At 40.0% G+C, this 144,179-nt stretch overlaps 1 protein-coding gene across 2 annotated transcripts; it reads left to right on the top strand.

Moving 5' to 3' along the window:
- Window positions 1-53,264: 53,264 nt before the first annotated feature.
- On the top strand, window positions 53,265-142,641 carry PPARGC1A (PPARG coactivator 1 alpha). 2 transcript variants are annotated; one of them, XM_075858734.1, is made up of 13 exons: window positions 53,265-53,481; window positions 56,436-56,615; window positions 90,746-90,940; window positions 93,300-93,422; window positions 100,213-100,414; window positions 108,390-108,435; window positions 108,545-108,618; window positions 124,314-125,220; window positions 129,216-129,311; window positions 129,406-129,526; window positions 131,980-132,101; window positions 133,213-133,364; window positions 136,902-142,641. In XM_075858734.1, exons 1-13 carry the CDS (start codon window positions 53,434-53,436, stop codon window positions 137,003-137,005), a joined length of 2,370 nt encoding a protein of 789 aa, XP_075714849.1. In that variant the 5' UTR covers window positions 53,265-53,433; the 3' UTR covers window positions 137,006-142,641. The 2 variants fall into 2 exon arrangements, with proteins under 2 accessions (XP_075714849.1, XP_075714839.1); XM_075858724.1 differs by having other exon boundaries at window positions 136,899-142,641.
- Window positions 142,642-144,179: the final 1,538 nt, after the last annotated feature.

The raw sequence follows: 144,179 nt of genomic DNA, 5'->3' as shown, positions 1-144,179 counted from the left end.
GCCAAAAAGACACTCTTTTGGGCTCTGTCCGATGAATGGGGGTCTATAGGGGCTACTTTCGGTGTATGCACCAGGATTTTTACCGGCGCATTTGCCAAATGTGTTCACATAGCGAGATGCGAACAGATTAGCGTGGATAGTTCCATATATCACTGGCGTAGTGTTATGATGCGAGAAGGGGAATGGGCAGAATTGGGTGATCACTGATTGACAGGGGAAGCATAGTCTTCTAGAAACACAGAGTATTTCAGAAGTTGATGGTGCTGATCTTGTGTAAGTCAGCATCATGACCACTCACGCGATAATGTCACTGAGTATGAGGCTGCTGGTGACAGAAATAGTGTTGATATCGAATTGGAATAAAGCAAAATGGGAACACACAAAATGATAGCTGAAAGAACATGGCATTTTCCACAGCAGCACAGAGTATTTCAGAAGGTGACCGTATTAATTTTATGGGAGTCAGTGACTTGTCCACTCATGTCATTATGTCACCGAGGGTGAGGTTACATGTGAATAGGGAAAAGTCTCATGTTACAAGTCAGAAGCCACAAACTGATAGTGGTTGGAGCAGAGGTCTTCAGCACTACAGAGTAGTAATGTGAGATTCCTGTAATTCCTGCGCAGATAAACTGTGGTGTCAAGTGCAGGTCCATGGGTTCAAATATCCAAGTTGCATTTTAACACCGTTCATATACGGTGAATGCTCCTTGAAGGCAATCGATAATCAGCTCTATGTAGGAATTATTAATAATTCAGCTTTTATTTCTTGGGGTTATAAATTCCTTTTATTGTAAGATAACAATTGCACTTAAAGAAAATCATCAAACATTTTGGATTTACTGAAAAATTGCACAAATGTTTCTTTCCCATCCACAATGTAGTTGCGGCTCTTTGTGGGTTCATTTTTATTTATTTTTTTGCCTCTTAAATCCTATTGAAAGGGAAATCACCTATCATCATCACCTATATCCACATCCTGGGCACGGCTGTAAAAAAAGGGGTTGACTATGGGTTACCACAAGGAAAAGTACTGAATGACTTAGGTTCTGCTTGCACCTGCGTCGCGGCTTTCGTTTATAACAACAGTGCCCTACAGACCCTATTGAGTTAAAACAGGACTGCCACAATGTCGTGGAGTTCATCGTCGTGGTTTTCTGCGCTATTCTTGCCATAAAATGTGACAGAGCTGCCTCTAAGGCTGTCCGTATGAATAGAGCCTTAGTTAATAAAAACAACACAAAAAGTGAAATAATGCAACAAATGCATACATATTGTATAACAAAATATGATCAAATTATAGAACACCCAGAGAAATACTCAAAGTAGTGGCGATGAGCGAAACACCATTTTTGTGATAAGTGGCAAAATTTGTGTGTTCAGGAGGTTTGGCGAAAAGTAAAGCGTTTTAATTTTGCTGCTAGTGAAATACGAGTAACATCAGCCAATCAGGAATCTCCTTTCAGGTCTTGTGATGTACGATGCAGGATCTCTATATAAGTCACTGCATAGTCAAAGTTGTGCCATTTAGGGAGTAACTTGCAGCTGCTGGACCCCACTGCAAAATCTGTAACAGGGCCCCCACCTATCCTGTGTAATGTATAGTACTGATCTCCTTAGATTGGGCAAAGGGTTTTTTGGGCCCTGTCAGGTTTCCGAGGACCGGGTGTGAATGCAACTTCTGCACCCCCTATAGTTACTGCGCTATATACACAGCTAGATACTGTAGGTATGTATAAGTAGCGCTAGGCCCAGTAACCAATTACTGCAGTCAGGGTTAGCTCCGCTTTTAGTATTATTTAGCAAAACTAGTGTATAATAGCTACAGCTGGTAGTAGTCTCTGCAGTCTGTCTTACAGGAATATCCAGTCTGCAGATCGAGGTGGCGAGTGGGGAATAGGGGAAATGTATTCCTCCCAGAGTGGACAAAACCTCAGTTCTCTAAAAACGACAAGTCTTAAAGGGACACTCCGGCCAAAACTAAACTTTCCCATGTGTACCATTATGGTATTCCATGTGTCAGCCTCTCACCTGTTATTTTCTTGTTGCTTCTATCTCTATATATCAGACTGGGATGGTTGCTCAGCAGCAGTGTGAATCCAGCTCGGTGACACGCTTTCTCTACTTGAGTCTATGGAGATCTATGTTGTCACCCGTCACAGGCTTCAGCAGTTCCTGGACCACACTAGTGTTGCACAGGGGGGAAAGAAACTTCTATTATCAGCTACCACTGATACTAAGACAGGTTCCTGTGACACAGGTGTAATGTAGAAGAATATAGTGCAGCCTCCCTGTCTGTATACTTATGGTTTCTCAGCTTATTTAATAGAATATAGAGAGAATGATCATCACAGTGTCCCCCAGCATGCAGAAATGGTATGGTTCTTATCTGGTCATGTGATGCTGTTCTGAAGCATCATGGGATTGATAGCAAAGCAGAGAGGAAGGGAAAGCTGTGGAAATGTAAGATTTAAGATGGAGACTTTTTCTAAGCACAGACAAGGCAGAAGATCAATAAGTAAAAACAGAATATATAAAAAAAAGTGTAGAGCGTGGTATACAGTCAAGTGGGGAAAGCAGACATGGAAAGTTGTGTTTCCACTGGAGGTTTTCTTTAAGCTGGCCATACACCTAAGGGCTTATTCAGATGAGCGTGTATCTCGTCTGTGTGACGGCCATTAAAACAACGGCTGTCAAACAGACTCATGTATTTCAATGGGGCCGTTCACACGATTGTTGTTTCAACAGAGCGTGTGAAGGGTCAGTGAAAAAATAGGACATGTCCTATTTTCCTGCGTATCACGCATCCCTTAATAGACTCTAGTCTATGGGTGATCCGTGACAATGCGTACCACAAGAGTGCACTTTGGACGTGAAAAACTACAGTTTTACACGTCCGAGGTTAGCTACGGTCGTCTGAATGTAGCCTAAGATTGTGATTGGCCACATGTTAGAACGTTTGCATAAACAATCCGATCATCAACAGGGATCAGGAAGGGTTTTAAACAAAAATTACAAAAACAAAACAGAGTGGGCTTGTACAAAGTGGCAATTGATCGGTTGTATTTGGCAGATTGTGCCAACAATGGCTGAAAAAATCTAACCTAACAGATAACATTTTTGGCAGACTGTAGTTTGTGATTAGCCATCGCGATAATAATTTTTATACGATGGTCGGTCAAATCGCCAATGCAGCTGACTTTTACCTTATTTGTACAGCCAGCTTAAGCAATTGTAATGTTGGAATTTAGCCTTACTATCATGATGAGCTACATATTACCCTTGTACAGGGCAAGATACTCTGGGCCTAGGTGTCTGAAAGTTCCCCCTTTCCCTTTAAAAATTCTATTAAGGAAATGCATAAATAGCAATTTTCTAATATAATGCAATAATTATCAAGTAGAAACTCTGCTGATAAGTATGTAGAATTCCTGGAAACCCTACAGTAATCCGATAGCCTGTTATAAAATATCCCACATGTAAAAGTGATTCCAAATATAATATTATATGCAATTCCTGATAATAATCAATCCGAATTGGAGTATCACTTTAATTTCTACTCTGGACATCTTCAAAAGCATCCATAAGTATGAGGCTGCACTTTTACACAACTCTATATGGTTTTACAAAAAAATCCAGAATTTTTTAAATGGGGTTTTTGATTGTGTGTTAAAAACCTGTAAAACTGAGCGGCCACATATCTACCGCAACGTGTGGCCTGGTCCTAAACTGTACACTGAAGATAGTAATGGCAACCTTCCCACATGATATTATTTTCTATATGCTATATTTATAGGATTTTGATTTAGTTACCGATTTCACCCATAGCATATTGGAAGCCCACAAAACATGAAGGTGCTGTAGATAATAGCAGAAGCTGAGAATGATTCCTGGAGCAGTCGTAAAGCATGGCCATGACATTTTTATGACTCGTCTCTTCAGTGCTCCTGTAGTACATTGCCACCGTGTTTCCATTGTGGTGTTATAAACATTATTCATCATTTTACGAGCGCTCTCACGTGGGAACTTGTTTACATTTTAGTTTACTGAATATTAAATGAATTTTAACCAGAGCATCATAAGTGCAATATAACGTTCAACAGTTCTACAAATCATTGTACTGATACATCTTTATTGATTCCAATTCAAAACATTATGGATCTTCACAAGGACAGTCACAGTCTTTAATGGGAAAAATCAGACAGTAATATTAAAAGTGGCACATGAAAATGGTTGTTATCATTAGAAAATGAAGATGAGAAGAAACGTTCGACCTTAAAGAGGCTCTGTCACCAGATTTTGCAGCCCCTATCTGCTATTGCAGCAGATAGGCGCTGAAATGTAGATTACAGTAAAGTTTTTATTTTTAAAAAACGAGCATTTTTGGCCAAGTTATGACCATTTTTGTAGTTATGCAAATGAGGCTTGCAAAAGTCCAAGTGGGTGTGTTTAAAAGTAAAAGTCCAAGTGGGCGTGTATTATGTGCGTACATCGGGGCGTTTTTAATACTTTTACTAGCTGGGCATTCTGATGAGAAGTATCATCCACTTCTCTTCAGAACGCCCAGCTTCTGCCAGATCACGCTGTGACGTCACTCACAGGTCCTGCATCGTGTCAGACGAGCGAGGACACATCGGCACCAGAGGCTACAGTTGATTCTGCAGCAGCATCGGCGTTTGCAGGTAAGTAGCTACATCGACTTACCTGCTAACGCCGATGCTGCTGCAGAATCAACTGAAGCCTCTGGTGCCGATGTGTCCTCGCTCGTCTGACACGATGCAGGACCTGTGAGTGACGTCACAGCGTGATCTGGCAGAAGCTGGGCGTTCTGAAGAGAAGTGGATGATACTTCTCATCAGAACGCTCAGCTAGTAAAAGTAGTAAAAACGCCCCGATGTACACACATAATACACGCCCACTTGGACTTTTACTTTTAAACACACCCACTTGGACTTTTGCAAGCCTCATTTGCATAACTACAAAAATGGTCATAACTTGGCCAAAAATGCTCGTTTTTTAAAAATAAAAACGTTACTGTAATCTACATTGCAGTGCCTATCTGCTGCAATAGCAGATCGGGGTTGCAAAATCTGGTGACAGAGCCTCTTTAAGGGGTTATCATTCTTTTCTTTTTTTCTTATAGGCATTACTTAGGCTTCATTCACATCTGCGTCGGGGCTCCGTTCCGTCGGAGCTTTCCGTCGGAACGGAGCCTTGACTTATACAAACTGAAACCTTTGGCACCGGATCCGTCATCATTGAAATCAATGATGATGGAAACGAAAACCTATGGATTCAGTTTGCGTCAGTCAGGGCTCCGTTCCGACTGAAAGCTCAGACGGAACGGAGCCCCGCTGCAGATGTGAACATAGCCTAAAGTATAGCATTAAATTGCATTGGTGGGTATCTGTATTCTTGGACCCCTAACAAACTAAAGAAAGTTATGCAAATGAGATTAAAGCAATCTGAACCCATCGATTTCAGCAGCATTGGTCAAAAATCGAATGTGTATAGAGGCCTTCCAACTATTCTCCAAGGCAGATGTCAGAGGAAAGCTGGATCGAGCATGTTATATTTCACAATTCTCAATTCTTTGTTCTTACCAGCTTTTCTCCACGCCTTATTTAGATAAACATGCACATTCGGCTAGACCGAGCATGCATGTTTATGGTGGGGTTGGGAGATATACAAGTGGCCAAACCAGCTTTTGGTCAACAGCTGTCTCATGTGTATGGTCAGCTTAAGGGGGTCTTAGTACTCAGTATACAGTAAGCCTGGAATCTTTGGCTCTGGACAGCCTATTGCCTGGATTTTTCTATGGGTAAGCACAGCCATTTCATTTCACACAATGGAAAAAGACAAACTAGGAGCTTGAAGACTTGCTTTATTAAAAGGGTTGTCTGCTTGGATAATCCCTACTTGTTAGGCGGTACCCTTGACAATAATTTGATCACAAAGTGTCCCCCTGCTGGGACCCCCAGTTTTCAGCTATTATCTGTGATGAAACCTGGCAGTAAAGGCCCTTTTAAATGGGCCAATTATCGGGATAACGAGAGTTCACCAAACACTCGATTACGATTATTGCTCTGTATAAACAGGGCAACAATCAGCCACTGAACGAGAAAAAGTCTGCCAACATGATAGAAATGTATGGGGATGAGCGATCGGAGTAATGAGTGCTTGTCCCCATACATATTGTAGCTCCTTGTGAATGGAGCAAACGATCACGAATCAACAAGCTGTCTCGTTGATCAGCGCTTGTTGTTACGGGTAAAATGGGCCGGTGTAAAAGGAACCCAAGTGTTAAATTTCCAAGCAGCACCACCATAGGAGAAATTGAGCATTGCACAGTGCTTATTCATATCAATGGGTCGTCTGCATAATGCAGGACAGGACAGGTCCTCCAGAGCGAGAGTTGTTTTTTGTTGTTTTTTGTCTCCACTCTGGCCAAGAGATGAGGATCCTGAACAGGGGATTCGTCTCTATTAACTCAGAAAAGCCTTACAGGGTGTACGAAAATTAGGTTTCAAAACTGGACAACCTGTTTAAGGCTGCCCATAGATGCCATTTAAAGAGGCTCTGTCACCAGATTCTCAAATCCCTATCTCCTATTGCATGTGATCGGCGCTGCAATGTAGAGAACAGTAACGTTGTTTGTTTTTTTTTAAAGTTTCCTTTTTGGCCAAGTTATGAGCTATTTTATATATATGCAAATGAGCTTTGAAATGGACAACTGGGTGTGTTTTTTTCCGTATGTCCAACTGGGCGTGTATTGTGTTTCTAACTGGGCGTGTTTACTTGTTTTAATAACTGGGCGTTGTGAATAGAAGTGTATGATGCTGACGAATCAGTGACCAATCAGCATCATGCACTCCTCTCCATTCATTTACATCAGCACATAGTGTTCTTACTAGAACGATGTGCAGCCACATACCACATACTCTTTTAAGTGTTTTTTGTTTTTATGTGGGTATGAAATTGTCCTCATATTATATTGAATAAAAGCCTTAAAAAATGGGGCGAAATTGTGCCCAATTTATCAATATTACGCACGTGGCATAATACAGTTTGCACAAATTTTACACTCATTTTTTGCACTAAAAGAAAAAAAACATTTAGAAATTTGACGCATTTTAGAAATCCTATTAGCCTCAACCCTTTTACTAGACACTTTTCAAAAGTTGAGGAGGGTGCAATAAGTGCCTAAAACTCATAAAAATTAACTTCATGCGACGTACTCCAGTTTTTGGTGCAATATGTGCTAGGATTCTGGAACATTTTGTTTAGTAATTTTCCCCCAATGGCATGTTAAGACTTCATGGAGGAGATGTACCAAGACTGGTGCAGCGGAAAAGTGGAGCAGCTGCGTATAGCAATGAATCAGGCAACATCTCCATTTTCAGAGGCCCTTTGGAAAGTTATAGTAGCAACCTCATTGGTTGTCATGGATAACTACTCCACTTTTTCTTTTGCACCTCTTTTGTTATATCTTCCCTTATCTATCTACAACAGAAAATGAAACACCATATTTATCAAAGTGTTAATAGACAGATCCATCATTCTGTGTGCTGCTGTAAGGAGGCACCGCATTCTCCTCCGAGAGTAATGCATCTAGGGGAGAAAATTTTCATTAGACTAGATTCACACACAACATTTAGGCTCTTTAGTCATGCAAAACACACTTTACATTTTGGTTTCTAGTGGGTTTTTTTTCATAACACTTGCTCTGGGGGTGGTGTTTTTGGAGATGTTTTCCCTCCATAGATATTAATTGTAACAAACATTGCCCCAAAATGCTAAAAAAACGTGGGACTTATGTGCCACATTTTTGGGGGAATTTTCTTGGCGTGGAGGAGGCCTAAAACGATACGCGATGAAGCATGCCACCATTTTTTTTCTTGGAAATTCTCATGGAACCCTTAGAAAGAATATCGATGCACAACAGCAGAGGCACACATAGTTATTTTTTGGGAGCAGTGTTACAGGTCGATACCAATCCATGCTACACAGAGCCGTTAATTGGTATTGTGCGTGAACCGTAGAACAAGGGGCATGGCTAGGCAGTTACAATGGTGCGCTTTGTTCACCGATCTTTAACATTAGTCATTTGCGTCATAAAATGGCATATACATACAATAGCCAAATCTGTAGAACAAACTACCTATCTGCTGTAATTTTTGACAATTTAAGGCTAAAGCTGGCCATACATTTTAGATAGCTGTCGGCCAAATGCTAGTTTGGTCGACAGCTATTCCTCTTAAAGGCTCCTCTGAGCCATTCGTAAGTCAGAGTAAAATTACGGCATAACCACAACTCGTATCACAATATTAATGTGACCATTGGAAGAAAGCCAACATGAATGGCGCGATTGAGGCAACTCCGCTATTTTACCTTGCAGGCACTCAGTGTTGACATATACCCCTAGCTTTATGATGTGATATGCAATATACAAATACCACTATTATAACATGTTATGTAATTGATACAATGTTCCCGGAGTCATAAGCATAAATCGATGGACGTTACTCCATAAAAATAGGAACTTTTTCAAAATAAAAGTATTAAAACTATGAACTTTATATCACATTATCACTCCTTACTCTTAAATTCTGAATTTTATATATTCACATACATTTGTTCTTGTGGGTTAAGAGTCCCATGGAACCAATACTAATACAGTGGCTATAATATACAATAGCTGTAAATGTATTTTTATTGTATCATTCTACGGATTAGGTTAACCACCTCAATTTCATGTTGCCTGGAATTTGCACGCCGTCCTACAGTTGTTTGACATTAATACAGCCGCAAGTCCATATTTTCTGCCTCAAGGTCATCATGTCTACTAAACACACCCTATGGAGATACTTATTACTTTGTAATAGGAGAGAACAGAGGGAGTATAAGCATTCCTAACATGACAAACTCAAAGACTACTTTCTTTTCCACCACCACGGAATGGCCAAGGTTGCATGGTATGGGTAAACTATTTATAACGGAGAAGTTAGTAGGGCAACTCTAAATTTGGTCACAAGGGATATTCATATCTTCAGGGGGGAAAATATTTTTATATTTTGAGTCAATGCACATCTTGAAGCCATATATAAGTGTTTGTATGTGTATATAGTTAGCTGTAGATGCACATATAGTATTTTTAGGCCTGAAAACTCAATCACTGCTGCTTTATAAATTGGAATGCAGCTGAGTTTTAAATCCATTTTCAAACAAAATGAAAAATGCTAACAAAGTGCTTTTGATTTTTTTTTCTTTTTTTTTCCGCTCCAGCACAAATCTTCAGAATTTCTTCATAAACAAAGATTCATGAGAAATAGAAACAGCTGGAGATATACCTCCATGTCTCCCTTGGGGCGGCTTTATAGTCATCTCTCTTGTATGCAGTTTTGGTTTAATAAATTACAAAAAATATAATAATGAAATACAATTTTTTTTTAAGAAGACTACTTATAATATCTGCTGAAAATGTAACTTTGTTTCTGGCGTATTCACATTCTTGGATTAAACAGGGATATCCTGAAAAGTAATAACAGCCAGTGAAACTGCATTTAATTATATACATTAGTCTATGTTCACACCATGTTTTGCCTTTAAGTTCGGTGTATAAGCTGGGGTATTCCTCCGATGTTTAGGTCTAAGTGTGCGTTTTCATGCTTCGATGCTGCATATGACTATTCGCTATTGGTCCTGATAAGATTGATTGACGTGCGTTTACATGCGGCGATTACTCAATATTGTAATTAAATTGTAATCATAGTCATGAGGTAGAGAAGTGGGGCACCAAAGTCTAGATGGGTGGTATAATTGGCAGACCATCGAGCAATTGCATTTACACACAGCTATTTGCGGATCTTATTTTTTATATTTTTTAGCATACCTGATGATTTGCAATCGTGATTTGGACTAACAGATTGGTCACTTACTAGTCCGTACACAATGAGGCGATTGTAAACAATGAAAGGAATTAGTCAAATCGTACGCCTTCTCGAAATGTGTAAGGACCAATTAATGTGCCCATAGACTATCATTAGCCAGATTTATGCCAAAATGGTGTTTCTTTGGCTAATGTTTGCCTCAACTGTATTGGAAAGCATAGTCGGCTATATTCAAAAAAAACATATACCGTACCTTTTTTTTATCAATGGCAGACATATACAACTGTATCGACATACGTTTGATGGAACATTTTAAATGCTTCTGTGGAACGTAATGCCCTAAAATAATGTATGCCTCACTTTAAAGGGGAATTCACAATTTGTAATAATATGGCATATCGGTAGGATGTGTTATATATTGTCCAGGGGTGATATGGCTAGGCTCAGGAGCATAACTAACACTGCCGCCTTTTCATTCTAATGACTCGGGGGCCCTATAAACAATGATTAATGGCATATCATAGCAATATGCCATCACCAGTAGGTGGAAAAACCCTTTTAAGAATAAAAAATGATAAAATTAAATAATATATAGGGTTTATCTCTCTATAGATGGATTGATGAGATAAAGATAGATAGTCCAGTAGTTCAGGAAAATCTCAGTCTATCACTGATAGGGGCATTATACCATAACTTTTAGTATACACCACAGGTGATGCAGAACGATAGGTAGATAGATAGATAGATAGATAGATAGATAGATAGATAGATAGATAGATAGATAGATAGATAGATAGATAGATAGATAGATAGATAGATAGATAGATAGATAGATAGATAGATAGATAGATAGATAGATAGATAGATACAGATGATAGAGAGATAATAGAGTGTGTATGTGTGTGTGTGTGTGTGTGTGTGTGTGTGTGTGTGTGTGTATGTATGTATATACATATATATACACTACCGTTGAAAAGTTTAGGGTCACTTAGAAATTTCCTTATTTTTGAAAGAAAAGCACAGTTTTTTTCAATAAAGATAACATTAAATAATCAGAAATACACTCTATACATTGTTAATGTGCTAAATGACTATTCTAGCTGCAAACGTCTGGTTTTTAATGCAATATCTACATAGGTGTATAGAGGCCCATTTCCAGCAACCATCACTCCAGTGTTCTAATGGTACATTGTGTTTGCTAACTGTGTTAGAAGGCTAATGGATGATTAGAAAACACTTGAAAACCCTTGTGCAATTATGTTAGCACCGCTGTAAACAGTTTTGGTGTTTAGAGGAGCTATAAAACTGACCTTCCTTTGAGCTAGTTGAGAATCTGGAGCATTACATTTGTGGGTTCTATTAAACTCTCAAAATGGCTAGAAAAAGAGAGCTTTCCTGTGAAACTCGACAGTCTATTCTTGTTCTTAGAAATGAAGGCTATTCCATGCGAGAAATTGCCAAGAAACTGAAGATTTCCTAGAACGGTGTGTACTACTCCCTTCAGAGGACAGCACAAACAGGCTCTAACCAAAGAAGAAAGAGAAGTGGGAGGCCCACAGACATTGGACAGAGGAAGATTGGAAAATGGTGTTATGGACAGACGAAGTTTGAGGTGTTTGGATCACACAGAAGAACATTTGTGAGACGCAGAACAACTGAAAAGATGCTGGAAGTGTGCCTGACGCCATCTGTCAAGCATGGTGGAGGTAATGTGATGGTCTGGGGTTGCTTTGATGCTGGTAAAGTGGGAGATTTGTACAAGGTAAAAGGGATTTTGAATAAGGAAGGCTATCACTCCATTTTGCAACGCCATGCCATACCCTGTGGACAGCGCTTGATTGGAGCCAATTTCATCCTACAACAGGACAATGACCCAAAGCACACCTCCAAATGATGCAAGAACTATTTAGGGAAGAAGCAGGCAGCTGGTATTCTATCTGTAATGGAGTGGCCAGCGCAGTCACCAGATCTCAACCCCATAGAGCTGTTGTGGGAGCAGCTTGACCGTATGGTACGCGAGAAGTGCCCATCAAGCCAATCCAACTTGTGGGAGGGGCTTCTGGAAGCATGGGGTGACATTTCTCCCGATTACCTCAGCAAATTAACAGCTAGAATTCCAAAGGTCTGCAATGCTGCAATTGCTGCAAATGGAGCATTCTTTGACGACAGCAAAGTTTGAAGGAGAAAATTATTATTTCAAATAAAAATCATTATTTCTAACCTTGTCAATGTCTTGACTATATTTTCTAGTCATTTTGCAACTCATTTGATAAATATAAGTGTGAGTTTTCATGGAAAACACAAAATTGTCTGGGTGACCCCAAACTTTTGAACGGTAGTGTATATATATAAATATATATATATATATATATATATATATATATATATATATATATATATATAGTATGTTTTATTATACAGTGTAAAATGATCATTTAATTTAGAAACTGTAGAACCAGGAAATAAATGATACCATTAATGAGCCCGTGTTAAAGCATAATGTAGGTGAAAATGAAACATTTCAGAAAATACTATTTATCGTCATTTGTAATTTGCTGGATTGCAGTCTAGTCAATAATAGTATCTCTGGATTTATTCTCCTTACTATATAAGCACATGTTCAGTCCACATTATGAGATATTTTTGTCATCCGGTTAACAAACAGACCTCATGTTTAACCTCAAATTGTTTAGTTGAGAGAATTCTGAAAAAGGTGAGATAAGTAAAAATTGACACTTGGGAAATTAGGCCGTCCTAATCTCATTATAGATTGGTCCCCAGGCAACTCATTAACCCTTTTAATGAAGAGGTGTGGTCTTATCATAGCTCATCTTGAACAAAGATAATAAAAAAACAGCCTCGACTGTTTACATTGTAGGGCTGACTTCACATTTCTGTATTTTGCGGCACGTCTTTTACTCTACAACTGATGTAATAGGTTTCTGGCGATATATGGAGATTAGTAGGCATACGAAGGTACAGTAGGGCCCCATAGACTTCTATAGGTGCCTTATTGTAGGCTCCATTCACCTCAGATCTTGCTCAGAGACATGATATGGCAATGTGCATGAGCCCTTAGTTTGCTATAGTTTTTTTTAAGCCGTCACCTATTGAATTTATTGATGAATAAACTGTTCATTATCCTGTAAAAATAAAACTGATTTGGATGACAATAAATGGTGAGACGCAATGGATTTAAAGCTATTCTGTCCGCTTAATATGCTGCCCTATAACGGCAGCATATTACAGCAACAGGTTCGTACTCTTAGTAGCCAAAATGGCACAGAAAAAAATCTGCACTGTTTGGCTAATAGAATCGCTGGAAGAATGAAGCAGTCTCACAGTTCTGAGTCTGATATATTCAGGAGGGGAGCGTCCCCCCTACCCACATCACTCAAAAGGGATTGATGGCTGGCTGCCATGAGCGCTCCCCTCATGAATATACCGGACTCACTCATAACTATGAGTCTGCTGTATTCTTTGACAGCTCCAATTAGCCAAACGTTACAATTTATTTTGTGCCGTTAGGGCTAATAGGAGAGTGGGCCTGTCCCCACACTATGCTGATCTTACATAGAGCAGCATAGTTTGATGACAGACCCACTTTAAAGGGGTTGTCCATCCACATACACTTTTTTACAAAGAGCTTGCAATGCTATAAAGTACCACCTCACCAATCCCCTGTCGCTCCAATGCTGAAGCTTCCTAGGTCCCCCACCGGCCACTGTTCTTCCTGCTCCAGCAATGAGGTGTCAACATATCATGTGATCGCTTCAGCCAATTGCTTGCCAAAGCAGTAATCTTAGTGGTGTCAACACGTCATCGCTGGAGCGGGAAGAACAGAGACGGGGGGGACGACGACGACACCTGGGAAGTGTCTACATTGATGCGGCAGGGGATTGATAAAGTTAGTAGCACTTCTATTGTTTTTGTATAGCACTGTTGGGTTTTTGTAAAATAATTTGATGTGGCTGGACAACCCCTTAAAGGAACAGTGTCACCAAATTATTATTTTTTTATATCAGTTTTATGTTAGGGTTTTATTAAAAACGTTTATATTTATTTGTGTGTTTGTGTGTTACTTTTTTCTATTTTTACACTTTTTCTTCCCTATGGGGGCTGCCTTTTTTTTTTCCATTTCTGTATGTGTCGATTAACGACACATACAGACATGGAATATGGCAGCTCCAGTCCCATAGGGAATGCGAACGAGGCCCGTTCCATCGACTATGGTGTACGCCGTGTGTGTGGGAATGGCGCATGCGCCGCTACCACACAGTCCAATTTTAAATGCGCGCCGTCCGGCGCCATTTTCCTGTGGACCGGAAGTCGCGGCCGGACAGTAAGATTACTACTTCCGGTCGCGGCTTCCGGACTTGTGCACATGGAGCAGCCGCAGCAGACGGAGCGGACGGACCGGAGGGAGCGGCGGCGACTGGAGCATGTAAGTGATTTCTATGTATGTTCGTGTTTCAGTGTGTGTTTACTAGTGTATGTAAACCTTCTACACTGTGTGTTAGCTCAAAAAATGGCGACACACAGTGTAGGAGGTTAGACCGTTCAAACCCCTCGTTTCTCCCGGCACTAGCCAGGATAAAGGAGGGGGGATTCTCAGAGCTCACTAGAGCGAGGGATTTTTTTCCCAATTTTGCAGCATAAAGCAATGTGGTTGCTTTACCACATGCAATGCTGCAATTTTGGGAATTGCTCCATCTAGTGACCAGTGCTGGGAAATATTATAAATTGAATCCAATTTATAATATTTCCTGACTCGTGAAAAAAAATAAAAAAAATTAGAACAATTAGAACAGTTATTATGCTATATCGTGGATTAACGATATAGCATAATAACTAACAATTAAACATTTAGTGAATTCTGGTCAGTGATCTTGCAACAGGGTGCTTGTTACCGAATATTGGAGGTCTTGACCTTATTGCTGACCACATCATTATACGTGGCTTTAAGACTAGCGCAGTAGAGCACAAGGTGTAGCGTGGTACGGCGCTATTACGAATCAATCATTAGGGTTCAGCGAATATATAATAATAGGAGAGACTGGTCTGTGGGTGGATAGTATCTTTTGCCTTCTAGGCTATGTCTCTGCTGCTGACCATTTGATTGAGCCTGTTATTTTGGCTTTAAGGGCCCATTTTAAGACATATCTAAATAAACTTATTTTAATCGTTCAGCTCAGGCAGTAATATTTACATACACAAACACTAACATTACTGTAGTGTCCTGATAATGAATATACTTCACTACCAGCCTGGACGTGATGTTTATTCAGAATCCTGACACTTCTGAATCTTTTCTGTGAGATTCCAGCAAGGCAAGCGTACTCTCGTTTGAAATGACAGGTTACATTGTAATCTCACGAGATTACACTTGCCTTGCTGGAATCTCACAGAAAAGATTCAGAAGTGTCAGGATTCTGAATAAACATCACGTCCAGGCTGGTAGTGATGTATATTCATTATCAGGACACTACAGTAATGTTGTAATGTTAGTGTTTGTGTATGTGGCTGCACATAGCGATATAACTATATCGCTAGTGCAGTGTAAATGAATGGAGAGAAGTGCATGACGCTGATTGGTCAGCGTCATACACTCCTCTGTACAACGCCCACTTGGTCTAACGTGAAAACACGCCCACTTGGGCATTAAGAAACTCATTAGCATAAAGCTAAAAATCGCTCATAAAGTAGTTTAAAATAGATTGTTTTTCAAAATAAAAAGCATTACTGTTACCTACATTATAGCGAGATAGGGCACTTATGATGTGGTGACAGAGTCTCTTTAATGGAGTCCATCAGTGAGTTTTCCAGTCAGAAAATAATTTCCTACTATATTGCAACAATTAAAGAAGTCAAGCTGGTCATTCACATGAGACAACTGCCAGATGAAAATTGTTTTACTTAGCAGTTATTACTTCCACCCATATTATCCCATACCCATATGATATGATGCCCATATAACATGTCTGTTCTGGTTGACTGGTAGTGCATGATAGTCCTTAACAGAGAGATACTGTCTGCCGGACACCGCAGGTGTCACCTATATTAGGAAGGGTGGAAAGAATAAGATTTGACAATAAAGTCAAACATCGTCAATGTAATTGCTCCCCTAAATTGATGCCCAAGATATGAGAAAGACCTAATTTATTTTTTTTTGCTAGCAAAATTTTAGAGACTGAATTAAGACTTGATTAAAATAAAGTTACTGGACAACTTCATCAGCCAGTGTTCCTATTAATTCATGGAATACAAAAACACTAGGATCCTTTATATGCAGTTGCAAGTTCCCGCACAATTGTATATAACTGAATGAATGCAATGTACACCGCCTTTGGTTGATGTCTGCTTGTTATTTATAAGAAGTGTTGTCTGTGAAGTACTGTATGTCCACATAGCTTAGATATGACATAAGCAAGGACCATAGGACCCTTCTGGGTGGCTCATCTCTAGAAAAGAAAGAACAGTTGGTCAACATAAGTAAAATGATTGTAGATATGAAACAGGGAGCATGGTTGTGTCCTAAGCTGTGTGCACCCATTATTATAACTACAGAAACTTGTTGATACGTTTATTTAAAGTATCACACAGTCTTGCAATGTCAACTTTTAGGTAAAAAACTTGAAACCTCTCTTAAAGGAACCCTAAACAGAGAAGTGAATGATAAAGTAAACAGAAGATAAACTTGCTTATAGTGTTTGTCAAGGCCCTATTACGCCGGCCAATCCTGGCTGGTGCAACGAGCGCCGATCAACAAGACAGCTCATTGATCGGCGCTTGTTTGCTCCGGTCATAAGGAGCTATGGATGGGGACAAGCGGTCGTTATGCCGATCGCCCGTCCCTATCCATTATTATCATGTCGGCAGCGAGTCTCCTTGTTTACACAGGGAAATGGTGCTGCCAACAACGATAATATATCAGTTTTAAACTATACGATCAGCAGATGAACGAGCGTTTGCTCGTTCATTTGCAGATCGCTGCGCTGTTTACACAGGGCAATTATCGGCCACATGCCTTCCATGAACGTTTGTCTGCCCGAGAATAGCCCAGTGTAAAAGTGCCTTTATTCTGCAGGATCTTCTACATGATCTTGAAACAAACATCTTTGTAGAAAGCTTGCAAAAAAAAAAAAGCAGGCATCAATTTACTTCTTATCTCTTCCTTTTCTTGCAAGAGTCGTGGGGCTTAGTCAAGGGGTGGAGTTTAAAATTCTTTGTTTCCCCATGCAGACAGTGCAGTGGGGAAGGATCGTACTGCAGCCAGTTCTCTTACAGCCAGGCAGAGGATTGTAATCACAGGGCAGTCATATAGGACTAACTATTCATTTTCAAGCCATAAATATGACAATAATATATGCCATTGTAAATTAATTAATTATGGATATTGACTCAATAAATCAATGTAATACTAAATATAGATTAACACTTAGAACAAATTGAAAAAAGAGGTATCACTTCTAATAGCAAAAATAATTTAAACAATCCCTAGTAATAAAATCATCAGTTTACCTACATACATTAGCTGCTTAAAGAGGCTCTGTCACCAGATTTTGCAACCCCTATCTGCTATTGCAGCAGATCGGCGCTGCAATGTAGATTACAGTAACGTTTTTATTTTTAAAAAACAAGCATTTTTGGCCAAGTTATGACCATTTTTGTAGTTATGCAAATGAGGCTTGCAAAAGTCCAAGTGGGTGTGTTTAAAGTAAAAGTCCAACTGGGCGTGTATTATGTGCGAACATCGGGGCGTTTTTACTTCTTTTACTAGCTGGGCGTTCCTAGGAGAAGTATCATCCACTTCTCTTCAGAACGCCCAGCTTCTGCCAGATCACGCTGTGACGTCACTCACAGGTCCTGCATCGTGTCAGACGAGCGAGGACACATCGGCACCAGAGGCTTCAGTTGATTCTGCAGCAGCATCGGCGTTAGCAGGTAAGTCGATGCAGCTACTTACCTGCAAACGCTGATGCTGCTGCAGAATCAACTGTAGCCTCTGGTGCCGATGTGTCCTCGCTCGTCTGACACGATGCAGGACCTGTGAGTGACGTCACATCGTGATCTGGCAGAAGCTGGGCGTTCTGAAGAGAAGTGGATGATACTTCTCCTCAGAACGCCCAGCTAGTAAAAGAAGTAAAAACGCCCCGATGTACGCACATAATACACGCCAACTTGGACTTTTACTTTTAAACACACCCACTTGGACTTTTGCAAGCCTCATTTGCATAACTACAAAAATGGTCATAACTTGGCCAAAAATGCTCGTTTTTAAAAAATAAAAACGTTACTGTAATCTCCATTGCAGCGCCGATCTGCTGCAATAGCAGATAGGGGTTGCAAAATCTGGTGACAGAGCCTCTTTAAATAAATGGTACATCCCTCCTTGCTGTCCATCAATAGATAATCTCCTTTATTGTTGCTAAATCCAGGGATTTCTGTCACTGACAAGTGCACGAGCCTGAAGAAGAGAGCTCATTCAGAAAACTTCCACACATATGTTCTTTTCATTATTGGTCATTTCCAGCTGGGCCTCCTGCTGGGCCAAGAATACAGTTCACAAACATTTGTTCATTTGCTAATAGCTTTACGTTTATTCTTTCAATCACTTCCTCTTTGAACTTGTTCCTTTAAGTATTCAACGCAGATATAGAGAACATAAATCATTAATCCCAATTGTTTGTAATAGGAACACAACACACAGACTACAGAGACATCAGTCCCCACTCACTGACGCTTACAATCTAATTTCCTTACAAAAGCAAAACGTAGAGTCACAGCAGAGCCAAAAATCACATCAAATCTTTTTCATGGAAAGTATAGATGGCCATACACATAAGGTAAAAGTCAGTCGACAATCATACGTGTGTAATGGTAGATGTCGGGGAAAAAAAAAGATGGGTCAGGTTGGATTTCAACATGCTCGATTATTGGTGCCCGCAGGATATAAGACACCACTAGACACCTCTAGAGTATGTATTTACGGTGGAAGGTGGAGAAATATATCTCGGCCAAATGAGCGTTTGGCCCGCAGTTATCGCATTTGTGCAGCTAGCTTAAGAATTTGGATTGTAAAAGTTACTATAGTTTCTGTGGAAACACATGTGGGCTGGATTATAGGGAAGGGCAAATTAAGCAATTGCTCTGGGTCCTTCATCATCTGGGTTGGTTTTTGCCATGAGTTTATCCTCAGCTCAGTCACTCTCTGTTAGGGACATCATTGTGAACTGTGATTGATGTAACATGTTAGTGATAACATATACCATTCTGTCTATTTTTCCCCCAAAAAAAATTGCGAGAGGCCTCAGCCTAAAAAACAAAGAGAAGGAAACCCATCAAATATTTTGACCAGGAGCCGCCACCAACATTGTTCTGACCCTGAATGTGCAAAGTAAAAATATTAAACTGATTAAAATACTTAAAGTGCCCTACGGGCAAAATCTTAGCATGTCACATTTGCATGGAGGGAAGGTAACCACCCCATTCTCAAAGTCATACAGTACTAAGTGCAGATCCAGGGATTCATGGATATCTTCATACAGGTGGCTCCTTCAGGATAGCTGGACAATCAAGTCCCAAGCAGCGGCTGTCATAAACTGCTCGAGAACCTGTACAGGAAATAACTAATAATAATGTACACACAATAGTGATAATTTTAGGGTTTATTTCATCCACCTAAATTTATTTTTACAATTGTTTTGTTTTAGAACCCTTCTTTTGTTTTAGAACCCAGTCCAGTGCCAATCTGTCTTGACCTGAAAATATCAGAAATCTTAAAAAGACTGGTTGCTCAGATCATTCTGCATAACAACCCTGTAAAGCAGATCACAGCCCAAAAAAATGTACAAACCCAACAATTTTTATTGCATGATAATCTTTGTGTGGGACTTCATTGCTGCACAGCGTGATTTTGCTGTGCAGCGATTAAGTCCTACACAAACTTTACCGAAGTGTCGAGAGTGTGAATGGACATCGCGTCCTGGCAGGAGGTGATGTCTATTCCCTGTCAAGACACTTCAGTAAAAGTAATGTGGGTGTATGTGACAGCACAGCATGATCTCGCTAGATCACGCTGTGCTGAGTACAAATGGACATGAGTGGAGAGAAGTGTATGACGCTGATTGGTCAGCGTCATACACTTCTCTTTACAACGCCCACTTGGTCAAAAGTTAAAAAACGCCCAGTTGGGCATTAAAAAAGTAATTAACATAAATCTTAAATAGCTCATAACTTCCTCAGAAATTATCGTTTTTCAAAGTAAAAAACAGTGTTGTTATCTACATTGCAGCGCCAATCCGATTATGTAGGAGATAGGGCACTTATAATGTGGTGACAGAGCCTCTTTAAGTACATTCCTATAAAAATCACTTTGACACTGTACTGATACCAGAGAAAGTTAATGGCAGCTTGATAGTAGTCCAGTCATGCCACTCCCCAACTCAGGTTGCACTATTCAGATTTTGATGAATATACATTTGGATGAAGTGCCTCTTTAAGGGGGTTTTCCCATAATCAATATTTATCACCTATCCTGTGGATAGGTGATAAATATCTGATCGGTGGGGATCCAACTGCTGGGATCTCCACTGATCAAAAGAACAGGCTTACCTTGCCATTCCTGGGAGACCCAAAAGAATGGAGCGGTAGGGCACATGCTACATTTATTTGGATGGAGCTGCCAAAGATAGTGCTCCATTCCTATGGGGCTCCCAGGAACAGTAAAGTAAGCCCGTTCTCGAGATCGGTGGGGGTCCAAGTGGTCCCTGCGGATAGGTGATAAATAATGATTATGGGAAATCCCCTTTAAGTATAATAAAATAAGTTCAGTAATACAGAGCAGGTATTTTCTTAGACTTTTCTAGAAGTTTGACAAAGTATTTGCTACACTGTACGAACTTCCAGTACATTTGTTTTTATTGCACCTGATGGCCGTTTAATAAAGCCTTGAAGCTTCTTCACCAGGGGCTCCAGTATCATTGTTTACATAGCCTTGGGAAGAGAAGATCATAAAGGTTTATTGCTCTTTTTAATTCACATTCTTCGAGAATCTCAGCAAATAATTATTATTTGTAACTGCAAAGACAGAATCTTCATATACAGTTGTGTTGAACGATGTGTAACAAATGACACGCTGTAACAAATTACATTCTGTATATACTGGGCTTTTAAAGGCTATGTACACCTTCGAAAGTGATATATATATATATATATATATATATATATATATATATACACTACCGTTCAAAAGTTTGGGGTCACCCAGACAATTTTGTGTTTTCCATGAAAACTCACACTTATATTTAGCAAATGAGTTGCAAAATGACTAGACAATATAGTCAAGACATTGACAAGGTTAGAAATAATGACTTTTATTTGAAATAATAATTTTCTCCTTCAAACTTTGCTTTTGTCAAAGAATGCTCCATTTGCAGCAATTACAGCATTGCAGACCTTTGGCATTCTAGCTGTTAATTTGCTGAGGTAATCGGGAGAAATTTCACCCCATGCTTCCAGAAGCCCCTCCCACAAGTTGGATTAGCTTGATGGGCACTTCTTGCGTACCATACGGTCAAGCTGCTCCCACAACAGCTCTATGGGGTTGAGATCTGGTGACTGCGCAGGCCACTCCATTACAGATAGAATACCAGCTGCCTGCTTCTTCCCTAAATAGTTCTTGCATCATTTGGAGGTGTGCTTTGGGTCATTGTCCTGTTGTAGGATGAAATTGGCTCCAATCAAGCGCTGTCCACAGGGTATGGCATGGCGTTGCAAAATGGAGTGATAGCCTTCCTTATTCAAAATCCCTTTTACCTTGTACAAATCTCCCACTTTACCAGCACCAAAGCAACCCCAGACCATCACATTACCTCCACCATGCTTGACAGATGGCGTCAGGCACTCTTCCAGCATCTTTTCAGTTGTTCTGCATCTCACAAATGTTCTTCTGTGTGATCCAAACACCTCAAACTTCGATTCGTCTGCCCATAACACTTTTTTCCAATCTTCCTCTGTCCAATGTCTGTGTGCTTTTGCCCATATTTATCTTTTCCTTTTATTAGCCAGTCTAAGATATGGCTTTTTCTTTGCCACTCTGCCCTGAAGTCCAGCGTCCCGGAGTCGCCTCTTCACTGTATACGCTGGCGTTTTGCGGGTACTATTTAATGAAGCTGCCAGTTGAGGACCTGTGAGGCGTCTATTTCTCAAACTAGAGACTCTAATGTATTTGTCTTGTTGCTCAGTTGTGCAGCGGGGCCTCCCACTTCTCTTTCTACTCTGGTTAGAGCCTGTTTGTGCTGTCCTCTGAAGGGAGTAGTACACACCGTTGTAGGAAATCTTCAGTTTCTTGGCAATTTCTCGCATTGAATAGCCTTAATTTCTAAGAACAAGAATAGACTGTCGAGTTTCACATGAAAGCTCTCTTTTTCTAGCCATTTTGAGAGTTTAATCGAACCCACAAATGTAAAGCTCCAGATTCTCAACTAGCTCAAAGGAAGTGCCGTTTTATAGCTCCTCTAAACAGAAAAACTGTTTACAGCGGTGCTAACATAATTGCACAAGGGTTTTCAAGTGTTTTCTAATCATCCATTAGCCTTCTAACACAGTTAGCAAACACAATGTACCATTAGAACACTGGAGTGATGGTTGCTGGAAATGGGCCTCTATACACCTATGCTAGAATAGTCATTTAGCACATTAACAATGTATAGAGTGTATTTCTGATTAATTTAATGTTATCTTCATTGAAAAAAACTGTGCTTTTCTTTCAAAAATAAGGAAATTTCTAAGTGACCCTAAACTTTTGAACGGTAGTGTATATATATATATATATATATATATATATATATATATATATACACACATTCATACATACATACATACATATAAATGTGTATCAGTGTGTTTGGTGCAACTAAAAATAATTTGTATTTTTTGAGATGCAGCTGCTCTGTATCCTGCATACAGAGCAGCTGTATCGTCCGCTAAAACCTGAATCCGTCAGGTCCGCGGGACTGACGGCTTCAGTGACAGCGGGTCCTGACATGCAGGATCCACCTGCAATCTATCACATTTAAGTTATGCACTTAGGGCCTGTTGACATCAGCGTTGTCTTTCTGTTGAGGGGTTCCTTCGGAGCTCTCCGTTGGGGGGAACCCCTCAATGGAAAGGCAAACGGAAACCATAGCTTCCGTTTGCATCACATTTGATCTCAATGGTGACGGATTCTTTACTAATGGTTTCCATTTGTCACCATTGTGAAAGGGTTCCTCTTTTTTTACAGAATCAATAGCGCAGTTGACTTATAATCTTTCTAATCATACTGATTGTCTTGGTTTGTTGAAAAAACATTTTCTCCATATGATAGACAAGCATTTAATAGGCTAGAAATAGCTCCATTTCAAGATATTTGGAGTCTCTTAACCAAGGCCTTGTTCACACAGTGCAGATTTACTGCAGAATTTGCATGTATTTTTTAAGCCAAAACCAGGAACAGAACTTAAACAGAAGAAATATATAAAGGAAGGCTTTATAGGTCTTCTCTCCTGGATCCAATTCTGGTTTTGGCTTAAAAAAGTCATGCAAAATCTGCAGTTAATCTGCACTTTGTGAACAAGGCCAATGGCTATACAAAAAATGCAACCTAATGGGAGGCAAAGTTTAGGCAACAATATAACAATGGCTAAAATATACCTACTCCTTTTTAACGGAGGTGACTCCTTTTTTGACTCGACGTTAAGCTGATCAAAGATTGTCCCACTTTTGGAACTCAAAGCGATTAGCTGTAATTTGTAGGGGAACCTGGAAGCAAGTGTTAATTTCCCTGTAGCGTCTCCACAGGGGAAATCAATTATTACACAGTTCCCATTGAAATCCCTGCATAGCAAATGGATACCCGGGCCTAACTTTAAGGAGTGCATAGGTTGCAATCAGAACTGGGCCCTGGAGTCTGACTGGGCCCAAAAAGTAATTGAGGATACGAATACTATCATTTATGGGTGATAATTGAGGGCCTTATTACAGATTTCGTATTGGGGACCAGAAGCTTCAAGTCAAGACTCTGCGAAGCCTGCAAGCGTTGTTGTGTGGGGATATACTGTGAAGGAGCCACAGCACTTCACTGGCACTAGGGCCTCTTCATTCTGAGATTCCTAGGGGTCCCAGAAGTTGGACATCCTTTGATCAGGAACAGATGGCATATAAACTTAAATGAACATATGCATATTGAATAAATTAATTAATTATTTCATTTAAATTCTTAAACGAAACAACTGATTTTATTTAAAGGAGTTTTCGGGTCCCTAAAATGTCATCAATAGCTGATGGGTAGGGATCCGAGTCTCGGGAACCACACCAATCAGCTGTTTTAAAGGGGGTGCAGAGCTTGTATGAGCGCTGCTTCCCCTTCATTTCTACTTGCTCACTGTGAATCGTCGACACAGGTATAGCGGCGATTCACAGGTATTGCAGCCTGATCTCATTGCAGTAAATGGGAGAAGGCTGCAATACTGTGAACCCGCGCTGTACAAGCACTGCACCACCTTCAAAACAGCTAATCGGCGGGGGTCCTGGGAGTCGGACCCCAAGCGAACAGTTATTGATGGTCTGTCCTGAGGGTAGGCCATCAATTTTTAAGGACTTTAATTAAATGTCCAGATCAGGAATTTAAATTCATTCATTTATGAATTAATTTTTCTACTTTCTAATTTTTCATTTGCTAAACACTGTGAACAAGGCATGTTCAGACGTGGCAAAAAATGTCTACTCCAGATTTTGCTGCAAATTTGCGGAAGTTACACAACGAATCTGCAGCAAAATTTTCATACTTCACAGTTAATTCGGACGTGGCGGATATCATAGCAGACTTGCCACAGATTTCAGCCTTTGCATTGCAAAATCCACTGCTTCTCCGCAACAGACCGTGCATGCTACGGAGTGTAAATTCTGCACCGCAGTCTAAATTCCGCAATGTTATTTTCCGCATTGTCTAAACTAAGGCCTCATGTACACAAACGTGCTTTTGCGTCCGCAATTCACCCGCAAATCTACGAATGAATTGCGGACCAATTGCTATGACACCATGCACACGACCGTGGTTTTCACGGTTCCTTCACAAATATGAGCCGCAGAAACTCAGGGGATCTCTTATTACGGCCCGCAAATTCGCTACGGACTTGCCCATAGAAGTCAGTGGGCCCGTGGAAACTGCAGATACACCTCCGCGTGACATGCGTAATTTTGCGGATTTGCAAAAGTGCTGCAAAGCAACGACAGGACGTCAGAATCATTGGTTTCCTTGCACTTTTTTATATGATCCGCATTTTGCAGATGACACACGGATGCACTACGGATGACATTTCATCCGCAAAATACGGACGGGAATTAGTGGACCAGAAAAGAACTACGGTCGTGTGCATGAGGCCTTAGGCCTCATGCACATGACCGTAGTCATGTGCATGGCCGTGATTTTCGGGTCGGCTGTCAGCGGACCATGCACAAATCGAGGGCCATGCACATGGCCGTGGCCATTATTTTCAATGAGCCCGGACCGCAGAAGACGGCCATAATAAGACTGGTCCGTTCTTTCTGCGGTGCGGGCTCTCGGGCCATGCACAGACCTTAAAAACTACGGTCGTGTGCATGGCCCCATAGAAATTAATGGGGCCGCAATTCTCTCGTGGATTTTCGGGGGAATTGTGGCTGCAAAAGCACGTTCGTGTACATGGGGCCTAAGTTACCTAAAAAGCAATAGAAACAAAAGTCAGCAGTGGAATTCTGCCAAATCTGAAAATGCCCTTAAGGCAGCGTCGAATTAAGTAGACCATAGACGCTGAGCTGCTACCCAAGCTTTGGCCCCCCTTCTCCACCGCCACTCTGCCGGGCCGTAACTATTATGAACACAACCTTTTTGTGAAAGCATTAACAAATGGGTGTTACGATTCTCCTTGTCAAACGGCTGTGTACCTACATACTGACAGTCTCCAACCATCGCTGACAGTATCACACTGTGCAGGGACACATCCTCCTTAGGCCTGATTCACACGAACGTTGCGCATCACTGCAGTTTTTCACGTCCGAGGTGCATCCGTGCTCAGCGCTGCGTGAACGGCCACATTGAATTACATAGGTCCGTGGGACGGCCGCTGTTTCAACGGCTGTCCCACGGACGTTTAACTCGTTCGTGTAAATCAGGCCTTACAAGGAGAATGGTAATACCCATTTGTCTATCAGTCCTGGACTGCAAAAAGACATTATGTAGAATACAAGGTTTTCCTATAATAAACATGTCAGAAGAGGTGTGACAGATTCTCTATAAATACAGTTACTCACAGGTGACGTCTTCTCAGATTCTCGTACTTCTCTTTTCTTCTCCATCCAGTCCACACCTCATAACGACTTCTCCCGGCCATGACCCATTTCTGCAGAATTTGCCACTCAGATGTCTTCAGCTCCTCACTTTTCCAAAACCTATAAACAAAGATAAAATTCTCATGGTGCCACACACTGTACCCCTAAATATAATAACCATAAATTGCGCCCCTGAATAAAATAGTACTAAACACTGTAAAGTAAAGCGCCACATACACAGTGGCCCCTGTAGATAGCACCACAAACAGCCACCATATATGATTGCAAACATCTCATCGGCCAAGCTTCACACTGTGTCCCATTTTACCAAAGTATTGCTAACTGCTTTTACTTGTATCTTTTTATCAAACTTTCCCTTATGTCAACCGTGGAGAATGCTGACAGCACACAGCTTCCCAACCTGCTTTTACCTATAGGCTCTCAGGTAGTCACCAGTTGTGACACAGACAATTGAATTATATCTGAGGCTTCTCGTCCCGCTATACAATTTAAAGGGTAACTAAACTTTCAAAAAACTTCTGATGTCATAGTGACATGTCAAAAGTTTTGATCGGTGGGCGTTCGAGCACTGAGACCCCCACCGATCGCTGAAACAAAGTGGCAGGATCGCTCGGGTGAGTGCTCAGCTGCTTAGTTTCTGTTCTGCTTTTCTCGGAAAGCCGAGCAGTTGGTATACGGGTTCATAGAGTTTCTATTGAGACCGTACACCAATTGCCTGGCTTTCCGAGAAAAGCCGATCAGAATCAAAGCTGCTCTGCGGTCACCTGAGCGATTGTTCCGTTTCGTTTTAGAGATCGGTGGGGTTCTCAGTGCTCGGACCCCCACCGATTAAGGATTCTGAGATGTCACAATGACATGTCAGAGTTTTTTGAAAGTTTAGTTACCCACCCTGTGTACATTTTCCTTTTTAACCCTTTGTAGTGTTGCATTGTTTTGTAACATACTATAAAGGCATCTGTCTCTAATATTGTAGGCTGCAGTAACAATATTATTATGTAATACACAGTCGAGTCACATTATCATGACCACTTCCTACTTTTGATTTTGGCAGCACATAGCCCATTAAGCAAGTGATGCGTCATGGGCTGGCTTGGTGGGTATATAAGGGGTGCGATAAGCTGTCCGAACACATATTAACTGTTTTTGCCATGGGTAAAAGGGGCGATTTATCAGAGTTGCAAAAAGGGATGAATTTCGGCTTTCGGGCCAAGGGTGGCAGTATTTCTCAAACAACACAAATTTGTGAACTGTTCGCATGCTGCTGTGGTGAAAGTGTATCATGAGTGGACAAATGGCACCATTGGGAATAACCGACGTGGAAACTGTGGAGCACCACCTGCCAATGATGTGAGAGGTGAAAATCGGCTACGAAGGTGTGCGAGGACCGAACGACACGCTACAGTGGAGCAGCTCACCGTGAAAATCAAACAGAGGGCTACTAGAAGTGTGTTTAAAACAACAGTTCAGCAAACCCTACTTCGTATGGGGCTCCGAAGCAGATAGATGGTCACTGCTCCTATGCTAACAAAGGTGCATCGGAAAAAAAGGCTTCAATTTCACAGCAGTTTCGGAATTTCACCACCGATGATTGGCAAAGGGTTGCCTTCTCCGATGAGTCATGTTTTCTGCTTCATCGAACAGATGGACGTTCGCGTGTCAGGCGAGAAACATCAGAGAACAAACACCCTGCAACCATTTCTGGAAGAACACAGGCTGGTGGTGGCAGCGTTATGGTCTGGGTAATTTTTTCATGGCATTCTCTGGGCCCACTCATCCATGTGGAAGGCACTCTGAACCGATTTGGGAATGAATCCATCGTTGCAGATCACATCCACCCATACATGCTGTTTGTCTTCCCCGGGGAAGATGGAATCTACCAGCAAGAAAATGCGTCATGTCACACAGCTAGAAATGTCTGACAGTGGTTGGAAGAGCACGACCAAGACGTCCAAGTACCTCCCTGGTCCCCTAATTCGCCAGTCTTGAACCCAATTGAGCATCTGTGGGACCACCTTGATTGTCTTGTTCGCTCTATGGATCCTCCAACACGCACTCTCCAGCAAATGTGGGATCCTCTGCAGTCAGCATGGCTCCAGATACCGGGAGACAACCTACCCTCACCTTATTCAGTCACTTCCAGCCCGTCTAGCTGCTGTCTGTGCTGCACATAGTGGTTACTCTGGATATTACCTGCTGCTAATAATGTGACTCAACTGTGTATTTTTCCTATTATCATCCGGTTTTGTTTTTGTTTTTTTAAGGGATTTTCTATAATCTTTCTGTATTAAATTGCATATTGTCCTGACTGGCATTATCTGGAGCATTGTTTAATATTAAGCAAAGTAGCGAACAATTGCTGGCATGCAGTACGCCAATTTATTGCAACTAGATATGAACAAAGCAATTTTGAGTATTTATTAATCCCCCACTCAATAGAATTTATCGGCGAAATCATTTTGACAAGTACGGTATACTTTCGGGCAAAACTTGACTGTTTCTTAATCCCTATGTTTAATAACTGTGTGTAGCCTTTCTCTTGCTAGAAATCTCCAATGTTTGTTCTCTAGGATTTTCCTACCTTTGGTTGCTGACTTCCTGTCAGCCATATTATCTTTAATATCTGAAAGTCTACTAGCCAAAAGAAAAGTATATCTTATAGATGCCAACAGTCCCTACTTTCCCTGGACAAGCAGGTAGGGTCTATGCTAACTTGCTACTAGATCTTTTGGCGGTGTTCTTGGGCACAAATGTGTGGGGCTTAAAATATCCCATGATTTGCTTTTTTAAATAATGGTATGTATCTGTATGTAAGGCTTTTCCTTGCCCTCCCTCTGTCAGTTCTCCCTGGCAACCAATGAAAAAGAGACAACTCTTCCCCTTCAATCCCTCACAATGTTTCCTGACATGCCTGAATGAATCCATACCTTAAGCTGGGAGATCAGGGCTGTAATGTTATCAATTCCCAGTTAAGTAATACAGAGGTATTTTTACATTTTCATTGATGTGATCGATTGCAACTTAAATCATAAACAGGAATCCATATGCCTTAAACATTTCTATACAAACCGCAAACATTTATGCATGTGAGCACTAAATGCAAATGATGAATAATATACAGATAGGGGTTAATGGAATTCCTAGTAAATACCCTGGCAGATAGGCATGCTGGGAAATTAAATCCTGGGGAAATCATGAAGGTGAAAAAGTCAGGGGAGTGGGTTTCCTATAGCATGAGAATTTTTTTTAAAGAAATAATGCAGTTCCTTAAAAAAAACAAAAAACAACCATACCAGTTCGCATGTAACCAGAATGTTTTTCTCCAGATCAATGGTATTTAGGCCTGCTTTAGACGACCATGTTTGGTCCATGAGATACGAACCGCATGTCAGCCGTATTTCCCGGACCAAACACAATTCAGGGAGCCGGGTTCCTAGCATCACAGTTGTTTATGGTGATTGGAGTCACTGGGAATACTGTCCCATACTGTAATCAGGTATTCTTTACTGGACAGTATTCCCGCGGGGAGGCAGTGACTCCTATCATCATAGATAACTATGATGCTAGGAACCAGGCTCACTGAATTGTATTTTATCCGGGAAATACTGCTGACTTACGGTCCATATATCACAGACCCAATACGGCTGTGTGAAGCAGGCCTAAAATTAACCTTAAAATCATCCAGTACTGTTAAAAGCTATGTACACCTTCAAAAGCATTTTTAAAAATAAAATAAAATAGTGTATCAGTGTAATTGGTGTAACTTTCTAATTACATTTTATTAAAAATTATTTTTACTTTTTGTGATACAGCTGCTTTGTACACTGTATACAGAGCAGCTGTATCGTGCTCTGAAACCCAAATTTGTCGGGTTCGTGGGACTGACGGGTTTCAGTGGCAGCAGGTACTGCATGGATCGAGCTGTTACCAATCACATCTAAGTTCATAACTTAGATATGATCGATTCCAGGTGGATCCTCCTTATCAGAGACACGCAGGACCCGCTTATTATTTGGACACTGGCATTTTTCTTTGGGAATCAAATGGCAGTATTGTGTGGGAAATGTGTTATGCGGGCACTCGGTAGTATTATTTATTTACTGTATGGAGGTATTATTTAGGCATTGTGTGGTGATATTATTTTATATATGCTGCTTTCCAAATTATAAGAAAAATGTCTAAAATGTATAGCTGGGGAACCTGCTTTGCCTCTTTCTCAGGGCCGCATTTTGTATAAAACTGGCCCTGAGCAAAGCCTAGTGAGTGAAGTTGGAGGACAGATACATGTGACATATGTTGGACCGCCAAAGAAGAGGCAACCTCTCAGTTTAAACCAGTGCTTTCGCAAGATTTTTTTTTTTAGGTATAGTCTCAGTCTACAGTTAGGCACCCTGCACATATAGCAAATTTAGGCCTGATTCACACGAGCGTTGAATACGTCCATCTGACGGCCGTTGTAAAAACGGCCTTCACACGGACCTATGTAATTCAATGGGATCGTTCACACGGCCGTTGTTTCAACGGCCGTGTGAAGGGTCCGTTGAAAAGTAGAACATGTCCTATTTTGTTCCGTTTTCACGGATCCCTTCATAGACTCAAGTCTATGGGGATCTGTGAAAACAGAACCCACATGGGGGCACGTCAGACGTGAAAAACGTCACGTTATCACGTTAGAATCTCCCCACGCTCGTGGGAATCTAGCCTTATTCAGGATTTTCTATCCAGATTTGCAAAATGGATCTTCAGAAGCATTTGGATGAGGGTCAGGCCCTGAACGCACCACTTTTTATTAATGAACCTTACTGTTCTTTATTAGAGATTACTGTTTATTATGATTACAGCTTCCCCATTTTATTACTATTATTAAAGAATTAAGTCACAGTCCAAATAGAGCTGAATAATTGCCTAATCTTCTTATAAACCATAAAACCACAAACTAAAGATATCATAGAAGCAAGCCAAGTGTAATGATGTGTGGGTGACGTCTGCCAGCTATGGAGTGCCAAATAGATACCCTTCTTGAAAGCTTATTTAACATGTTGTGAATCACACATCTGTGCTATAAGCCACTGCAGCTGTTCAGATATTAGTTTTGATTTGTCTAGATCATGTATACAGCTTCTTCAGTTCTCGAGGAACTATAACTCCCAGAATCCTCTTCTAAGCTAGCAAAGATTACGGGAACTTGTAGTTCTACGTGAGCTGGAACGATACAGTCTATCTACTTGTAGTAAATTTTATGATCTATTTTTTCAGATACATAATTGATTATTTGACTCAGTGAATCCCTTTCTGTATATATCAATATACTGTGAAATCCAGTTCCATTTCCAGTCACTGTTCCTCCACGGTGATTATTATATTGATGTATGGTTTAAAGCAAACAATATAAATGATTAATGCTTTACCCTGTTAATTACCTTAATTAGCCATGTAAATGGATTTCCTGGGCAATGAATAGGCTTTGTGCAGTGACTGCAGTTGAGGATCTTCCAAGACAAGGTATTCCGTTGAGGTTGCCTGATCGAGTAAATCTACAACTTGAGTGTAAATACAAGTACAGTCTCACAATGTTATAATGTATGTAAGAATACGTTTTCATGCTAGGATTTTGCATATGATCCAATTATTATGATTGCAGTATAGATATTATTAATTTATTTCCAGTTGCATATATACAGAGCTGTAAAAAAAAGTATTTGCTCTTTCTAATTTTTTATATTTTGGCAAATTTGTCACACCTGAAGATCATAAAACTACTTTTAATATTAGACATAGATAACCCAAGTAAGCGCAAAATGCTGTTTATAAATGATGATTTTATTAATTGAAGGAAAAATGTGGTTCAGCCCTACCTGACCCTATGTGAAAAAGTAATTGTCCCCTTAGCTACTAAATCAATCAGTTAACCAAATTCAACTGACAATTGAGTTAAATTTCACTAGCCACAATCAGGCATGGTTACTGCCAGACATGTTGTATCTAAACATCACTTATATATAACCGGTGTGGCAATGTAGAGCAGGCTAGAAGGTCCCAAAAAGAAGCACATGATGCCATGCTCTAAAGGGACTCAAATACAGATGCCAAACAAAGTCATTGAAATCTACCAGTCTGGAGAGGGTTACAAAGTCATTGCTAACACTCTGGGACTCCAGCGAAACACAGTGAACGCCATTATCCACAAATGGATAAAACTTGCAACCTTCCCAGGAGTAGCCGACCTACCAAAATTTCACCAAGAGCGCATCGACGACTCACCCAGGAGATTACAGAAGAACTCAAACATACATCTAAAGAAGTGCAGATCCTACTTGTCTCAGTTAAGGTCAATGTACACGATTCCACAATAAGAAAGACACTGGGCAAAAATGACATCCATGGAAGGGCTGCACGGCGCAAACCACTACTGACCAAAAAAAAGACAAGGCTTGTATTGCATTTGGTAAAAAAAAAATCATCTAGATGACCCCCAATAATTTTGGGACAATATTCTGTAGACTGAGAAGTGAAAGGTGTAACTTTTTGGAAGACAATGGTCTCGTTACATCTGGCATAAAGCAAACGCCCCATTCTCCCATAAGAACATCATACCAACAGTCAAACCTGGTGGTGGTAGTATGATGGTCTAGAGCTGCTTTGCTTTTGCAGGATCTGGACAACTTGTTACCATGGAACCATGAATTATACTCTATATCAGAAAATCCTGAAGGAGAAGGCCCGCCCATCAGTTTATGACCTAAACTCAAGGGCATTTGGGTTATGCTGGAGGACAATGATCCGGAGCACACAAGCAAGTCCAGCTTTTGGAGGGGCCATGACAAAGTTCTGACATGAATCCCATTGAGATGCTGTGGTAAAACCTCAAACAGGCCGTTCATGCTCGAAAACCCTCCAACATAGTTGAATTAAAACAATTCTGCAAGGAAGAATGCGCCAAAAGTCGTCCACAGCGATGTAAAAGACTCATCACAAGTTATCGCAAGCATTTGATTGTAATTATTACTGCCAAGGGTGGCACAACCAGTTATTAGAATCAGGGGGGCAATTACTTTTTGACATTGGTGATATTGGTTTTGAATAAATCTTTATTCTTAATTAAGGAAGTAATCATTTAAAAGCTGCGTTTTAAGTTTACTTGTGTTGGATTTATCTTATATTAAAATTAGGTGAATGATCTGACACATTTAAATGTGACAAATTAGCAAAAGTAGAATAAATCGGGGAGGGGACATTATTTTTTATAGCATTGTAGTGCCAACATTGTCTACAGTGCTGTACAGAGATTGTTATCATTCACATAAGTCTCTGTTTCAAGTGGGACAATCTAAATTCTCCAACACAATATGGCCAATTTTATAGGAAGCCACTTAACCAATTACTATGCTTTTGGAGAATGGGAGTAAACTGGACTGCTAGGTAAACATGGGGAGAACATACCAATATCATTCAGATGTTGCTCTTGGTTGGGTTTTAACCCAGGACCCCAGTGCTGCAAGGCTACAGTCATAATCTTTTACTGAAGAATGTCAAAAATCCTGTTACTTCTTTTTGCAATTTATTTTCAACGTAGCCCCTTTAATGTAAGCGATATTATGTACCGCATCTAACATGCACACACGAGCGCAACATGTCAGGCGCAGAGAAGCCCACCCCAATGCAAGAGGTAAAGGCTGGGGTCAAGTAGATAAGTGTGCCTTAAATGGGGTCATCTCTATGGCAGACACTTTGCAGGGCATCTGTGGAACTGTATGGGGGCTTGTCTGTGTTAGACCCTTTGAGGGGTATCTATGGCAGTCATTCTTGGGGGGCGTCTCTGCAGGAGATACTTTGAGGGCATTTATCAATTTTTCAGATGTCAATTATTCCATTGTAACCTTGACTGCAGTCTGCCATTAGAAGATCAGATTAATTTGATGACGACTGAAAAATATTTCTGTCTACCAGTGATCACAATATAACCTGTATGATCGTACAATAATTATAAGATGCCAGATTCATTTCATTTATGATAGCGATGATTATTTTCACCAAAAACAATTGGTACAAGTCATGTACATGAAGTGGTTATTGATAAATGAGATCAGATCTTTTTAGAACAGACAACAGTTATTTTTCCCAGTCCCCCCCATAAACATGCCCATTCATATCGTCCAAATGTAGAGACTGTTCAATTATGAGTGAGATAATCGGCTGATGACACCACTGGTATCTTCCATCGAAGCAAAGGATCCAACAGGTTAATAACGAACCCATCCTACCCTTGTTTGGACTGCTGTCGTACACATTAGATTACATAGTAGAAGTTGGCAGGGTGCGCATATAAATATCTAATGTCTGTATTCAATAGACAGCTTAAAGTGCAGGACCAGACATACCATATGTGCGACCTGTGCAACTGCACAGGGGCCCACCTGGTAAGGGGGTCCCCTTTGCTATCTCAAAAGCAGCTAGCAGAATTTCACGGTCTTTTAGACTGTATGTAAGGGACTGAGGTAATGAATTTCATAGCTCACAATTACTGGTGGATTGTCGGAGAAACACGGGGTGCTCTATGATAGGGGGATGCTGTAGGATTTCAGTTCAAGGGGCACATAAACTGTTCTTGCACGGGGGCTCACTGCTGCCTATGTCTGCCCCTGTCAAAGAGCGCTTACACACTAAATGTAACAATGGTCATATACTATTAAATTTAGGGGTTAGAGAGATGGCGACGTATGGTAATTTTTTCTCTTAGGGCTCGTCCACACGTAACGGAAATGCCGTGTTTTTTCCAGCCGGAATCTCGGCCGGAAAAAAACAGAGAAGAATACAGTAGCCGCATAGTGGATGAGATTTAACAAATCTCATCCACACGCTGCGTAAAATGTCCGAGCCTAAATTTACCTGCGGTGCATAGTTTTGGGACCGCAGCATGTCAATTCCGGCTGCGGAATGTGGACTGAATTGCTGCGTTTTTCATAGGAGATGTCTCCATCTCCCAACTTTGAGAAAAATGCAGCAATTTACGCACCATTTTCTGCTGCAAAAAACGCAGGAAATTGTGCGTTTTTGCCGCAACGGAAAGCCTTTGACCTTCAACGGAATTGCTGCAGAGATTTTCGGCTGCAATTCCGTTGTGTGTGAGCCGTTAGGGTCCATGTGTCCCTTATATGTACACACCCTGTATGGTGTATGGTGGCACATGGAGTACCTACAGTGCTGTGCTTCTATAGGAGAATACATCGGTAATAAGGCATGTGATGGAAGATGTAACAATTTTTTTCTTATGGATTCCGTAAGAATCTTAAAAAAATAAATAAAAGACATTATTTCAGATATTAATGAACCTCCTAAAGGCAATACATACAATACAACAAAAATCTGCCTGTTTTTGGACTTGTTCAAACACTGGCCAAAACCAGGAGACAACTTGTCCTGTGTGATCCTGGCCTAATGCTGTACATTATAATGTTTCCATTTATTTGTGAGCTCTTCTACATCATCTTGCTTTATTTTGCTTTATCTTGCTTCTATATCATGCTTTATTTTTATGTTGTCCCATTTACCTGTGCATTTTACAACCCGCAATAAGATGACAGATAAGTAAGCATTGTCCACCTGTCCATCTGTTTACATCCTATGACATCTCCATTTATTTGTTTACCCTACATTTTTAAGAGCTTTACTTTGTCTTTCTTCAACAATTGCGTCTAGTCTGCTGGCTCTCAAAAAAACCTTTCAAGTCTCTGTAGCCGAAGGGTTAAATACACACATGCAATGAAGTCTTTGTTGACATTAGTAATGTTATATGTCAAAGTGATGGACCCGGCCCTTTAATGAGGGCTCCAAAAATCTCACATTCACATGGAATAAAAAAAAAGGACGTATATTAGAGCCTGCAGAGCGGATTTAATAGTATAAGACAACCTGTATAATACTCATAAAAACTAATCGGACATGTTTCATTGACTAGTGGGTTTATAACACATTTCTACATATAATGATGTAGGAGAGATCATTTGTAATTTTTTTTCAGATATAATTTTTTGCATTTGGGGTTGCATTGCTTGTGCAAGTAAAATGTAATTGATTGTAATACTACAGATAACATATGGGGATATTGAGATGAGATATGCCAAATGACAAACTCAGCACTCCTACATCTGTAGCACAATTACATTAAAGAGTAAAGCCCCTTTTACACCGGCCAATTATCCTGCAAACGAGCGTTCACGGAACGCAAACGCTCGTTCATCGGCTGATTGCAAATTTTTAAATGCCGAAACTATTATTGTTGCCAGCAGCACATCTCCCTGTGTAAATGATCAAAATGTATGCGGATGAGCGATCATAATAATGAGCGCTCATCCCCATACTAGCTCCTTGTGAAAGGAGCAAATGAGCGCCAATCAATGAACTGTCTCGTTGATCGGCGCTCGTTTACACGGCCCACGTCGGGCCCTGTAATATCACCTTAACCGTCATTTCATAAAACTTTTGACATGTCATACCGACATGTCAGAAGTTTTGATCGATGGGGGTCCAGGTGCAGAGAACCCCACCGATCGCTGAAACGAAGGGGCAGAATCGCTCAGCCGAGTGCAGTGCCCCTTTGGCCGTAATGGTAAAACTTTGGCTCACCTCGGCTTTCCTCAAAGACGTGGGAGTTAGGTGATGATGGGCTTATAGAAGTCTTTGAGCCAGTTTTCAGCTAACTCTGTCTTTCTGAGAAGAGCTGAAGTTATGCCGTTACAGCTAAAGGTGCGCTGTGTTTGAATGAGTGATTCTTCTCCTTCATTTCAGCTCTCAGTGGGGGTCTGAGCACACAAACCCCCACAATCAAAACTTCTGACATGTCACTATGACATGTCAAAAGTTTTATGAAATTACAATTGCTTCCTATCTATTATCTATCTATCTATCTATCTATCTATCTATCTATCTATCTATCTATCTATCTATCTATCTATCTATCTATCTATCTATCTATCTATCTATCTATCTATCTATCTATCTATCTATCTATCATCTATCTATTTATCTATCTATCTATCTATCTATCTATCTATCTATCTATCTATCTATCTATCTATCTATCTATCTATCTATCTATCTATCTATCTATCTATCATCTATCATCTATCTATCTATCTATCTATCTATCTATCTATCTATCTATCTATCTATCTATCTATCTATCTATCTATCTGTCTGTCCGTCCGTCCATCCATCCATCTATCTATCTATCTATCTATCTATCTATCTATCTATCTATCTATCTATCTATCTATCTATCTATCTATCTATCTATCTGTCTGTCTGTCTGTCTGTCTGTCTGTCTGTCTGTCTGTCTGTCTGTCTATCTATCTATCTATCTATCTATCTATCTATCTATCGTTAGGTCCAGAATTATTTGGACAGTGACACAAGTTTTGGCATTTTTACTGTTTACCAAAGCATATTGAATATATAGTTATATAATCAATATGGGCTTAAAGTGCAGACTCTCAGCTTTAATTTGAGGGTATTTACATCCTAATTTGAGGAAGGATTTAGGAAATACAGCTCTTTAATATGTAGTTGCCTCTTTTTCAAGGGATCAAAAGTAATTGGACAATTATCTCAAAAGCTATTTAATGGGCTGCATGTACTATTCTCTCGTTAATCCATCATCAATTAAGCAGGTAAAAGGTCTGGAGTTGATTCCAGGTGTGGCATTTGCATTTGGAAGATGTTGCTGTGAACCAACAACATGAGGTCAAAGGAGCTCTCAATGCAAGTGAAACAGACCATCGTTAGGCTGAAAAAAATGAAGAAATCCATCAGAGAAATAGCACAAATGTTAGGAGTGGCCAAATCAACAGTTTGGTACATTCTTGAAAAAAAAGAGTGCACTGGTGATCTCGTGAACTCCAAAAGGCCTGGACGTCCACGGAAGACAACAGTGGTGGATGATCGCAGAATACTTTCCATGGTGAAGAAAAATCCCTTCACAACATCTACCCAAGTGAAGAACACTCCCCTGGAAGTAGGTGTATCGATATCTAAGTCTACCATAAAGGGAAGACTTAATGAGAGCAAATACAGAGGGATCACCACAAGGTGCAAAACATTAACCAGCCTCAAAAATAGAAAGGCCAGATTAGACTTTGCCAAACAAAATCTAAACAGCATGAAACTAAGATCAAACTGTACCACAATTATGGGAGGAAGAAAGTATGGAGAAGACTTGGAACGGCACATGATCCAAAGCACAGCACATCCTCTGTAAAACATGGTGGAGGCAGTGTGATGGTATGGTGGAGGCAGTGTGATGGCATGGGCATGCATGGCTGCCAAAGGCACTGGGTCACTAGTGTTTATTGATGATGTGACTGTAGACAGAAGCAGCCGAATGAATTCTGAAGTGTTCAGGGATTTACTTTCTGCTCAGATTCAACCAAATGCTACAAGGTTGATTGGACGTCGCTTCACAGTACAGATGGACAATGACCCAAAACATACTGCGAAAGCATTTTTAAGGCAAAGAATTAGAATATTCTGCAATGGCCAAGTCAATCACCAGATCTCAACCCGATCGAGCTGCATTTCACTTGCTTAAGACAAAACTTAAAGAGGCTCTGTCACCAGATTTTGCAACCCCTATCTGCTATTGCAGCAGATCGGCGCTGCAATGTAGATTACAGTAACGTTTTTATTTTTAAAAAACGAGCATTTTTGGTCAAGTTATGACCATTTTTGTAGTTATGCAAATGAGGCTTGCAAAAGTCCAAGTGGGTGTGTTTAAAAGTAAAAGTCCAAGTGGGCGTGTATTATGTGCGTACATCGGGGCGTTTTTAATACTTTTACTAGCTGGGCGCTCTGATGAGAAGTATCATCCACTTCTCTTCAGAACGCCCAGCTTCTGGCAGTGCAGACACAGCCGTGTTCTCGAGAGATCACGCTGTGTCGTCACTCACAGGTCCTGCATCGTGTCAGACGAGCGAGGACACCGGCACCAGAGGCTACAGTTGATTCTGCAGCAGCATCAGCGTTTGCAGGTAAGTAGCTACATCGACTTACCTGCAAACGTTGATGCTGCTGCAGAATCAACTGTAGCCTCTGGTGCCGATGTGGCCGACACGATGCAGGACCTGTGAGTGACGACACAGCGTGATCTCTCGAGAACACGGCTGTGTCTGCACTGCCAGAAGCTGGGCGTTCTGAAGAGAAGTGGATGATACTTCTCTTCAGAGCGCCCAGCTAGTAAAAGTATTAAAAACACCCCGATGTACGCACATAATACACGCCCACTTGGACTTTTACTTTTAAACACACCCACTTGGACTTTTGCAAGCCTCATTTGCATAACTACAAAAATGGTCATAACTTGACCAAAAATGCTCGTTTTTAAAAAATAAAAACGTTACTGTAATCTACATTGCAGCGCCTATCTGATGCAATAGCAGATAGGGGTTGCAAAATCTGGTGACAGAGCCTCTTTAAGGCAGAAAAACCCACAAACAAGCAACAACTGAAGACAGGTGCAGTAAAGGCCGGGCAAAGCATCAGGAAGGAGGAAACCCAGCGTTTGGTGATGTCCATGGGTTTCAGACTTCAGGCAGTCATTGCCTGCAAAGGATTCTCCACAAAGTATTAAAAAAAAAAAAAAATCTTTATGGTAATGTTAATTTGTCAAATTACTTTTGAGCCCCTGAAATGAGCAGGCTGTGAAGAAAAATGGTTGCAATGCCTAAACGTTTCACAGAATATTTTTGTTCAAACCCTTCAATTAAACCTGAAAGTCTAAACTCCAATTGCATCTCATTTGTTTCATTTCAAATCCAATGTGGTGGCAGCAGAGCCCAAATCATGACAATTGTTTCACTGTCCAAATAACTCTGGACCTAACTGTATCTATCTAGGGTCTGCATCAGCTGTGGTCTATACTACAAGGTATGGTATAATGCCCCTATCAAGTCCTATAGACTTTGATCTTCCTGAACCTATGGACTCGAACTATTGGCACCGCTGAAACCAATGCGGTGATGTCACTTAATGGGAGATTTTGTGGATTGTCAAAAAGCAGTGAAGTGGAAATAAATCCTCCTTAGGGCTTATTCAAACGAGAGAATTATACGTCCATGTGCTGTCCATTAAAAAACGGACAGCACACGGAGCTATGCAATCGTATGGGGCTATTCACACGTCTGCGGTTTTTCACTCAGCGTGTGTCCGTTGCGTGAAACTGACTGCATGTCCTATTTTGGTTTGTCTTTGCAGACCACGTCGTCCATTAAAGTCAATGCGTGCGTGAAAAACACGGACAGCACCCGGACGACATCTGTGTGCTGTCCGTGTTTTTCACGCACCAGTCGCTAAAGAAATGATGGGTGGGGGTGATCAGCAACACTGATGCCACATGGAACTGAAATGCATGAAATACGATCCATTTCTTTGCCGATGCAAAACAGACACGCTCGTCTAAATAAGGCCTTACACTGCTGGTTTGCTTGATTCAGAAGAGTGACCTACTGTGTGTGCACTGTAGGACCCTGGTCCCAGCTGCTGCAGAACAGAGCATGGAGGAGCTTCTTCTCAAGTCTACTGATTGACATAAAACTCCCATTGACGATGTGTACCCTAGGGAGAAGTATATATATATATATATATATATATATATATATAAAATAATCTTTATTTATATGGCGCCAACATATTACGCAGCACTTTACAATTTAGAGGAGACATGAACAGACAATATTAGACATTGCATAGTGACAAACTTAATTTACAATTCAAACAAGTGGAGTGAGGACCCTGCTCGCAAGAGCTTACAATCTATGAATCTATATATATATATATATATATATATACATATATAACAGCAGAAAGCAGCAGCACTCACTGGAAATAAATGTATAGGTGCCAAGCAAGTCGTCCCGATCCGAGGACAAAGCAGTATAAAAAAATAGAAATCTTGCAGCACTCCAAATGTGAAAAAATAGTGGTTTATTCAGCCAACAAACAGCAACGTTTCTGTCCAACAATAGGACCTTTATCAAGCATGATGCTACTTTCTATTTTCATTTTCCAGCCCACAAGAAGTCGGTTAACCCCTTCCCGACATTTGTCATAAGTATACGTCATGGAAAGCCAGTGCTTCCCGCAAAATGTCGTATACTTACGACAAATGATTGGCACCGACTCAGAAGCTGAGCCGGTGCCATAATCGCCGGATCTCAGCTGTATCTTACAGCTGACATCCGGCTGTAATGGCGGGGACCGAAATTAGCTTCGATCCCCACCATTAACCCTTTCAATGCAGCGTTCAAACGCGATCACTACATTTAAGCTGTTTGCAGCTCATCGGAACCCCAGCAATGCCCGGTCTGCCTAGCATGGAAGCCGGTCAAGATCCGCCCAGCGGCGGAGCCTGATCGGCTTCCGTAGCCGCCGGCAAGATGGCGCCGGCTCAGGAGCTGATCCGGTGTCATCAGCGGTGGAAGTCAGCTGTATGTTACAGCTGACATCCACCTGTAACGGCAGGAACCGCTGTATAAAAAAAACTATGGCAGAATTGCGTTTTTTTATTTACCTGGCCTCCCAATAAGTCAGGAACTAAAAAATATGCAGTTGTGGCGGCCCAAGGGGAACATTTCTTCTGTTTAAAGAGGCGATTTATCAACGACCTAAAATTAGGGAACCAGGAAGGGGAGAGCCCAAACATATCTGCTGGAAGCGAGGGTGCCCGTATTATACCAGGACAACACTTTCCCAGCAAAATTCCCCAAACTGCAAAGGTGCGGAGTGTGGACCAAAAGGGGCATAAGAAAGGACGCCAAATATCAGTGCGACACTGGCCTGTGCAGAAAGGATTGCCTCACAGCGTAACACACATCTATGGATTATTTTATTGGTTTTTTACCCCATTATTATGCCACCTGACTATGCCCCTGATGTACTCTGCCCAGCTTACATGTACCCCCACATTATAAATGGAAACACCAGCAATAATCAAACAAATCTACTACCAAGCAAAATCCGCTCTCCAAAAGGCAAATGGTGCTCCCTTCGCTCTGAACCCTACACCGTGCCCAAACAGCAGTTTCCTTCCACATATATGGCATCGTCATACCCGGGAGAACCCTTTTAACAATTTTTGGGGTGTGTGTCTCCAGTGGCATATTCTGAGTATGACATATTTGCCACTGAAATGGCACATCTAGGGAAAAATATAAATTTGTAATATGCACCATCCGCAGTGCAAACATTTATGGAAAAGACCTGTGGGGTGAAAATGCTCACTACACCCCTTAATAAATGCCTTGAGGGGTGTCATTTCCAAATGGGGTCACTTCTCAGGGGTTTATTTTTATTATTTCACATCTGAGCCTCTGCAATTGTCAACCAATACTTTGTAAATGGCCAAATTAGGCCTCAATTTTAAATGGTACGCTTTCACTCCTGAGCCTGGTCGAATGTCCAGGCAAAAGATTAGGGCCCCATGTAGGGTGTTTCTAAAACCAGGAAACCCAGCATAATAATTAAAGAGCTGTCTTGTTATGGTGGCACAAACTGGGTACCACATATTGGCATATCTATGGCATATCTATGGAAAAAAATCCCATTTTTACTCTGCAACATCGAGTGCACACTAATTTCTACTAAATTTTCTAAATTATGTTTTGAATACTTTGAGGGGTGATGTTTTTAAAATGGGGTGACTTTTTTGGGGGTTTCTAATATATAAGGCCCTCAAAGCCACTTCACAAGTGAACTGGTCTCCGTAAAGATAGCCTTTTGAAATTTTCTTGAAAATGTGAGAAATTGCTGCTAAAGTTCAAAGCCTTGTAACGTCCTAAAAAAATAAAAGGATGTTCAAAAAACGATGTCAATCTAAAGTAGACATGTGGGGGATGTTAATTAGGAACATTTTTGTGTGTTATAACTGCCTGTCTTACAAGCAGATACATTTAAATTGAGAAAAATGCTAATTTTTGCAATTTTTCGCTAAATTTTGGTGTTTTTCACTATTAAATACTGAACATATCAAGCAAATTTTGCCAGTAACTTAAAGTCCAATGTGTCACGAGAAAACAATCTCAGAATCGTTTGGATAGGTGAAAGCATTCCGACATTATTACCACATAAAGTGAAACATGTCAGATTTGAAAAATAAGGCTCTGTCAGGAAGGTCAAAAGTGGCCAAAGAGGGAAGGGGTTAATTATTAATTCGTTAGGAAGGCGGTCAGAAAAAAAATGAAAGCTGGTCACGGAAGAAGAGTATGGCAGCGACGAAGACATTATTACAAAAGACATGAATGTAACTTTTAGAAAACAATGCTCACTGCAAAGTCAATAAAGAGAACACAATTAAAAAAGACCATTGATTGTAGAAGAATATGTTACCCAGCTCAGATCCACTGATAATATTTAACCTTTCTCATGCATAAGGGGAATGCTCAATTCAATTGCGTTCCATGTTGACCAGCCTTCCTACATGTTTAGGGTTAACATCAGAAATTGACTGCACTCAGATCAGTCAGCCAACTCCATTATTTCACAGTTCAGTGTACTAAGGGTAGAATGAGTGACCTTTGCCCTATCTCTCAATAATTTACTGCAGTTTTATCATTAAATCAGAATCTCACTGCAAAGGAAATGAGTTTATTTTCACAGGGAGGGTAAAGTAACACTCTTAAGGTAATCACTTGGAGAAGAAACTCTTTACTGGAATTCTAATTGCCATTTCTTAATTGAAGAGTCTTTTGATCATTTTTGTTACGATAAATAGGCCAAAAACTTTGCATATGGAGTGATTGGGAGATGAAATAAAAAGAAAGTATGTGTGTGTTCAGCTTTAAGAAAGCTTCCAGTGCAGAGATAAAGTCTCCGCTGACGGTGCCCCCTCCCATCCTCTTTACCAAGCCGCAGAATTAAAATATCATAATAATGATAGTTATTAATTTAATCCTCCTTCTTCTGTTTGCTTTTAATTTTATAAGTAACTGCTCCTCCTCCTTTGTATCTTCCCAGGAGAATTTCCATGTAGGAAAATTTGGTGATGCATTATTAAAACACAATGCTAGTGCTTCTGTTGCCTTGTGTGTGACCATACTGTCTTTACAGGAGCACCAGTGTAGTCACCTAATGGCTGGTGCACCTGTTGCTAGGCAACATAATAAACTTATTTAGATGCTGCTTAGCAAACGCAACAGTCGGGCAAATGAATAATTAGAATGGGTGGGAGATGTGTTACTGTAATACTCTGCACACTGCCAGTTTTTCTGTGGTATTGAGGGTGACTATGATGTTTTCACAGGAGCACTAGAGTAGTCACCTACTGACTATTGTACCTTTCGCTAGGCAACAACCTGAATGTATTTAGTTGCGGCTTCCTAATGAATATTTTCTATAGGTAGAAGTTCTATTACTTAAAGAGACTCTGTCACCAGTTTATAACTGCCCTATCTCCTACCTAATCTAATAGGCGCTTTAATGTAGATAACAACTTTTTTTTTTTTATAGAAATAGAAAAACTTTTTTTTGACCAAGTTATGATCATTTTTAGTTTTATGCTAATTTGTTCTAAATGCCCAAATGTGCGTTTTTTTTTACTTTTCACCAAGTGGGCGTTGTAAAGAAAAGCGTATGACACTGACCAATCAGCACCATACACTTTTATTCTTTCATACCCAGCTTGTTTCACTGCACAGAGTGATCTCGCGAGATCACGCTCTGATGGGACTTCCTCCAACAGGTCCTTCACCGGAGCCATGGAAGACTGAAGAGACTTCGCCTCCAGCCGCTGCAGATTTGGATAAACGTCCTGGCATGGCTGGAGGCAATGTTTGTTCACTGTGAAGGACCTGCGGGAGGAAGTCCCGTCACAGCGTGATAGGGCAGTTATAAACTGGTGACAGAGCCTCTTTAAACCCTGGGCAGATTTTCTATTCAGAAGTCTGAAAAAGGCAAGATATTGGCAGCAAAGCTATTCCAGCAATTAATTTATTGGGCCTAATTTATACAGCGATTTATGGGGCTGATTTTGACTCCACATTGGGACCAGCACCAGCACCGAAACCACGTTGGATTCAGCACCAAAAAATGACCCAAATTACCCAAATCTCCCTCCATTGATTTCAATAGGAGGTAGAGGCGTTTTTTTTACCCGGGCGTTTCTTGACCACTTGCAGAAAAAAAAGCTTCATGCCTTATATTGGAGTGGAAAAAAAATGCTCTGTTTATTTGAAGCGTTTTTTTCATGCGGTTTTTGACCTAATGAATTAATCAACTCATTATTTAATTAAATTTAAAAAAAAAACCTGAAAAAAACACTAAAACCACCCAAAAAAGTGTAAAAAAAAAAAAGCATAAAAAACGCTTGCACTTCAAAATCTTCCTCAAAATTCTTGAAGGAATCTTGAGGCAGATGTGAACTAGGGCCTTGTTACAGATTTTCTATTAGGGCCCTGAAGCTTCAACTTCAGGAGCTTGAAGGCTAAGGGCCCATTTACACGAGCGTGAGTTTTTACACACCGAGAGTCTGTTGCACGAAACTCACTGAATGCCCTGTATTGGTGCGTTTTCACGCACCTACGTGCCCACTGAAGTCAGTGGGTGTGTGAAAACCACGCACTGCACACGGTTGCACACCCGTGTGCGACGTGTGATTTGCGCATCAATTCCTTTGAAAAAAAAGTGCTTTCCGAGTACGTGAAAAATGCATTTTACTCACAAAACACACTGATGCAATAACGCAACGCACACGGACAGATTTACACGTGTTTTTTACGCGCGTAAATCTGTCACGCTCACGTGAATATAGCCTTACACCTCTGAATGTATCCACTGATTTTTGTAGTGTTATATTATATAGATACAATGTAACCATTTTTTGTACACTGTAGACATATAAAAACTTAAGTATAGAGTTCAGAACAACTTTTCATTGCAAGTGCAGTTTCCGGCTTCGACCATAGTCCTCGGACAGGCGCAGAGTTTGTACTTTACACATTACAGACGTGTCTCTGAACTTTGCATGACCGAAAACAAAACATTTGTTTTGCTTTTACATGTTGCTACTGAAAACTCTGAAGGATTGAATTACACCGGACACTCCTCAACCTGCAGCAGCCAAGAGACCTGCATGGGGATAATGTTATAAAGTGGTGATACTTGCACATTTGTCATAAAAATAAATGCACATTTGTGAACAAATTCACATTTTATTTGGCTTATTCATGAGATATATGGGGCGCTGTGTGGCAGAATCTATAGGGAGGCACTATCTACAAGGGGGGTGTTGTGTGATACCCAGGGGAGGGGGGGTCCCAGTCCAAAGTTTGCTATGGGGCCCAGTCTTTCCTAGTTACGCCCCTGGGTGACACATAGGGGATCTATTCATAGTTACTAGTAGTCAGGCAGGACATTAACATTTTAACAGCAGCACAGAGTATTACAACAAGGGAGTGTTGTTAATGTTGTTGTCACAGACAGTGTTCCATGCACAAGTTGTGCGAAGAAAAACTCATATAGATGCCCCAATGCTGGAAGGGCTTATTCTTGGAGCCATAGTGGAAAGTGTTAAAGTACAGTTTTCTTCAAACCTCTAAGGCTATGTTCAAACCTGCGCTGGTCATTCCATTATTCTGCTCCGTCAAAGAAGCAGAACAAGGGAATAACTGGAAATGGCGCTTCTGTTGCACCACGGACAACACTAGCAGCCAGCGCAACCCATTCACTTTAATGGGCTCCATCGCTGCGCTATTGTTTCCTTGTTTTCAGTATTTTCAGTGGATTCTGCGTTGGAGGCCTCTAACAGAGCCTCCAAAGCTGATGTGAACCTAAGGCTCTGTTCACATCTACGCTAGAGACTTCCGTCGCAGATCCGGCAAAGATTACTCTAAACAATAGCGCAGCATGATGCAACGTGATGTCCATGGTGCAACGGAATTATCACTTCCTGTTTTCCCTTATTCTGCTCCTCTGATAGAGCAAAACAACGGAAAGCCCCGACGCGGGTGTGAACCTAGCCTAAGGGCCTGTTCACATCGCATTGTTTCATTCCGTCGGAGGTATACGTCGGGAGGAGTCCAGACGTACACCTCCGATGGAAGGCACTGACATATTCCATTGTATAGGCATACAGTGGGATACGTCGCCAAACCCCCGGACACAGCTCTACTTTAAAGTGTAGCTAAACGTTTAACAAACTTCTGCTATGTCATAGTGACTTGTAATTAGTTTTGATTGGTGGGGGGCTCAGCACTGAGACCCCCATCAATCGCTAAAACGAAGCAGCTGGAGCGCTTGTTTGAGAGCTCAGACGTTTTGTTTCTGTTCGGCTTTATCCGGAAATTAATGTATCGGAGGATGGCTCAATAGAAAGTCTATGAGCCTGTATTCCGATATATCGACTTTCCGGGAAAGCCGAACAGAAACGAAGTGGCTGAGCGCTCACACGAGCGCTTCAGCTGCTTCGTTTAAGTGAACGGTGGGGGTCTCAGTGCTTGGACCCCCACCGAACTAAACTTCTGACAAGTCACTATGACATGTGAGAAGATTGTTAAATGTTTAGCTACACTTTAAGTGCTGATCCCAGGATAGCCCCTGACGTCACTGCCCATATATAGACGTTAATGTCAGGGGTTTTCAACTATGGAGTCCCTGGTCAAAGCATCGCAAGCGCTCTGGCTCGGGACTCCTGCCTTGGGAAAGCCCTCGACGTCACTATCCACATATAGCACACAAGAAAATGGCGACAGCACACTGCGAACACTAATGCCACCTAAGCCACTAAATATAAATAAATATGCAGCATGTAATGGGCAGGGTTACACAAACCCTGGGGCACTTTACATTTTTCCCTACCCTCCTCCATTATTTAGATATCGGTGCTGTTATATTTGGTGCCCGATATGCAAATAACCCCCTGAACAGTCATCGGGGCGTGTAATGGCAAGGGGGCGTGTTACTATGGCTGTAACACTGTCCAATCAGCTACGGACAGTGCCACAGCAAGAGCTGGGGAGAGGAGAGCGTATGCGCGCACGCTCTTACTCTTCAGCTTTCGTCAGACAAGAACAAGACTGTGATCTCTCGCGCAAACGCTCTCTACTCTCCAGCTCTTGCACTGTCCATAGCAGTGACGCCCCCTTGCCAGTTCGGCAGACAAGTACAAGACGGTGTGATCTCTCACGAGAGATCAGTCTTGTCCTTGTCTGCCGAGAGCTGAAGAGTGAGAGCGTGCACGCGCACACGCTCTCCTCTCTCCAGCTCTTGCTGTGGCACTGTCTGTATCTGATTGGACAGTGTCACAGCCATAGTAACACGCCCCCTTGCCATTACACTCCTCATTGACAGTTCAGGGGGTTATTTAAATATCGGGCGGCAAATATAACGGCACCGATATCTAAATAACGGAGGAGAGTAGAAAAAATGTAAAGTGCCCCAGGGTTTGTGTAGCCCTGCCTATTACATGCTGCACATGTATGGGCAGGTGAAAGGTTCTCTTTAAAGTAACATCTGGCTGCAGCATTCTATTCACATAAAAATGTACCGAAAATGCAGTGAAAAATGCATTAAAATGATGTGTGTGAATCCAGACTTAGACTAAGTTCACATCTCGTTTTTACTGTACGTCTGACGTGCACGTTTTGACATAAGAAAACCGTCTCAAAACGTGTACCACAGCGTGTATATTGATTTCTATGGTCATGACGGATGCCCTAATGGTGTACATTGTGCATACGTTTTGTGCGCTGACATTCTATCCTTTATTTCCCCATGTCCTGAAAATCGTAGTCTACCATGCTTTTCAGTACTTTTCAAAAACGTATACCACACATATACGTTTTTATTTGTATTGAAGTCAATGAGGACGTATGCAATCTTAAACCCTATGTTGGCATACGTAAAACGTATACGTTTTTGTCACAATATATGGGAAAGGTTGACTTTGCTCAAGAACAAAGAAACGTATACGTTTTTAGAAATAAGAAGTAACACAAACGTGTAAAAACGTATACGACGTATACTACAAAAAACGTAAATGCATGTTACAAATGCATAAGTGATGGGAGCTAAGGTTACTTTACATGGGTTATCCTTCCTTATTATACACCCCTCCTATAGAACCCCTTTCATTGCTTGGGTGTTAGCCTCAAATAATCTTTTATCAGTTCCCTAAAAATGACCATTGTAGATTCGCAGATTGATGCTTTTTGCATAGCTCAGGTTTCTAACTGTATAATGTTGTTGAGATGAAAAGCAGGGACGTAGGCATGTTTCATAAAAGGCTCCTGTACGCCAGCTTTCTATTCCATAGCATCAGCTTAGCATGTTGTGCACCCTTTGGGCATTGATAAATGATCTCCTCTGTACATGCATATATCCTCTGCACTCAATTTCATAACAGCTGCACCTGCATCTGAAAAACCCCATTATCATCTGAAGGCGGGTGAAAGGGATCCATATGTTTATTACGCCTGTGTTGTGTTTTTATCTGGTAAGCACAAAATATAATTTGCGCCTTGAAGTCTTTTTAGCTTGTGTTTGTGTATGTTGGGTTATACACGGGAGGAGGCTGTGGTGGGGGAAGCCCTCCTTTACATGACAGATAGAGGAGTTACTATAGAGAATGACTTGCTTTGATGCCACTCCTAGGAGAAGACACAGATTAATGAAGTTACCAACACAGCATCACAACAACATGGTTCAACATCATTCATTTCTATGCAACACAGAAAAATGCAAATGTCGTTTTCGGATTGCAACATATCTATGGAAGGATAGTCTTTGGTATAAAACATTGGTGCACATGTATTATTTTAGATTTCTACATTTTAAAGGGATGTCGTTCTCCTCTCCTGTCATAGCCCCTGACAGAGAAACGGAATAAATAGGACTGCTCAAAATATTGTGCATTGTGTATAATGTGTAATATTGATTAAAAGTATTAAAGGGAACCTGTCACCAGCATTTCACCTATTGAACTTTACTTATCCCTCACTGGCCGCTGCTATCAAAAGTTCATTGCCGTTATCCCCTCTCCTAAACTCCTCCTCCGACTGTAAATAACGGTCTGCAAACATTTCGCTCCTTTTATCGTAATAATCCGGTGTCCAGTTGTACGCACACACCAGAAGAGGACATCAATGCACAAGCGCAGGATTTTGTGTGCTGGGGGAAGGCGAGAAGCTGTCAATCAAAGTAAGGAGGCGGGGTAAACTCGGAAAGACTTGAGGAATGAAGATATGACTCTTTTCAAACAAAGATTTGACTCTTTTTTGAAACGAAGATATGACTCCTTTATGCTCATTAGCATACGGTGTGGGAACACTAAAAAGCTGAATACTAAAGCTACAGAGCCGACTACGGAGACAATTATAGGTTATATAGAAATGATTTTTAACCCACTACCACCTGGTATTGCTGGATTAGTAGGTTTAATGCTGGTGACAGGTTCCCTTTAAGTAGTTTGGTGGAAAGCGAGTCTAGCAGGTAATTGTGGAGAATGTTGCTGCTGGAAGCCACTGCAATAAGCTGCTTGTTCTCTAGTTTATAGGGATAAATAGAGAGACAGACAGGGAGAGAGAAAGAGAGAGAGAGAGAGAGAGAGAGAGAGATAGATAGCAGTCAGAAAACAGGCAGCACTCCGTAGTATGTGAAAAAATGAGGATACTTTATTGCCCCATGTGCAACGTTTCAGCTCTGTCCTCTAGAGCCTTTCTCAAGCCTTTTTTTGACTGCTGTATAGTTAAGACCTTAGTCTGTTCCTTAGGGCTTGCACCCAAACTCTATCGGTGCTGCTGGATTTTTTGTTTTGTCTAGGTAGATATGAGATAGATAGATAGAGAGAGAGAGTGAGAGAGAGAGAGAGAGAGAGAGAGAGATAGATATGAGATAGATAGATAGATAGATAGATAGATAGATAGATAGATAGATAGATAGATAGATAGATAGATAGATAGATAGATAGATAGATAGATAGATAGATTAGATAGAGAGAGAGAGAGAGAGAGAGAGAGAGAGAGAGAGAGAGAGAGAGAGAGAGATAGATGATAGATAGATGATAGATAGATAGATAGATAGATAGATAGATAGATAGATAGATAGATAGATAGATAGATAAGTAGATGATAGAACAGTGTGTTTGTTTTAGTCTAAAATAGTATTTTGTAAATGAAGTTCAGCATGCTTGTCTGCTTGCTATATTTACAGTAAACACCTCTCTCACATGTTGCTGCTCCACTTTCTCTTTATCTGATACTCTTGAGCCCTTGTTTTGTTTTGGAAAAATAACAAAAACAACCAAGTAAATTAAAATAAGATTGTAGGGATTTTGGTCATTATATGACACAACTATGTGACGGAGCGAGGAGGGGGTGGGGAGTGGCATTCAAATCTGATTTTAATCAATTGTGTGGTTTTGGAATCAGTCGCCTGGGTAATGACGCTGTGGTGAGAGAGCGGGAGCTGCAGTCATTTCTCTCATTTTGGGCTATTCAGTCATTGCACAGAAAACAATGTCTAGTGTTAGAACATCTGGCGTCCATCATCAGTCTATTGGATTTTATTCTATAGAAAAGGCAGTGAGGAAAGCTGGTGGAATCCTAAGCTGCATCACTAGAGGTGTCCCCAGTAGAAGGAAGGCGATCTTGATTCCACTGTATAGAGCATTTGTTAGACCTAAAAATTGGACATTGTCCTCCTTTCTAGAGACTTAACTTACAAAAAGACATTGATAAGATAGAGGGAGTCCAGAGACGAGTACTGAAAGTATCACATCAGGAAAAAGTATGAACAGTTCTTGGCACCATGACAGAAATCTCTACATGTGTTAACTGTAGGATTCACTTTTTCCACAACTCAAGACCAAGATAATATCATCTATAAACAGTGGGCAGAAAGACAAGGGGCATGTTACAGTGGATGAGTCTACTGGAAGAGTAGTGGATGGTTGGAACAGATTTCCAGGAGATTTGGTGGAAATGTCAACAATAACTCATGGTTCAATTGCTCTTCTGGTGACCTGAAGCCCTAGGGGCAGAGACTATGTGTTCTTTCATCCGGGCAAAGATTCTGTACTGACTGCACGTACAGGACTGACTGCTTCTTATTGGCACCACCAGGGGCAAATATCCTTGCCAGCACCTCCCTAGCTACACCCCGGCTCAAGGGTTTTTTCCATAATATTGGAAAGTCTCATTGTGATCATGGGATTGGACTTTTGACTCCGAGGCTGTAAAGGGAATTTAAACATGACTGTAATAAGCACTGTGTATTCCTAAAGCAAAGGCAATGCTAAGGGGGCTGTAGATGCTGTGTGCCAGGGGGGAGGGGGGAGTGCCCACAAACTACTCTGCCTTCACTAGGGTATTTAGATACAGGAGGGAAGCCTAGCAATGCATCTTCCTAAAGTCAGGCATAGTTAGGCGGATGTCCCACCAACACAAATGGTCAATAAGACATCTGCCAGTCCTTAGACACACAGATCTTCTTCCCTTTTTGGACCCGCTGCCTTAAGATCTCACACTTCGTCAATCATTATCAAATGCCACCCAATCCTTGCCCATTTATTGGATGACAAATTGTGCCAGTGTATGGCAATCTTCAGCTAAAGGCACAAAAATTAGTGAGTAGACAAGTGGAACCATGTCTGTTGTGTCTGCTTTCAATCTTCTCTTTTTCTGTAAGATTCTGATAGAGATCCAATCCAAATGCAAAGACCAATACTTCTGCATCCCAACGGATTATGCATACAGTTATCTTCCATACCAAACTGCTCCTGAGAGGGTTAAATGCTAAGCAATGCCCACATTGTAGAGTAGCAAGTCACTGCCAGTCTGTGTGTTGGCACTGTAGTGGTTAAGTGTAGCTGGCTCTACCCAATTCTATGCAATGCCCACACTGTCAGAGTAGAAGAGGTTAACTGTGGATGGGAAGATTCATTTCACAGGAGCTGGGTCTGCCTTGCTGTGACATCACACAGCTAGAAGCAGCAGCAGCAGCCAGAGCAGCAGCAGCAGGGCAGGCAGAGTGGCAGACCAGCCTACTTTAATAGCTTGGTCATGTGACTGGGAACAGTAGTAAGACAGGTGCCTTCAGCTGAGCCTCAGTAAGGGGCTAGTTGCCTGCATGAGTGTTAGCTCTGTGTGTGCCTGTGGATTGTACTTCCAAAGCTTTACTGCCGTCATTCAGGGACTGAATGGCGTGGGACATGTGCAACCAGGACTCTGTATGGAGTGACATAGAGGTGAGCATGCACACAATCGTCTTTATTGCTATATTCATGCATTCTTTTTTTTGCATGCACATTTTATTTTATTTTATTTTTTGCAATTATTGACTATTTTGGTGGCTTTTTGAATAGACTTGTTTCCCCCAAAACATTGCACTGTGAGGAGGAACAAGTCTTAACATTATCTGGAGGCTATTTTAAGGCTTTTTACTTGTATGATGCTAGAGCCAGAGATTAGCTGCTGTCATCGGTGCCTCTTGCAGTTGGAAACTATTTGCATGTGTCTTTGGCTCTCACCCTCTCTCCAGTCACATGCAATATGTATGCTCAGAGATATTGATATGAATCAGTGTCTGAAGTCTTTCCAGTGGCCTGCTTGGAAGTCAGCCATGGATATTTATATAACAATTAACTTAAAATCATCTCACTTATTGCTGCCTGCATACTTGCATTGTGCTCTGCCATTGGGATATGTATGGATTATCCCTTGCTTGGGTATTGAATTATTGTCAGGGTGCTACTTTCTTCTTCTTTTAGACCATTATGATGCTATTGATGGTTATTACTAGTATTATTAGAACTATGCTGACCAGAACAGCTCCATTTATCACTAGTCTGCATGATGATGGGCTGTTGATTTCCGTTTGTGATCATACAAGGAATACTAGAGAATAGAGAGTGTATGGGATGGTGCTGTGCAAGATATTGCTGTATGTGTAAAAATAGGTAGCCATACATCAATTCTACAGCTTCTGCTGGCTACAATTCATATAGAGGGGTGGGGGATTAAAAAGCAAGCAGTTCAGGACTAGTCCCTGGAGTTTGATGTAGAAGATACAGTTCTGCATGTTTTGCATCTTATATTTTGAAACATTGTTGTGTAGGATGTATTGGAAAGTTTGACAAAATAAATAAATAAGAAATAGGTATGTATGTATATATTAGTGTGTGTGTGTGTGTGTGTGTGTGTGTGTTATACACACACACATATATATATATATATTTTTTATATAAAGTAGTAACCACTAAATCATCCAAATGCATATATATATATATATACACATATATGTGTGTTTATATACACACATATATATGTATATATATATATATATATATACATATACATATATGTATATATATATATATATATATATATATATATATATATATATATATATATATATATATATATATATACATATATATATAAGCATTTGGATGATTTAGTGGTTACTACTTTATAATTTTGTATTTAGGTAGCTATATTGATTCTATTAATAATAATGCATGCAAACCTTTTCCTTTCTAATGAACTAACAGATCTGTAAATGAACGAGTCCCTGGCTGCAAAGTCCTAATTGTTTTTGAGTAGCCAGTGAGTCCTGTGGCTTGTTGTTGAGCTGATAGCATGGGTCTCAGCTGCTGTATCCTCATTTTTCCATCATGCATTATTCCTGATGCTGCCTAGGAGCTGATTGAGGAGCAGCTAGCATGGAAATACCAAAGATTTATTTTTGTAAACCAATGATTGCAAGTAACATATCAACAGTTATTGATCTTATGATGACCATGGTTTGGGCTGGAATATCTTATTATTGTATGCATAAATGGATTAACTCTTGGTCCTGCCTGAGTCATAATATGCTTCTGGGTTCATACATCCCCATTGCACATTGTGTTGTTTTTTTGGTTTTTTTCATGAAGCTAATTTGTCAAGCTTGGTAAACTGAAAAAAAAAAAGCTGATTAAAAAAGGAAAAAAAAAACACTTGCTGGAAAATACAATCTGTCTGCTGCTCCCAGAACAGGACAGACCGATGCTCATATTAATAAAGGCCCACGTAGCACAAGTCCCAGATGTTTCACATTTTAATGAGGACGATGTGCGAGGAGATTGTGAAGATTGATTGAGCCGTTCTTAAAGGACATATTGCAACAAGTTTTCCATCCCGTGCTGCTTTTCCTGCCTCTACAGTTCCCAAATAAAATAAAAAACCATTCCAATGTTCAATTGACCTCCTTAGATTGGTGTGTTAAAATGACAGATGGGCTTTAGGTCCAACACTGACACCTGACACTTAACCTTTTGCTTTAAGACCACCTGTATTTGATGCTGTACAGACAGACAGGTATACACAATTATATAGAATTCAACAGTCATCATTGACTTGCAGTGACTGGTGGTCATTTTTAGGACTGTTTTTTGAACATTATAAGCAATCTTTGGGATGTAGCTTTGACATGTAGGGCTTCTGGAGATAGGAAGTGGATGGCATACAGAATTGATAAGCACCTGTTAGAGATGTGTGAGAAAGTGGCAGGAATGTGACTGTGACAGGAGAGGAAAGTTAGGCGTGTGAAGCCTGGAACCCACTTGAAAGGTCAGATATGTTTTACTAACGGTCCGCGCATTACTTGATTTTCTTTGGTCAACATGATATTCCAAGTTTGCTAGGCATACCCTTGAACGTGTTGCTTATAGTGGAAAGGAAAAATTCATTTTCCCCAGGTTACATCAGGGATCTGATTCTGTATGATTCAAAAAGTTTGCAACCAAAAAGTTTACACCAATATGATTCTTTTTGTAGATATATTTAGACTTAGAAGTGTCCTAGATATTCTGAAGTAAGCAAAATTAAATGTCATCTAGTTACTTACACTATGGCTTTCTATGGAAACATTCATTGGTCAGGAATCAAAATGTAGCATAACTGTATCCCTTTAGGGTCAGGCTTTCTGGAATGTGGCAATGAGCCATATCCTGGAGAGACATTTTGATGGCCACAGGTATGGTAGAAAGATTGCTCAATCTGGAAGGTTTCCAAAATTTTTAAGCATAGTGTAACCTTAATGGGCACCTAGCAAAAAATAGTTGATCCCATGATACCAGTGCTGATCATATGTCATCTATTAACACGGAGAGTGCGGAAAAAGATTTTCACGTGATGATTTTGCATATATTTCTTGCAGTGTGCTGCTCTGGTTGGTGAAGACCAGCCCCTTTGCCCTGATCTTCCGGAACTGGATCTTTCTGAACTTGATGTAAATGATTTGGATGCAGACAGCTTTTTGGGTGGATTAAAGTGGTACAGTGACCAATCAGAAAACATTTCCAATCAATACAGCAACGAGTCATCCAACATATTTGAGGTATGGTATTTGCCTGTAAATCAATTGATGTTTTCCTTTATGTGTTTTTGGACAACTGTTGGGAAATGTATATACATTCAGATGTAATAAGACCTGACAAAGATTTGCAAGGTTTTGCAATATTTGGAAAGTAAGCCTGATGTATCCGAAGTTATTGGGGGATTTTCAAAAATATATACCTACAGATACAAAAGGAAGATGAATATTTGACCACAAGCTAAGCAATGTTCCCTCTGGCTTCTGGGTATCTCTAGGTAGGCCTCGTAAGACTAAGGAAATGAAACGTAGGATTGTACAAATACGCAGAATATTTGGCATGAGTAGAATCTGTGGCCAAAACTTGCAAATGAAAACTTCAGTGAAGTCGGTGAAGTAATTGTTTCAAGTCTTGTAACAGGTTTCAAGTGGCACTTGTAAGCACTTATACATGTTATATTGGCCCAGTGCCACTTGGTAACTGGAGTGCCACTGGATGCATCATTAATATGAGGAACACCTCTATATAGACGTATCAAATGCAACTTATTTATTTCTAACCCTCATTATTAGGGATTAGCGGATAATAAGTTTACTAGCACTATATCATTTACATCAATTAGCAATTTCACTACTGGAATTAGGTAGATGGACCAGGGGCCGGGTACCCAATTCACGCAATTTGCTGCTGGTGTCTAACCTCTTGCCTGGCCACAAAAAAACAAACAAATTAGTTCCTTTGGTTCTTAGATCTGGCCATATAGCAGAGAGATTAGATGGTCATTTTGTGAACAACTTGTCATTCATGGTCGGTCCTTTTGGATGACAATGCCATAAGTTAAAAGAAAAAATGGGCGATTGAGCCCTGCCTTAACCTGTCTCCTGGCCTGGGCTACTATTCATGGGATGCAGATCTGTCAATTGGGATGAACGACTTTACAAGACCTCTCTCGACAACCACTTAAAAATATCCTATATGACCCAACTTTTCCACAGAGCTCCCCTCTCGCGGGGCGTGGGAAGGGGCCGGGCCCGCGCCCGGCCGGGTCGGCGTCCGGGTGGAACCGGCGGGCGTCTGTCACACTTGTTTCGTGCCAGGAAAAAGGTGCTGACGGTTGGCCGAAAATGGTCTATTCAGCCTTTTTTTGCCATCTAAAACCGCTAGCTAAGCTGGTTCTTAATGTCTGTAGTATTTTCCCTTCAAACAGTCATCCATATTTTCTAAAATTTTTGGTAAAAGCATTATTTCAGGAAACACTGGGGGCAGCCATTTTGTAGACTACACCAAGTCTCAGCCTATCAAGGCACAAGGATGTAGTAACTTAATGATGTCATCAGTACTTATTAAACAGGTTCATTTAAATATTTGATTAGACAATTTATGTTACTGTCCCCACAACAACATAGCAGAATGATTTTTCCAACTCAATGGATTCCTTCACATCGATATTTAAGAGTTTGGTTGAGACACGTCACCTCATATTAAACACCCCTGTTATATAGACGACTGCCAGAAATTGCCTTTATTGATTCATGCCTCCAGTTCACAAGATGAGGGAAGGGGATTCTCTTCAGAGACAATGACAAATAAGGACTACTCTCATGTCTGAAGTGGAATGCCTTAAAAGACAGCTGCATCAATTGTCGTCCTTGAACTTCACCAGTGCTTCCTTTGTCAGTGTAACATTACACTGGCATGAAAAAACCCAAGTACACAAGGAGGAGAGTGGCCCAGCCACGTGCCTTATTATGTTACAGCAGTTAGTTGATGGAAAAGCCTTAATTGAAATGGACAACATTTCTTCATTTAACCCTATTGTCGCTGGTAGATTATTTTAGGTCCAACCCCAATAGGAACTAAAGTTGTCTACGTAATGCCTTGAAAATAGCTCCAGTCACAGGGAAAGCATCAATTTTACAATAGGGAAGGTTTTATATCAATTTAATTTCAGCTTTATTCATGAGAGTATATAAAGTTATAGTTCTATTAGTATAGATCATAAACTGGATTATTGTGTGAATATTATATATTAAACAAAATATAGGGTCGCCCTGAACCATTAGGGTCAACATCAACTTTAGAAACTAATTTTGGGAGTCAGAGTTTTGTAATCCTCTATAAGCTAAACAACTGACTCTCTAGTGCCACCTATGGGTGTCTATTGACTTACAGTATAGCCACCTATAGGTGTCACTGGAGAGACAGTTTTCTACTTTCTGGAGCTACTTTTCATACTTTTTCCCTGGGTGGATTGCCCTTCAAGGGGTTGTCCGGTTTCAGCAAATTAATGTTATTTTTTGTATAATTAAAAGTTATTCAGTTTTCCAATATACTATCTTCATTAATTACTCACGATTTTAAAGATCTCTGCTTGTTAATACTCAGTAGGATCATTCATTATTTACTTCCAGTGAATACAATTCTGTCCATGGTCATATGATGGACACACAGGTGCACGGCTCGTTACAGTATGTGTATCAGTGCTGTGTCTTCTAACGATTCCTGCACCTGTGTGCCCATCACATGACCATGGACAGAATTCTATCCGCTGAAAGTAAGCAATGACTATCTCTACTGACTAACAACAAGCAGAGATCTTGAAAACCCTGAGGAATTACTACAGAAAGTATATTGGAAAATGTTGTAACTTTTAATTATACAAAAAATAACATGAAATCACTAAAACTTAAAAATCCCTTTAAGTCTCTACTAATGAGATCCCTACAAGGAGAATCAGTACTTTTTGGGAGAACTTGCTGTGCAGAAATGCAATGTTCGGTGGCCGCTTCTGTAGATATTTGTCCTTTTTATCACTTGCCAGATGCCAAAGATGAGAGTTAGTAAGACACCTTCCCCTGCCCTATCAAAGGAGAAGAATTTGGTATATTGCCAGTAATTCACCCAAATGTCTGATGGGCTATAGTACCCTATATACTTTGTACATTTTTGATTTGACACTTGGTTGAATATTGATTTGGTTTTAATGTCACATGGGGTCGGAAAGAAATTTTCTCCCTTTTAGAGCAAGTTCCCTATAACAGTTTTTTACCTTCTTATGGTTCAACAAAAATAAACTAGGCTTTTTTTTAACCATTTCACCATCCCCTTCTCTGGTTGATCTTGGTGGATATATTTCTTCCTTTCAACTGTACTATATCTGTATTCACTTGACTAAACCATTACTTTATTCTTAATGGTGTAGATGGGAACACAGTGAAATAATGTATAAATACATATATAAGGGACAGCATGCCGCCAAGAGTCGATAAATTGGAGACATCTGAACAACACGACTTGTCTCTTGCCCTGTTTCTTAGAAAGGTCTTGTGAGTTCTTATTCTACATGCCCATGGGGCTGGACGGCTTTAGATTACACTATTTCCTAAACTTGGCATCGCATTACATGTGAATATGAACAGACATGTAAAATTACTTTTTAATCTCTCCAAAAGGCAAACCCTGTCATTCCAACTATTCGGATTCATTATATTACAAAGTAGAAGTGGGTTTGTCATACGCTGCCAATGATGTTCCTGTGCGTACTCTGCCCACTCAGGTTTTCCCTGTCATTATGTTCAGTCACATGCTCGTCGAAACGCGTGTCAGAGAGCGTCCTGCGTCTTACTGCTCAGTTTATGTGACCTCCAGCTGTAGCTAGCGGGAGGCCGGTTGTTTCCAGAGTCTAGGGAATGAAATGCGTTTCAGTGGGTGTGAGGGAGGCTGACTGCATTACAAGTATAAAAAAAAGTAATAAAGTCACAAGACTCAGACTTACAGGTATGACAACAGGTATATTGTCTTTACAATAACCCGTGTGTCTGCTTCTGTGCAAGGACACCCAATTTAGCAATGCACAAAGGCTAGCTTTGTTCCAGTCTTGCTTTAGGAAACGAAGGGAGAACTGGCACCCGCTTTTCCGATTTTTGCATCACAGCACCCTTGACTTGGGCTTTTGTGTAAGGGTGCTATGTAAAGCCAGATCGCTACAATCAGCCCTGTGTGACTGAAGCAATGACGTGCTACCAGATATTGTCACACTTCTTTTCCCTGCCAAGCTTAGCACTTTCACTGGGCACGTTCATGTTTTTTTTATGAATGTATACCAACACACACTGGCTATATTATTATAATGTAACTCAGTAATATAGTCATTAATAGTTACAGTTCTGGGGCCACGGCTGCAGTAAAAGGGGAAATACTGCTTATTACTTTATTACATCCATAGGGATCAGTTCATCCCAATTATATGGAGATGGTTAAACAAGCAGTGCCCCTATCCTGCCACCGAAAATGGACCAAAAGAAAGTTGCTGTAGTACATGTGGTTTATTAGTTTAGTGATGGTCCCTTTAATTTCAGACTAATCCTCATATATGTTATGGCAAGCAAGAACCATTCACTGGCTGGAACATGAACCCATATACACAAAAAATTAAAAAAATTGGCAGATCCTACTATTTTCTATGGTGTATGGTGTAGATTACAGAAGTTTGGACTGTGTTTAATTTTCACTATCATTTTGCCCGTTTGCCCAAACAGGTTTTTATGAACTTTGCTAAGTGGACGCAGGTCTGTAGCGATAGAAGATGCAGAGTTAGTAGTCGCATTGGGGCCCCCGGTCCCGGAGGCCCTGCGTGTGACACCGTTATTATACATGGCATATGTTTGGTAGGGAACCCTATTACAGATTTTGCATTGGGGACCAGGATCTTTAATGTACGCCTCTCAGTGGATGTTTCCTAGACCAAGTTTTCGAGACTTATCATTGCTTTTGTATTTACTGCACTGCACCTAATCTGCATTATAATTATTATTCCATTGGCTGCAATAGAGTAAATCCTAATTGGATTTTTTTTTTAATAACGTAGGTGGACTAGTGTTACCAAATAAAACATAGAATCTTATAGACAAATATAAAATATAAGGTGTTTGCATTTTTTATATTTTTTTAATTGTTTTTACTAGTAGCGAAGACAGGGTTAAAAGTATCCTGTGGCCAATGAAGGATTTGGCCTTCCCAAAAATGCCTGTAGCATTGTTATTTTGTCAACCAGTAGGTGTCACCCGGTAATCAGTCTCTCGGCAGGGTGCTGAGTCAACATTACTCACAAGTATTCTCACTTAGGAATGCAATCTAAATCCACTGCTTTATATCCATAGCTCAGTCTGTGAGCATTTTACAGAAGCTGGGACTCCGGCGAAGCACATTTACATAACAGGACGGTAATGCCGAGCTCATGAAATGCATAGTGTATATTAGTGGGAAAAAGCAAATTGTTTTACTGATGATTGAAATAGGCCGATATGATTGCAGCTGCCTCGTCTCCGAATGAAGGAAGAGAATGAATCAGCTGGGGGAAAAAAAAAAAAAGCAAAGACTGTTTTGGCACAGGATAGATTTACAAAGATGAATGACTTTCCACCAACGTCACCCGCGTGCATCTCTATGGCATTGATATGAATTTTGTAACTTTATCAGTTTGCGTAGAGTTAGATTACGAGCATTCGACAGATCTGCCAGCTTCGTTACTATTGCAGGTTATTCATTGTAAGACCGATTAATGAATTACCAGATCTTGCGTAAAATAACTTGGCCTCTCTTGGAAACAAGTACCACTGTTGTATTTGCCAGTCTTGTGACCGCTTTTAATGGGTTTTCAGTCAAACTGAACCTCTATAGAATTTTCTACAGTTTTTTTTTCCCATTTTTAATTTGACTGCAAAAACATTGCCTGGGGCTGGGAGTTCAAGGAGACGTAATTTAAGGGGGGGAAAGTCATTGTGATAACTGCAGGGGCCCCACAGGTTCAAAAAGCCATTCTTTATAGCAAGCGAGACCTACATATATGTATCGTATAGTAAACCAGAGGATTAATTTGTGTTATGTAATTACTGTGTTATTTTTTTATTGCTTTTTTTTTTATATATTCAGTGCCCATAAATTTAAGATTAGTGGCAGTTCATTGTTTATGCTTGTCCGGCACATGCATGTGTAAAGGGAGATGTGCTGCCGACCACGATAATATTTTACTTTTTTAAAACGATACGATCAGCAGATGATCGAGCGTTTGCTCGGTCACCTGATGATCGTCCCCCTGTTCACACAGGGCAATTATCTTCAACGAGTGTTAGATGAAAGCTCTTCCGCCCGATAATCGCCCAGTGTAAAAGGGCCTTAAGTGCTTGATTACACCATGGGAAAATCATGACTATTTTTACAGGATCAGGGGTCTGGTAAAAAGTCTATCCTGTTGTCCATAGAAGATGAACGGATCCCCTTTGCCCATTAGGTAGTGTTAACCCCTCTATAGACACTACAATGTTAAAAAACAATGCAACGCGGCATTCGCCTGAGGTTCACATCACTTATTCCTTTTGCAAGGTGAGGGGTTTCCTGAGATTGGAGGCATGGTGATGTTTTTTATTCCTAAAATAAAAGTTAGTCATCGATGCAACTGCATTTATGCACTTAGATAAAAAGTAAGGGCATATGCATACACTACAACTGTTTTTGGCCTCTCAACAGGATAGACTTTATGATTTCTTCCCACCACACAACAAGGTGCTGGTATACCTCTATATTTTCAGATGTCAATGTACACAGGTTTTTATGTAGAGTCCACATTTAAAAAATGTCACATGGTCCATTGGATGCCATATATTAGACCATATCGTCCTCTACAACTACTGTTTTCAGTGCTTCTTTGGGAGAGGTGGTTTGAGCAGATATGAAGATTTTGCCCTGATCCCCTGAGCGCTCCAATTTTTTTTTATGACAGATATCTTTTACTGTTAACGGGGCATACACACAGATATTTTAAATGATGAATGATTTTCTTCATGGATGGTGCTTGTTAGGATACATTGTGGTTGCATTGCCCACATGTATTTTATTGACAAAATCCATCCATGTTGCTTAAAGGGGTTTTCAGGGACTTTGGATACTTATAATCACTCGAAAGGATAGGTCCTCAATATCAGATCAGTGTGGGTTCGGCACCCCCACAATCAAATGATTGAACAGGCTGTGGTGTTTCTATAAGCGCTGCGGCCTCTTAATAGTTTACCAGGCACAGCTCCATAGACCTGGAAGTGGCTGTGCCTGGCACTGTACCTTGGTACCAGTCGCTTGAATGGGGCTGAGCAGCAAAGAACTACAATACCAGGCACAGTCACTATAAAATGTACGGCACTGTGCCTGGAAAACAATGAAGGAGACGCAACGCTGACCAGAGCGCCGTGGGCCCTTCAGTCAGCTGATCGGGGGGGTGGGGGGATTGTCGGTAGTTGGAGCACCACGGATCTGCTATTGATTACCCTTCAATACAATATCAATGTCCCAAAAAAAAACTTTCATATTAGAAACATTTTTGAAAAAAAAATGTTTGGTTAAAGTTTGATTTACACTGTAACTACTGGGATATGGGGAACAAGAACAAAGAGTATGTATCTATCACAGGAAAAAATCTCCGTATTTTGTATTTGTCATTTACTGAACTTTAACTTTGATCTGTATAGCAATAAAATCAATGTTTTCCTTAGATCTAACGGAGTTACTAAAATGACCTACCAAAAACATAAGAGTGGACATTCTATTGTCTCCTTACAGATGGTATAGATGATTGTGGTATTTAGTTTAAACAATTTCTGGTCTTTTGTCCGAACATCGATTGTCCGAATCCCTTTATGTTTGGGCTGTGAAGGCCTGTGATCAGTTGTGAATTAGAAAATTAGGAGCATTTGACCGTTTTTTTCCACCTCGCACACAACATGGAAGTAAATGTTCTATAAAATCTCTAGTTGATGAGATTGTGGCTGTCCCATGTGAAGTAGCCATTCAGCAACAGTATTGTTTGTTCAGTCATGTGCAGTTAATCTGAGACACAATTCTCTTTCGCCTTTTTGACGTCAAAGACCTGGTCAATAGATGTTTACTTATTGAAGGTTCAACAAAAAGGAGCATTTTAGCAGAGTTACCCCCTAAATCACCTTAATTCTGCTTGGTTAAGATCATAGATTGTCTTGGGCTGTTATACTAATGCTAGACATATCCTTTCAATTGTTAAGTGGTTAAGAGAGGTTATCTGGCTTCTTACTTAACAACCGAGTGTTTCATGTATGAGATTGTATTATAAAACTCTAAAGTCTAACAAAAGCTTTACAAGAGCGGACATTGTATGCACAGTTTAATATCATATCTATAGTCACACTAAATACACAAGATAGGGTAAGATTGGCTGTAGAGGAATATACAATATATATAAACATATCTAGATGACTATGTGCCAAATGTTTATTGTGCACCTTTTTGTTACCTTGTTACATATTGGTTACTTATTACTACTACCATATACAGTGAAACAGACCACCTCTTTGAGAAGACCATCCCATATCTGGACCAGAGGTGGATTTTCAATTCCCCTAAGTTCTGTGTATATTGTCCTCTTCTTTACGAAGACCACCCTCCCTAGAACAGAATACTGTTTTGGGTGGTCTTCTCAAATAGGTTTCAATGTAGAAATAAAATGTTTACAAATTTGCTATGGGCAGCATGAATGTTAGTGTTTATACTTGGCTCTAATCCCATCTCCTCTATATCACCGGATTCTAGTGAATTTATATCTGCTGGTCATACATGGTCAATAGAAGAAAGATAACTAATCCTTTGGATAACTGAAAACACCTGATATCTTATTGGGAGATTTACCGAAATGGAAAATCTCCTTCTATTAACACAATCCTTCCCTGTTTCATGAGAAAAAGGTGCTCACTACTCATGGGTTCTGAGGATGGGCAGATATCTCATCAACCATTGTTTCGATGAGATACTTTCCTGTCACTGATAGTGGGAGCAAACACCAACAAAGGTGTTTGTTTAAGTCACCCTCCCACAACTATACTGGGACAGGAGATTGTCTTGGTCTCCTTCACACTGTTGTCTTGTTTTGTAGAAGCAAAGTGTTGTGTGACCCTCTGGCTGGTTTCCCACCTTCGTCGTTTCCTAACATTGCTTTGCCTATGCAGAGAGAAGATAGTGGGTAGGTTCATAATGTCTAATAATGGAGGAGAATGGGGCCAACTTGGGATGGGACCCTCTTTCCACAGGCACAGAAGGAGTTTTAGGGGCTTCCTCTAGAGTCTACATGCCCTTGAGGTTGCAACATCTGTAAATCTTGGTTCTAGGTTGCATTTGTCATATTCTGGAACTTTATGAAAAAAGAATAAATACAACCATGCATATTCGAATGATATTACCCAAATAGCTATTTGATAAAAATTCAAATGATATGAATTGTTTCATGTGTCTCAACTTTACTGAGGACATTGTGCAATGCAGAGCTGTCTCTTGTAATGAAGCTTCCCAGTGCCAGAAGCCATTTCAAATAACAGACTATTCCTGTATTACAAAAAGAACGGGAAGGTACAGAAATCAAAGTGTGATTGCTTATACAATTTATACAGCAAATTGCTAGTCCTTCTTAGCTCTATAAAAGTGAGCAGGTAAAACCCAGCAAGGTCCCAAAGCATCCCGTTTATGAGATTATTAGATTTTATGGGACAGGTTTAGGTGACGCATTGGCATTGTAATTTGTACCACAATAAATAACAAACAAAGATAATGCTGATTCAAGTTGTCAAACTTTACAAGAATAATACAACTTCAATGTAAAATGTGCAATGAAGGTATAGTAACTAGACTACATATGGTAAAATACAATTTTCAAAAATAGACCTACGTTATTGGAAAATTCTGCAATGTGGCGACTGCTACAGTATTATATATACAGTATTATATATACTCTCCTATGACATTGCACCCATTGCCAGTGGCTTGATTCTAAACTACAAAATAATTCTGGTCAACCCCACATGACTTCTTAAGGGGCTTTTACACAGGACGATTATCGGGCAGACGAGCGTTCATATAACGCTCGTTGACGATAATTGCCCTGTGTAAACAGGGGAAAGATCATCTGCCGGTTGTATCATTTTAAAAAAGTTAAATATTATCGTTGTCGGCTGCACATCTCCCTGGGAGACGCGCTGCCGACATGATGATAATATATGGGGACGAAAAATCGGAGTAAAGACCGCTCGTCCCATCCGTGTGACCGGAGCAAACGAGCGCTGATCAACGATGTCTTGTTTAACGGCGCTTGCTGCATCGGCCACTTATCGGCGGGTGTAAAAGTGCCTTAAGGAGCGGTCCAGAAGTCCATGTGTATTGCTATCAGTGGAGCATTGCTTTTATCAGTTCACTTGCTGGGGAAGATTGCTCCGTGTGGGTGGGATTCTTCTTACTAGTGAGGCCTATCTTACAGATGGAGAATAGCCTTCTGGTGGATCACTAATAACTATCTTTAGGAATGTTGTTATATGAATGGGCATGCCACGGAGACAACCAGTGTGACTGTGGGCATGCTATGAGGATAAGCCCAGTTTAGGTGGGCCCTATTCTCTGTCCTCAACCACCCAATCCACAGGCACAGCTAGCTAAAAAGCCAGAGGTGTGGAATGGGCAAATGAACAAGCACTTGGGTTTACTTGTCTGGGTTGGGGTGTGTTGTGAGACACCAGGAGAGCAGCTACATTTCGCTATGAGGCCATCTCCTCTTCGATGTATGGCTCTGAATTTTTTTCGAGCTGAAGTTTGACAAGGGACACAGGGTTATGCAGTCCAGCAACAGACAAAGATAGAGGAAATAGCATGCGTGCTCTCGATCATGTCATCTAAGCAGATCTAGGATTCCATTAGTCTAATGTGCTATAGATTGAACACTACAAAAATCTGATTGGTTGCTATGGCTTCTAAGGTTCTACCTGTTGCTATGTAAAATATTTGCTGGACTATCTGATTACTTGTGATGGGACCTGGTTGCATCTCATTTCATAAATTCATCCACTACTGATAGACAGGTAACTTTGAGATGGAAAATTAGGTTTAAGTAGAAGGCCAAGGCACGATCGCTCAATCTGTAATTGCCAGTGTTTTTTTATTTCTAGGACTTAGAAAACCAGATGCATTGGATTAAATCCTGTAATTATTAGTGAAAGTTATTTCAAGTCTGCATTCCAGAGAAATACGTTTTCCAAAGTTAAAGGTTTCTAGTAGCAAAAGCCTACTGTGTTACTGGACTTATTGGACCCCTTGCAGATACCATGCTTGTGATTTATTACAGCGTGACTTTGAGAGTAGTCATAGGAGACTGTAATGGTTAATCCCATAGATGGATGGTCATATTGTGTGCGTCTTTTATAATTAGTTTCTATAGTTGTATAATAATTTTTAGTTTAGCAATATACTGACTATGAATGGTAGATACATATTTTATCGACTTCTATCAGATAGATGTATGTTTTTAATATCTGTATTGCCTGTTCTAATATTATTGTGCTTTGTATGGCCTTGTAACTTTTATTCTAGTAACCAAGTGATTTGATGGTGGCTACATATTGACTGATACTACCACTTACACCTGAATACTACATAGCTATGGCACTTATGGTACCTATACGTGGCCAAATGAGGCTGTTTGACAACTACTCTCATCAAACCTAAATGTTATCTGTAAACTTTTTTTTCCCTAAGGAAACCACACTTGGTCCACAAAATACTGTTTCGGCACAAGTATAGTACTATAAGGGTATGTTCACACGATTAACAAAATACGTCTGAAAATACGGATATGTTTTCAAGGGAAAACAGCTCCTGATTTTCAGACGTTTTTTGAGCAACTCGTGTTTTTCGCAGCGTTTTTTGCAGCGTTTTTACGGCCGTTTTTGGAGCTGTTTTCAATAGAGTCTATGAGAAAACAGCTCCAAAAACGTCCCAGAAGTGTCCTGCCCTTCTTTTGAAGAGCCGTCATTTTACGCACCATATTTTGACAGCGACGCGTAAAATGACAGCTCGTCTGCACAGAACATCGTAAGACCCATTGCAAGCAATGGGCAGATGTTTGCCGACGTATTGAAGCCGCCTTTTCAGGCGTAATTCGAGGCGTAAGACGCCTCCATTATGTCTGAAAAGAGGTGGTGTGAACATACCCTTAGTACATGCTCTCGGCTCACGGTTGCCCAGAGTAAGCTCAAGGCGGCCTTGTGTTTCTGTCCTTTCCTCGTGTCCGAGCGCCGCAATCTTTAAATGGCTCCTTCTCTTGCTAATTGTCTTATACCAATAACTTTTGACATTGACTGCAACCTTTCTCTATGTCCTTGATCGAGTAAGCGCTGAAAGATTAGCCAGACAAAAATGTACATATTAGTATGAGAAAGAATAAGACAATTACTCTGACAGCTCATATTGTATGATGGCTTATGTGGCTCTGTGCCATTTGTAATCACATGATCAAGGCACGGGAAGCGATGTTACAATCCAGCAGGCCGGTCATTCAGACATTCCATAGTACTTGCCAACAGTTTACCTGCTAGGGACAAGGTTTAAAGTACTATATGTATTTTACATAACAGTCGGTGCAGGATTATTATTGTACTTTTAGCTCGTTTTTTCAAAAATATTTTTGTAACTTTTCTCCTGGCCGAAAAAACAATGGTCGAAACAGAATGAATTTCTTAGAATCCAGTGCAATGTCCCACAGTACTTGACGTGCTTTGGAGTGTCACACCTCTAAATAAAAACTAAAGTCAGCTGCTCCACAGACACTTAGAGATAACCGGCCGGAGTATTTTTAAAAATATAGAAGACGGCTTTCATATAGGTCCCTCTAAATCCACTCCAGCTATGGTACCATGTACATCTGTCTTTGTGGAGTGAACATACATTTTTTTCTTTACCCTGTTATATCTTTTTTGGGGATAGATGGGTAAAAACCACTATGGCCACTCCACTCCCGTTTTACTGCATAACTAGGCAAATTGCCCCTTAGGAACATGGTTGACAACGCCCTTAGGGACAGAAATACTGGCAATGTTGGTAGTCACACAGCTTTCTCCGAAACAAATACAAATCAGAAAAATGTGAAGCAACTTGTTCAAAGGGAACAACTTAAGGAATTTTATTTACTTCTGATTTTTTTTTTAGGGGGAAATGCCCTTTAAGGAGTTTGGCCCTTTCAGACATAGCGGCTGTACATTGCCAGTAGATGAAACTATTTTGCCTAAATATATGCAGATTTATAGTCATAAATCATGCGATTGAATATAGAACAGATCCGTGCAATGAGCATAACATTGCGTGTTGTTATCTTGCCACAAGTATTGCGCTACATTCTGGCTTGTAGTAAAAGGTAATGGTGAAGTTTTGCTTTAAGAAAATAAATGTGAGTAAATAATAGCCGGGCAGTCGTCACTTTATCACTTTCATTTGTCATCAGAACATATTTTTATTCTTCGTCAAAGCTAAACCGGCAGCATCATGGTTGGGTCGTGAATGCTTGTTTGCCGGCCAAGCTTGCATATACTGTATATAAAGTTTCAGGACTGGAGAATCACAGACATCTTCCTCTGCAGGAGATGGGAAAGTTGGAAATAGGATTGCGGAGCTCACCACTTCACAGCCTAGACTTATCTTTCAATAAGATAATGTTAGTAATTGTGTATGGATAGGGTGACATTGCTTATAAGGGAGATTGCAGTATCTATAAATATTTAAGGGGTTTTCCAGGACTCTAATAATGATGACCTCTCCTTGGGATAAGTAATCAATATCAGCTCAGTGGGGGTCCCAGCTCCCGGTACACCCCCCATCAGATGACTGAAGGTGCCGCTACCCTTCATTGTTTACACAGCGCGCCGTAGATTTGGTTGTGGCTGTGACTGATATTGTAGCTCAGTCCCATTCACTTCAATAAGACTCTGCTGCAGTGAGTTGCAGTACCAGACACAGTCACTACCACATATATGGCGCTGTGCCTGATATACTAGGTGGATCGACACGGCTTCTTTAGTCAGCTGATCGGCGTAGTGCAGGTAGTCGAACGCTCACCGATCTGATATTAAAGGCATATCTTAAGAAAACCCTTTTAACACCATGGATATGCCAAAAAAGTCTTAGACGGGAATAACACATTAAAAAGCAGAGGTGTACAATGAGCATAAGAACAATCATATGGTCGTATGTATGAGTCCTAAATAACCTTCTTAGACTAGCCAACAGTTCTAATCATCAATCGATTCTTCATTTACAGTAAACACATTACAATGGCAAGGAAAGGTGGGCGACTCTCTCGTGCATCTATTATCTTCAAAGGGTGTAACTTAAAGCTCCAGGCCCCCAATGCAAAACCTTTAATGGGGCCCTTCAGCCATGGCATATCAATGATAGTGCTGGTGTCAATTTATGGGGCAGAGGGGCAATTGGGCCCCTAAGGAACCACCGTCTAAATGCGACCGCAACCTCCGCACCCTCCGAGTTACACCCCTGCTTATGTTGGCGAACTATATTCGAGAGGACACTCCAACTTGATTGATCTAACCTGTAGTTTCTGCATCCCTTTAAGAGAAGTCTATCTGTAAGTAAATGGACAGTCTTGACGGGCTAGTTGTTCTCTATCTATCATCGACATTCTGTATTTCTATTAGATTCCATGGTGCAGAGTTAGCCTAAGTCATTAAAATCCCATGAGTCTTGGAGTCACTCAGGTCTGCCAGCACCTGTCATCAAAACACACTGGCCCTGTAGTTCTTAATTAAACTTACAGATGTGTATCTGCTCGGCCGTAGTATGCGGCAGCACTGTCCTGGGAGGACCTATAGACAGCCAAAGTCTGCCGTGACGGTCAACATAATGGGCCTGCTGTCAGTGGACACTTATAACATGACACTGGATCCGTGTCACTTCTCCACTATTGTCTAATATACATATAGTATATCTGTATAGCAGATATTGTATACTAAGGATCACAAAAGTCTACAACATGCCTTGTTCACACCTATCAGATTTAGGGCCCATTCCCTTATGGTTTTTGTGGCCAAAAATTATAAAAATTACAATTTCAAATATACATTTATAAGGTTTGTACTATCTTATAGCCTGTGTACTTCTCCTTTAAAGGGAACCTGTCACCAGCATTTCACCTATTAAACCAGCAATATCTGGTGTTAGTGGGTGAAAAATCAGTTCTATATAACCTGTAATTGTCTTCTTAGTCGGCTCTGTAGCTTTAATATTCAGTTTTTAGTGTTCCTGCGCCTTATGCTAATGAGCAGAAAAGAGTCAAATCTTCATTTGAAAAGAGTCAAATCTTCATTCCTCAAGTCATTCTGAGTTTACCCCGCCTCTTTACTTTTGATTGACAACTCCTCGCCTCCCCCCAGCACATACGAAATCCCGCGCTTGCGCATCGATGTCCTGTTCTAGTGCGTGCACACAACGGGACACCATAGCGGCACATGCGCAGTAACTAGATTTGAGGCCCGGACGAAGCAGGCAAGGGTGTCAGACCTTACATGATCGCAAATGAGATTTCGGCATTGAGGGCGGGCTAGTTTTCGGTGGTGGGCGGGCATAAAAGAGAAACTTACATGACTGACGGATTATTACCATAAAAGGTGCGAAATGTTTGCAGACCGTTATTTACGGTCAGAGGAGGAGTTTAAGAGAAGGGATAACGGCAATGAACTTTTGACAGCAGCGGCCAGTGAGGGGTGAGGAGAATTCAATGGGTGAAATGCTGGTGACAGGTACCCTTTAAATTTGCTGTCGTTCTTTGGAACCCAATAAGACTCAACTTTTCCAAAGATTACAACAATTTATATATTCTTATGATGTTTATTATCGCAAAAAAACAGCAATTTGAATCTGTCAAAAATACATTTGAAAAAGAGTGCCCCATTTCCACCCTACAATCTCACCAATCTTAACCTTTTTTTCCCCCTTGAAAAATAGAATAGAATTTTTTAACAATAAAGATTAAATATAAAAAAGAGACATCACATTTTCTTTATATTATTTTTAGTCGGGTACAGAAGTTTTGTACAGACATTGATCTTTGCATGTAACAGATGATAAGGTGCTTTGTGTTGGTTTGTGCCTCTGATGCTCTGCAGCTTGGAGCGGGTGACCCCTTTAATCAGTTCATGAGCTGGGATTTTTCCGTCACAGACATAGCCATGATGTCTAAAAGCAGTGGCAAACACAAGGCTATTTTAAAGCAGCACTTTGAAATCGATAAGTCTGTCTCAGGAATTTCTTGAAGGCCTGGAGCATGCCACCGTACATACATTTATAGACATTTATAGACGGCAGCGCTGTAGTAACGGAATGGAGAACTTCTACTCACATGACATCCAGACTGGATTATCAAACGTGTGTTTATTATATATATATTTATATGTATTTATTTATGTTGTCTCTTAAATATCCAGATTTATTATTCGAATTAATAATGATAATAACTATAATCACATATGTACACCACAGTGATCAGGACTCCACAAAAACATGTGGACCCTGTATGATCTCAGCCAGATAGAGAATTTGCCTAATATTATTTCCGCCTATTTGAGTTATCTTGTGTAAGACATGCTGGATGACTATCACTAATGACCACCACTACAGTGCCCATAGGGACATGCAGCTTTTCCCAAACCCAAAGTAGTGCAAAAACCAGCAATGTTATGTAGAGTAACATTTTCCCCCTGTTCCCTCTTTCTTGGACCTCATTCATATGAGCGTATTGTACCTGTTCTTAACTGTCCGGAGTTCATGTATAACACCCGGACACGTGGTGACACTACCATTTGGGTCAGTAGTACGGGGAGTCCAGGTTTTGCATCTGGAATATGGAGACAGGTAACCTTAAACACAGGATAGATAGATAGATAGATAGATAGATAGATAGATAGATAGATAGATAGATAGATAGATAGATAGATAGATAGATAGATAGATAGATAGATAGATAGATAGATAGATAGATAGATAGATAGATAGATACTGTAGCTAGACATGCAATAGATAGATAGATAGATAGATAGATAGATAGATAGATAGATAGATAGATAGATAGATAGATAGATAGATAGATAGATAGATAGATAGATAGATAGATAGATAGATAGATAGATGATAGATAGATAGATAGATAGATAGATATTAGATAGATAGATATTAGATAGATATTAGATAGATAGATAGGTAGATAGATAGATAGATAGATAGATAGATAGATAGATAGATAGATAGATAGATAGATAGATAGATAGATAGATAGATAGATAGATAGATAGATAGATAGAAGATAGATAGATAGATAGATAGATAGATAGATAGATAGATAGATAGATAGATAGATATGAGATAGATAGATAGATAGATAGATAGATAGATAGATAGATAGATAGATAGATAGATAGATAGATAGATAGATATTAGATAGATAGATAGATAGATATTAGATAGATAGATAGATAGATAGATAGATAGATAGATAGATAGATAGATAGATAGATAGATAGATAGATAGATAGATAGAAGATAGATAGATAGATAGATAGATAGATATGAGAGAGATGATAGATAGATAGATAGATAGATAGATAGATAGATAGATAGATAGATAGATAGATAGATAGATAGATAGATAGATAGATAGATAGATAGATAGATAGATAGATAGATAGATAGATAGGTAGATAGATAGACAGATAGATAGATAGATAGATAGATAGATAGATAGATAGATAGATAGATAGATAGATAGATAGATAGATAGATAGATAGATAGATAGATATGAGAGAGATGATAGATAGATAGATAGATAGATAGATAGATAGATAGATAGATAGATAGATAGATAGATAGATAGATAGATAGATAGATACATGTTGCATTTTCTGGAAGTTTTACAAAACACGATCGTACTATTTTTGGTTGTCATGGTTACAGTACCTACCAGTAACATTAAAATGTCAGCGTTTTAGAATAATGTGGTACAGCTTTATCACTGATCCTATAATTTGTCTGTATGTGTTGTCACACCGAGCTGAAGGAAGAGATATCTTAGTTTGTATACTATTAATGCTGTTTGAGCTATTCCAAGATCAGCCCTAGATCATTTATAGAACAATCTGCGAATTCGGAAAAGTCTTCACAGTCGCCTTTCCTTTGCTTTCGAAGCATCTTTAGCGATATCACTATTTACGGAGGTGAAATAAAGCGAAGGAACTGTTTTAATTTATATCCCAGGTAATTACTCAATTGTTTTATATAATGGCACATGCAAATCTTTTCTTTTCTGTTATCACAAGCCTAGACCAGCAACACAGATGTAGCAGAGTTGAGTTTGCAGCATCACAACTCATCATATTATTATTTAATATCTCTTAACACTTTAATCATAGTATAAATCAGCCTATAAAACCATTATTTTAGAATTCACACGTGCCCCTACCCCTGTACGGAGGCACGCCGAGTCCCTGTGACTCCGTACTATGGAGCTGTAGTCACTCCGTATGGGGCCTCCAAGCTGCTCCAATTTACGGAGATATGCTCCTCTGGAAGCAATGTTTCTAGGGAAGAATACCTCTGTAACGCGGCATCCGATGGAGCATGTCGCAATTATTTTCTGTTGGAATAATAGAAAAATCTGATAGGGAAAATCTTCTGTATATCTCAAAATAAAAGCGGAGGCATATGGAAGTACAGTATGGTAGGTCCCCATAGATTTCTATGGGTGCCACATTAATAACATGTGCATGTGCATGTGCATGTGCATGTGCTTTAATACAGAGAATTATACATGCAGTACCAAAATGACAAATTCCGCTCTGCTACATCTGCCATTAAGGTGTAAATATCAAAGCGGCGTATTTTAAAGGGACAAAACAGTTTTATTTACATTATTAAAAAGGTTGAGAAAATTCTATTTCACCTCCCTACTGTGCAGCTACGGCCTGCGTTATACTTGACCTTTTCTTTCAAAATGTCCCTTTTATTTATTTTTCTTTTATATATATATGTTTATTTATTTACGGAGGGGGATAAATAAAAGGTTTTTGCCTGAATTCTAATGGGATGAATCAGCCCCAACAGCAGCACAGAGTCTGCCAAAAAGGTGGACAAGATAAGGAGAACGTAGCAAAGTGAATCAGCTGCTATAAAAAGCTCAGCAATTACCAAAAAAGGAAGCATATGGCGGTTATCTGCTCCGACGAGGGTGAAGAAGTTTTGTAGTATTTAAGATAATTCTCTAGTGCTTGCTATTTAAAGTCTATGGGTAAGCTTCCATAAGAGCCTTTTACCAAGGCCTGTGTTTAACCGTGCCACACAAACTAAGCCAATAATCCGTCTGACTTCCATATTACAAGAAACAGATCCACGAATAATTGTTAACATCGAGATATCTGTGCAGAACCGGCCCGGGCACCCAGAGCGTCGCCTGACGACACCTAACACCTATAACGCCATAGTAGTAAGGATTGTACGCCTGGTTTTATGTAAATAAAGCTTTGTATAATGATCATCATCGTTGTATATTTTGCAGCTTTCTAATATATTATGCGTTTCTATTCCTCAGCATTTTGAAGATCTCTGCATGCTGTCAGTGATTGTAAACATACTTTATATCCAGAGAATGAAAATGCAAAGACACCTTAGGCCTCATGCACACGACCGTAGCCATGTGCACGGCTGCGATTTTTGGGTCGGCCGGCCACGGAGTGACAGCCGCGAGCGCCCACAAATGGCGGGCCGTTCGCATGGCCGCTGACATTATTTTCAATGTGCGGGCTCCTGGGCCATGCACGGACCGTGAAAACCACGGTCGTGTGCATGGCCCCATAGGAATGAATGGAGCCGCAATTCCCCCGTGGATTTTCGGGGGAATTGCATCCGGAAAAGCACGTTCATGTGCATGAGGCCTTAGGCCCCATGCACACGACAGCAAAAACGGAGCCATTCACTTTCATTGAACACTGACACCTTTCCGTAGCACTACAGAAGGGTGTCAGTGCCGTGGAAATGTTCCGGGAATTATGGAACATGTCCGTTCTTTCGCATTTTGCGGGCCGTGCTCCCATACTTTGGGAGCACGGCCCGAAAATGCGGCTGTCGGTCAGCGGCCGGCCGTGCCAGCAATCGCGGGCCGTGATTGCGGGCACAGTCGTGTGCATGGGGCCTTAGGCGTCATGCATACGTCCACAGTTTTGCGGCCGTATAATATCCGCAATGGTGGATCCGTAATTGCGGATAGCATAGAATGCATGCTTTTCTATGGGCCAATGCACATGTCCGTATTTTCCACGGTCCGTAGATTGCCCGGACAGCCAAAAATTAGGACATGCCATTATACAATCCACATTTGCGTGCACTTCTGTTTGCAGGGTCCCTGATTGCGGACGGCCCGCGGATGACACACTGCGCCCCGTCTGTGCCGTAATCACGGACCGTACACGCAGCTACGGCTGTGTGCAGGAGGCCTAATACTTCTCACTGCTGAGAGTTTGCTACAATTGTATCCAGTCTAAGCTATCCTTTGTAAGCTAAGTACATCGCTCCTGTCCTGGAAGTTTGTTACATTGTTAGCTAACAGGATTTTCTAGAATGGATACAGTTTTTTTTAGCCGCAGGAAATAAACACAATTGTTTCTATTCACTGACAGGAAACAGAAAATGTATATCACAAAGAGCATTTCATTAAGTAATGATTAAGCTAAGCCTAAATCCTCTATTTTAAAACTGCACCCCAGATCCATGTTACACTATCAGGGGTCCAGGAAGCTGGGGCATTGGGACATGTTTGATTGGGATTGGGTCGTCCTCTTTCTGCCTGTAGTTTTTCATTAATTGGACCATGAATTGCAATTATCAAGCCACACCATGCCCTAAAAACTACACAGGTCTCAAATGCATAGTGTAAATGGGACTTAAAGGGGTTGTCCACTACCTGACAACTGATGACCTATCCACCGGCAGTAAAGGAACGGTGCGGGTCCAACACCCGGAGCCCGCACCAATCAGCTGGTCCAGCTGCCTCCGGACACCGGACGTCCATGCCGGAAGCAGTTAGCTCCGGTCACGGAATAGCGGAATTTTTAATTGAATAGGAGCAGAGCTGCAGCTCAGCTGTTATGCAATGTACGGAGCCAACTGCTTCAGGCTCCTTAGGGCACGGCCAGATGTGGCGGAATTGCTGTGGAATTCCGCTGAGGACAGTCCGCAGTGGAATTCTTCTGCGGCCATTTTTTACAGTTGTTTCAATACATTTTTAGGCAAGTTAAGTTCAGATGTTGCGGAAAACTCCGCTGCGGACAATAGGCTGCGGTGCAGAATTTTCCCTCCGCAGCATGCACTGTCTGTTGCGGAGAAGAAGCAGAATTTCACTGCGGATTTCAGCCTTTGCAATGCAAAAACTGAAATCTGTGGCAAGTCCGCTGTGATATCTGCAACGTCTGAATTACCTGTCAAATATGCAAATGTTGGTGCAGATTTGTGCAGATTTGTTGCGTAATTGCCCCAAATCTGCAACAACACATATAGAATCTATCTACAAATAACATCCCCTTGTGATCTGCCCACTAATGGTTTTATTACAAATTCTGTAATGGAAATAAAATCTACAATTAGCGAGGACTCACGAGTTGTTCTTTAAATCTGCACAATGTCACGGATCAGGTTTGGGAGGTTGAGTAAACTTTATAACACTACAAAACTGGTTGTAAGTATGTGACAATCTGCAATAAATTCCTCCATGTAAATTCATGCCTGAAGGTCACTCCAAGGCTTATAAATTGAAATACTATGCTCTATAAACTGATTCCGCTAAGTCTAACATTCTGCTGAGCGGAAAGCAGAATTCAATGCTGGCAGTGTAGAAAAACAGCAAAAACTTTCTCCCTAAACTCAAGAAATCACTTGTAAATATAACACATTGCATCATTCTCTTCTATTAAGAAATTCTATTTAGATTTTTATGGATACCAATATGGCCACAGCGGTTTTCACCCAGCTTTCCTAGTGTCCTGAATGGCCAATCTGCCTATTTTGTATTGATACATCATCCACTTTTATATTGTGGCATAACTTGAAACAGATAGTATCATGTCATTTTCATTAAATTTTCTAACTTTTAATTGCATTTCTATTGACACTCACTAGTTATTTCATTCCAATTATCTTTCTGCCTTGAATAGAATGCCAGAACTACAGTGAAGACTGACGTTGGCAGATTGGTAGTAGAGGATAAAATGCTGCATAAGGTCCCATGCACACGACCGTATTTTCATCTATCCCGAAATACTGTCCGTAAATACGGAAGGGTGTCTGTAAATACGGTCCGTATTGTATCCGTATTCCATCGAATATACGGATCTGTAAAAAAAGGAGGGAGGATGCAAATGATGTCATCAGCATGTTGCATAGCAACGCTTCCATAAATACGGACGGTATATGGAAGCTCCAATAGACCTCTATGTCAGAGTCCTTGCCGTAATTACTGACAATACTAGGACAGGTTCTATAATTTTTTCAGCACGGACACCCATCAGTATAAATACTGAAAGGTCACAATCACATAAAAGTACTCTAGTTCCATCGAGGAAATTAGAGAAATGTTGGGTGTTTTATTTATTCTTATCGACAAAAATGTATATAGGGACCATGGAGATGTGCTGCTGACATGATGGAAATGTATAGGGATGAACGATCGTTGTAATCATCGCTCGTCCCCATATTTAACCGATCACTGCTCCTTGGGAAAGGAGCAAACGAGTGCCGATCAATGATCTGTCTCGTCGATCGGCGCTTGCTTTCACGGCCCATATTGGGCTGAATAAAAGGACCTAAGGGCGGCGTTTTTCCGCTGCAAATGTTGGTGCAGATTTGGGGCAATTACGCAACGAATCTGCACCAACATTTGCATATTTGACAGGTAATTCGGACGTTGCAGATATCACAGCGAACTTGCCACAGATTTCAGTTTTTGCATTGCAAAGGCTGAAATCCGCAGTGAAATTCTGCTTCTTCTCCGCAACGTCATGAGCTGCTGCAGGGGGGGGGGAAATTCCGCACCACAGCCTATGGTCCGCAGCGGAGTTTTCCGCAACGTCTGAACTAACTTGCCTAGAAATGGATAGAAACAAATGTAAAAAACGGCCGCTGGAGAATTCCACAGCAATTCCGCCACATGTGTATGGCCCTAACACTATTCCAACTACAGCCCAGCAGATCATCAAATGCAACTTTCAGGAATAGTTCTACAAAGTCAAGTTCTTCCGTCACCAGGACAACCTCCCCCTTGTGATCTCAATCTGGTACAAATCGTCTTGGCTACAGGTAATGCATTTATTTACTAATCAGCAAATTACTTTACTCAGTCAGTAAATGTTAAGGTCTGGAGACTGATAAGATCTTTTGCTTTCAGGTGTTTTCTCAATATTGTTCTCAGCATCAAGTAGAAATTGAAAAGTGTGACCTTTTGATACTGACTTAAATTGACTGCATTTCTAAAGATTCAGTGGTTTCAATTACCATAAATTTTTCATATTGGGCCTACAACCAAATCTCCGGCTCCAGAAAACACTATCTTATCGTTGGCTTGTTAATGCAGTCAGCTCGGTGATAGCTCGTTCCTAGATATTTTTTTAGTTTTTTTTTGCAGAATCAAAGTATGGTGTCAAGGACATGAAAGATATGAGGTTTATACAAATAAAGTCTAATCGTTAATTGACTTCAAAAATGTGAATAGCGCTCGTGGTCATGAGGCGGAATATTCCTCTAGAGATTTGACTTCTTGGTGACTCATGGAGATGAAAGTCCAGTTTTACGGCTTCGACTGTACTTGCTGTGTACTTTGCTACATTTCCTAGAAGATGTTCAATTAAGCGCTTTATTGAAGTGTCCATCGTAAAATAAACTTGTATTTTTAGACAAGAATGAAACCTTCAAGTAATCGATGGACCACACATGGGTATTATCAATCAAGCCGGGTTCATTGTCCATGCAAAACCTGTAAAAATAGGGGTAGTTGTGACTTTAAGAGCAAGTACTATGAAAGATTATTACAATTTTTTTTAAACATTTTTACCTATTTTAGTGTTTTTATTTTAACGACATTCCTAGTGAAGGTTTTTCTCACCAGCTCTGAGATCCTCTAATAACTAATGGGCACAATAGCTCCAAAAAGGGGATACAAATAACTTACAAACACTGCCCCGTCCTCTGTGACGCTTCTTAGCCAATCAGCCGAGCTGAAATGGGTCACATAACACATTTCCCTACAGCTCTATCTTATGCAGCTGGCCATAGATGCAATGGTAAAAGGACGACTGTTAAAGGGACTGTCTCACAAAGACAACCTTTTTGTAAATAGAAGCCGGCGATTAGCTGACACCGCGTCTGACCGTACCAACACACGGATGGGCCCGTTCCGCCAGGGCAAGAACCGCTCTTTGTGAGTAACTCTCGAGTGTGGACTCCCATCTGTGATATTCATATGTCCACTCCTTTAATAGTTTTATATGTTTGCGGGACTAGTGACTGGTTTAGGTTTTGTTCTAACATTTTCTTAGTAGTCGCTGATTACATTAGAATTGGAGCATTTACTCATATGTCAAATGAGATCTGCAGCGATTGGAGTGCATTGTTGCATAAATGTATGACTCTTTAACAACCGCCATCGCAGTGGAATGAATTAATTATCAGACCACTGGTTGGCTCAAGTGCAAATTGACAAGAGATTAGTCAGCTCTAAGGCCCATTTACAATGATTAGGCGAACGAGCGCTTGTACAAACGCCCGTTCTCTGATCATTGATCCGTGTAAACAGGACAGTGTCGGCTCATCGGATCTTTTATGTGATCCAAAGAATGGACGCTTGTCGTCAGCACATCTTCTGTGTAAACAGGGGATATGCTGCCGACAAGATGAAAAATGTATGGGCATAAATTATCGTTGGTCCCCATACATTCGGATCATTGCTCCACTAAATCGAGCAAACCAGTGCTGATCGATATTCTGTATTGTCCATCAGCGCTCATTTACCAGGCAGAAAATCCACCTGTGTAAAAGGGCCCTTAGAAAGAGAAATAGTCTGAATTAGTTAGAGGACAGGACTCACTTACTAGTTTATCATTAAGGGTATGTTCACACACTTAGAAAAAAACATCTGAAAATACGGAGCTGCTTTCAAGGGAAAACAGCTCCTGATTTTCAGACATTTTTTAAGCCACTCGCGTTTTTTTACGGCCGTTTTTGGAGCTGTTTTTCTATAGAGTCAATGAAAAACGGCTCGAGAAGTGACATGCCCGAAAGGCCGAAAATAAGCCATGTGAACATACCCTAATAGGTTATCATTTAGATGCGCTAATCTGTGGGAACTTGCCCGGGAAATATGTTGCTTTTCAAGATAGGCTTGTATTGAAAAAAACCTTGTTTGGATTAAAGCTACATTCACACGAGCGTGACAGATTTACGCTCGTAAAAAATGTGCGTAAATCTGTCCGTGTGCGTTGCGTTTTGCATCAGTGTGCTTTGCGTATGGCATGTGTGTTTTCCACGCACTTGCAAGCACTTTATTGTTTTCAATGTAATTGATGCGTGAAACACGGACAGCACACGAATGTGCGTCCGTGTGCTATCCGTGGTTTTCACGCACCCATTGACATCAATGGACGACTAGGTGCGTGAAAACGCACCAATATAGGACACGCAATGGACACTCGCTGCATGAAAACTCACGCATGTGTGAATAGCCTTATTGAAATCAATGGGTCCGTGTGCTGTGCGTTTTTTCAACGCACAACATACGGATGAGATTCACGCTCGTCTAAATGAGCCCTAACTAGCCTTTTGGGTGGACTGGTGCTATCTGACCAGCTATGCTTTCTTAGGACAGGATTACACACACACAGTTTTTATGCATTTTTTTTGTGCAATTTTTGGCTTAATTTTATGAGCCAAAGCCAGAAGTGAATCCAAAATGACAGAAAGGTATAAAGAAAAGACTGATGCATCTCTGTTCTTGTGTTCACTCCTGTATTCGGCTTTAAAAACCGAGCCAAAAACGGCATCAAAACTGCGTGTGAGCCTCTTCTTACCAAAATTTCACATTACCATAAATTTGACCAGTCCAGGTGACTTCAATACCCTGTCCTCCCCTTTGGAGGTAATTTGTCAAGATTAGCTCTGCATTGCATAATGTTGCCCAAAGTGGCTCCAACAATTGCCTTTACAGCCCATTCAAGTTGAAAGATATCGGTAAGAACATGCAAATTGGCCCATGCATTCTCCGCATTAGAACCATCAACCTATATTAGGCATTGCTTACACGGGAAAAAGAAATGTTATCAATGCCTGCTGTGTTTTAATAATACTGTTTGACTAATGCTATTTTATTTAACACTCGGGCCTTCCTTTATGACTTGAAATATGACCATAAATAGGAACTGTCACTTACCCCAGTACTGCCGACATGGTCATAACATTCTCCGCTGTGATGTACCATCTGTCTGCCAAGGAGTACCTGAGACCTAAACTCAGAGCTCTGGGTGTTCATCTCTATGTCAATATCTTCAGCTGACATCTCCAATATTTCATTCCAGTTCTTTCTGACTCTATTTTTATGGCATTGTCCCCAAGGAACAACTTTATAGGCGCCATATTTCATCATTCATTCATCTCCAAGACTTGTATGAAGAAGCGAGGCCTGTAGCGGTATAAGTGGATGCAAATTCTTGACACCATAAAGCTATTGAATGCCCATGAAAAGCTATAGCGGATGTTTTTTTTCTACCTTCACATGAAAGGATGAGAGAGAAACGGCTTCCTAATCTATTATTTAGAAAGAAAGCAATATATCTCATTCAATTCTATATTCCCTAAAACAAATGCTCACATCACTAATTTTTCTTCATATATTATCCTGCCATGCAGCCAAACATTTATATACATTTTTTTTTTTCATATATCTGATTCACTGCCAAGGAAAATCTTAAGGAAAAGGGCGTCAGGAATTTTTTTTATTTCTAAAATTGTATTATTTGCTTCTTTTTGTTATTGTTTATTTTTTTTATATAGAATATTCATATAGTTATTATAAAGGGGTTTCTTGTAAGGATTTATATAGTTAGAATTTGGATTTGGCACTTGGCATAGGATTGTTATGATGACTGTTTATACATAATTCATAAAAAACGAGCCCTGATTAGAATGGTTTTTGGTAGGACATCATACATACCCACTCCCCCTTGGATCCTACTTAAAGGTTTTTTAGAGATTGTGTTACATGGAACAATAATGATCAGTGACCATTTAAAAATTTTGGGAAAACATTAGGGGAACAATCTGAGTAAAACTGAGTTATCTCTAGTGCAGGACCTGAGGGGGGCGGAGGATGACACAGGAAGTCTTTCTTTAAATCCTGCCCCCTCAGGTTCTGCATTAGCCATATCACAGTGTATTAGCTTTTCCCGGACTGTTCCTTTAAGTTTTTACTTGGGTAGAAATTAATCCTGTTCACCTGTTCACTTGGCGATCATGGATATTGCTTAAATGGCACAAAAAGTTGCCATGTCTAAACACAGCTATAATTGTATTTATTACATAGAAAATCCTCATAGAACATTACTCTTGGCATGTTCATCCTATCATGTTATTAAAGCTTGTATGGATCCGTGTCATGCTACTGCCCAAGAAAACAACCCAAATCTGCATGGCACTTATACTGCAGAAATTAAGACAACTGCGAGCAATAACCGTCTGGAATTAATCGAGCATGTTATTCCATGTTTTGGCTCCGTAAAGGTTGAAATTCATCAATCTTTCCAACATTTCTGGCTGTGCTGGTTGTAGCATATTCGTAAAATTGGTGCAAAAACTGCTTGAACGTGATAGGTTTGTGCATGGAAAGCATTCATATGCTCACAGCTGTTTTATCAGCGACTTAACAACCTTGAAAGGCAATTCTAATTGCCTAATTCTTCACAGAAATGACTTTCAAGCTAGTCTTTATTGAGTCCAGTACAGGTCAGAGTATCTAAACCACTGCGATCAAGTGTGCCAATACACAAGACTCGATTCTCTCACTCTTCTGGCACACACACAATGAAAGCCCATGTATGATTTTATTAGTACAGAGCTGGGAGCCTCTGCATACCAGGGACAGGACAAAGGGTTGATAGAGCAGGTGTCCCATGTATCCTACTCAGTCAATAGAGATATATTGGACGGTAACTCACTAAGGTCTAGTCCATGCGGTTCAATGAAGTTAAAGGGGTTTTCCACGTTCTGACAACTGATGACCTACCCACCAGATAGGTCTTCAGTATATGATCAGTGCGGGTCTGACACCTGGACCCTGCACCGATTAGCTGATCTGGCTGCCTCCGGGCATCAGATGTTTTGAACGGGATGCAGTAGTTGGAGCCGGAAGCAGATGGCTCCGACCACTTTATAGTGGCCGTTCGGCAGAACTGCTGATCCGCTCCTATTCACTTGAATAGGAGCAGAGCTGCAGTACTGCGGCTCGGCCGCTAATCTTTGACTGGAGCCATCTGCTTCCGGCAATATCGTCCGATGCCCGAGGCAGCCGCAGCAGCTGATCGGTGCGGGGGTCCGGGTGTCAGACCCGCACCGTTCATATACTGATGACCTATCCGGTGAATCAGGTCATCAGTTGTCAGAAAGTGGAAAACCCCTATAAGGAAAATGAGACCACATATTTTTGGAAAAATAAAACGTGTCTTTTCTCCTCAATTTGTTTAGATTATTGGGCCATGTAGACAGGGTCTAAAGATAGCCATGCACATTTGATCAAAGGTGGTTGAAGCTGACGAATTCGGCAGGATCGACCCACAGTTTATTGTGCATAGGGCAAACTTACAGACCCCTGACTGCTGATGTCAGGAGAAAGCAGGATAGGACATGTTGGATTTCAGCACGCTTAATCCTTTTGTTCCCCTGGTGGTTATTCCCTTCCTCCCATTGAAATAAACATTTACATTCAGCTGCACCAGGTTTATGAGGAGGTCTGGGTAGACAGCTGTAGGCCAACAACTATCTAATGTGCATGGCTGTGTATGGCATGTGCTGAGCACTAGTAGTCAGTTTTAAGTATCCTGCCAATGGAGCCAATTGTGCCTATAGCTGAAAACATTGCAATGACCAATGAAATTGTGTTCATTGAACCTCTACTAACAAAATTGTGTCTCCCTTTTTCTGTTATCATTGCGCTTCAGACGACTGATTACCACCATTGCCCTGATGGTTGTAATGTGCGGCTCTCCACCTTTGAGACCCTCATAATGTGACAGGTTGATAACATGTATGGTGATGTTGACCATTATTGGAGTGTGACTTAAAGAGGACTGGTCACTTCGTCATATAAGTTGAACTGGCTATCTGACCTGAATAGCGCTGTCCCCCTGATTCCAGCGCCGTTTTTCTTTTTGTCCTGGACCACCGCCCAGGTAATTTGCTGTAGTTGGCCAATTTGGGCATAAACTACTACTTATTATCTCGAGGTAGAGCTAACTTTCCCACCTCTGACACTGACCAATCAGCATCAGGCAGCTTTAGAGTGGCCATGCCAAGCATGATCTCGCGAGATGTGGTTGTTCTAGCGAGATGACGCTGTGCCTGGCCACTCTCAAGCTGCCTCTCGCTTAGGCAGGAATGCTAGCTCCACCTCAAGAGAATGAGGATACTTCACACTCCATTGGCTAACTACTGCATATTAGAATATAGGGTGGCAACACACCGGGGGCCATATCTCTGGAACCGGGAAGAAAAAAAAGAAATGGCCCTGGGAGACAGTGCTATTCAGGTCTGTAAACCAGTTCAACTTATATGACCTAGTGACAGGTCCTTTTTAAAGGAAATGTATATGTGAAATCAATTGGGTCAAATTTTACCTTATGGGGTGAATTCAAAGAATTGAATATCTCAAGTAGACAATTTCATCCTGTAATATGCACAAAGGTATAATATATATGTATATATATATATATATATATATATATATATATATGTATATATATATATATTTATTTATTTTTTTCTATGTAAATAATACCGTATAGAGCAAAACTATAAACGTTTCTTTGAAAACTCATTGTAGGTGGTACAGAAACCAAACTGCTTGGTGGCCATCCATAAAAGAGTACCAGATGTAGGCTTTCAAGTGTTTTTTGAAGTGTCCAGGATTAGTCTTGAGTATGTTACAAAATACTGCGCTATTTGCATTTGATCCCAGTTCACACCAGTTCAATGGTTTGATTATAAATGGTAACATGCCTATTGACCAGTATTCATCCTGAATGCTGGTTCAGCCCACAAGTATATCGGCCTCCATAGCGAGCAGGTGCACTTTAAATGACTCCACTACAAAACAAAATTGTCTATCTTGTTATCTCGCAGAACAAGTAGTTCCAAGCTTGTGTACTTCCCACCTTTTGATTGATTTATCGCTCTAGAACTACATCCATCCCTCCGCAGTTAATAAATTTGTTTCTATATAAATAGCAATTTGCGATAATTAGAAATAATGGCTTCGTCAAAAATATAAAGGTTACCTTGCAGAGTCATTTTACTAAGTAATGGGCTGCTCTGCCATGTCACTTTCTAAACAGACATGTGTTAGTCGGCAAGTGCGCTTTATTTATTGTGACGTTGATTTATTTGCAGAGTAAATTGGGACACAGGCGATAATATAATGTGACATTAATTGTTTAGCAGAGTCATCTACGGTACATACATAGCTTTCTCCTGAGCGTTTGATTGCTGAAACTTGTATAAAACTAATTGAGACTGCTCCGAAGAAGACCTGTGCCCACAGGAAGTGACAGCCAGAGCCGGGTGCCAGTCTATCTATGACTGCAGTAACTAATCACCCACTTTGTACATTCATTGTCTCTCGGCAGAATGTTTAAATGGAATACAGAGGCTTTAATTGTGATATTATAATTGATATTGTCTTTGAAATTGTGCCAGTTTTGGAAGATTTATATGTAAATATTTGCCTGGTACTGCCAGGCTTTTATTAACTTGGTATACAGTAAATAAAACGGGCCGTGGTTTACTGGTAGACCTATTGTATGTGTCTAATACACAGGCACTGCTTTGTCTCTAGTGACAAATGTAGAGAGAGTGCGCTGTTAGGTGACAGCTTAGACTTTTAGTGTCACACATTCGCTCAGTAAACAGCCACTCATTGCAAGATTGTGCCACAGCTGGAGAGATGGCACCATGCCATAGTAATATAGGGCATCTGTTTGACTGCACTGCAAAGCCCCTCTCACAGCTTAATAAATTGCTTACTGATTTGTTCTGTTCTGAAAAGTTGTATCCATTTATTTCAGCTTCTATACAATCTTTTTTTTTTTTTTTAGAGATATTTACTGCTTGTGAAGTTCTACATCCCAGTGACAGGGTTTAACAATTGCCGTCATCTCCTGTCGTATGCAGCTCTATCTATATCATTAGTGTGGCGTTTTGTTGAGCGGTGCCATTGTGTTAAAATGTGTGCTGACTACAAAATTGCATGATTATTTGCTTACATGGTAATCTATAGGGGGTTTATCTTGCAATGTAGATATCTGATATAATACATGTGGACTGGCCGTCTGACCATGGTATCTTGGCAAGGGCATTTGAAAGCTAGCCATGTTTGCAAATTAGAGTTTGCCCGTACCTCTTACACCCAAGCACATAAAGAATGCTCTTATGCTTGGCCCTTATTTATATATAACAGGTCAGGTTATCAGTATACCTATATCTATACATAAAAAGGCCAATATATATCTGGTAGAAGATAAAAGAGACTAGAGATATCCATTGCGTTGCTGTAGGTCTGTGTCACAATGATAGTTCTATTTTTTATATTTAGCAATCCTTTTTTTTTTCTTTTTAACCACATAGTGGAGACATACATTTTGACAATGGGTTGACTTCTCTGAGTAGGGTGACCACGCATGATGTGATTTTTAAGTGTTTGCAATATTTGGGCCAAGAATTGGACTGTAGAAGAAAATATCCAACTCTTATGAACTAACTGTTCATATTGAGGTTTGAGAATGGGCAGATGCCTCACAACCATGTGCGAGGCATCTCAGCACATACGATCGGCTATAAACAGCATTATTTATCCCTTGTACATAATGGTGGGAGTGGACACTCATTATAAATGTAACATTATGGTGTTGATGATAGATATTTTATCAATAGAATGAGCCCATCTATAAGATTTAATAATTATGGGGGCCATACTTGCTTTCAGCGTGGGCCTGGGGTTCCTTGGCCAATCACAAATGATTCTGTACATACACACAGGACATATTTAAGGTAATTAAGGGAATGGGCGGATTGCAGTACCAAGAAAGGTTATCAAATTTGTGACTATTCGGTTTATAAAAAAGACGGCTTAGTGGTGATCTAATTACAACGTACAGATATATAATTGGACAGTGCAGAGATCTTTATAATGATGTTTTTACACCTAAGTCTGTAACAAGGACAAGGGGGCATCCTCTACGTCTAGAGAAGACAAGGTTTCACCACCATCACAGATGGGGATTCTTTACTGTAAGAGCAGTGAGACTTTGGAACTCTCTGCCACAGGATGTTGTGATGGTTGATTCTTTTAACAAGTTCAATAAGGTCCTTGATGCCTTTCTTGATAAATATAATATTACAGGTTATGAGTAGTAGATTCTGGAGATGGGACGTTGATCCAGGGATTCATTCTGATTGTCAAATTTGGAGTCAGGGAGGATTGTTTACCCTAATGAGGCAATTGGGATCACCCTCATGGGGGCTTTGCCTTCCTCTGGATTAACACGGTAGGATTATAGGTTGTACTTGATGGACCTGTGTCTTTTTTCAACCTTATCAACTATGTAACTATGTAACTATGTAACTATATATCATCAATATGATATAACTGGTAATTTGGGAATTAACCAATAAGAAATAGACCCTAATGGCAACTGATTGACTCCAAATGGAATTGTCTTATGCTGAACATTGTGGGCCCATTATTTTATCAAAGCATGAATCTTCTGGTACTCCGGTGTGTCAGTCAGATCCTACTGTGATTTTTAGAAGTTTATGGTGGTGGTCTTGATACCCAGTCAATTTTACAAGCTTACATAACATTGATGGACAAAATACTATAGACTTTAGGAATCATGTAGACTAATGCACAAGCCAATTTGACTTTTCTAGTTGCTCAGAAATAACTACTATGTTTGACATCAATAGAAGCCAACTCAAAAATTTTCATTCTGGCAGCACAATTCCGGGCTCATTGTCTACCTGGCTCCATGATTTTCCAGCTCTGAGCTACATGGATGTGTGCCGCTTCATTCACTATCTCTTGCAGTGGCACGAAACTTTGGAGGAACGAAACTTTGGAGGAACGAAACCCCCATTCCCCTGATTGGTGGGGGTTCCATCGGTCGGACCCCCACCAATCAGCATGTTATTCCCTATCCTGTGGTTAGGGTATAACATTTAATCTTGGGACAACCCCTTTGAGGTCTTACAGATCTTTCTGATCCTTGTGTTCATCCTATCAAGGAAAAAACTGGCAATGGCACTAAAACACTTCTCACGTATACATCGTGACTGGTAATGTTAGAATTTAAAAGGTTATTATATTTCAAGACGCCTTATTGGAAGGATGTTCAAGAAAGATCAGTGCTCAGATTACATCATATTGACCAATCCACCATTATGGTGTCCTACATTACAATATGGATTATATGGTTGTAACTGTAGATACAGAAATTGTTGTGCACAATGTAATGCCTAAAGTTGTCTACAGATCTAATTATTGGTCGAAAGATGTTTTCTTAATTTGCTTTCATGGGGCAATGGGAGATAAGCGTCTTCCGGACACTTATCTTAGTTGAACCAATAGAATGGGACAGAAAAAAATGCAACCTGTTAAATCAATTTTTTCCATTGACCTCTGACACTGGAGGAAGATCATTGCACTAATCAGAAGTTCAGTGGTTATATTGGCTAATGTATGTGCCTGTGGCGGCTGATGTGCTTTGCTGTGACACCATTCTTCAGGAACCCCATAGTAAATCCTATACCAAGGCCATAACGGCACCAGTTAACAACGGCTAATGATAAGCCAGTGACATCTAATTATAAACCAGTGACATTGAATGTATGTACTTGGTGTAGGTTGACTACTGGTGAAATGATGGCAGTTTATTATATTATTGACACTTTCAATTATTGCTCTTGCAGAAGATAGAAGAGGAGAATGAAGAAAACCTGCTAGCAGTTCTTACTGAGACACTGGACAGTCTCCCTGTGGATGAGGATGGATTGCCTTCATTTGATGCACTGACAGATGGAGATGTGACCAGTGAACATGATCCCAGCCTTTCATCTATGCCTGACGGCACCCCTCCAACACAGGAGGCAGAAGAGCCGTCACTAGTAAGAACCCTTCCTACTGTTTAACAGGAATTGGATGTGCTTCTGGCTACCCGCTGCATGGGTATGATGTAGTCAAAATAAGGTTTGGACTTTAATTTTAGGTCTAAAAAAGAATGATGTAGCTGTAATGACATTGCACATGAAATGCTAAAATAGTGGAGTGGCCATTGAGCTGGGAAGTGCATGGATGCTTTTTATTTAGGGACTATTATTTTTAAGTTTTACCATTGATTTGTAATGTTATCTGGGACTCCTAATCAATATTATCCATTTTCACCACTTTCAAAGCAAGAGTACTCTTCTACGGCTTTATTGACCGGTATAAGTCAGATTACACATACCGTACTTGCAAGTAGCCTCAAATAATTTCAGTCATTGTAATGGAAACCATTGTCTGTATTTGGCCAAGGAAGGTATTTCAATGAATTGTGAGAAGAAAGGTTTTAGTAAATGAGGTCAGTGGGAAATCTCACTTTTCAGTTCTGTTCCATAATATAATATACAGCAGATAATAACAATCTTGGTTGGGCGGCAAATCTCCAGGATTCCTCCTTACCAAAGCTTACGATTAAAATATTTTTATCTGTAGTGTAAGGAGAATCAGCTCTTCATGCACTTACTGAATGGTGAGCTTATGGTGGGCTTGTGCTTATACACAGGAGCTAATCTGAACAAGCAGAGCTGTATTGTAAAACATGGCGGAGAGAATCTCAGGAAGTAGGGGTGGGTTTCAGACTAGACTCCCTTTAGACAATGTAGCTAAGCTGCAGCCATGTGGTCAACAGGGTAAAAAATAAATGTCAGACAGGCATTACCCAAAGGTAGTGATTTACATACCACTAAAGGACAGTCACTTTAAAGGGTAACTAAACTTTGAAAAAACTTTTGACATGGCATAGGGACAAATCAGAAGTTTTGATCGGTGGTGGTCCAAGCACTGAGACTCCCACTGATCGCTAAAAAGATGTGGCCGATGCGCTTGGATAAGCACGGTTTCGCTTAGTTTCTGAACAGCTTTCCTCAGGAAGCCGAGCGAGCTGCGTACGGACTCATAGACTTTCTATTGAGCATGTACACCGCTCTGAAAGCTGATCAGAAACAAAGCGGCACAGCGTTCACCCGAGTGCTTCTGCTGCTTTGTATTAGCAATCGGTGGGGGTTTAGTTACACTTAAGCTAGCACTATGGGTTTCCTATTCTGCTCCTTCTTATTTTTAGGTCGGAGAAGACAACCATAGATAGAAAATGTTGACATCCAGTAGGACATTAGAAGACATTAACAGATTCATTGAAATATAAAGTAATTTCATAGCGATCTCATGAATCCAAGTCAATTGATCTCAACACAGTATTCATTATTTATTCTGTAAAATAAAGGTGTAGTAAATATTATTTTAAAAGGGGTTTCCACCTATACAAACATGATAATATCTCTCATCCTTTCTAGGACAATAGTGGAGTTCCCTCCTCTGGGACCTTAACCATTGACTATAACAAAGTGGATTCCAGCATGGCAGGGTCTCAGGGGAGGCAACTTCACTGATGTCCTAGAAACAGTAATAGACAACTGATGTTACATTTTTGCCAAGCGTGGAATTCCATTTCAGGAGTATATATATATATGTGATTAAGGACTCACACACACGTAGTATTGCTGTATTACGGAGCCATAGGTTCTCCATGTGCCACTGTATTTTGACCGTGAGAAGTGTTGCTTCTAGGGGATAATACCAGGTTAACATGGCATGCAATTGAACCAAACCCATAGAAAAAACCACTGTGTGCATTTAGCGCATGGAGGTACAGTATGGACCTATACGAGCCTATGGGTGTCGTATTCCAGATCCATACAATCATGGAAGCTTTAAACGGCAGTGTGCATGAAATGAAAGGGCCTAAATTTGAACATATGTCTTACTGGAGTAAATAATATATGGCAATTGCCTGCATACATTATTTATATACAGTGTGGCAAGACAGTTGGTATGTAGGTGAGACAGTCCTGTTAATTAATACATAGTTCCCAGCATGCCGTGTGAGTAAATAAATGGTCAAGTGCTGTCAGATGTCACGATTACATAATTAAAATTCCAGTCTCTGCTCTTTCCGAATTATCTCCTATTTTTTATCCTATGTTTTTTTTTGTTCATTTTTTTTTTTACATTTAATTTAGCTTTTTAAGCTGTTTTGCATAACAATCTTTCCTAATTTTGTTTATGTGGTGTTGATTGCATTTTTTTCTTTACAAATACATGTTTACTTCTTATGACTAATCTGAACTAATATTAAAAAATTGAAGAGACCTAATTGTAATTTTTCACTGTCTTGTAACTATGCCTCTTCTCGTCTTATGTTTCTAGCTTAAAAAGCTCTTACTGGCTCCAGCTAACACTCAGCTGATTTATAATGAATGCATTGGACTCAGCGCACACAACCATGCAAGCCCTAATCAGAGGATCAGGACCAGCCCTGCGCCCGTCAAGGTACAAATTTCTTCCTTTTCTTCCATCTAAAAATAAATGGAATAATAAGTGGTGAACGCTAAACTGGAATGAGATAGTGTTCTATACTCTCTAAGGCCCCACGCACACCACCGTATTTTTAATCCGTAATTATGTAACGTAATTACAGACCCATTCATTTCTATGTGCTACGGACACCTTTCTGTATTTTTACGGATGGGTGTCCGTTTCGTAAAAATAATCCGTAAAATATAGAACATGTCCTATTCATGACCGTAATTACGGCATGGACTCCCCATAGAAGTCTATGGTCGCTTCCGTAATTGCCGACGGCTACGGATGTGCACCCATAGCCGTCCGTAATTACGGAAGCATTGCTCGGCGACTCCAGGATTTCAGATGTTGCATATCATTTGTGGTTTTCTTCTTTTTGCGGATCCGTAAATACGGATGAATTACGGATTCACTACGGACCGTATTTACAGACACAATTCCTTATATGCAGACTTCTTATGGATGACTATAAATAACTACGGACAGTATTTTCGGATGGATGAAATCTACGGTCGTGTGCATGGGGCCTAAGTCTTGCTTGGTCACAGCTACTGTACCTTGTGAATGTATTCGGCCCTCTTGGTGTTTTTCCTGTTTTGTTGCATTACAACCTGGAATTAAAATGGACTATTTGGGGGTTTGCACCATATGATTTACACAACATGTCTACCACTGTGAAGGTGCAAAACATTTTTGTTTTACTCTGACACAAACAATAATTAACCCTCTCATGACCAAGGGTCATTGATGCCCCTGTGTCCACGTCAAATTTTCAATTTTCTGTTATGCACTTCTTTAAACGATAATATCTTTGCAACCACTTTGAATATCACAACTATTATTACTTTGGTTTTTTGACAAGCCTTATGAGGCTTTCATTTTTTAGATTAGTTTAGTTAATTTCATGTTTTTAGTTTTTATTATGAGCAGACAAATCATAAAAATGTGAAAAAAAATATTGTATTTTTTTAGATATATTTATCTATATATATATATATATATATATATATATATACTCGCTGTTACAGCTCTAACAATTCGTCTTCTTCCCTCTCCATCACCCTGGATCGCTGTGAGCAGATAAGAGGGCTATAAGGCTATATTTACACGACGTAAAAAAAGGGCAGTTAACAACGAATCAGCTGTCAGTATTTCATGTCTCAAAATTTGAATCCATTTCCTCGCCATCTGACCAAAAATGCATGAATTTTATTCGGTAGGGTTTTTTGTCCCAGCCACCTGAAATTGCCACAGGGCTCCTGTAGATAGTGACGAAATACCACTCTAGATAGTGCCACATTGCCCACTGTAGATAGTGGCAGTGCCCACATAGATTGTGCCCACTGTAAATAGTGCCACAGTGTCCATATAGTACCACAGCTCTCACTGTAGATAGTGCCCACATAGTGTCACACACAGTGCCCATGTAGATTGTGCCACAGTGTTCCCTGTAGGTAGTGCCCATATAATGCCACAGTGCCCATGTAGATAGTACCATGCCCCCTGTATATATCACCACACCCCCTGTAGATAGTACCACCTCAGCAGATAGCGCCATTCGCCTGCAAATAGCGCGACCCCTGCATATAGTGCCACTCCCGCTGTAGCTAGAACCACCCCCACCCCCGTAAATGGCAACCCCTTCCTTTAGATAGCACCACTGTTGCTCCCTGTAGGAGCGGAATCCCTCTGACCAGGGATTCCGCTCCTAGAGGGAGTCCCTGACATATATGGACAGTAATGTCGGCCTAACTTTAAAAACTGAATCTCCTGCCAGAGCGTTGGCAGCGCTCTTGCTGGGGATTCCGCTCCAGGAGAAGTCACTGACGTTACTGTCCATATATGGATAGCGATGACAGGGGCTTCTCCAGTAGCGGAATCCCCGGCCAGAGTGCTGCCATTGATCTGGCATGGGAATTCCGCTTTTGATATTAGCCCTTGACATCACTGTCCATATATTTACTTGAACGGGACAACGCTGTAACACCTCACACAGCCTCTATGAAAGTAACGGTGTGCATGTACGAACAAAATAAAAATTGATGTAAACAATGAATAGGCAGCGCACCTGTTCAAACAGCTGAGAGGCGGGTTGCCGAAAGTCGGTCCCCCCCCATCTATTATTGATGGCCTTTCCTAAGAATAGGCCATCAATTTTGAAATCACAGATAAACCCTTTAAGATAAAAAAAACAAAACAGAAAACTTTAATGTGCATAAGTATTTACCCCCTAAAATTCAATACTTTGTTGAGCACCTTTTGCTGCAATTACAAATGCAAGTCTTTTTGGGGTATAATTCATGGAAACTTACTCTTCTGCAGGTTGTGGCGGAACAGTATTGTGATTTTTTTTTTTAAGGAGGAATGAAAAGTTTAACTCCAAGTTGCATCATATGTCTTAATATATGGTGTAAGATGCATCACAATCTAGCCCTGCAAAGTCATAAAATCGTAGCGAGATAAACGACAAATTTTCGCTCCTCTATTTACAAACTCACTGTCTGATACTGTGGAAACTCTGCAGCGGCCGTGTACAGTAAACTTGGTTGTTACCGGCTTGAGAAACGTTGGCTTGATAGTGGCTGTCAGGTCTAGTTGCGTATGTTATTCAGGTGGAGAAGTAAAACCTGTCTTCTTGGCCTCATCTTTAATATACAGTAGCTCAGTAATTCCAGGCGATGGATAATTAATCTTGTGAACTCTGACAAGGTCATGTGAGAGATTCTATTCTGAAACATTTCTCCTGATTTTATCAGTGATCGGTATGTCTATGCTCCTGGTATACACAATGGTCAGTGTTCTTTTATTGTAATATCGTACAAACTGGTTAGTTTACAAATTATAGTATCTTTCGACACAAAAAATGAAACAAAAATAATAACCGTTAAATATTAGTTTGGTGTTAAAGGCTGTGTACACCTTTAACATAGTTTTTTTTTTTATAGAAATAGTTGAATGGAAATTCTAACAAACTAACATAGAAAGTTAAGGGCTGTGCACACCTTTGAAATCGTTGTTTTTTTTTTAGAATAAAAATGTTTATCAGTGTGTTTGGTGCAACTTTCGAAATACTTTTTATTAAAAAAACATTTTTTTTAGATACACGCAGGATCCACCTGTTATCCATCACATCTAAGTTATAAACGTAGATGTGATCGATAACAGCTCAATCGGATCCGCTGTCACTGAACCCGTAAGGTGCCGCTGACATGACGGATACAGGTTTCAACGCTAGATACAGCTGCTCTGTATACGGATACAAAGCAGCTGTATCTCAAAAAGTAAAAATAATTTTTGATAAAAAGTATTTACAAAGTTGCACCAAACACACCGATAAACATTTTTATTAAAAAAAAAAAAAAAAAACGATTTCAAAGGTGTACATAGTCTAGAATTTCCATTCAACTATTTAAAATTCTGGCCATTGAAGTAATCATTATTAACCATCTGACTGATTTTACAGTGTTTAACAATAATTGTTAAGTTTGGTAGTAAAAACGATTTATTTTCTATTATCAAAAAGTCGCAAATGGCACAAAAGTCGCAAATTGCTGTAAATTGTGACTTTTCGCCATTTTAGCCGCTCACGGGCATTTTTAAAGTGGGTCGGAGCTAAGCTAAAGGGGCAGGGCCACCCACAGCCTGACAAACTTACCATAATTTACACTAGGCGCATGGCTGGTGTAGTGTAAAGGATCTGCCAGGCACAACTTCTGTGTATACGCCCATGGGTAATCAGTCTGCACCTGGTTCTATGTCTCTGAGACTGACTCCATCTTCCACCACTCAGAATGTCAGGCTTAGGAGCGGGAGAGCCTATCGCAGCCTGGCCAGACGGAGCTAGCTCCCGCCCTCTGTCTATTTATACCTGCCTTTCCTGTTCCTCCTTTGCTTGTGATTCTTCTCGTGTGGTTTCCTGGCCTTGCTGCAGCTCCTAGCTATTTGACCCTGCTTCACACAGACCCCGCCTTACTGACTACTCTCCTGCTCTGCGTTTGGTACCTCGTACATTCCTGGTTTGACTCGGCTCGTTCACCTCTCTTGTTGCTCACGGTGTTGTCGTGGGCAACTGCCCCTTTTCCCTTTGCTTGTGTCCCCTTGTCTGTTTGTCTGTCGTGCACCTACTGAGCGTAGGGACCGCCGCCCAGTTGTACCCCGTCGCCTAGGGCGGGTCGTTTCAAGTAGGCAGCGACTGAGTGGTGGGTAGATTAGGGCTCACTGTCTGTTTCCCTACCCCCCTGCCCCTACATGTAGATTCCGTTTTCTGACGCACTGACAGCCTGAGATACCCATAGTTTATTATAAGATGTGCGCCTACAAATTAGGTGCATTTTATTCCAACTTTCTTTATATTTAATAAATTCCCCTCTTATTTTTCTTGGTCTTTGGCGGTAAATGCTATAATCACAATGGGGATTTGTTAAGACTTGTATTTTATTCGCCAACCTTCATATAAAAAGACGCATTTCGAGCTGTCCATTCGCAAGAAAAGGAAATTTATGCCAGCTATGATTTTCGCTATATTTTACAACAGTTTTTAGTGAAACTTATAGTGAATTTGACGGGCCCTGTGTAGCCATGCCTCCTCCAGCTAAACCCTGCCCACTTTAAAAAAAAAATTGGTGGAAGGTGGAGTAAAATTGCAATTTGCTCCTTTTTTTTTCTGCCAGACAACTGGCGCAGAGTGTTTAATTAATCCCCTCCCCCCAGTGTTTAGTATATTATTGTCTGATAAAGATACGTGTGGCAATGCAAAGCACAATAATCCACACAATATGAATGACATTCTATGGGAAAAATAATTAGTATAGTGGGAAATATCTTTTGAAAATCGGAAAGTCGTTTTGTGGCCAAATCTTTAAAGTGTAGCCAAACGTTGGACAAACTTCTGACATGTCATAGTGACGTGTCATAAGTTTGGATTGGTGGGGGTCCGAGCACTGAGACCCCCACCAATCGCTAGAACGAAGCAGCTGGAGCACCCGTGTGAGCACTCAGCTGCTTTGTTTCTGTTCGGCTTTTTCCGGAAAGCCGATGTATCGGAGGACGGGCTCATAGATTTTCTATTGAGTCCGTACTCTGATACATTTATTTCCGGCTGTAGTTGCAGATTACTCACCTCAGCTGAGCGACAGTTAAAGCCCTTTTACACGGGGCAATGATCGGGCAAATAAGCATTTGTATGAACGCTCATTCCCGATCACAGTCCTTTGTAAAGATGGCAGCGATTAGCCGACAAACGAGCAATTCTCGTTTGTCGGCTGACCGGATCTTTTATACGGTCCAAAAACACTGGTCACTTATCGGCAGCACATCTCGCCATGTAAACAGGGAGATGTGCTACCATCAAAATGCAATGTATGGGGGGGGGGGAATTGTAATAACAATCATTTGCCTCCATACATTCCGATCTTTGCTCCTAGTAAATGGAGCGAATAAGGGTCGTTCGACCTGCTGTGCCTTCAATAGGCTAGAAAATCTTCCTGTTTAAAAGGGTCTTTACTGCTGGATACAGATCACATAACCAATCAGTATCTGGCTTTAGCATTAAGGGTATACTATGTTATCTAGTTGGGTCTTATGAATGTCATAGAAGGTCCCCCTTCTATGAGCCAGAGTTAAAAGACACTGAGTTAGTGTGTATTATATGGCCAGCCATTCATGTAAACGACTGGCATGTAATGGTAACATACAATGTGCATGGTTACATAGTAAGGTCGAAAAAAGAGTCCATCTAGTTAAGGCTATGTTCACACCTGCACTGTGCTGTTCCGTTGTTCTGCTCCGTCAGAGGTGCAGAACAAGGAAATAATGGAACCAACGGTTACGTTACGCAACGGACACCACCGGTTGCCGACGGAACCAATTGACTTTAATAGGTTCTGTTGGCTTTCCATCGGGGTGTCTGTGATTTTACCGGACACAATAGCACAGCATGCTGCGCAATTGTCTCAGGTAAACCCTGCCAGATCTGTGACGGAGGCCCCTAACGGTTGCTCCGAGGCAGATGTGAACAGAGCCTTAACCTATTCTCAAGCAATGTTGATCCAGAGAAAGGCAAAAACTCCAGACGCAAAAGCTTATGCCCAATTGGCACTGCATTATCTGCTCCTTCATTCTAGTGATTGGCATGGGTCTTCTTGACAAATGGACCCCCACTGATGACATCTTTTGATACTTCTCAGTGATAGATGGGGGATGTTCAATGGTGTCCATCTATATTTTTGCCAGCTCCTCGATAACATAGAAATAACAGCCAGGGCAGGAGAATAATTTGAAGAAGAACATAAGGGGCATTATAGCTACTTTATATGTGGCATTACATCATACTGTAAGTGATCTATAAATATATTTTTCCCGGCCATCCACATTAGCCGAAAACTGAGCATTTTAAGGACACTTGGGAGAGCTGGGTAACGCTAGGCTGTAGAAGCAGGTAACAAATAAACCTTAAGTGGTTTTAATCCCAGCCTTTATTACTAGAAGCTGTAAAAACAAGTTGCCGCTATGTTTCCGAGGATAAAATTGAAGCAATGGAGAAACAAAATAAAACTTTGCATAAGTGGCATTGGGGAATTTTAAATGCAATTTTCTTTCCTTGTTCTGCAAACAGTTATTCACAGATCATAGAGCCGGTACTCTTATTGTCAACACTTTATAAAATTAATAAAAGACCAGAGATAACTTGTCATTTTTTTTCACTGAGGACTCAGCTCACTAATTTAATTTTCTGTATTTTTTTTTTCTGTCTGTGAAGAGCGAGAACTATTGGAGTAATAAACCCAGAAACATTTGTCAATCGCAGAGGCCACAAAGGCGCCCCTGCTCCGAGCTCCTCAAGTACCTGACTGCGAATGATGACTCTCCTCAGACCAAATCAACAGAGAGCAGGACGAACAACAGACTTGACAAATGCACCAAAAAGAAGCTCTGCTTGCATCCTCAGCCACATTTTCAAGGTAGATTGGGGACTCATAGACGTGCCGCACTTTGTGGTAAATTTAATGTTGTCTTTACTCATTCAAATGGTCTTCGTGCTGCAAGCATCAGTGGATCATATGCTGGGACAGTCCTGAGCTGGCCTCTCAGCCTTGTGTATGTGAATGTTTGAACCCTTTATAATCCACAGCTGGACATTGATGTTACAGAATATTTGAAGAATGGAATGTAATAAATGATCACGCTGAGTCCCCTCTTTGCTCTTGGTCATCTGGAGGTTCCTGGGTGAGGGATCTCCACTATGACATCCATATACCCTAATAGGTCATATGGAAAGGGGTTGTCCCTTTATGTCTTTGGCTCTGCCTAGTTTGTGTGTTTGAGTTAAGGTACCCAGTAGGTTTACTTGCAGTTCTATGTAAAATCATATATGGTGATATTTTAATTAGTTGGACTGAATGATAAATTTAGCTCTGCTTCTTTTGACAAACTCAGCATTTATCGATGGAGCATAGCTGAGTTTGTCAATGTAATTTGACACAACTCATCATATAATAATCTAATACAGCATATTATCCTCCTGATTTATCTAAACCTAGTGAGGTATCCAAGTCTGCAAAAGAAAGAGTTAAATAACAAATTCAACTTTGCTATAACTGTATTGATGAAAATATATGACAGATAGATAGATAGATAGATAGATAGATAGATAGATAGATAGATAGATAGATAGATAGATAGATAGATAGATAGATAGATAGATAGATAGATAGACAGACAGACAGACAGACAGATACATAGATAGATAGATAGATAGATAGATAGATAGATAGATAGATAGATAGATAGATAGATAGATAGATAGATAGATAGATAGATAGATAGATAGATAGATAGATAGATAGATAGATAGATAGATGACAGACAGATAGATAGATAGATAGATAGATAGATAGATAGATAGATAGATAGATAGATAGATAGATAGATAGATAGATAGATAGATAGATATGAGGATAGATAGATAGATATGAGGATAGATAGATAGATATGAGGATAGATAGATAGATAGATAGATAGATAGATAGATAGATAGATAGATAGATAGATAGATAGATAGATAGATAGATAGATAGATAGATAGATAGATAGATAGATAGATAGATATGAGGATAGATAGATAGATAGATAGATAGATAGATAGATAGATAGATAGATAGATAGATAGATAGATAGATAGATAGATAGATAGATAGATAGATAGATAGATAGATAAGCCTAAGAATGTTCCAGCTTTTAGATATGCTTTAGGTGAAGCCTATGCCATCTTGTTGTCAGTAGTTATTGCCTGGAAATCTTTATATACCCCCAGCGATCACCTCTTATTTCTGTCTGCATCCACATTCATCAGTCATGAGACCGGCTTTGCAGCCCTCCTGCCATCCTCACAGTCCCCGGTACCTGTCATACACTGGTCCCCAGCCAGAGCTGCAGGGCGAGCCCCAGAGACAAGGACATGGCATGTCTGCAGTTTTGTCTATTTCACGCCTGATGGCTCACTTTTCTTACATTACTATTCCTTATGTAACTCAGGAAATATCCATTGTGGCTCCCTTTCATTTTTATTGCTAAATAGCATGCTTAATGGGTAATTTTCCACATGGTAATTCCAGAAGGGCTTTAGAATTTTTTTCCTCTAGTGTACACTTGTTTGTCTATAAATCAAATCAAATCACTTTACTTTTACATGCAAAACAAAGCAATAAGCTATTTCCTTAAAGAGAAACTATCAGCAAAATACACTTTTATATGAGCCATAACTGGGAATGCCGTTTTTATTATGCTTTTTATTTGATTATAATTAGTTTGGTTGGATACCCTGCTGCAAATATCAATATCAGTAGTGGCCAGTGACTAAATTCAGCTCAAAGATAATGTAATAAAAGAAATAGTACATCAAATGCCATGAAATCCCTATTTTATATATTCCTATATTATTGTTATTATTATTATTAATAATAATAATAATAATAATAATAATAATAATAAAAATAAATACATGCCATATTTCTGTAATTTTTTATATAATTGAAATTATTGCATATTTTAGTTAATAGTGCCAAAATATACTTTCAAAGTACTTTCTTAATTCACACAGATATACTATGAAATTGGTTAAGTAGCAACTTCTGAATATAAAGTTGTTAGTGGAATAACTCAGAGCATTCTAATTAAAGAGGGTCTCCTCTCTGGACAATCCCTACATTTTAGAAGGGTCCCTTGACATTAAGATAACAGATTGTCCCACTTCTAGGACTCCCAGTGATCAGCTGTAATCTGTGCAGAAACTTGGCAGTAAGTGTTCCATTTCCCTGCAGCGCCACCACAGGGGAAATAAAGCATTACATAGTGCTCATTCATAGCAATGTGTAGTCTGTGTAATGCAGAATAGGACAGGTCCTTTCAGAGCGAGAGATGCTCTTTGTGAACAGCAGGATCCCCCTCTATTAACTCAGAATTCCTTTGTACCTGTATATGGACATCCCCTTTAAACATATCCAGGTTGTAGGGAACTCCAATGCTGTATGGAAGTATTCTTTAGACATGAATGACAATATTATGTGAACATTGTATGATAGTATTGTTTTGCATTTTATACCAGTATTCATATCTATATATTAGAATTATGAGTACAACTCTAAGGCCTTGTTCACATGGCACTCCAAAAAAAAGACGTGAAAACGTAAACGCAAGCATTTTTGCAAAGCGCTTTTTAAAGTACAGGCGTTTTGATGCATCTTTGACGTGTTTTTGTGCGCGTAATTAGGACTCCAATTGACTATGGGAAATAAGCGCGTTTTCAGTGCCTTTTACGCGCCAGCAATTGACCTGATGCTTCTTTTTTTGCACGACATGTTTTTAAACAAAAAAAACGGCATCGTATTCCCTACAATGCATTTTCTTATTGATTTCAATGGGAAGCTTAAAGCAAGCATTTTTTACGCGGTTTTTGGCACGTAAAACGCCGCTAAAATCAACTAATAAACATCGTGTAAACAAGGCCTAAAAATAATGAGCGAGGGGGCCATATTTTGTTGCCCACAGCCCCATTTTCTTTCTAACCTACCCTGGTTAGAGGCAGAACCAGAGACACCCATCTGGAGTTGTTGCTCCTCATCAGTACAGAGTAGGGATCTTATTGGCTGTGTGAGACGCTGTATGTCAGTGAAAAGTTGAAATCTGTAAATCTAGCTAGTAGGGGGTTTTCCCTATAATTCACTTACATTTTCCTCCTCTTAGTTTGAAAGGAGATGAGTACGTCAGACAAGCATTTGAAGAAAACTACCAATATCCTGCAGATTTTATTCCCCCTCATCCTCCTACAAAAACATCTTTACCTACAGGCAAAGGGCAGACACATAGCGGGTCCCTTATTTAGAGAAAAATGGTCCCTAGCCAATGAATCACTGGTCACTGTTATAAATGAGGCTCAATATATTTCCATACTATGTATCCTTATTATAATTATTGCTTTCCCCATAGAGAACACTTTAAGATTTCATATAAACGACTTAAAAGTAACACTTCTAGATAAAGAAAAAAGCAATACATTGAAACCGTAATGTGTAAAGCATCTCGTGAATCTTTATCCTCTGGCAAATGTGCGAAAATGTCAGGAATCTCAAGAAAAAAAAATCACAATATAAGACATAAGAGATTTGCATCAAATAATATATTCCTTATTGCAGCGCGGAGATAAGGAAAGAATCCATATAAGGCGGTTTATTATTCAACGGCTTGCGCCACTTGTAATCTTTGTGCTGGAACAAAAGCCAAGTATTTTTTTAAAGCTTAACCCTTTGTGGCTGGTACAGAGATTGGGGTCTGGGGTAGGCACTTAGCGCTCAATGGGAATAAACAGTATTCATGAGAGTCATGAAGTCGAGGCCGGTTAGTCAATGTTTTCTTTTTTACGGGAGCCACTCGCAATGTGATAGTTTTTATGTGTTCAGTGATTTCATATTCAGTTTGTGTGGGACCATCATTTGTATTCATTATTCTTTAGTCTTACCGGTATATTCTAGGGCTAGGAAGGAAGCACATAGTATTATATCTCCAACTTCTTCCCTGGGCATGAGTGATATGAAATCAGTCTTCTTTAGTAACATTCACACAGACAGTGAGTTTATAACAGGAAATAATATTTAAGTGAACATTGGAAGGACTGTAAAAAGTTTGCAGCTACTCAATTATACTTAAAGGGGAATTTCACCTAATATCTTCTTGTGATGTTTCATATAGACATGTGAGAAGATCACAATAGTGGGGGTTCAAATACTCCAACTTCCATTATACCCTATCCTATATAAAGTGGCTGCGGCTGTATGGGCATGAACTCCTTTGGCATAACTCATGATGCTGGGCTCTATCTATGTTGAAGATTTTCAGTAATAGAAATCTCCTGAAGGTGTTCAGAAGCCCTACAGAGTAATGTGACCCCTTCTTTCAAGTTTTCCCAAGTTCACGGACTCCCATTAATGTCTTCTTCTTACATGTCTATATTAGGTTTCCAGTTATTTAAGGTGGTATTTCACTTAAGGTGGTAATTCACTTAAGGTGGTATTCCCCTTAAGGTGGTATTACCTAAAGTGTATAAGGGTTCCGTTTTAGTCCATAATCTCTATAAGACTATGTATATGGAAGTTACATCATAGTTAATATAATTTGAATGATAAATAGCATTCATGTATTAATATTATATTAATGGCATTAAAACCCCTCTGGAACGTACCGTTTTTTTCTTGGAGAGGTACACGTTCCAATCCAAAACAATGATGAAATTTGCCAACATGCTGCATTCAAACATTGCCTAGATAGATCTCCCACCGGATTAGAAATCCCAACCATGCAGTTAGCATCTATGGACACCCTGAATGGCGGTTATTTTTAAGAACCTGGACTGTTACCTACAAAGTATCTTTGCTATTGCAGGGCCAAACCTGGGGGGCTGTTATTATTTTCAAGTGAAGTGAATGACGACTCAGCCCATTATATGTCTGCCTTCACAGGGTACTGCTAGGGGTGACTTTCAATTGGGTCAAATAGGCTGACACCTCAACACATATTTCCACAAACACCTACCCAAGATCTCCGTCTTAATACTTAATTGCTTGTGAAGTAATGTGCCACTTCTAAAATTAGATATTCACCTGTTAACAATTCATTTGGCAAAAGGCCCAACCAAGCTGCTTTCCTACTCAGTGGCACACATTGTAATGTCAAGCCAGCTGATGTCTACAAATGGGGAAGCAGGCGTTTGGCAGCTATGCCACCTGTTATTTACCTTCTTCAGAGGGTCATTTCCAAAGAGGAGTGACGATCTGCCAAAGGGTAACCAGTTGATAATGAAAAATATGTTAAATGGATAGTATCTCACAATTTTTGAGACAAAAAAATATATGCAAAAGTAACTTGATCAACTCCCTGTCAAAATCTATTGTGCGGCTGTGAATGCTTAAAGGGAAATGGTAAATGTGCTTCAATTGTTCTCCTATGTGTTGATTTATTGAATCTAAGACATATTGGTGCTGAAACTGCAGATGGTTTATCACTCCCGGCATCTAATCTAAACACAGTGATACATTCCCAGGGGGAAGATGGTATAAGTGATTGATATGTGACCACCAGTAGATTACAGCATGTGTTGTGCTGCTTTATTATTGGCTTATTGGTATGAATCTTCCACAGCTGATTGGTTGGGCTGGGGATACCCTTTTTGAGGTGACACTAACTGGACCAGATATGAGCCAAAACATCATCAACTATTTGGAATTATTGCACGGTCATAGAACATCATGTCAAACTTGAAAGGATACAGATTTTACAAATAGAAAGGCCATGATAAATTCCTAACATAAGACAAAAGTTAGAAACATGCAAGAACAAGGCATCCATATGTTTTTTTAAAAGTTTATTTTTTACCAAGTTATGATCATTTTAAGATTTATGCAAATTTGTTTTCAATGCCCAACTGGGCATTTTTTTTCTATTCAATAAGTGGACATTGTCGCTCCGGTAAAGGACCTGTGGGAGGAAGTGACGTCACAGCGTGATCTCGCGAGATCACGCTGTGCTGTGGATCAAGCTGTGCTGGAATGAAGAGAAGTGTATGATGCTGATTGGTCAGCGTCATACACTTTTCTTTACAACGCCCACTTGGTGAAAGTAAAAAAACGCCCAGTTGTCAAAAATAAAAGTAAAAAAATAAACAGTAGTTATCTACATTAAAGCGCCTATCAGATTAGGTAGGAGATAGGGCAGTTATAAACTGGTGACAGAGCCTCTTTAGGATGGCATCTTTTAAGGTGGTGAAGGGCAGGTAACTATGCATTGTAGCTATACCAACCTTTTGGCATATGCTTGTCTGGGATAAGATCCCACAGCTCTATCTGTAATTGCAATCAGTATCAGACGTTTGCAGCTGTATAGGTTTACAGTTGCATACTTCTAACCACATGTTCTCCTTGTTCACACAGTGCAGATTTGCTGCAGATTTTGCATGTATTTTTTAATGGAACCTAAACAGAAGTAATATATAAAATAAGACAATAAAGGTCTGCGCTCCTGGATCCAGTTCTGGTGTAAGCTTGGGGCCTCATGCACACTTCCGTCACCGTTTTATCGGCCGTTTTTGACGGATCCGTGTGTCCGTTTTTGTTTCCGTGTGGTTTCCGTGTGCACTCCGTTTCCGTTCCGTGTTTCTGTTTTACACGGACGTTGTGCTTCCGTTTGGCTTCCGTTTTTCCGTTTAAAAAACGGAAGGTAAACTTCATTTGAACTTGTCATCTGTCCCAGGAAACACCCATAGAAAGGTTACAAGAAGTTTTTGGTGCTGTTTTCTGGAGCTTTCAGAGCATAGAGAACAGTTTGAGATTACTCTGCTTGGCTTGCTTTGGTTTTTTTGAATTTTTGGAGTGAAATGTGTGCATTTACTTACTTATATTGTTACACTGGGCACTAGTTCCCTGCTGCCATCTGTGCGTCAAAAGCTCCTTGGCAAGTTCCTCCCACGCGGCGTCCTTTTTATAGTGGTCGTGGTAGCATTCTGCCAGCGTGTCCCACAGTTCTGGGTGATCATGCACCAATGCTATGATTCTCTCCACATCCATCTTCAGGAATGAATGTGTACTGTAGTCTGAGTCTGCAAACTTTGTCCCACCCAGCCATTGCTATGGTAACGGATCCGTCAAAAATGGACGGCTCATGGAAGCCTTCCGTGTGCCATCCGTTTTTTTGACTGACTCATTGACTTCTATGGGCCACACGGTCACTGAATCACTGACCAAAGTAGGACATGCTCTACTTTTGACGGAACGGAACAACGGATCCATTTAAATAACTGAAGTGTGCATGGCCCCATTGAAATGAATGGGTTCAGGGAGCTATCAGTGACAAAAACGGATCTCACCCTGAAGGAAAAGACTGAAGTGGGCATGGGGCCTAAAAAAAATGCATTCAAACCCTGCAGCAAAACTGCACTGTGTGAACGTGGCCTTTCATCGGGAATGGATTAAACAGTTGCGCTGAATGTTAACATCGCATGCAGTATATTTTTAACATTAAACTTATTAATTTGGAGACCCTTTGAACCATAGAGTTATAAGTCTGTCCAAATCTGCATGTTTCCTCTGATTTCCGCCTCCCAAACTTCCAAAAAATACTAATGTTACTTGGCTTCCTACGAAATTGTCCTTTTGAGTGTGTATACTAGAGATAAGTCAATAGTCGATTCGTTTTTGACAGAAATTACAGTAATGTGAGTGAAATTTGTGTACAACATTGCAGTATATGTTAACCCTAAATAACTAATGTATAAGTAAAAAAAAAAGACACAAAAGAGAAAAAACATTCTTGAATACAAACATAGTTCTATAATAGTCACTGAGATTTATCTATATGATGGCTTACAAATATATTTTTTTGTTTCATTTACAGTCAAGTCAACAAGTTTGTCACTTCCTCTGACACCCGAGTCACCAAAGTAAGTATTGAGCAATGGCATGCTTTGTTGGCAAGGGATGGGTGTCTTCTCGTCTTGACTACAATAGCTCCATTTTAGCTTGTTTTTATAAATATGCGCTGTCTTCCAGTGACCCCAAGGGTTCCCCATTTGAGAGCAAGACTATTGAACGAACCTTAAGTGTGGAGCTCTCTGGAACTGCAGGTAAGTACTGATTATTACTACGTTTCAGAGCAATGTGGAATTGTTTCTTGGTGAAGCTCTTTTGGGAATATTCAGGAAAATGATCCTGGAACTGATGAAATTTAAACATAGTCATTATGTAGGATGATAATCCATATAAATGTTTGTGTAGAGGATGGTTGGTCGCCCAGAGCATACGTAAAATAGAGGCAGCTCCGTCCACTACTGTGGGACCCAAGTTCATGTTGATCTGATAATCAATAGACAGGGGGCACCATAGCAAAGATCAAATGGGCCCCCCATTAGGGTACTGGTTTTGCAAACAAGGACAGAAGGGCCTGGTGTTTATTTGCCCTACATGCCCTTTCCATAACCATTAGGACACTTTCCCATCCTCTTGTTCATTAGTTCCTTCGGAGAGGGAAGTCGGGCACAGGTTCTTACCACCTATTATTCGAGGGTCTGTGACCAACCAGGGCCAGGATAATTTTCTCCATAAGTCTCTTAGTACCCGCATGATCTGTCTCTACGGTATGTATTTTGGTCTGTATGGTTTTTCAGCTTCCGGTAGCAAGAATGTTTCCATTCACAGACAGGAAATAGAGATCTTGTAAATGGTGAGGAGCTAAAAAAAATAAATATTAAAGTAAATTAGAAAGTTGCTGTTAACATTTCTTTACGTTTTCAGAATACTTTTATTTTAATTTAGAAAGTATTTCTTTTCTATCTGTATAGATTTGTGTCCTCTTTGTGCACATTAATAGTTAGCGCTGACATAACAGATACTGCGGCATGCACATTGAATACTTCAGTCTAAGCTTTAAGAGGGAGCTTATCTTTAGCATGGATTTACACTTTTTTTGGGGGGGGGGGGGTTATTTTTGCAAAAACAGATTTGTTACGTAGTTGGAGGAGACGGTTTCCATATTCTCTGGTATAAGCTTGTCATTTTGTCTGTTAATGACATTGTTACATTCTTTTAATGCAGACAGGTCCCTTCTAGTCAGTCAGTAAACGGAGAGGCAATGGTGGCTGATGGTTTAGCTAAACGGGTGTAACAGGCTCCTGCGAGGAGAAGTCACATATTTTGTCTTCAGGTGAAATATGTTTATGTTTTAAGTGGCATGAGGTTGATGAAATAAGAGAAGCCTAAGGCTGGCAAGACTTGCCTTTCCGGTATCTTTTGTAGTCGGCTTCCTTGGCGGAGTGTATGTTAGAAATCAAAGCTGGAAGGTTCTCCTGCAAGTAGTGAATGCTGAACACCCGTCTTATCCTCCTCTGATGCTGAATATTATAGCAAAGTGTACAAATAGAAGTTCTGCCTGTGCTAATAAAGAAGAGCTGAGAAGGAAGAACAACTTTACATTCCCATTTTCCATGCCTATACTAGTCAAAAAAAACCTCTATACCTCATGGCTCAGGTATAGTCGACAACAGACTTGTAAGATGTAATTCAACTGGCAGAGCAGAGGAGCACGTGGATCTACTGCCTCATAGCAACATACATTGCAATAAGTGAGTTTTGTTTAAATTGTGACATTCTGTTCACAATTTATGTACCAAATTGATGTACCCATCTGCCATGTCATGGCTACATCATTAAGACAGATCTCTATGCCATGAGTTTAAGTAAGAGGTCCCCTGTTTGTGACGATAGATAGATAGATAGATAGATAGATAGATAGATAGATAGATAGATAGATAGATAGATAGATAGATAGATAGATAGATAGATAGATAGATAGATAGATAGATAGATATGAGATAGATAGATAGATAGATAGATAGATAGATAGATAGATAGATAGATAGATAGATAGATAGATATGAGATAGATAGATAGATAGATAGATAGATAGATAGATAGATAGATAGATAGATAGATAGATAGATAGATAGATAGATAGATAGATAGATAGATAGATAGATATGAGATAGATAGATAGATAGATAGATAGATAGATAGATAGATAGATAGATAGATAGATAGATAGATAGATAGATAGATTTTGATGATTACATTTTGCAATATAAATCTATCTGCTGAAGTAAGAACAGGCAGGAGAAGGCTAGTGTCCAGGTGGATACTGTCACAGCCAGCACTTGAAGTAACTGCAAAAATCCTTCTGATACCAACAAGAGTTTGGAGGGTAGCGCTCACTTCCCTCTCTATACCTTATATATGGCCAATACCAAACATGCCGGAATATGTAGAGCACATCACCAATGAGACAATTTATGATTAACAATCCATCTAGTTATTTTTTTTCGTTTTTTGTTCATTGCAAAGCAAGCATTGTTAGGACTGAGTGTTTGTGCGGTCGGGGAAATGTGTGTTGGTTACGCCAAATCCTGCTTATCTATTGTCCCTGAATGCCCCAAGGTCTGTTTGTTAGCAAAAGGGATAATTACCAGCAGCCCATACCGGTACCGTACCCCCTTATTCTTTCACTGGCATCGCCCTTTGTTGCTCTGTTTGAAGTCTATGGACTTTTTTTTTTTAACTACCAGATGTCTCGTTGGAAAATCTGTCAGTGACAACAGGCTTAAATATCTCTTTTTATGTGATCTATGCAATTTAAACGTGAATATGCTGATACGGCAAACAAATGGCCATTGTATTGCTTTGCTGATAGTCCTAAATCTTAGTTCTTTGCCAACAGATTACAAGAGCTTCATAAACTGTTTTTTTTTTACGGTTTTATCGAGGAAAATGTTTACATCAGCCTGGAACATTTGTCCTAGCGCTGGTTATAGTAAGCTATGTGTGCATAGATTTGATAAGCCGTAAAATGTCATTTCAATTATGAGACAAAAAAAACATAAAACGTGCCTTTCATGTAAGTGAATTCTTTGTGGTGTACTAGACTTCTCGTACTCTGTGTATTATGTTATGGCTTTATTGTCACATTGTGTTCGAAGTGTTGTAATAACATAGTGTTCTAATAAAGTGTAATAAGGGACAGGCTTGAGTACAGTCCACAACCATCCGGACCCAAAATATTGCCCTTGTAAATTATGCAGGTACAGTCAAGTGACCTTGAAGATGCTTTTGGGTCCTCACTCCACCCAAAGTTATTTTTCATCTGATACAATATAAGACGTGTGGACGTTCTCCATGTCATTGGAGATCATTAGATAAATACATTGCTTGTTTCCTTTTGTCTGCGTCTTGGTTCCGTTCATGGGTTCCGTCAGACCTTTCCGACAGATGAACCCACGAACGGAAAGCAAACGCAAACCATAGCTTTCCGATAGCATTACCATTGATTTCAATGGTAACGCTTCCTTTGTTAATGTTTTCCATTTGCCTCTGTTTGTCACTTATTCATCAGCTGATTGTATCGTTTATGCAGCCAAAAATATTATCGATGTTGGCAGCACATCTCCCTTTGTAAACGGAGACGCGCTGCCGTCATGATAGAAATGAATGCGGACGAGCGATCGGAGTAAAGGCCCTATTACAACGAGCAATTTTGGCCGGTGCAACGAGTGACGATTAACGATACAGTTCGTTGATTGGCGCTAGTTTGCTCCTGTCACAAGGAGCTATGGATGGGGACGAGCAGTCGTTACTCTGATCCCTCGTCCCCATACATTATTATCATGTCGTCAGCGCGTCTCCCTCTTTACACACGGAGATGTGCTGCCGACAACGATAATATTTCCGTTTTTTAAAACGATACGATCAGCAGATAAACGAGCATTTGCTTGTTCATCTGCTGATCGCTGCCCTGTTTATACAGGACAATTATCGGCAACGAGAGTTCTGTGAAATCTTGTCTGCCCGATAATTGCCCAGTGTAAAACCCCCTTTATGAATGCTCATCCTCATACATTATTGAAAATAGCTCCTGTCTCGTTGATCTGCGCTCGTTTACACGGCCCACGTCAGGCCATGTAAGAGGACTCTTATTTAAGTTATGTAAGTAATACTGAAAGATACTATTATAATAGATAATTGTACAAAGCCCTTATTAGGTAGTTATTATAAACACCATTCTGGAAACAACTGCGCATCAGGCTTTAAGACCTCGTGCACAATTCCTTCACTGTTTTAGCGGCTGTTTTTGACGGATCCGTGTGCCCGTTTTGTTGGCCGTGTGGTTTCCGTGTGCACTCCGTGTTCCCGTTTCCGAGCGCCGAGCATGGTACTGTCCAGGGTGCTGAAAGAGCAGGGTTGTTTAGCGCTAGTCACTGTACAGGGTGCTGAAAGAGTTAAAGGGCTGCACTGATCGGCGGTAACTCTTTCTGCACCCTGGACAGTGACTAGCGCTTAAGAATGACCATGCTCGGCGCTCGCAAAATACAATTTTAATGAAATAAAAAATAAAAAGTCAGTTCATACTTACCCAGAACTGCCTGCATTTTCCTCCTGTCCGGCCTCCTGGGATGACGTTTCATCCCATGTCACCGCTGCAGCCAATCACAGGCTGTAGTGGCGGTCACGCCGGACAGGATGACGTCAGAAGGCCGGCCTTCAGGGATGACGCTTCATCCCACATGACCGCCTCTGCAGCCAATCACAGGCTGCAGCGGCCACATGGACTGCTGTGTCATACAGGAAGGTCGGACTGGAGGAAGAAGAGGGACTCGTCACCTAGACAACGACTGGGGTACGTATGAACTGCTTTTTATTTTTATCAGCAGCCTCTTCTCTCTATCAGTGCTGGATAGAGATAAGTGGCTGCCGATTAGTGTAATATCTCTAATTTACTTCTGCCCGGCTGTTGCTAGGCAACGGCTCCGTCAAACACGGACAGCACACGGATGCCTTCCGTGTGCCTGCATGGGCCTCACGGTCACGGAATCTCGAATCAAAGTAGGACATGCTCTACTTTTGTCGGAATGGAGCAACGGGACCGTCAAAAAAACTGAAGTGTGCATGGCTCCATTGAAATGAATGGGTCAGGGTGCTAGCCGTCAGAAAAACGGCTAGCACCCTGAAGAAAAAGACTGAAGTGGGCATGAAGCCTTATAAACACATCACTATGTAAATATCGACCAGCAGTAGACGTTGTTTTATTAATTAGCTCCTTTTCATGAAGTTATCACATTTTTCAGCAGCAATCACCTATGCAATTAAACATGTTACTGATAAGTTATCTTAAAGATTAGATAAGAAAACCAAATAAACAGAACTCCTTTGTCTTATGTTCTTCATTACATGTTACTGCATTTCCCATGCAGTATTACAAAAAATGACATAAGATTAAATCCATATTCATTCTGTCATATTGAATTGTAGCCATTAACATTATCTGTGATAGGAACCCATGACAACCTATTAGGAGGTAATAAACACCCTGTTCTCACTGTATTTGCAAAACCTCCAGATGTAGCAGTTGTCACGATCTGTGGGTATGTGGACCCACTAGGCCGCACCACTGTAGCGGGGTAGCAGCTGGCCAAACAACAGAGTACCAAGTCTATCCAAAGTCCAAGCACAAGGATACCTGTAATAGTCCAGACAGTAGTAGCGGCTTGTTACAGTACACCTCCCTTACGCCCCTTCTTCTTGGGTCCAGAGCGAGAGAGACATTTCTTAATGAGGGTAGGGGCATTAAGGTTTTCTTCTGGCTCCCAGGACCTCTCCTCACGACCAAACCCTATCTAATCCACTAAATAGGAAGTCCTGCCTCCTACACTCTTACAGTCAAACTGTCACGATCTGTGGGTTTTTGGAAACACTGGGCCACACGGCCATAGCGGGGTAGCAGCTGGCCAAACAATAGAGTACCAAGTCTACACAAAGTCCAAGCACAAGGTTACCTGTAATAGTCCAGACAGTAGCAGCGGCTTGGGCACAGATGGTACTTTGACGGCAGATGATGCAAAACATGACAGAAGGTACCAGGCGTGGCAGATGACACCAGACATGGTGTAAGAGAGCAGGCATAGCAGATGGCACAACGGAACTCCAACACTAGAGAGGGCAAAGGAAGAAATACAGCACGGGGTACAGGATACCGGTAGCAGGGCACAGGAACACAAGGAACAGGATACGACTAAGGAACCATTTGCAAGACTAACAGAGGAATATAAACAACGCTCAGGCAAGGAGTGAAAGGGCAGGGTTCTTTTTATAGTCCAGGGTGATCTGGGAGTAATTAGTTATTTCTTAACATGTGTGCGCTGGCCCTTTAGGGCCGGGAATGAGCTCACGCACGCACCCTAGTGGTCACTGAAGGACAGGACAGCCGCATGTGCTGGCATCTCCAGGGAGGAAGACGTTGGCAGGATGAAAGGGGTCAGCGGTCTGCGACCGCAGCTGTAACAGCAGTTTTTATAATAGAGCATCAAATCTGTCCTAATTTCAAGAACCAACCTTGCCATCCTGAAAAAAGTTGTCTGTTATCACTTACACTGAAGAGAGATAATGGAGCGACTCTCACATGACATCCTCCAATCATAAAGCCACTGACAGATGACGTCAGCAAAATATGTATGATCTAATAGTCTCTTAAGAGTATGTCCAGGCATATCAATATCGTTACAGCAGATCCCAAGAATAGGGGTGCCTGGTTCTCATGCACAAAAGAGAAGTGGCGGGGAATGCACAGTCAATGGGAGATACGGGAACACGCAAGTGAGCATGCTTCTTTCCTAAAGACTAACAAGGGCGTAACAAGGGCCAAACACTCACCGATCAGACTTTTACAGTGTATTAAGTCAATATTCCCTAAAAGTCTGAAGTCAAAACCCCTTAACGTGTCCCCTGCATATCCGATCTTAAGCCCTATCTACTAGATCAAAAAGTGTCGTAACTTAAAGTGGTATACAGCCACAAGAAGTAAAATCACTTGCATAGGCCGTCACTTAATAATCAATCGGGGGCTGACCTTTCAGACCCCTGCAATCACCTGAATGAAGGGACAAAAAAACACTTTGGCATTTTTCTGTCACAGTGGCGCTACCTTTTTCTCTACAGAGTGGTGTTCCCAGCCAATCACTATGCAGCAAACGGCAACACAGCGCCATTCGACAAAGCAGGTTGAGTGTGAATAGCACTATAACTGATTTACAGCGATTAACTAGCTGCTCCTTCACTCCGAGGGCTTGTGGAGGTCTCAATGGTCCCAGTGATATACCATCACTTCTAATGGTCGGAAAACTCCTTTTCCTGATCACTGTTGCACCAAGGATGCATAGATCATCATCAGGAGCCCATAAGACCACCAATCAGTGCATGCTTTGCCCACAAACCCACCAGGATGTGGATACTATCATATAAGTTATAAGGGATAGGAATTCATGGAAGTTTAAACAGCATTGAAGGTTGACTATAAACCCATTAAATACATATGTAATAGTAGTAGATTACTTTTCTTTTAATGTTACATTGTGAATTATTTTTTAAACACATAAAATTTTATAATATTTTTGGATTCTCCATATTTACTGCATGTGACGTTCTCTATACATTTTAACCTAACCAACATCCCCTATAATTTCGGCCTTTTGTAGTGTTTATATCATGTCATTTGGATTGCATCTTCAAAGTTTTATTATGTACATATAATATAACATCTGTATCCCACTGTGGGCTGTAGAAAAAGTTATACCCAAAATATGCCTAGCTGCACCTGGTACAAACAACTTGTTTTCTAGATTTTCCAGCGCGGAACATCCATTTCAAGTTGCGGAGGATTAAACCTGTGCATTTTCATCTCGAATCCAAGTGTCTGTTTCTAAGAAGGACAATTCCATTCTATTTCTGTTGTCATCTCTGCGGATATTGTTGTTTACAAATTGTAAGATGTACATCTTTAAAGATAAAAATGGCTGTCGCTGGCTGTGTTTGCCTATTACTTTGTCGTCTTTGTGTCACCGGAGACCTGAGCCTGTTTTATTTGCCTCAGGCAGATGCAGCCGTGCTAGTCTCTGACATTCTTTGTATTAAATGATTTTGCCTCATAGCTGCCAATGTGGCCGGGTTTGTGAGTCATCTGGGGAATACAACTTGCAGTCTGTAGCTTATGCTGATTTATGGTTTATGCTGGTTCAGAGTTTATACTGGTTCTCCTTACGCTGGTTCATGGCTTGAACTCGTTTTGTGCTTATGCTGGTTTATGTTTGGATTAGCGTAAATTAGAAGTCTGCCTCGTTGCTCCTGCTGGTCTGTAGTGTTTGCTGGTTTATAGGTGGTGCTCAGATGATATTTTCATTCTGATGGACATTTCCGTCTAATCATATTTTAGGTGGTTATAATAGACCGTGTAGTGGACAACAATATTTTGCCTAGTGTACTAAACAGTTTATTTTAATTTTGGTTTTTTTATTACATTAATGGGTGGATCGATAGATAATCATTTCTATTTACTATGTTATTTTATTTATTTATTTATCTGTATTATTTAATTCCATTTCTTTGTTAATTTTTTGGCCTGTAAGCTCTGGCCGGTAGTGTAGCAGCAGCTGCTCAAATTGTTCTCCGCAACACCCCCCCCAAAAAAATAAGTAAATAAATAAAAAGAAATAAATATATATATACCACCTAATTACAGGAGAATTTATAAACAATCTAATGTCTATGGAGGCTGTTATGGATGATCAGGCCTACATTCTGAAGTGGAAAATAGAGGAGATGGATGGGATATGATTGATGATGGAAGGATGTGCATGTTTGGCAAATTCTGTTGTAAATGGGAGAATCGCTGTTGTTAATTCTTGGCCAATGATTAAGTGATGTCTATGGTCAGTTTTAAAGGGCTTGTCCTTTCTCTAAAGACATTTTTACACAGACCAATGATCGGGCGAATTAGCGTTGTGTAAACGAGCAAACTACCATTATCGGCTGATCTAATCTTTTATGTGGCCCAAAAAATGGTCACCAGTCAGCAGCACATCTCCCCGTTTAAACAGGGATGTTCTACCGACCAGATGTAAATGTATGGGTACGTATAATTGTATTAACAATTGTTCTTCCCCGTTTACCAGGCGAGAAAATTTGGCTGTATAAAAGGGCCTTAAGTGAGGACCAGCCTGGCGATCAGCTGATGACCATGTGCACAGCAGTTAAAACCCCCAGTGATCAGCCGTTATCATCACGGGAAGCTGCGATTGGCCAAAATTATCATGCACTTATCACTACCGGAGAAACTTAGTAGTACATGGTCATTCTGGGTCCTCCCGAACAATAGCCGCTGTTTTTGTAGCAGCTCTCTGCTGTGGCTCATAGAGGGGGTTTCTGAGCAGGTGCCCCCTCTCTATCGTGTACATGGTATACCCTAAGGCTGGATTCACACAAGCACATTACGTCCGTAATGGACGGAAAGTATTTCGGCCGCTAATCCCGGACCGAACACACTGCAGGGAGCCGGGCTCCTAGCATCATAGTTATGTACGATGCTAGGAGTCCCTGCCTCGCTGCAGGACAACTGTCCCGTACTGTAATCATGTTTTCAGTACAGGACAATAGTTCCATGGAGAGGCAGGGACTCCTAGCATCGTACATAACTATGATGCTAGGAGCCCGGCTCCCTGCACTGTGTTCGGTCCGGGATTAGCGGCCGAAATACGTTCCGTCCATTACGGACGTAATGTGCTCGTGTGAATCCAGCCTTACAGGACATATGGACCGGCTTTGTCCAAAAGGGACAACCGTTTTAATGACAGCGATCAATTACATATAACTAAACCGCCCACTAGAGACTGACATCATATTAGTTGCTATTACATCTTTTCATTTCTGACCGTGCTATAAAAATAGATGAAATTCAATCAGCACTTAACCTCTAGCATGAAAGCAAGGAGTCGTCTCAAAGAAAACATCCAGTTATTGTCAGTTAGACAACACAACAGCCTCCCCGGTTACTAAACACCTATTGCTTATTATTAGTCTTTTTAGAAGCTATGATTTGCCACTGTTTATAAGTCAATAGCAACTCATTGTTTTCGACAAATCCTTCCCGAATTATTGAGATCAAAATGTGCGTTTTGTAACCTCGGAAAAAGCAGCTGAAAAATAATGACTGTAGAGCGCATAAAACCGGCACCAGATCGGAGTGCAAAAAATGCTGTAAGTGTGAGTGATATAGAGGCACTTGTTTATTATAGAACACATTTCAATGCAGTAATCATAAATACTGCTAAGGTTGTGCTCTGCTGAAATATGGCCTACATAGTGTTGATTGTTTGTGTTATGTGATTTGTCTGACACCCATTACGTTCTGGGTAATGGCAGCTATTTGTTGCTGTGCGCAGCAGGCTCCTTTGACAAAAGAAAATAGACAGCAATAAAAACCATAGTCAGAATTTCATTCTGAGAGGAGCTTCAGTGCCTATAGTTTGTGCAAGTGTGATAACAGAGTTCTGTACTGTCTTTTGTCAGCTCGCAGGCTGTAACAGTCACTTGTCTTTTCATAAATATAGCAGTGCTTCGTAGCGGCAAACAAAGCCGAAAAACATTTTTGGGAGGGGACACCCTCAAAAAATTGAGGATTTCAACCTTTCGAGATTTAAGCACTGAAGTGTGAATAGTCTCATCCTGAGGCCGAATTCACACGAACGTTGTATACATCTGTGGGCCATGCGTGAAAACAACGGACAGCACACAGACTCAATGGGGCTACTCAGAGAGTGTCAGGTATGTGAAACTCACTGCATGTCCTATTTTGGTGCATTTTTGCAGATCACGCACCCATTGAAGTCAAGGGGTGCGTGAAATCACGGACAGCACACGGACGTCTTCAAGCACCGGTTGCTAAAGAAATGCAGAGAAAAATATGAATAAGTTAAAAAAACGTGCCCAACACTGACATCAAAAACTGATGCCACACGGAACACACACTAATGCCGCATGGAACTGCAACGCAAGAAAAACGCTGCATTATTTTTGTTGGAGGGATTTGCCCACAATCTATATGGGCTGCTAAACCATTATCAAAAGTCTGACATCAGGGGAAAAAGAGAGTAGACAGACTGGATTCTTCTTGTGCAATTATATTGTTTTGCCAAAGCTAATTGTTCATGTTATTGATGGAATCAGTCATTTTAATTATAGGCGGACGATTATTTTCGATACACTCTATACAACAGGTCGTGGTGATAAATAATCATTGTAAATTACCAATTCAGTTGTTGGATATATATTTTTTCTTTTGGAATATCTGACCTGCTTGAAAATTCTTCTCTGCGGACCATTGGTTCTTATAATGTGTAAGTGTTCATCGTGGAGAAGACCCCATGGAGAAAAATAGCAGTGTTTCATTTTGCTACAATGGAAATCATTTTTCCCTGTAAAAATCGTTCCCATAGTAGCAAAATATCTCTGCATGTAAATGTAGCGAGCAGGCGAGCGTCCTGATAATGAATTATCGGAGCATTCGTATGATTGTAGACACCACAGCTGCAGCCTGAAAGCTATGCTGATCAATGCAAAATGCCTGAACTAATATATCAGACGCAGATACATTAGCATATCTCACACAGGCTTATTTTCTGAAGATAATATCAAGAGGTCTCAATCACTCAAACAAAACAAGGCTGTGTCGTGCAGTAGGGTAAATGGAATCATTTGTAGCACTTAAAGAGGCTCTGTCACCAGATTTTGCAACCCCTATCTGCTATTGCAGCAGATAGGCGCTGCAATGTAGATTACAGTAACGTTTTTATTTTTAAAAAACGAGCATTTTTGGCCAAGTTATGACCATTTTTGTAATTATGCAAATGAGGCTTGCAAAAGTCCAAGTGGGTGTGTTTAAAAGTACAAGTCCAAGTGGGTGTGTATTATGTGCGTACATCGGGGCGTTTTTAATACTTTCACTAGCTGGGCGCTCTGATGAGAAGTAACATCCTCTTCTCTTCAGAACGCCCAGCTTGTGACAGTGCAGATCTGTGACGTCACTCACAGGTCCTGCATCGTGACGGCCACATCGGCACCAGAGGCTACAGTTGATTCTGCAGCAGCATCAGCGTTTGCAGGTAAGATCGACTTACCTGCAAACGCTGATGCTGCTGCAGAATCAGCTGTAGCCTCTGGTGCCGATGTGGCCGTCACGATGCAGGACCTGTGAGTGACGTCACAGATCTGCACTGTCACAAGCTGGGCGTTCTGAAGAGAAGAGGATGTTACTTCTCATCAGAGCGCCCAGCTAGTGAAAGTATTAAAAACGCCCCGATGTACGCACATAATACACACCCACTTGGACTTGTACTTTTAAACACACCCACTTGGACTTTTGCAAGCCTCATTTGCATAACTACAAAAATGGTCATAACTTGGCCAAAAATGCTCGTTTTTTTAAAATAAAAACGTTACTGTAATCTACATTGCAGCGCCGATCTGCTGCAATAGCAGATAGGGGTTGCAAAATCTGGTGACAGAGCCTCTTTAAGAACCACTGAAACATTTTTATGGCACCAACAAAACTTTGCCAAGATACATTTTATACTCTGAAATAATGATATAAAATGGTAAAAGGTTTGTGATCATGGGTGATGGCATAGATGACCATGGTACGTTCCCTAATGTGCAATTATGATGCTTCTAATCTCCACCCAATGCTCCTTCATTTTCTACTTCTGCATTTGGTCCCTGACCATGTCTGACTATGAGGTGCTTTACTGCTAGTCCTTCACTTGAACTCTTTGGGTTTGGTGTCAGACAAGTAGGAGCCAATTAAAGTTCTACTGTTTGTAGTTTTTTTCATGGTGAGTTTATACGGGGTTGGACTGACCCACCAGAGTACCAGCAAACCATCCAGTGGGTCAAAGCGTTTTTACAAAGTACCAGAATGTCACACTAGTAGGAGCTAATAGACGTTCTATTGTTTGTAGTTTTTTGATTGTAAATTTATACAGGGTTGGATTATCCCACTAGAGTACCAGAAAAATATCCGGTGGGTCAAGGCTCTGACAAAGTACCAGAGTGTCACACTAGTTGGAGTGATTATGAGTTCTACTGTTTGCAGTTTTTTCAGGGTAAATTTATACAGGGTTGGATTGTCCCACCAGAGTACCAGAAAAATATCCAGTGGGTCAAGGCTCTGACAAAGTACCAGAGTGTCACACTAGTGTAGGATCCTCTGATGGGTCAAGGGCTTGACACAGTAATATGTCCAGCAGAAGTCAGCATCATTTGAAGCTGATGTGAAGCCGATCACTTGCGTCTAGGGAGAATTATTATGGGGTTGATTTACAAATAGCCTATTAAAATGTAATAATGATATGACGTTTATGAGCAATGATAGAAACTGAGGCATGACAAGTAACCATGAGGGTCCATAGCCGAACTTGGAATGGGGCTTTACTCAAGCACAATCACATGAGTTTAGAACATGGAAGGTTTATGATTCATTTAGTGATCACTAACTACACCTCAACGTTGAGTGGAGTTGGACACCCTTTGCTGCAGGTTCGCATAGCAGCTGCTACCCCGCTAGTTGAAGCCTTGACTAATGACATAGATTAGGATGCAGTTAAAAGGGCATATATTCCATACAGATTGACAATGAATAGTTTGTTCTAGTGGGAACAAGGCAACCAATTCTGACATTGGTCCCACAACTGACAATGATACTGATTTTTGTGAGTGCTTTTCATGGAATCGGCTATCCTGGGATCCTCAGTTTTAGGGTAAGTTCACACGTAGTAGAAATGCTGCGGAATTTCTGTCTGGATTTTTCGGACTGAAAATTCACACGTAAATACAGTACCAGCCATGTAGATGAGACTTGAACAAATCTCATCAACATGCTGTGAAAAATTTCCACGCGGAAATTGACCTGCGGATTTTAATATCTGCGCCGTATCAATTTCTGTTTCCTATTAATGAGAGGGGTGAAATCTGCAGTGAAATCTGCCGCAAATTCCACAGCAAAATCTGCCTGTTGCTCAATGCAGATGGATTTGCGGTGTTTTTTTCCCCACCACATGTGCACCTGCCCCTATTCTTTCTCATTTCAGAGACGTATCGTGGAAATGATAGGGTGGATTGAATCTGGTGACACTCGGTGTTGTTTTTCCCCGCATCACTCTTCTATATCCCAAGCATTTTTAGAATTCTTTTGTCATTACATTTTTAATGAAGTTTTTCATTAAAAACATCAGGATATAATTATGCTCTTTTTAATATCAATAGCCTGGTGCGCCTGTAAACATAATTACTTAATAGTACTAATTATAATTGTTTTTTTTATTTAGAAAGAAATGCGCAGATAGTAAATGGGGAAAATCATATTATTTACATCCCCTATAGCTAATGATTTAGCATTATTACTTCTCATTTAGCATTTTAAGTGAGCAAATTACATAAGTTGTGGAAAATTAAACTCATTTCCTGCCTTGTTGGATACTCTGCTTTGTCTTCAAACAACTTTATTTTTATTTTTTAATGAGGTGCTTCATTTTTGTTACAACAATATTTGTGTTAATCATAACCAGGGATTAATAACGAACTGTATGAGGTTAAGGGGATGTCCGGTTTCAGCAAATGAATGTTATTTTCTTTTTTAATAAACATTATACCGTTTTCCAGAGATTTTCAAGATCTCTGCTTGTTGTTTTCAGTAGGAATATTAATTATTTACTTCTAGTGGATACAAATCTGTCCATGGTCATGTGATGGACACACAGGTGCTGGGATCATTAGAAGACACAGCTCTGATACACATACTGTAACTGTAACGAGCCGTGCACCTGTGTATCCATCACATGACCATGGACACAATTATATTCACTGGAAATAAACATGTTCCCCCTGAAAAACAACAAGCAGAAATCTTGACAATTGTGAAGAACTAATATAGAAAGTAAATTTCAAAATTATACAACTCAAAATTATACAGAAAATAACTATAATTTGCTCAAATTGGACAACACCTTTAATGAGAAACAATAGTTGTGTACCAAGGCTCTTACCGTATATGTTGTTGTATGTTGTGTTTGAATGGGTAAGGGTCTCTATTCTAGATGTATGAGGTATAGTTACAAACAGAGGGTCATACAGTTGCATAGTTTTGACTATTTTAACATATTTACAAATACATTAGTATTGATGATTTAATACTGAAGATGCAGGTTGTCTAAGTAGTAAATATATTGGCTTCCACGTATTAAAAGTAGTAAAGACAAAAAGTATACATAGAAATCAGGTTCCAGCTTAGACTATGTTCACATAATGTGTACCTTCAACGAATGTCCTGGGAAATACTCAAATGCTGAATGTCTCCATAGACCCCTAGAGTGGCCTTTTGGCATCTGCCAAGCAGGTATACATTGGTATATATTTTTTTACTGTATAGAAAAGTGCAGTCTATGCTTGATGTATTCCACTCTATGGCATAAAGTTGCATACATTGGCGCATACATGGGGAGATTTTCATGGCATAGACACCAGCCATAAACATTCCTCATGAGGTGAACAGAGCCTTATATGTTTCTGAGTATTTTGATCTCATGTTATGGGTAACCGTTCCCTTCAATCCACTGTCCCGTACTTCCTTTTTTTATCAAAGGGGAATTTGATCGCTGCACAAGGTAGAGAGAAAACAGAAAGAAAATATAAGGGAATAGTTCCCCTATTCCTTATGCAGCATGCCTCCTTTTGATAAAAAAGACAAACAGGACACTGGATCTCCTTAATGGGATTTATTAGGGATCTTATCCAACCTTTACTTGCAACACTATGTTTTCTTTGCCTTCTTATTGGTGTCAAATTTATGTTTAGTATTGATTTAATAAGTTGAAACTTTTTCTCTTTATTCTGATTTTAGGACTAACCCCACCAACAACCCCACCTCACAAAGCCAACCAAGATAACCCATTCAGGACTTCTCCAAAGCCGAAGTCTTCTTGCAAGTCTAGTGTGCCACCCGCTAAGAAATCTCGTTACATTGAGTCTTCCAGTATCCAAATTATTAACTCTAAAAAAGGTCCTGAACAATCTGAACTGTATGCACAGCTTAGCAAATCCTCTGTGGTCATTGGACAAGAGGAGAAAAAGGTGAAGCGACCTAGTTTACGGCTTTTTGGAGACCATGACTACTGTCAGTTTATGAATTCAAAATCAGAAATACGCATTAGCTTATCACAAAATGTGCAGGCCTCAAGACAACTTGAATGTAAGGATTCCCTACCTGGGAAAAAATCACAAGTCTATTCATTAAAGGATCAAAAGGAAAGGCCAAAAGACAGTTTTGAGGGAACTATAACAAGTTCTCAGAACAGCAATCGCAAACCCCTGCAAGACCAGGAAATTCGTGCAGAACTCAATAAGCATTTTGGTGACCCAACAAAAGCGGTTTATGAAGATGAAAACAAAAACAGTGACCTGGGAAACAAGGGTTATCATGATGATCAGTTCTCTAGACTACCTATGTTTTTAACTTCTGGACTGGGTATGGATAGTTTGTTTGATGACAGCGAGGATGAGAATGATAAACTATGTTATTCCTGGGATGGAATACAATCCTACTCATTATTTGATGTATCGCCTTCTTGTTCATCCTTCAATTCTCCAAGCAGATATTCTGTATCCCCACCAACGTCCATATTTTCACAAAGATCACAAAGGATTTGTTCTCGATCAAGATCTAGATCTTTTTCTCAACACAGATCATGTTCACGGTCTCCATATTCACGTTCAAGATCCAGATCTCCATCAAGCAGATCTTCATCAGGGTAGGTAAAAAGTAAAGATATTATGTGTAGCTGCTATTCTTACAACCGATAAGAAGCATTTCACGTGCCTATTGACTTTTTGATCCTATTAGCCCTCGCACACACACCTAAATTTCAGATGTATAGGAGACAAGAAGTAAGAAAAATTGTGCAGCAACTGTGTTGTATGACCCCAACTTTATAATGATCTTAAATTTAGTGACCATTAGTTGGGGCCAAAAAGGCCATCAATTTTTCTATTTACCAAACTGGCCAATATTGCATAGCCACAAAGAGGATTTATTGATACACACAGTATATTGTCTGTAAGAATGAAAGCCTTGGTCAGCTAATTATACTTATTGGTGGATGTGTTTGTCTCAATGGCTGACCATAAATTTATTTAGTCTTTTTAGTTATTTTTGGTCTGTTTTCTCTTGAGCATTCTCAACTAACCAGAACATTTAACACACTATGTATTGTCTATGAGAAAAGAGTGCAAAATAAAGTATGTTGGTGTTTCAGATGTACATGTCAGGTCCAGCCCAAGGGCTAGGTCAAAATGTCAACTGGCAAAAGTAGATTTATGTTGAAACCCTATGTAAAAAACACATCTTGTTCTGACCTCTTACTGGGTATGAATGTGTCAACAATGTCTTCAATGCTAAGAACTCTCATGTCCGTCATCAATAAGGAGACATCATATCCTTTAACTCAGTGGCTGAATATAAGGCTGAGTTCACACGACCATGTTACGTCCGTAATGGACGGAACGTATTTCGGCCGGAAGTCCCGGACCGAACACAGTGCAGGGAGCCGGGCTTCTAGCATCATAGTTATGTACGACGCTAGGAGTCCCTGCCTTTTCGTGGAACTACTGTCCTGTACTGAAAACATGATTACAGTACGGGACAGTTGTCCCGCAGCGAGGCAGGGACTCCTAGCATCGTACATAACTATGATGCTAGGAGCCCGGCTCCCTGCACTGTGTTCGGTCCGGGACTTCCGGCCGAAATACGTACCGTCCATTACGGACGTAACATGGTCGTGTGAACCCAGCCTAAGGCTGTCCACATACAACACTACGGCCATTTCTAAAATGAAAAAATGCTGGTATGGATAATATCAAACAATCGGACTACCAGACTTATATAGCCTTCACACACCTAGGAACCGACTGGTTGTTATAGGTAACAATTCTTCATAAATCGAACCTAGTTTACCTTTAGTGATGTAAATCTCTTCCAGTCTTACCTATTTAGCTATAGTTTGTTTTGATTATTCTATTATTTTTTCTGCAAGATTGGAAATTTACAGTCACCGTGTATCCATATAGTTTTCGATTTTTCGCTGCAAGATCCATTTCATGTCTATAGGGTTCGACGTTAGTTAACAGTATAAAATCCAGATCATCCATAAAGTATTTATCACAGAGATATATGATGCTGTCTGTCATAATCTCAGCTTTTCTCAATCAGTCCAGAGGTATCACAGACAATTCATTATTACATATTAATGATTAACCCTCATGATAAAGTTATGGGTGTAAAATAACTTGGTGTCAGTTCATTCTTTATAAATGACTAAGATAGTGTTTAGAAAGCTAAAGAATGTGCTGGTAAGAATATATGGAATGCGCATAGGTTTATGAAGTAGAATGTACATGATAACGGGAACCGTATACTCGATTAATCAATCAACACAATTGATATTAAGCATACCTTGTCCGACAAAAAAAGATAAAGTATTGGAATAAAATATAAGCGGATCAGAGCGTTCAGCCTTAGATTGTATAATGGTTCATCGGAGCAGCGTCTACGTCATACACATTCCCTTGAAACATACATTCTGCAGGTCACTGAACTCAGCAGGGCTCACACAGAATTAACAGGCATTAATTAATTAAACATCCCTATTGATCTAGCCGGGAGTTGAGATTATCCGCTGGATATGATAGACTGTTCTCCATGAACAGCACACAATTTCTTTTTTATTTATTTATTTTATTTGTTCCCTTTTTGCACCCCGGTTTAAGCTGTTTTTTTCTTAATTAATTAGTTTTTTGTTTGTTTTAATCTGGGTTTTTTAAAGTTTTTTTTCTTTTTTTTTGTTAAGTTAAAAAAAGAATTAAAATAAAACTTTAATTAAAAAAGGATAATACACTTAATGTATTTACACTCTACTTTATGCTTTCTTTTTTCACAGTAGCATCCATTTGCCCTTTGCATCATTTTAAAATATTTGCAATGAAATGTGGGATGATATGTTCCATCTTACATATTGAAAGAGCAGGTGATAATAACTTCTTCCCATACAGTTAATTTTTTAGTCAAATAAAATAGTCAATAATACCAATTATAATGATTATATTTCATAAAATAGACACACTAGTGGGCCTCATTCATCAAAACTATCTAACAGTAAGGGTACATTCCAACATAGTGGCGGCCGCTTGCGCACAAAACCAACTGTGGTACTACCGCAGTTTTTCCCACAAAACCGCAGGTAAGCCTGCGCTAATGCCAAAAAATTGACCAATTAACAAACTGTTTGAAACTTCCGCCCACCACAAGTGGGAGCGGTTTTGTACTCATATGACGGCTGCAACGTGTGTCTTCACTCTAAGAATGCCGATAGCCCACCGAACAGTTTTAGATATGAAAGCTGAGCTCTGATTGGGTGATAAGGGCAACAAGGCCATTATAATTGTTAGATGGTTTTAAAAAATAAGGCATGTAACTCACACACATATATATATATATATATATATATATATATATATATACATACATAAGTGTATATCTTTATCAGCTGATCACTGCAGGTCTGGCTGTCAAACAGTTAATTTTGCCAAGGTAAGTTATTGTTAGCAATTATAAAAAGGCCATTCAGCAGAGGCAGAACCTACTTCGAATCTCTGCCATCGGCTCATAGAAGACCCCCCCCCCCTCTCTGCCCCAGCACAGAGAAGACTTCCCCTTCTAGTTCATATGCACTAATAGGGCATATAGACAAGGGTTGTCTGGATGGAAAACACTTTTTTAACTGGTTCAGATCCAGGGTGTTATGCTCCTTTAGGACCAGAAATATTTTAGCTGTTTTTAGCATGTTGGTAACAGCTGGAACTTTTTTTTTTTGTTTTGGACTAACGATGTAGTATTTTTCTCGAGATTAATATGACCTTCTTTTTTTTAACCATTTTTACTCCTAGTGTTTGCTTTTTTAGGTTTTATCAATGTTAGGCTTGTACTTTGTAAAAGTAGCAAAGAAAATATTATTTTTTAAACGTTACGTTATATACTTGTATTGACTTTTATTTAACATAAATTCTGAGCTATTACATGCAAAATTTTATGGAATTGGGTCAGGTCTAGTGGTACAGTAATGCTTGGTGGACTGGTGGTTTTCTAGGGGGGTGGGGCGGAGTTTATTTATTTGCTTTTTATTTAATTTATATTTTTTATTTCACCGTCTGTCCCAAAAAGGCCACAAAAGACCATTGGGCTTTATTATTTTATATATCATTTTTTTTTTTTACAATATGTTTTCCCACTGTAACTGACGCTGCACAATTGCCATTGCTGGGGCCGCGCTTGGTCTAGTTAGACTCAGCAGCTGCCTCTTTTCAGTACACAGCCCTCATCTAGCCCTGTGTGTAGGAAAGCAGAATACTCATACTTATGTCTTAAGACATGACATTCACCAATCATACTTCAGGTCTGGCTTTATTTCCACTATCCTTGGTAGAAGAATGACAAATGAAACAAATATTCAGTGAAGTGAATAGAAACACTTCAGTTTGGGGCAGTTTGAAGAACACATGCTTGTAACATTAGGGCATCTTACCTTTGGCTCACTTTGGGCAGCCGTTAGTTGTCTCTGTTGGGTCTGCTAGGTTCTCAAATAGAGGCCCTAATATGGAGGCAATCTTCCCTTACCAGACTAAATAGATTTGTACGTTTCTCTTGAAGTATGGTATAAAATTACATCTGATTATTATTTTTTTACATTTTAAGGTCTTACTGCTGTTACGAAACAAATCATTGTAAACAAAACAACTCTCCAGTGTATGAACGATCAAGATCAAGGTCACCATACAGTCGTAGACCCAGGTAGGGGCAATGGCAGAAGGCCGTTTATACAGTATCTCCTTAAATGAAGCCATGCTTTTCATGTTGATCGATAATTATTTGCATGGATTTCTAGATATGACAGTTATGAGGAATACCAACACGAGCGCCTGAAGAGAGAAGAGTATCGCAAAGAGTATGAAAAACGGGAGTCAGAGCGAGCAAAACAGAGGGAACGACAAAGGCAAAAAGCAATTGTAAGGAAATAACTAATTATTTGATCTCAGTATCTATCATCTATCTATTTATCTATCTCTATCATTTCATATCTATCTATATAGTTTTTTTTTTATTATTAGTCTTTCAATCTCTTCTCTGTTATTTATTACTACTATTAATAAAAATTAGTGTCTTTTTTAAAAATTTGTTATTAAAAAAACAAACAAACAAACAAACAAACAAACAAACAAACATCAGTGTCACAACAGTAGAGAACTAATCCTGGATGAGGCTGAAGACACTCAACAGTGGTTCAAGGCCAGGAAGGGTGACCTATGTGTCTGAGCAGGTGCTGAAGGACATTTCTATAAAGCATATGCATTGTATAGATTTACGCAAGTTGGTTTGAAGTGATGGCTTCATAACTCACTAAGGGTCAATACAGATAAATCACTAGCTTGCTGTTCATTACACAGTCTACTGTAGGTAGCTGAGAGATCACAACATATTAACCTGGGCAAATAGCTAGGATTCTATCAATGGACTTAATGTATGGTAATATTATCTGCTACACTGGAATAAATAAGCAGCATGGAAGCTAAAGAAATACTAAAGCATTTTCCTGGACATTATCTGAGTATATCAATACAATAAAGTTACAGACATATTTATTATCTATCTATCTATCTATCTATCTATCTATCTATCTATCTATCTATCTATCTATCTATCTATCTATCTATCTATCTATCTATCTATCTATCTCGGCATCAGAATCAGCAGCAGAAAACGTCCGAAACCACCTCCCATTGATTTCATTGGGAGGCGGAGGCATTTTTTTCCGTGGAGGTTTTTAGTGGCACTCTCTTTTTTTCTGTGGTTCCACCTCTGACCTTCTATTGAAATCAATGGGAGGCAGTGAAAGGGTTTTTCGATGCATTTTGTGCTCGCGGCGCTCAATGGCCATGGGCAAAAAAAGCAGTGAAAATCGCAGGGCCTAATACTGACAGGTTCCCACCACTACCCCCTGGTAACCCACTACCACTACTTTGGGGATGTTCTTCTCCTGCTGCCTGGCTGTTACTTTTTCCTGCCTCAGCCCCTTAGCAAATCCCCTTCATGGAGTGCTTAATGTCAATCAGCTTTAACATAAAGCCCTTCCTACCCCTTTAGAGGAGATTCTGCAGTAGGTGGAATCTGGAACACTGCATAATATACACCTATACGCCCCAAATGCAACAGAACATCTTTTCCATATGTATGGTAGAGCATCATGTCCGTCAGTCTTCTAGTGGCATAATGCTTTCTCTTAAAAAAGAGGTTCTACAGCAGCTAGGGTGTGTATTATAAGGCATACGGCACCCCCTACTGGAAATGTTAAATATTAGAGGTCATCTCAGAGTTCCAAGACCTATGCCTAACTCCTTGTTAATGTTTACAGTGGGGGGTTAAATAATCCAATCTATAATTATGTAATTTATTTTACTTAATGTCTTTAGAAAGACTCTTTCCACCATCAATGCAATTTATTTAATTCATTAACTATTCCTTTAAAAAAGCAATATGAAAACCCTATTTCCTTAAATGTATTGCCGATTGCTCCCAGTATCCAAAAAAGGTATATTATGATCCACATTTAATGACTCTATATGCATATGTATTGAATCCATCTGCCTATTGCAAACATGAAGCATTCTATCATAAGCTGAGCTTTAGTGTGCCGAGAAAAATGTTATATTGAGAGGATTTTAATAAAAAAGAGATATGGAATGAAGTTTCTGTCCAATTCCGCCTTGTATTAATATATGACAAATACATCAAAACATACCATACGTTAAGTCCTCCGGGCTACATAGTGTCAATTAACCTCTTAGAAGCCATAACTGCATGTCCAATAATAACTCCAAGGACACATTTATAGTAATGCCATGATTCCCGAAAAAGAGTTTTATCTGTTTAGCAGATCACGGTAGTCCACTTTTCAATGGGATGGAAGATACATAGCTACACACATACATATTTTATATTGTTGAGCTTTGGTTGTATGTATTTGTGTATTTACTTATAGGAAAACTAAATATAATGTCGGCAGCTTATAAAACGTCAGTGTCACAAGAAGAGTAACAAAACAATACATAGCATTCAACTATAAGGTCTGTCGACAATAAGTTGCTCACATTATATCCCATTACTGAGACTTCCACAGGTGAAATGAACATGCTGGATCCTCCCGAGTGAAGGATACTCTTTGTAGCCATTCTAAGCTCGTACTAATAGATGAAGATCCTTAATGGGGACCCAACCCCCCATCTATTTACTTAGAATGCCCTTTTAACCTATATGAAAATTTGTATTCTAAACAAAGCAAGTCAGTTTAACATATATATACACACATATATATATATATATATATATATATATATATATATATATATATATATATATATATGTGTATATATATATATAAAAATGTGTGTTCTTTCCCTTGTAGGAGGAGCACAGAGTTATCTACATTGGTAAAATGAGAACTAACATGAAGCGTGCTGAACTTCAAGCCCGGTTTGAAGTTTTTGGTGAAATTGAAGAATGTACGGTCAATTTGCGGGATGATGGGTGAGTAAGATTTAGTTCAGTTGAAATTTTGTAATGTATTTTTTATTTTTTCGGTGCTGACAGAGATTCTCAAATGGGTTCCATTCATTTTACATACAGTAGATGGAGCATGTGTATGACTCTAATGTTCTGAAATAGTCTGATCTCTGGGGGCCATGGCTGAAGGAAGTTGTTTTTTGTTTTTTTTTGTGTGTGTACAAATGCTTCCAGGAATCTGTGTAAGTACCTCGTTCATGAACAGGATGTTTGTATAGAAAAAATGTTCTCCCGAGATGAGTCCTTAGTGATTGAACTTCAAAAGTCTACATTACAAGCAATACATGTGCTGTTAGTTCAGTTTTATTTCCTGGACATCGTTTTCTACAAGATAATCTGTCACAAGGGAGGACATTTAAATGATTTAATGGAATAGTTGCCATGAACTTCTCGAAAGTTGGTCAATACCTGGGGCAATTTGCCCCCGATTCAACCAATGACTCATGAAAAATCACTTTCCTCATTACAAATAGTAAATTTAAAACATTTCCTAAATTTTCGGGAAGGCCAATTGTTGTAGAAACATACCTTTAATTGTAATTGTTAACGGGGTTTTCTCATATGGATATCATCGACACGTGTCCCCCATTTGGGGCCGCCCTCTATGAGCCAGAGAAAAGAGTCGCTTTGGTGGATTTAAGCCATTCATGTATTACATAGACGACCGTTCATTTGAATGGCATCATTTAATACTACATTTCCACTGCAAGGGAATGGTCTGGATGGCTGTGACCTCCCTTGGCAAGATCAGCTGTTTGCTAGAGGTCTCGGGAGTTGGACCCTCAGTGATCAGTTGATTTCAATCCCAGCTTCCATATGATGTGCTGAGACAACCCCTTTAAGGATTGTCTTTTCCATTCAGATAGCTTATAATTATCATTTCGTCTATGGATACCTAAAAGGAATTGTTGAATTTCATAAGGAATCTACATTTAATCCTTGTTTCAGGACAATATCATCACCCATATAAATACTCTGAAGACATTGATTAAGGGGGTTCATAATACCTTATATATTTATGGTAAATGAATGTCTACTGTGCTCGCTAATGTGATATTTGCCCTCCTCATTGCAGAGACTGTTACGGTTTCATCACCTATCGCTACACATGTGATGCGTTTGCTGCTCTTGAGAATGGATACACCCTGCGCAGATCTAATGAGCCTGACTTTGAGCTGTGCTTTTGCGGAAGAAAGCAGTTTTGCAAGTCCAACTATGCAGATTTAGGTATGGACTCCATTCATTTTATTGTACGAGATGAGACGATTTTCACACCAAGGATCTATCTTAATATAGTTAGTTGCAGGCTGGACGTTATTTTACTGGACTCTTCCTTTACTGGTAATTTGATATATAAAATCAATTGTCTAGCATAAAATATAGGTTCTATATTCTTTATAGCTCAGTAGTTAATTTATATGCCAGTGCCACTGGCATCAGACAGGCAATGCAAAAATGTTTGAGACAGAAAAGGCCATGGGTTATAAAACTAGTTTTTACAGCACAGGGTTTTAATATAGTACATGTGTTTTAATTTAAAGATTGTATAAGCTGAACCTTAGGCTAGGGCTACACATTGACATTTGGTTGCCCGCAAGTCCCTGTATAATAGTAGCATTGCTATGATCGCAATGTGACTTTAATATTTCATTATGGGAAATAAGGTGGAGGTACCATCACCAAAAATCTGACTAGGTTGGACGTTTTACAATGGTGACAATCTTATTTCCCACAGGGAAACATTAAGGGCTCTTCCTGGTCATGGCAATGATTGTACCATGACTTGTGAGCAACCTAAAAACTCTTTGTGGCTCTGGCTGTAGGAGTTTAATATGATGTGTATTTTAGTCATACCTGCAGGAATGGTGGTTCTCATCAGGACAACACTTTTCCCTTCTGCAGACCTGGGGAAGCAGTGTTCCATGGTGCCGATGGTGCTACATGGTCGCGCCAAATCATACAGAGTTGGATCAAATCTTTGCATTAGGTCTCAGCACTAGTTAAGGGAGAGAGAAATTCCAAGCAAGGGACCCCATATGTCCATATGAAAAGGGGTTGTCCTGATGGAGCAACCCCTTTGAGTGGCACAATGTGTGAGATTACAACATGATAGCCAACAAATTCTGAAGTTGACTAAATCTTTGATGTGTCACAGAGAGGATGAGATGTTTCACTCATCTCTCGTCATAGTATTTGCACTCTACTAAAGATCAATTGCACACAATTTACATTGGCTTCTATTAAACTTTCACTCAAGGAAAAAAGTTGGTCAACTTAAAATATGCAAGAGTCACATTGCACTTGAGGGCAATGAACTTGGGTCATGCAACATGCACGCAGCAGGGAGGTCACCATCTAACCCCAGCCTAAGAGTACATGTATTGTGCTTTTCCTATTAGTACCACGTTATGTTGTGTACTACATTGTAATATAGTAATAAGTACAAATACTTTCATAGATGTTTATTTCCCCTCTGGATTCTCACAATATGCTAATTAAAGGGAATCTGTCAAGTAGTTTTTTTTTACCCTAAATTGCCACCGTGCCATATATGACCTTACAATGTTTCTAAACATCCCCCTGTATTCTAAATCTGATGTAGCCAAATTTCAAAAGTCCATTTTTAAAACGTAGCACACTGTATGCAAATTACCATTGAATAGTCATCTCGGAGGTGACAATATTAGGAAGAGTCACGCAATCCGGGCTCCAACCCCAACTCCTCTGGCTTGATTGACATCCCCCCGGCCGCTCTACATCACTACCAGCTTCCTCCATTGCTCGTGCAAGCGCCATTGCCTTGTACTCTCCGATCATGTGCAGTGCAGCGAGGTGTACTGTGCCTGGCTTCATCACAGTCAGAAAATAATTCCCGCAGGTGCAGTACAGTGATGAAGCTGTGCACTGTAAACCTCGCTGCACTGCGCATGCCTGAGATATACAAGGCAACATCGCATCACAGCTTTGAGGGAGGCTGGTAGGGTTATAAAACGACCGGGGGATGTCAATCAAGCCAGAAGGGGCGGGTTTGAGCCCGTACTGAATGACTCTTCCTGGTATTGTCACCGCCCAGATGACTCTTCAATGGTTATTTGCATACAGTGCACTTTTTTTTTTTACAATTTAGCTGTATCACATAATTACAGGAGAATGTTTAGAAACAATGTCCGTTCATGTAATAAGGCATGGTGGCAGTTTAGGGTCCAAAAACGACCTGACAGGTCCCCTTTAAAGATTTCTTATTTCAATGCCGTCTCATAAACATCAGCCATATTAGCTCATATTTTTTCCATGTGTTGTACACATGTGGAGAAGGCGCCACTCTTCACGAGAGCTCAATCTTGCGTGCAATACAAGATTTATTTTTTGTTTACTTGTTGGTGGATTGAAATAGTCAGATGCAGCGTGACGCTCCGTGTCTACCTTATTTAACACCTCCATAATGTAGAGGGGCTTAGACAGAGCTGGAGAGTAAACACAGCTGTTTGAATAACAGGACTCCGGTTAGTACGCTTTAATCAACGCAAACAAAATAACGATGCCCGGGGGAGATGTGGGAAAATAAAGGAAATGGCAGTGTGAGGGTATTGTTATTTATTTAGTATTTTACGTGATGGATTCACATTTAAAACTATTCAGAATTATTTGATTGCGTATGTTGTATTTGTTTCCAGTATTTTCTTAGAATGTAATTTTCATTTAGAGGAGGAAGAAGCTTAGTGGCTCCATACTCTGAATCAGTATCAGAAAATGGACTGATTTTTATTTATTTTTGTTTTTGTATTTTTTTTTTTAGAGTTTGTTTTTTCTATTTCTATATTAAACCCCAATCATCATTAATATAAGCAACAGCTTAACAATAAATTACAATCCAGCTGTCCAACACTGTGAAAGTTTTTTTTGTAGAATATTATATTAGAATCAATACAATTCAGGCTATTCATTCTAAAAAGTAAAAATGCAAAATTAATATTGACTTCTGAAAAAAATATATTCATGTTAACTCGTCTCATGAAAAATCTAATTTTTGTTACTAATCATTGGGTCAGTGCTTAGTGCTAAGAGACCTTATACAGTAGTATACAAAATACACAATAGTGTACAAAATATACATAATGTGAAGCTCATGGGCCCCAATGCACAACCTGTAACAGGGCCCCCACATGTGCCAGTTATAATACTGATGTCTTAAGTGGCAGAGGGGCATTTGGGTCCCCTTCAGGCAATAGAACCGGGTGCAATTGCTAGCTATGCACACCCTATATTCACACTCCCGATATACATAGTCAATATGTAAAGACAATGTAAAAGAGAAAATAGATATTGTTTCACTCAAGAACATAGTGAAGAGGGGTCCCATAGCTGAAAATAAAACTGGGATTCCCTTCCTAATGTTGGTTCACAATAACATATTCCAGGAATGGAGGATTCTGCATGTACAGATCCTCGACTCTTATTTACTAACGTTGTAGAGACAGGGAGCTCTTTTTTCTAGGTTTATACTGGACTTGGGAAAGGAGATTGGCCCATCTGATCTGGAGAAACCTCTTCATGGGCCCCTTAGTAGCCACCGAGGCTGATTCAATGAAAATATGACAATTTATAGAGATACAAATTCTAAAAACAGTACATGGGACACTGTAAAATATTGGACTGTTCTGCTATATTCCATGCAATTCCATGACCATAATTGAAAATGTATACAGTAGTTTCGTTTTCATTCATTAACCATCTTGTTTTTTTTGTTCTTTTTTCGGCTAGTAGATTCAAATTCAGATGACTTCGATCCTGCTTCCACCAAAAGCAAATATGACTCCATGGATTTCGACAGTTTGCTTAAAGAGGCACAAAGAAGCCTACGCAGGTAACATGCATCACCACCACGCCCAATGGAATGATGGAGAATACCTCACGGACATCTCGTCCTCCAATAAGAGACTCTTGAAAGTCAAACCTAGGAATTTCTCCTACTTTACACTCTCCGTTCTTCAATGGTTTACATGAACACAGCTGCTGAAGACTAAAGAGGCAATGGGATTGTTAGACAAGCGCGGAAAGCCATGGGTGTCAGGTGATTCCTCACTTTCACAGTTGCCGTTGTATCACTCGAATAAAGACGAGACATGCTTTTCATTGGAGATGAAAGTGCCAGTCAACTGTGAAAACTTCTCAGTTCAAAACTGATTATTCTGGAAAAGTCGAGAGATCACTATTTATCGTGGGAATATTGGAGGATCTGTAAGCTGCTGATGCTCAACTGCAATGCAATCTTCACTTTGTCTAGTTTTAATCATCATCCCATAGGAAAAAAAAAACTAAAAAACAAAAAAACATTGCAATATAGATAACGCCTTAGTAACTTTTTTTTATTGGGAATCTTGTGAAGAAACCAACCACTTGCATACGCAAGTCTCTTTAGTCTCTACTAGTCTTGGATACTGACACCCATGCAATTGTCTACAATGTTGTTCGTCAACATCGAAAGCCTTGTAAGTGGTCAATTTCACAGCTTGTTCAGCATTATATATACATATATATATATATATATATATATATATATATATACATATATATAAATATATTTTATTTTCTGATGAGTGGATGTGGTGTTACATAATAAATGAGAGCTCAATAAAACTATCTGAATCAGTGTCCAGGTAGTTTATACCACTGCATTGTACTGGTCAAGTATTTACAGATGTTTCCTTCTCTTCTGCCAGGGAGATGTGCAAGCGGACATATTGCCCGTGTCTCTGGCAGAGAATGGGTTCTATGGAGTATTTTTATTTTATGTAAATAGAGTATGACAATGTTCTTTATTTGTTACTGCTATGCACTGTAAATGCAGCCTTCTTTTCAATACGGAAAAATACAAAAACTTTTCTTAAAATTGAGAATATTCAAAAATGTAACTATCTAAGGTGAAACACCTGTTGTATACTAATCCAATTAGGAGTTGACTTTATGCTTATATATATATTTGATTGTAAGAAAAAACAAAAATGACAGTGTGCGTGTTAAATTTGTTTCTTTTTTTTTTCCTTTTTGGGGTGCACAATTATCGCTTTAAGCACACTCATCCCTATTTTTTTAGTGAGCTTCCATATAACTGTTTTGAGAAGGATTACATTGGCCTGGAAAGGCTTCTGTCGCATGGAGAACATGTCTCATCCTTCCGTGTAAGTGTCTTTCATCTGCCGAAATACATAATCAGTTCAAGATTTACCATATCAGAGGTCTTGTTAACGTTCGTAGTGATTTTTAAAAAAAAAAAATATTATTCGTATTATTGTGAGTCAGGAATGAATGTATGATTTGATTACTTTCACAATAGGCCATTGTGCGTTTTTCTCTTATAAGCTGCTGGGTGACTCAGCACTGTGCACCATATGTGGGTGATATTTTTGTCTAAACACTGTTTAATAAGCCAGTATTTTTTTTTTTTTTTTAGCACTGTTGGTATTTTTACTGTTGTGCATCCTTTTTGAGAAACTGATATTCCATTCCTTTGTTTCCTGAAGACATATTTATCAGTTAACACTACCATATTTGTTACCGTAATATGCTGATTAAACAAGATATGGCCAGTTAAAAGGATGCTAACACTCTCTTAATACTATCATAGGCTATGGGGTAAATCCCCTGTGGCACGATAGTGTTGACTATGCATTAGTGTAGTCTCAGCTATACTGCTGTACTACTGATCCTTTAAGACGTTGTCTTGGTACAGGGAGGCCACCATAAGGTTGGTTTCCATATGAACAATGTTCTTTTACACTGAATCATTTTAATCTCTTCACGCACAGCTTTCCTGTATTGCTAACCTGCTGATGGGTTAACCCTTGTTCCGCAACTTAATGTATTCAAACAAAAGTGGAATTAATGACCAGAACCATGTTTCGCATATCCATCGGCTCATAGCGGACTGAACTCTACGTTACGTGCGGTGCGTGTTTAGCAAAGCAAATATTTTTTCACAAATGTTAATCAGTCACAGTTTTTGCAACGGTTTGTAAAATCTTTTGGATGAATATTGCTACCATTATAAATGGTTTGAAGAATACATTTTTTGGAAAAATTGGTGAATGTACAAAATATTACACATTTTGCTAGAATCTTTTTGTTCTGTAATGTAACCAGGTTCAGTGCAAGAAGGTATTGGGAGAAGCCATTTGCATCAGGAATTCAGTACTCTGGTTGCTGCTGCCCACGTCAGCTTGGTAAACTGTCGTGCAGAATAAACTAGAGTGCCAAAGATTATTTAACCTGTCATGAGTTTTGACTCTGTTTGTCATTTGCTACCATATTATTTCAGGAGCTTTTAACATCACTGGGGGGTCATTTTGCTACAATACACCTACACTACATAGTGTTGGATACCACAATTTTCCCAAAGCTGGGATATTTCTCAAGTTGCTTTCATCGTAGCATCTAAGAGATCCATTTGCCCTTTAACGTTAACCAAATAATAGAATTAATTGTAGAAGAGGAAACACGGCAAAGGTTTTCAAAAATGTTCTTGATCTCTTTTCTTCAACTTTTTCCATTTTTGGTGTAAAAAAAAAAAAGGAAATAGATTCCTTTGACCCTAGTGTGAAATCAACCAAATACTATATATGTTGACTCCTCAAGAAGATCATGCAAGGCTTGGGACGCATCCAACAATAGCTGTGCACCAAAACATACCACACTTCACAGAAATCTCTACGGTAAATTCCCTCTCGGAGGTTTTATTATCATAAACTACATAAACATTGCTATGTTCCTTTATTAGATTACGTTTTTTAATCTCTTCATAAGATTTACAAAGATGGTCAAAATTTCTATACGGATGAGTTTACACTTCAGATATGCAACCTTACCACGTCTCATCATCGAGAGGGCACCAACATACATGTCCAGGTGCTTAAAGGAGTTGTCTGAGATTAGAAATAGGGTCTGATTTTTACAAATATAGCGCCGCTCTTGTCCTATGGTTGTGTTTAGGATTGCAGCTCAGCCCCATTCAGGTTAATTGGGCTGAGCTGCAGTACCAGGCACAACCCATGGACAAGAGTGGGACTGTTTCTAAAAAAAAAAGCAATTCATTTTTTTTTATCTCCTACAACTCCTTATGGGTATGTTCACACGGGCCATTTTCGGCCGTTTTTCGGGTCGTAAATGGCCCGAAAAATTGCTGAAGAATCTGAAGCAGAACGCATCCAAACATCTCCCCATTGATTTCAATGGGAAATACAGCGTTCTATTGCGACGGGGCGTTTTTTTACGCCTCATTTTCCAAAAACGGCACATAAAAAGACGCCTGCAAAAAAGAAGTCCATGTCACTTCTTGGGATCTTTTTGGAGACCTTTTTCATTGACTCTATAGAAAAACAGCTCAAAAAACGCAGCAAAAAACGTGAGTTTGATTAAAAAAACGCATGAAAATCAGGAGCTGTTTTCCCTTTTCGTATTTTCAGACATTTTTGGTTAAGCACAATGCAAATTATTTCAATGGAGTGTCCAGGATTAAAAAAACATGGCAATTTTTTTACGAAAAAAGTGCTGCTCCTATCGATGTATTGTGTTTGTCATTGCAGCTCAGCTCCATTGAAGTGAATGGAGCTGGGCGGCAATACCACATACAACCTGAAGACAGATGTGGCACTGTTTTTTTGGAAGAAAGCATCCATATTTTTCCAGTTCTAGACAACCCCTTTAACACTGACACGTGTAGCTAAAATGACCCCTTTTGCTGTTTAAAGTAGGCCTGTCATGTACACACAAGGGTGGCAGTTATATTATGGAACGAACCGGTAAACCATTATGCAGCCAACTAATATTCCAGGAAACAAGCACATGATTCTAAGGCCCTACCTCACCAATATTTATGAGGCCGGTCTTATATTTATGAGTCACTTGGTCCTAGTAGTCTTGAAGAATATTTATAGACTGTATTCTTGTGAATACTAATATAATATAACTCCACCAGGCTGCTTATATTATATTAATATTGATTTTATGTTCATTTTTGGTACCATGGCAGATCAGATTATAATTAGTCGATGCAGCCTACACAATGGCTGTGTTCATGGTTTATCACCAGCAAATTTTCTGTTAAAAATAAATTCCACTCTGTAAATGCCGGAGAATTTTTTATTTTTTTTCATTTCTCATTTTCATGTAGGTAGATAGCAATAAATAAAAACCTATAACCACACATGTTATTTCCACGGGTACCCTGTTGCGTTATGGACAGCTTTAATCCGTGTCATGGTTGTATTTATGTAGGTTACAAAAAATGCAGGTATTTTATCTTGTTTAATTATGTGATCGCCAAACAAAAACTAAAGTTTACAGATTTTTTTTCTTTCTCAATTTTCTGTTGTACAAAATAAAATAAAAGTATATATTAAAAGCAATAAATTATTTTTAAGAAATCAATGTTTAATATATCATATTATGTGTTAAAGACCAGATGCATTGCCTATTTTGCCTTTAAATTATGTAATCAGATGTTTTAATACATTATATTTTTCCCTGTATTGATGAAATTAATTGAACGTGTGTTGATTTGTTTCTTTTTAAGCAGATAAAATATTGTTAATTTTTATTTTAATTTTTTTGGCAGACCTGACAATTGCTCTCTCCTACAGTCACAAGTTCCTCTGTGTTCAAATATATACAAGAACAGAAATTTGTGTGTAATGGGGCATTTAAACATATTTTGGGATCATATGTAATTGGCTAAGTGATTTGAATCTTTATTTTTCACAATTACCATACATTAAAAAAATTCTGTGGATGAGAATAATAATAAAAAAATGATTAAAATGAAAAAAATTAAAAAATGTGTAAAACCGCTAGATTTGACGTGTAGTAGCTGCTTTTTCTGCTTTATAGTAGTTTAAAATCTATGGCTGTGCCCTTTGTGAAAAAAAAGTCAATTAAAAAAAAAATTCAATAACTTAATATTCAATGTTAGATTTGAAATTTTACATTAAAGTAGCCTATAAGATTGTGCTAAACATTTGCCAAAGACGGTTGCACAGAATGGAACAATTGTGCAATCGTAGGGAGAGACGTTGGGTCATTTGAAATAAAAGCACTTCATCCCTTTAGATTTAGTTGATGATTATGTGTCCTTTTTGATATCTGTAAATCTGAGAACTTCAATCATTGTAGTTTCAAACCTGATGAACTAGAATAGCCATATAAGATAATGTGATGATTCTAAATCTGTACTTGTGTGACAGACATTATCAATACTGACTAACAACTGACTGGATTGCGCTACTGTGAGATTTGTAGATGAAAATGTACTAATGGTGGTAAAATTGTGCTTAACAGGCAATCAAAGCTTTTAGTTAGCCCACCCCACCGCCCGGGGTCGAGGTTCCACCTGCCAAGTCTACATGTACTGTGGTTTTATTCATTGTATACAAATTCCTGTGATTATTTTTTTAATGTGCAGAACACATTGGCCTCACTGAGCTAATAAAGGGAAACAAATGTTTCAAATAAACACCTGTTTTTCTCTTTTTGTAAAATAAATAAATAAATACGCTTGTGGTAGATAAAATTGATACAATATACGGTTGAAGCAAAATTCCAGATTAATTAGACTTAAAGAGGAACTGTTAGCTCTCCTGACACATCTGTTTTAGTAAATTCTTGTGTTTGCCGTAATATAACAGTTCTGGATCATGATTTCTGTGAACTCTACATTGTGCCATTCCTCTGTTATTCCTCCTAGAAATTTACAAATAAATTGACAACTGGGTGTTAGCAGTCCCCTTGTCAAAGGGGTGTGTCCTTACAGAATCTAGTACTGTCAGCACTGATTGGACATTGTCAGACTGAGTAGGGACACACCCCCAAGTGGTAACACCCAGTTATCAATTCATTCATACATTTCTAGGAGAAATAACTGTAAGCTATCACATCTACGTTCATAACTTAGATGTGATAGTTTACAGGTGGATCCTGCATGTCAGAGACATCCAGAACCCGCCGACACTAAACCCGTCAGGTCCGCGGGACTGACGATTCAGTGAATAGCGCTAGATACAGCTGCTCCATATAGAGAATAGAGAGCAGTTGTATATAAAAAAGTAAAAATTATTTTTAATAAAAAGTATTTGCAAAGTTACACAAAACACGTTGATACACATTTTTATTGTTTCTTTTTGCGCGCCTTTCAAAAGTTTACATTTAAGGTTATCCTATGATTTGAGGCACGCAGGAGCTGCTGTTAGCCGAGCCGTTGGTCCAGTTGACTGACAGATTTGTCTTTCAACAGCTCTATGCAGCTTCTAGGTATTGTGAATACGTAAAAGCTGCAGTGCCAAAAGTAATGTATTTTTCAAAGATGCATAGAAAAAAAAACCACATACATTTCATAGAAAAAAAGACTACAAAGGTATACATAACCTTTAATAGAATAACCCTAAGGGTATGTTCACACGGCAGCGTCTGTAACGACTGAAATTACGGGGCTGTTTTCAGGAGAAAACAGCACCGTATTTCAGACGTAATGGCATGTTGAGGCGCTTTTTGCTGCGTCCATTACGGACGTTAAATGGAGCTGTTTTTCCATGGAGTCAATGGAAAACGGCTCCATTTACGTCTGAAGAAGTGACAGGTACTTCTTTGACGCGGGCGTCTTTTTTATGCCCCACCTTTTGACAGCAGGGCGTAAAAAAAATGACCGTCTGCACAGAACATCGTAAGACCCATGCTAATGAATGGGCAGATGTTTGCCGACGCTATTGAGCCGCTATTTCGGACGTAATTCGGGGCAAAAACGCCCGAATTACGTCCGTAAATAGTTTGTGTGAACATACCCTAACAGTACAACACACTGCAATACAGAAGTGCTCTAGTGGGACTAAAAACAAAAATGTAAAATCAGTTGAATAAAAGTGGATCATATGTAAGTAAAAATAAAACCTTTTCCCATTTATGGTGAAAAAAATAAAATAAAAAAGAAACATAATTGGTATCACTTCATCCATAACAATCAGAACTATTAGAATATGATGTTATTTATCCTGCACGATA

The sequence above is a fragment of the Rhinoderma darwinii genome, chromosome 1 (assembly GCF_050947455.1).
Source record: "Rhinoderma darwinii isolate aRhiDar2 chromosome 1, aRhiDar2.hap1, whole genome shotgun sequence".
Lineage (NCBI taxonomy): Eukaryota > Metazoa > Chordata > Amphibia > Anura > Rhinodermatidae > Rhinoderma > Rhinoderma darwinii.
The sequence above is the reverse complement of the archived record's forward strand: the minus strand, read 5'-3'. Positions and strand labels throughout refer to the sequence as shown.

Bases quoted from the DNA above. Each gene is read 5' to 3' on its own strand.
- PPARGC1A (XM_075858724.1), top strand. From the start codon at position 53,434: ATGGCGTGGGACATGTGCAACCAGGACTCTGTATGGAGTGACATAGAG. The intron at 90,941-93,299 runs GTAAGAACCCTT...TTATGTTTCTAG, and splicing joins AGGCAGAAGAGCCGTCACTA to CTTAAAAAGCTCTTACTGGC. The intron at 125,221-129,215 runs GTAGGTAAAAAG...TTACATTTTAAG, and splicing joins TCAAGCAGATCTTCATCAGG to GTCTTACTGCTGTTACGAAA.